General features: G+C 38.9%; 1 protein-coding gene and 1 long non-coding RNA gene across 10 annotated transcripts; one reads left to right on the top strand and one right to left on the bottom strand.

Moving 5' to 3' along the window:
- Positions 1–16,747: 16,747 nt before the first annotated feature.
- Positions 16,748–112,137, top strand: foxn3 (forkhead box N3). Of its 9 annotated transcripts, XM_082144140.1 has the most exons (7): positions 16,748–16,854; positions 18,408–18,811; positions 49,172–49,728; positions 67,204–67,340; positions 79,948–80,015; positions 106,699–106,807; positions 108,951–112,137. In XM_082144140.1, the coding sequence occupies exons 3-7, from the start codon at positions 49,186–49,188 to the stop codon at positions 109,417–109,419; spliced, it is 1,326 nt and encodes a 441-aa protein (XP_082000266.1). In that variant the 5' UTR covers positions 16,748–16,854; positions 18,408–18,811; positions 49,172–49,185; the 3' UTR covers positions 109,420–112,137. The 9 variants fall into 9 exon arrangements, with proteins under 9 accessions (XP_082000266.1, XP_082000267.1, XP_082000273.1 ...); XM_082144141.1 differs by lacking the exon at positions 16,748–16,854 and having other exon boundaries at positions 18,394–18,811; XM_082144147.1 differs by lacking the exons at positions 16,748–16,854; positions 18,408–18,811 and adding an exon at positions 18,906–18,928.
- Positions 87,879–90,449, bottom strand: LOC309479900. The gene is made up of 2 exons (XR_014199467.1): positions 90,342–90,449; positions 87,879–90,272 (listed from the first exon to the last, which is right to left on the bottom strand). It is a non-coding gene; the product is annotated as an uncharacterized lncRNA (long non-coding RNA).
- Positions 112,138–131,662: the final 19,525 nt, after the last annotated feature.

The raw sequence follows: 131,662 nt of genomic DNA, 5'->3' as shown, positions 1-131,662 counted from the left end.
AGTCCACCATAGAGACCTGCACTCCCGCGGGAGTCCCGCGGGACCCGACACAAAACAGAGCGGCGCGGGACAAATTTTGAAAGGTCATTGCGGGAGCGGGCGGGATGATGAAGGTGCACTTGCGGGTGCGGGCGGGGGGGATGATACGCTGCACTCCCGCAAATTAAATATGAGTGTAAAGTAAAATATATAAATGATTAAAGTAGCGTACATAATTTGTAGTTGTGAGGGAGATTCTGTTTGGCAGCAATAAAAACGTTTTAAGCAGCCTAAACTTGGATGTTGTCGTTTGGGGTAGGGCGGGGCCTAATCTCACGCACACTTGTTTAGAGACAATTCCTTCCCGCTGCTCCGTGTTCGAATTCGAAAGCTTCAAGTTCAAAATAGACAGCATGGACGAGGAAAAGAGCACCTCTAGTGCTTCAGATATAGGCCTAAGCGCTTCAGATGTAAGCACTTCTCTAAAGAAAGGCACATTTACTACAAAAAAAAAATCACGAAACCTCAAATCAGACATTTGGCAGTCTTTTTCGGTTGTGCATGATGGAGAGGGGAATCAACTACCTTTTGCCTGCTGCGATAAATGCTAAAAGGTGTTAACATACAACGGACACAAATCGTATTTTTTTCCAAGACCTTTCGTGAGACAGAAAGTGAACATACATCCTGCCTGCCGTCTTGCGGGCATTTGCGGGCGGGAGCGGGACATAATATCACAGATGCGGGCGGGAGCGGGACTAAAAATGACAAATCTTTGCGGGAGCGGGCGGGAGCGGGACTGAACACTGCGGGAGCGGGCGGGAGCGGGACTGAAAATTGTGTCCCGCGCAGGTCTCTAGTCCACCATTCCAAAGGTGCACACCAGAATTGCGATTATTTCCCTGCTGCCAGAGCTTGAGCTAATAAGACCCCTTACAGGCAAGCCCAAGAACTTGGTATTCTTAAGAACACCTTTGGGGGAATATCGGCATAGACTGGAGCTTCTCAAGAACAGAGGCCTCAACAGGAGGCCTAAATATGTTCTCTATTCAGGCCAGCCTAACACTTCGATCTTCTGTTCAGACAGCTCTGAGGAACAGAGGCCTCAATTAGAGGCCTAGCAACACTTTAACCAAAAGTCAGTCTAACAGGCCCGCGTTGCTCAGCAGATCGGAGGCCTCAGTACAACAAGTCTCATAATGAGAGGAGGCTTAGCAACACTCCAAACTAAGGATAGTAGCCAAGGAGGCTCACAGAGAGCCTAACAACCCTACTGCCTAGCCGAGCTATAGAGGCGGAGGCCTCAGAATGACGACTCTCTAATCGAGAGGAGACCTAACTATGTTCCATGCTCAGGACAGCTTTCAAGGAGGCTTACAGAGAGTCTACAACTCTCAATTGCTATCCTGGCGGAGTTCTGAGGACTGGAGGCCTCAGCAAGATAACTCTCTCAAGTCAGTGGGGGCCTAGCAACACTCACTGTAGCCAAGGAGGCTCACTGAGAGCCTAACCACTTAGCCTATGGCTGAGCTCATGGGACTGAGGCCTCGGCACTACATCCTATGCCTGTCAATGAGGCTACATTATAGAGCCAGCACCACAATATGGGGCGGAGCTCAGGGGAGCGGAGGCCTCTAATAGAATGACTCTCTAAAATGAGAGGAGGCCAAGCACAGCTCTGGTTCAAGCGCAGTAGCCAAGGAGGCTCAAAGAGAGCCTAGTAACTTAACCCCTGGCTGGGCTCATGGGATGGAGGCCTCAGCACAATGCCCTTCGCCTGTCAAGGAGGCTACATAATAAAGCCAGCAGCTTGACACAATATCAGGCAGAGCTCAGGAGAGCAGAGGCCTCTAACAAAACTACTCTCTGTAGTGAGAGGAGGCCTAGCAACTCTCCGATTTAAGTGCAGTAGTTAAGGAGGCTCACAGAGAGCCTTGCAACTTAGCCCCCAGCTTAGCTCAAAGGACGCTCAAAGCCCTGGCATAACAACTCTCTCTCAAGAGAAGAGGCCTAGCTTCAACCAACGCCTGTGAAAGAGGGTTAATATAGGGCTTAGCAACTTGACACTAGTAAGCAGGAGGAGCTCATGGGAGCAGAGGCCTAAACAGGATGGCGATGCTCCCATCCCAGGAGTACCAAGGAGATTCACAGAGAACCTGCCCACTCAGTACCACTACCTAGCTGAGCTCTAAGACTGGAGGCCTCAGCATGATGACTCTCTAAAGTGAGAGGAGGCCTAACTACATTCCACGCTCAGGACAGATTCCAAGGAGGTTCACAGAGAGCCTACAACTCATAATTGCTATTCAGGCGGAGCTCTGAGGAGTGGAGGCCTCGAAGGACGACTCTATAGCGAGAGGAGGCCAAGTAACGCTCAAATTAAAGGCAGTAGCAAAACGGGCTCAAGAGAGCCTAACAATTTGTACTTATTGCCTATTTGAGCTCTAAGGACAGAGGCCTCAGCATGACTACTCTCTAACACGAGAGGAGGCCTACTATGACCAACACTTAGAATAGCTATCACGGAGGCACACAGCACACCTAACAACTTGAAACTGTGGCCCAGGTGGAGTTCTGAGGAGTGGTGTCCTCTACAATAAGAGGAAGCCTCACTCCTCTGCAAAGGCAGTAGCCAAGGAGGCTCATAGAGAGCCTAACAACTTGACACCACTGCCTGGCCAAGCTCTAAGGACGGAGGCCTCTGCATAATGACTCTCCAAGATGAGAGGAGACCTACTACTCCCCTACACTCGAGACAGCTTCCCAAGGAGGCTCACAGAGAGCCTAATAACTCAGAACTCCTATCCAGCGGAGCTTTTATAATAAAGACAGCTATCAAGGAGTCTCTCAGAGAGCCTAACTACTTGATGATGTGATCCGAGCAGTGCTCTAGAGAGCAGAGGCCTCAGCAGAACTACTCTCAATAGCAAGAGGAGGCCATCAACGCTTCATTCCAAAGACAGCAGTCAAGGAGGCTCACAGAGAGCTTAACTACTTGACTTCACAACCAAAGCCACGGAACATTCCTACGCCTTCCGAAACTTTCCGTCCACTGCCTCGACGGGTGTGCCAAAAAGTTTGGAAGGCGAAACTGGCGCATCAAGGAGAACGTTTTTCTCCTCCCTGATGTTGGCTAGGTTTAAGCAGAGATGTCTCTCCGTAAGCTGCTATAGATCAACCGATCGCGTCAGCAGTCTGTTTTGTGGCACGGAGGGTCAAATTTGTGGTACGGCGTAGCTTCTCCACCGCCTCAGGGAGGGAGCCCCTAGTCCAGGTCCTTCAGCAGGCCAGCCTGGTAGGCTTGCAGCTTGGCCATTGTGTGCAAAGCCACCCCAGCCTGTCCCGCTACCGCATATGCTATGCCATTAAGATGTGATGTGACACGCAGCGGCTTAGTTGGCAGAGAAGGCGTCTTCAATGCGGATGCCTCACCTACCGAGAGATAGCTGGCCAGCGTCTCTTCAATCGGAGGCATCAACGCATAACCACATTCCTGCATCCCCTCCACATCAGCATAGTTTGCCTGTGAACTATAGATGCATGCAGAAAAAGCGCACTCACTGCCGGATCAGATGACGTGAGAGATAACACGTGCTCACGCCAGCCGCTGGCGAATGAGAGATACTCATACCTTTCTCAAACTTGTTGGCGAGCCCCATTAAATCTGTCTCCTACTCGCCTCAGCTGCAGCAGGTCCTGAACCACGAGGCACAAATGGCTGTCCCAATTCCCTCGAGAAAAGGGAAAGAGAGAGATGTGTCTTTCTTAGGGAAGCGCTCGCATTGCACGCATACAGCCCCCTCAAGGACTGAGTGTACATGCTCCTCACCCAGGCACATAACGCACATACTGTATGTGTCACCAGGTGTCAGGAACCACTGACACGGATGAACACACTTTGGAAAGTTCATAGTGCTAGTGCTGGCCATAGTTTGCCTATTTAGATACCGTTCAAACAAACAGTGTCCTGAAGACAAGAAAGAGGATGACGTATTTCACAGGTTCCCTTTTATACTCAAGGTTGCACCAGTAGTGACATCATAGGTTGCCGCCTGCCAATGTCAAGCTGATTGTCATGTTTAGACTCATGTGTCAGACACCGGTCATACTGGAGGCATTCTCCACAGTCAAGTCAAGTCAAGTTTATTTGTATAGCGCTTTTCACAATACAGATTGTATCAAAGCAGCTTCACAGTATTAAATTAAAATAATACAACAAAGTTTGTTTCAAGAGGAATTTATTGATTGATAAAATTAAATGAAATATCCCCAAATTATCCCCAACTGAGCAAGCCAAAGGCAACAGTGGCAAGGAACCGAAAAACTCCATCAAGTGACCTAATGGTGTCCTAAAACTCCATCAGGTGACCTAATGGAGAAAAAAAAACCTTGGGAGAACCCAGGCTCAGTGGGGGGCCAGTTCTCCTCTGGCATTTATGAGCTAGAGGCCGGATTGTAGTTTGAACTGTTGGATTATATGAATGCCTGGCTGAAGAGATGAGACTTTAATCTAGTTTTAAACTGGGAGAGCGAGTCTGAGCAACGAACAGTATCAGGAAGACTATTCCAGAGTTTTGGAGCCAAATGTGAAAATGCTCTCCCTCCTTTGGTGGTTCTGGATATCCTAGGTATGACCAAAAGCCTTGAATTTAGTGATCTTAAAGAGCGCGATGGATTATAGGGCGATAGAAGATCCGTTAAATAGACTGGAGCTAAGCCGTTTAGGGCTTTATAAGTCAGTAGCAATACCTTGTAATTAATACGGAACTTTATAGGTAACCAATGCAGTGATGATAAAATCGGTGTTATATGATCATATTTTCTTGATCTCGTAAGAACTCTAGCGGCGGCATTTTGGACTAACTGTAGCTTGTTTATTGAGGATGCAGGACAACCAGCTAATAAAGCATTACAGTAATCCAGTCTCGAGGTCATGAATGCATGAACTAACTTTTCTGCATCAGAAACTGATAGCATATTACGTAGCTTAGCAATGTTTCTAAGGTGGAAAAAGGCTGTTTTTGTAACATATGAAATATGATTTTCAAAAGACAGGTTGCAATCGAGTATAACACCCAGGTCTTTTACTGTAGAGGATAAAGTAACAGGACATCCTATGATGTTAAAGTTGTATTGTGCGAGGTTTTGTGGGCGGTTTTTTGAACCGATAAGCATTACCTCTGTCTTGTCTGGATTTAATAAAAGAAAATTACACGTCATCCAATCTTTTATATCTTTAACACACTCTGTCAATTTGGAAAATTTAGCGTTTTCATCCGGCCGTGATGAAATATATATTTGAGTGTCATCAGCATAACAATGGAAACTAATTCCATGTTTCCTTATAATATTTCCAAGTGGCATCATATATATTGAAAATAACAGAGGGCCTAATACAGATCCCTGCGGCACTCCATAGTTTACTGGAGTTATGATGGTAGCGGTCAGATAGGTATGATTTGAACCAGCTTAGTGCTTGTCCTTGAACACCAGTATAATTTTGTAGTCGATGTAATGTATGATCTATAGTATCGAACGCAGCACTAAGATCAAGTAAAACTAGTATTGAGATACAGCCTTGGTCAGAAGCTAAAAGTAAATCATTTGTGATTTTAACGAGCGCAGTTTCAGTGCTATGATGCGGTCTGAATCCAGACCTTGGAATGTGCCTTCACAGTGCCCTCTGGGGGACGCAACGCTAGTTCCCTTTCAAAACGGAACACAAAGGGCCTGATTTACTAACAGCTTGCGCCAGCGCAAACCCTCTTTTGGTATTAGAAAACTACTGTCAGGATTTACGAAAGACACACAGTGAAAAGTTAGCACTGAACAGGCATAAACAATGTTATTTTTGCAGCTGACCTTTTTGCATATGCATTTGTAAGAGTTTCCCTTTCAGAAGCAAAATTTATGGGAGGAGAGTATTTAAATGAATCATGCAAGGTGATGCAAGGTGCAATCATGCAAGGTGAAGCCCCCCCCCACACAAAAAAAGCATGTCTTAAACCAGATGCTTATTTGCGCTGCTCTCGGTAGATTGTGTTGGTCATAATGGAAATGATCTGGCTACATCTGTGTTCTTTCATTTGTGCGTCATCAGTAGATCACACGTAGAACTTTCCACTCCCATCTGTGTTTTTTTGGAATTGTAAATCTTTTTAGTAAATCTGGCCCCAAATCTTTTCCTCAAGGAAGTCTTGGTAAACAAGTGAGAGGTAAGGACACCAATTATACCTTGCTTTCTAATCTGAGATTATGTACTTTATTATGCAATATTTTGATGTAATCTTAATGGTACAGATGGTAACCAGCCAAATGGATGATCGAGAATTTAACCCAATTTCACCCAAAAATTCAAATGATGTAATCATTTACTCCGGTTTGGACTAACTTGAGGGTAAGTAAAGGATGACAGAATTTTCATTTTTGGGTGAACTATCCCTTTAAGATTAAAAGAGAAAGCAGATAACCAAATGATTAATTCTCAATAAATTCCCTTTGGTTGGTTACCATCTGTAGTGAGGTTATATGTACAAAAATATCTGCTCTGAGCTAGTTTTTGTAAAGGCTGACAGTCACTGATGAATGCTGACGGTGAAGGCACATTCCAAGGCGCTATGAGCATATTGATTTCCTTATGGGGGGCCTATTTAACATGATTTATTGATACTTTCCTCCTTTTCTTTCCCTTAAGCTGTGTTTAGCCACACAAGAGCCCAAATGTAATGGAGAGAATGGATGAAAAATGACGGGTGATTTACTCAAGTCTGATGAACTGATGAAACAGTCGCAACGTCTCCTCACGGTACCCTTGAACACTCATCACGTTCAAAAATTAAAGACGTGTTCTTCGTTTATTTGTGTATTAGCTTAATGAGGTATGAAACTGCTATGTGGATGGAATGAGACCAATTTACATCTTCGGTTTGAAGGGTTGTTTTTTCCCCCCTTACTTTATGTGCCACTCCAAGAGACTTTTTATAGGTTCAGGGAATCCAACTGATTTAAAAATAATAATAATAATATCCAGATAAATACTTTACTTGCTTCGCCACTGTTGTTACCAAATGGAATTGCAACAAAATTACAAATATGTTTTCGAACAGGTTTCCTGAACATTCATTCCTACCATTGGACAGACAGATAGATAGTCCCACCCTAAATTCGCACCATTATTTGAGCTAATGTTGCTGTTGATGGTAGTGCGGCAACAGGATAGTGAGGTTTCCAAGATAAAATACACAATCCATCAGGTGCGCGGTGTAGAAGTGAATAAATCTGACTTATGTACGTAGAGAAATGGCACATGCATCATCAGTAAATTAGAAATTTACCGCTGATTAGTCTTTGAAGTCACATTAATGATGCAATTACTCTCTGGAGTCCTTTAATGAAGGCACTTAATGTAATATAGTAATATATTAATTGAGAATATTGTCTTTTTATGGCGTAGAAAGACCTTGATCTCATGGTAAGTGCTCTGATTTAAAAAATTCAAGTCACTTTTTTGTGAGCGTAAATACTGTACTGCATATTACATTGAGTGCAACAAATGTGGCCTTCATGCACTCCACAAGATTCATTTTACTTTATTCCTTGGTGGCCGGGCGCAAAGTCTCTGAACTCTAATTATATGTGCAAACAGAGCTAAAGCCCATATTACTGTATCACAGAGGGTTTGGCTCAATTAGCTTGTGTAAATATCACACTGGCAGCCACTGAAGAGCCTCTTATCACCATATTATGTTTAAAGGTGCTGTTCTGTTTCACTGGCTTTGATTCATTATTGCACAAACATTAAATAATTATGTTTCAACAAGCCTTTTCTGTTTCTACGCTAATGAATTAAACCTCAATACATTTAATATCTGAATATGATTAATTCACGTTGCTTGTTTATTGATTTATCCATGAATTTTCTCAGCATCACAGACAAATGGCTCACACAAAACAGAAGTGTGTGATACTATTGTGTGGAGTTCGCTGAAAGATCCACTTTTATAGTCAGATTTTCCAGATTCATACAGAATTGCAGCCAATCAATTTAGTGGCTAATAAAATTAACATTTTGTTTGTGTCCAAACAAAGACATGCTCATCCACATGATGCTTCTCTTAGTTCTCATTATTTGTGTCATTATAGCAAAAGAAACCTGCTTTCTTTGGCCGAATGAATCATTATAAGACAACACTGATATGCTCTAATAATAAGCCACACTGCATGTTAGTTCTTCAACATATTGTCTGTTTCCTTCAACAGGTCGCATATGTTTATGCCTCAACAGGCCAATGCAAATGGAACAAACAGACCAGATGCATCTCATCAATTCTCTCTGCTTGTCCCTGTGCGGTCTGTCCACTAGTTTGTGATTCATGGCACATGGGCCTACTAATGACCAACATCAGCGCTCAAGCCAAGCTGGAAGATTAACCAGCTCACGACTTATTATTGACATTGATAAAATGGGGACACAGACAAATACACAGACTATTTAGGAAGAGTAGACAGCCAGTCCTTTGGAATAAGGCCATGTTTATTTATGGCACAGCTACACAGAGTGATAATAACAACATGTATTCTTCATTGTTGAAATTAAAATGTGGAATTTGTGGCTTTTTGTCGGTTACCCATCTACCATGTCCTGCCCCTAGCCTTGCCCCACCTGCCTCAATACAGAAAATGGGTTAAGGTTTGGGTGATTAGCATGGCTGTAGCCATATAATGCCACATTTGCAAATTGCATCTTTTTCCATTGATGGCTATTTAAAATTAGCTGTGCAATCTGAATTTATCTATTTCATTTATCATTTATTAATTTTGTGTATTAGTAATACATATAAATTGTATATTATTATTAGTTAATATTATTTAATATTATAGACCTCCTTAGTCAACTTTAAAAAAAAATGTATGCATCAGTTTTGTTACGAATAAAGTTTTTCAGTAATGGAAATCACATATTCAAGATCTAAATGCTAAAGAAACTCTCAAAAGAATGAAGTAGCAGAGTTCATTAATTTGAGAGGAGTAATTAATCATATGCACCAGGAAGAAACCCCTGTAATAAATGACCACAAAGGTTCATAGAGGGCAATCAGACTGTCACCACATTGATCCTACACTTTCTGATAGGCAGTACTCTTGACATCAGTTCACAGTTAGCAAGTACCTTTATGCGTATAAACTGCACATTGCAATGTTTCTTTCATCTCATCAACCAGCAATCAAATTAGCCACTCAATATTTCAAACCTGAGGAAAAAGCACTCGTGTTCACTGATCTAAGAGGCAATTACCTGGAGCTGAGTTCTTACCTTAAAGGGTTTCACAGATGCGAAGGAAATGAGCAGCACTCCAAGGCTTTTACAAACAGATCTGAAGTTCTTACGTGGCAAGGCCAGCATACAGGGTGACACTGAGAAAACAAAAAGATGGAGGGGAGCAGGAGGAGGAAAAGTGGTACATAAAGTCGATCAATACAGAGAGATCAATGCTTCTGTGAGGACTCAAGCAGACCCTTGGGAGTTCTGGATGCGGAGAACATGGCGGAGTATTGTGCCTGTAATCTCCTTCGCTCTTTCTATGTTTTCAGAAAGGGCTCTATTTGGAGAGCGGCATCACACTGGCCCCACGCTTCTGGCCCACTTTTAAAGAAACTACTTCCTTTGCCTTTGCCTCAGGCATGAATGAATCATAAATTTGAGGGAGCTGGAGAATAGAGAAGGTAGAGTCCTGGTAATGTCGTGCTGACTAATATGATGTGACAGGATACAGAAAATACATATCTTACAGCAAATCTGATGGCAAATCCTCAGAGGAAGAAAGAAAATAGACATGCTTTTCGATATACTGGGGTAAGCTGCAAATTTTTTGTATTGCTTGTTTATTGATCACCCTGATTAATGTGAACCTACAAACTTAGTTGCTTAGGTCTTCTATCTATCTGTATACACTATATTTGTCACGCATAAACACATACAGTATCTCTCTCTGTCTGCCTAAATATGTTATATCCCTCTAAATATCTGTTCCTATGTTATCTACAGTATCTTTCCCCCTGTTTATAGTTCACTGTATATGTCTGCCTATCTCTCTGTCTACTTTATATATCTATATCATATCACCCTGTTGCCCAAGACTGGTTGCCCACTGAAGCTAAGCAGGGTTGAGCCTTTATTTCCATTTTTAACGCAGTAGCAATAACAGCAGCAACTATTTCATTTTGTGGAAAACTATGATTACCATGGTAACTCTTATATGGATTTACACAGAAACAGTGCTTTTAGACACATTTTCTACTGCACATCTCAACAGGCTTGAGCTCAATGAGTAACTTTTCCAGAATGTTTCAGTAATAATATAAAATTATGTCTCGGTAATATTATAATCAGGGTGAGAGGCAAACATTATAAATGTTGTGCGTTCCTCTCATTAATGTTTTATCGGGGAACATGCGGCGAAGTGTGTCAGAGCGAATCCCGCATGACATACGCGCACACAGATTCAATTAGATTTTCAATTTTGTGCAGATATGTATTAAATGACTCTGATTTTTCATCGCATTTTATTTTCCACCTGTGGCTAATGTATAATGTATGTGCTGTCAACCTTTGACGTTTAAATTCTGGTACTCTCACAAGGTTTAAATACATGCAAACACCTGTTAATTATTTTTCATCCATTGCATTTAAATGACTCCTAAAGGTTTGGTTACTGCCATTTGAAGTCATGCAGATCTGATGAAGAAAAGCAGATGCTCTCTCTCAGTGAAGTATGAGGGGCCTTCAGTATGGTGAGTTCACCTTTTTCTGGTCTCAAAATAGTTTTATTTAATGTTTGTACAATTTTAAAATAGTTTAGCAGTTCTATTTGTATTTTCAGTAGCACCATAGTAATCATGAGTAAAACCATGGTTATTCAACATCATGTCAAATGTAACCAGGTTTTATAAATCAAACATATACAAAGTTCTGTTTTAAAACTCTAGATGACACAGGCTAAAAGATCCTTAACTCAAACTGCTTGCAATCATATCATTCTCTATAGGGCACAGCTGATTGGTTCCTGCTGTATGAGTAGCCAATGAGCTTTAAATACTTGGTTAGCATTTTCTGCAGCAGTGCAGCTGCTTCCCCAGCTCCACCTGTATAGATCTGCTTTGGGTAATTCATGTATGCTATATTGTACAGCAGCAGCAGCAGCTTAGCAGATCTATTCCGCCAAGACCAAACATATCAACATTGTCTTACCCATTAAAATGGGAAAATCATTACCATGCCAAATACAAAATTGTATTTAAAAAGTGTTACTATAGTAAAACCATGGAAAAAAGTTATATGGGAAATTTTGTATGCATATTTGCAATCATTTTATTTTGTTTCAAATGTGTGATTCGTACATAAATGCTGACAGCCACGCTGTCAATAAAACAAATTAATAGTCTAGATTCCACTCAGTTATTACCAACTATATAATCTCTGCTATGCTTCACAAATTTTTATGTACTGCATTAATTCAAACCCACCATGTCCTTGATCCACAACTGACTATGGCAGGCTGTTGGCGCTGTAGTACAATAGGTGAATGTAGGTTGTGTGTGAGGATTGAGTGGACAAAAGGCCCAATATTTCTCTGTGCAAATGACCCACTTGGGCTTTAGGCCATTAGCTGGGTGAGGATCTCAACAAATTATGCCATCTGCACTGTGTGTGTCCCCTGGATGAGGAATGAAAAAAACAAAACAATGGATGGATTACTTTGGCTCGCATGGTAGCTTCAGGATGTGCCTGGTGGGGAGAGTCCCTGGATGCTTAGACAGGAACTGGTTTCATGTCCTAAACCTGGCAATTGTAACAAGGCAATGCCGCAATATTAAGCATACTATACTATAGAGTGACAATTCAATCCTGACAACAGTTAACATGCCAGTAGTACATTCGTCAGAGATGGTTCCATCCACAAGTGCCTTTCCCTGAGAAAGAGCGAGACAGACGGATGGATGGAGGGATGGTGACATTAGTTTCCTGTTCATGCTGCGTTTGTTGTGTGAAAAGTGCCTTCTTTTATTGAAAAAGAATTGCACTCCGTTTTTATTGTTTGCATATCACATTAAAGCTGCGTTTCATTCTGCGGGAGAATCGTTGCGGAAGCGCCAGCTATTACTGTGATTGATTTTTCGGTCGGCAGGCGCGTGGCTGTGCTAGATCCATCACACGTTCTCCCTGCTCTTTGCTCACACTCTCGCAGAGAGTGAAAAACAATCACCCTCGTTTCTCCCCAGCAGCGAGGCAGCGCCGCCTCTTTCTGTTTTGGGTGTCTATTAGCTTCCCAGACTTCAATAGATTATAATAATGGTTATTGTCCCTTGTGTCATATTATAGATGTGAGTTGATGCTGCATCCTCAGTGAAAGAACATTTCAGCTCATAGTGTGAGACTAGTTACCCATCCTTGAATCGCACTGGGAGGATTCTAAGCTAACGGATTTCACCACTTATTTCAATTATGGGGGGCCAACTCTTATACGCACTCTCTTGAGTTATTTTCTGCCACTGAGTGCAGAGAAAACAGTGCAGTAGTTAAAAATGTGGGCAGATCCACCTCTGCTGTGTAAACAATGTTTATTGAGTATTGTCGACAAGAATCGGTTGAGTGGTTTAAGTAGTATGGTTCGCATTATATCCTATTACGCCCCTGGATGATATTCATGCTTATAGTGAGTTCAAGAGCACTGTTCCATTTCTTGCATCCCTTGTGTACAGGTCATTTGCACTCAGGTAGGTTTGACTCAGATAATGCAGCATAAATAATGCAGGATGAATGCAGCATTTAGTAAGACCCCCAATCCCCCCCCCCCCCCCCCCCCCCCCCTTATATCCCTTGCAGAAGCAGCTGTATCTGACTTTGGTTCATGTGGAATGAAAGAACAGTGGACCATTTGTTTTGACCATAAGTTTTAAGACCTTTTAAAACTAAGTAGGAGGTATTACTGTGTGAATCTCATGAAAATTTGTCCAAGTTAAATTTCACCCCATATCAATAAATTAATGTAAATGAATTAGTTATTTATTCGTTATATCAAAAATTGCACATTTAACCCAAAATCCTCATCCCATTATCCATCATTAGAGTCTCATTATTGTAATACAGTATTTTACTATCATCTATGCTGATTAAGATTGGGGGGAAAATCATTGTAAAGGCAGTACAACAAAAACTGACTTGATTTATAAGTACTATACAATTTAAAGGGGACCTATTATGCCCCCTTTTACAAAATGTAATATAAGTTTCAGGTGTCCCCAGAAGGTGTCTATGAAGTTTCAGCTCAAAATACCCCACAGATTATGTATTATATAATTTTGTAAATAATTTTTGAGTGGAAGGAAAAACATGCAGTTTTCATGCATGTATCTTTAAATGCAAATGAGCTGCTGCTCCCTGCCCCGCTTTCCAGAAGAGGGCAGAGCCTGTACCGCTCGTGCATCATATAGCTTACTCTACCAAAAACTAAAACATCTGTTTGGTTTTGATTATCATCCCTACCGCGGTCAGTCTCACATGATATTGCAGTTCTTTATCATCATGAAACTTTATTATCTGCTTGGGTTTTAAAGCCATATCAGTCTAAACTTCTGATATATGGTTTTCTGAGCACACAGCCGCTCACACATAGAAAGCTGGATGTCAGACGGCGTGTCCTGTGAGTATTAAACTAAGTTCTCTTTCACGTCTTATTGCGCTTAAACTGTCAAATACACACACGATTATGTCAAAAACACACAAAGTTCCCATAAACACAGTCGGTTATGTCTGTGAACGTAAATAGCAGCTAGGGAAAGAAAGCCCATGTGTATATTAGATCTGTGTATAAAGTGAAAGCAGCTGTATATGGTACCTACTGTTGTCTGCTGTGTATGCTGTTAATATGAATCAAACGACAAAAGAAAACAGAAAATCACTCGTTGCTCTTGACTGAATAACTTTAGTAGCTTTAATAGGAAACATTTCCTACTTGAAAGCTGCTGGTAAATGCTCTGGCGAGGAGATAAACATGGCGGACTGTGTACAGCCATAGACAGTGTACAGCTCACTCAGGGCGAGGTCTATAAAGCAGAGTCTGTCAGCAATCATGGGCATATGCATATGATTTATGGGGATTAAAAAAGAGGAGAAGGTGGATTTTTACCATTATAGGGTGGTTGTGTACACACACTGCCGACACACATTTATGTTCAAACACCATGTAATAGTGAATTTTGCATAATAGGTCCCCTTTAATATATTTTCACACTAATGGGAATGCGATTTTTATTTATTTAATTGTGTTTTAGTAGTGAGAACTAGTTTTTAGTGTTATTTATTTTTGATTGGAAATGAGAATGGTGGAATATATGCAAAATTGTCATGAAAGTAATTTTGCAATGTAAAATCATTCTAAAATATGCTTAATTTTCTTATAAAAGAAGGATATTCTTTTTTTGTGATGTAAGTGTTGACAGGTTTTTTAAGATTCACCCTACTAATAATGATCAAACGCTAAAGTGAGCTTAAACTATATCCAGCACAGAGGTCATTGCAAGCATTTTTCTATCAAATGAAGCTTTTTCATATGTGAATGGCTCTCTTTTTTAGCCTGATCCATTGAACAATTTTAGCATATGAAACCACAGAAATCACTTCTTGTAGGCAACAACATGACTGTTTACCAATGTTCTGCCTAGTGCAGAAACATATTCATATTTTATTTTCTGTAAGTGTTGCCTGAAATATCATTTGAAAAATGCATATTTCTAATCCTTTGATTGCACTAAGCAAGCACTTCGCACAGGAATTATGCTACATTAATTCACTTAAGTGCCTCGGGCAAAATATTATATGATGAAGACATTCATCTGGGCTTTGTATTTAAAAAAAATAAAAAATTCCAATGCGTTCAAAGATGTTACAGAGGAAGGTAGAGTAATTAACTGAGAGGAACATTAATTGTATTATTTTTGTGACTGCTGTATGTAAATCATTTTAATGAGTACAGAGAAAAGAGATTGTGATATAGGAAAGGAATGTACATACATAGTTTATTTTATCAATAGTGTCATTGCTATAATTTTTTTTTGATTATCTTTTTTGATTATCTTTTTTTTTTAGGATGTTGAAAATGGTTAATATAGGTACCAGCAAAACAAAGAAGAACCCACTTTGTTTTTGTTTCCTCTCGGTTTACTAGAGAATGTATGGAGCACTTTACAGTCATTTTACCATAATTAAAGGGTGTTGTGAAGTGTGATATGGAAAAATCATTGTAACATCCTCGAGTGGCTTATTGTTTTCCTAAAACAGCAACATCAATATGATGACAGACACTTATGTTCAATAAACAATTGCATTTGTTAATGATAATAAACAATTCTCCTGCTAAGTAATATAGTTCATTAGCTCAACCGCTGACTGTTTATGGTTGCCATGCAACGAAATGATCAAAGATGAGTGTGAGTGCACATTAATATAGAATTCAATTGATGTGCAATCACAGGTGTGTTATATCGTTGTTCATCCAATCATACTGTACAATTCGTTTTATTAAAGCAAAATCATGAACATTTGCTGTCATTATAGTTTATTTATTTATTATGGCATCATGAGTAATTTTTTTATATGAATATATTTATATATTCAATTTCTGTAAATCACTATTTGCTACATTTCATCTTTGCAACCTACTCATAAAGATCTTGCTTTATACTGAGATGTGCTGCTATTTTTGTATATTTAGTGGCACTTGAACATTAGCACTGGGGAACACAAACAGAAATCCATCCTACAGCTGCTGCAAAAGCTGGATCTTTTTGCCAGACGTTCAGAGGCCAGAGCATTTGGCAGCTCAGTCGGTTTCTGTTACTGAAACGTTATTGAACATGATTAACTGCTTGATCTGAAAATGTACAGTTTTGAAAAGCTCTTGTGCTCACGAGTCTGGCTTCATTCACATAACATAAAAACCAATAGCTCTATTTTTTTACGCATCAGTCAAGGACACAAGCATTTTTTTCTTTATACTGTTATTGTAAAAATGTGCTTACAATTCACAGCCTCGGTTAGCATTTTATTTGGGTTAAACTGCAGATCTAGACTAATTTTACTCGGTACAGGTTGCATTAAAGCAGGAAATATACTGTGTGTTAGTTTCCTTTTTAATGCAATAAATTTTAATAAATATATTTACCATAAGAAATTGATAACACTTTAGTTTAGGGTCCAATTCTCACTATTAACTAGTTGCTTATTAGCATGCATATTACTAGGATACTGGCTGTTTATTAGTACTTATAAAGCACATATTAATGCCTTATTCTGCATGACCTTATTCTTCATTCCTAATCCTACCCAATTCCTACCCTTAACTAATGTACTACATAACTAACTATTAATAAGCAGCAATTAGGAATTTATTGAGGGAAAAGTTGTAGGTAATAATTAGTTAATAGTGAGAATTAGACCCTAATCTAAAGTGACCGAAATCACAATTATTTCAGTGTATCATGCTCTTGAATGTTAATGATTGATTTGTGAGCACAGTGGACCAAATACCTGTTTTGAACCGTCCTTCATTCCAGAATTGCATCATCACTTGTGAAATTCTAATGCATACTAACTGTTTAGAATTTGTATACTTACAGCATAAATTCTAAAAAGATATTTCAGCCTTTAAAAGGATTTTTTTTTAAGTATAAATTGCCCAAAATTGCCTAACATCACCTTCTTTCCTCATCAGATGCTGTTTCGGGTCCAAAAAAAAAAAGAAAAAAAGTGGTGCATGGCATCTCCACTTGTGTCCAGGGCCCCGTCTCATTGTTCACGTGGGGCCCCCAAGATCTGCGGTAAGCCACTGAGTTTACATTGTGAGCACATTAGTCAACTGTTATTTAGATAACAGTTATCAAGTTTCACTTGAGACACTTTGATCATCAGGAGGCATTTTTCACATAAGCATCCAGAGTATTTTACAAAAATTCCCCAATCTCTATCTCAATCTGTTTTTGGGAAAAGAAATGAGAAGCGCAGTTACAAAGCTCCCTGCAGAGGAGGTGGACTCAGCCCCAGGCTGATCATATGGCCGGCGGCCTGATTCGTGCAGCTCTTGACAGATATAAGCAGCCCGAATTTCCCCCTGTTTTGCAGTCTGCCGCTCCATGTGTTGCTTGTATTTATAGCCTTGGCTGTAGCGTCCGTGCACATAATAGTTTTAGCATTGCTGCCACATTTATAATAGAGAACACTTCAGAGTGGTAGCAAAGGATTTGGGGATTTTATGGGGTTTTTTTTATGTAAAACAATATTAGTATCTCTTAAAGGGCAGGGCTAAAATCACATTCTTTTCAATGTCATGAGGCTTTTAGTGGTTGTTTCCAATCTGTTATTAAAAAGTATGCGTTTGATACTAAAAAGTTAGAAAGACATGCAAAAGCGTATTTATTTCCTCAGGCTTCAGGTGACATCTGTTGTGATCTTAACAGATGCTACTTTTGTAAGATCAGTTTGCTTGCAATGTTCACGTCATTTGCAAAAAATTCAAATAAATGGTTGTGATTTGTGCTTTCATGCTGCTGACGTCATGGAGGGATTTTGTTATGCCATACTTTAGTCCCACTTGAGTCATTTATCTGAATTTGAGAAAAACAATTTGGTCAGATATCAACTGTCTTAAAGGAGTAATTCAAACTAATATTCTCATCTGCTCACCCTCATTTCTTCTTTTATTTATTTATTTATTTTTAAATAAGAGGCTAGGCAGAATATTCCGGCTGCTCTTTTCGATTCAGCTTTGTACTGTAAGTCTCAAATAGTAATAGTTAATATTACTCTGCAATATATTTCAAGTCTTCTAAAGCCATGCAACTATTTAAACTTGCTACATTGCAATTGGTCACAAGACATGTGAGAATCATTGATGTCAAACCTTCCAATTAAACTTACAGTGGAGAGACATTTTATCAGATATGTTATCAGTGAATAACCAATTTCAGTTATTGTATTTCTCCAGGAGACTATGAATGTTGCACACAAGTTGTATATAAAAATAGCAGTGTAAATATTCAACCAAACATTTCATTTTGACAAAGCCGAATAAGACTACAAACTGTAAAAATGCTGGAAGGAGGTCTCTTTATTACTAATTCAAAAGTAATAAAAAGTATTAGTTCTTGTTTTAAGCATAACCCTCATTGAATTTTACTAGATTTCTCTAAAAACAAGTTTTGATATGTCATTTTGCAAAATATATATATGTATATATATATTTTATGTATGTTTAGATATTCATACAGCAAAATGAACATACTGAGTATGAAAATGATTATTTGGCACTGTAAAATGTTCTTTATTAGATCAGTTTGTAAATTATTTGACAAATATTTTGTGCATTTCCCCCCAGGTAATGGATATCAAACAGCTCTCCATCTCTGTCCATCTACAAATACCCCGAGAGTGGATCTGGCACAGCGGAGGACTTATCAGCCGTCTGTAGAGTGTAGCCCTGGGTAACACATGGAACAATGGCATTCTTTCAGTTAACACCAGAGACACTAGGACCCAGCGAGATGCTTCCCTCCTCATCAGGCTCCCTTAGTTCCAGAGCTCATTGAGCGGTCTCAGAACAGAGTGCAAAGAGAGAGAGAGAAAGAGGGAGGGAGAGAAAAAAGCCAAGTGAATGTTAGAGCCCACTGTGGTCACTGCTGAAATACTGAATCTGAGAGAAATGGAGGGATTAACCAGTCGGATTTAAAAATCTGGAGCTCATGCGGAGGCAGCCAATCAGGGGACGATCTGGATTAAAAGGTTTGTGTCTGATTGATCATTCTTGCTGTAATCTATCAGGGCTTTCCATTTGTCAGGAGTCAGCCGGTGTGCAAGAGCGTTCGCGTGCATTTAGACGCAACTGGGAGATCTGGGCTGGTGAGTCTAGTTACATGTGGGACATGTGCTACTTACGCTGGATGAAATATTGTGACAGCAGAGACAAGAAAGAGGGCACGCTCCTGTCACTGAGGAATGGAAGTCACTGCAGCTGTAAACGGTGCTGGAGGAGGTCTAGACCGTCCCTCGCTGAGCGTGCCTCGGGGGTCGTTCCCTTCCTGTCCTTGTAGACTGGTTGATGTTTTTCTTGGTGCCGATGAAGTAACATCTCGCCCTCAGGGTGTAGGGCACTCTGTTCTGGTTGTTAATGTTTGTATTTGATGTTCTTGAGTTCAGCACCCAGGGTTCTACGTGAGGAACTTTGCTCCGAGACTTGTCAACAAATGCAGTGTTAAATAAACCAGCCACAGAGTGAAGTTTGAATGTGCTCGCTGGGTGGAAAACAAGTCAGCGCAGGGGAGCCACATTGGTCCAAATGATTTCACCCGCTTAAACCAAGGAGACAGAGAGACTACTGGGAAACTATGCAGTGAGCGCTTTGAGAGAGAGAGAGAGAGAGAGAGAGAGTGTGTGTGTGTACTTCCTAAAAACACTTAAAGTCTGTTCCCATTCTTTTTTTGTGAGGATAAACATAGGCATATTCTTACTTTTTAACTTTTGGTTCAATTCTGGTGTCTGGTTTATTTCCTTGCTGAGCTGGGAAAATGAAGATTTCCCGTTGTAATCTGATAGTTTTAAATTGCAATTCTTCAGTTCAGCTGTCTTTTCTGTGCACGCTTGGACACAGCAGCTGAAAGCCCTGTCCTAGATGCATGCTCCATGTCAGCTTTTTTGCTTTACAACTGTAATCTGCATTCTCTCTGTTCATTTGCATTCATGAGCATTAAGTTCTGCTCATCCACAGTCTACTGCTAAAACGAACCGCATGAATGTGTTGGTACACAGCACATCCTGTGGATTTATTGTCATTAGAGCTGGACTCTGGTAACTCTGGCCGTTCTGCTGAGCTCTGAGCTTTCTGCGGTTGTCTGTCTGCAAGTCTCTTTACCACAGTGCTATAGCAAGTTTTTTCTGGGAATCTGAGATGCTGAGTTTGTGTTTTCCAAAAGAGTTTCCATTTTCATCTTAAAAATACTGAAATACCTTGATAGCAATGTCCCTTTTAGAAAAAGCTTCTGGCATGGATGCTGTTTTGCTAGGGAAAAAATTAGCTCTTGGATTCACTATATTCTGGTCACTAGATGTTTCTATAAATATGTAGAGTACAATGAAGACAGTTTTGTTTTGTTTTACGCTGGTGTGTCGCGCCATGCTGTGCTGTAAGTTTTCCCTGACCCTCTGTTTCCATGGCCCCCTCATGTGGCCGCTCTTCACTGCCTATAGCACGAGCTATCTCCGCCTATGAAAACACGGCGCGTGATTGGCTGATCCTGCAGATGCACAGGAAGTTCAGGGTTTCTAATAACCACCCAGAGACACAGTTACCATAGAGACAAAGATAAGCCCCCTTACTAAAAAAAGGAAAAAAGCCTGCATGTCATCACAGCAGCCTGCAGAAAGCGTCTGCTCTTTCTCTCTCTCTCTCTCTCTCTCTCTCTCTCTCTCTCTCTCTCTCTCTCTCTCTCTCTCTCTCTCTCTCTCTCTCTCTCTCTCTCTCTCTCTCCCTCTCTCTCTCTCTTCTGCCAGTTCTCCTATTAGCAGCTGCTCAAACAGTACAGCCCCTGCCTTATGAAGGTTGCCTCAGGTTTTCTTCTCTCACCGCTCTTCAAATGCACTCTGCACTTAACGTGAGTTCTGCTTTGCTTTTTACTAACTTTCCTCAAATCCTTTATACGTCGTTGCTGCGCTCGTGCACTCACTCGTGTAAACTTCTGGTGAGCGCACAAGAACTGGAGGCTTTTAACAAATCTAAAGCATTGACCCATGCCTAAAGGGCATGTTTGTGCTTTTGTGTGCACCCTTTCCTGTGGTTTGCACAGACTGTAATGTTGTCCGTCTGTCTGGCCAGTGCTATTTTTGGGGTTTGATGTAATGGCAGGCTGTGTGTAATGGTGATACCATAGGTTGCACATTAATTGATTTCAGGAGTATTGTTGAGGCTGTTAAAACGCTGCCTCTCAGACCAAGAGCATTTGAAGGACTTGAGGCTACAGCCCACACTTTTAAGTCCAGTACCTTTCTTTTCTGATTTCTTCTGATTTTAGCAAGCATCCCCTGCAAGTTTTCCTCAACAGTTGGAGGAGAGGCTGTGGGGGCTGGGGCTGAGGAGCTGTTTTGTGTGACGTGCCGAAGGGAGGCAGAGCCGCCGGTGAAAGGGCTTCCTGTTGACGGGAGACTTGTGTTATCTGAGGAAAGGGCCTGTTGGCAGGAAATGTGTCAGCCGCTTGTTTTCTTTAAAGTAAGAGGATGTGTCGTGGATTGCTTGTTTCGTCTTCGGCGGGAGGTTTGGAGAGGGGAGGGAAATCTCTTTGCTCTGAACTTTTGTGAAATTCGATACATGTTGCCTTGACAATTTTTCCTCAGTTGGTGCACGTCGCCATTGTCGTCATGGCGTGCGAACAAAGCCCTTGAAAGATCCAATATCCTCGAGCAAAATTGTACGCCCCACCATAGACCCTTTCAAATTCAAATGCCATACAAATTCCTGCCCGGAAAGTGACTATTATAGTTCTGATTTGGTTGTCTGTGCAGTCTGAGCCGGTCTTAAAGGAGGGTTTGAGCATGTCCGTTTACAGCAGGGTGAGCTCTCCTTCGAGACCCCCATCTCTCGTTTGGCACATTTGCATTTCAGGAGATTAAGCATCAGAAGTTTCCCTGTATGGTGGGTGGCTGCTGGCCCGGGGCGTGCAAAGAGCTGGCATTATTTAAGCATGCTGGGCCTCGGGACGAGACCGGGGCGCCGTCCGTCCGTCACAGTTGAGAGGTGAAGTTGGCTGCCGAGGAGGTCAAGGCGCTTTTTATTTTGAGGCAGTGGAGTGTGGGGCTCCTCAGCGGTGCACCTCGTCTTTTTTTTTGTCTGTCTAAGATCTTGTAACAACAGCCAGTGGCTTGTCAACGGACTGAGTTTTGCGCCGCCCTTCATGAACATTAAACAGTACGGCAAATCAGAGACGAGTGCTCGACGAGGCAGAGAAATATGTCAAAACATCAGAGGAGTAGACAGGCAAAAAAACACCTGACGGGAAAGAATGGGAAATATGCATGATGGTTCAGATTCAGAGTTTCGCTCAACGCTCTACTGTCGCTCGTCTTCTAGACCGTAAAGTGAATACGGAAGAGGGTAGATTCAGATATTCTTATTAAATGTTTTCGCTTGCGATTCGCAGTTGAATTCTCCAGGGTCGTTTCCTTGTGATGTGTAGCATGGCAAATCGTTGGAGTCTGTGATAAAGGTCTCCAGTCAAAACGCATCTCCTCATCGGGTGTTCTGTCGTGTGTGACTGAAGGCATCACGTCCTCAATCAAAATGAGGCCATACATCTTCACCCCTCATGCTATCTCCCCTCTATCGCTCTTTCCCCCAGGTGACCTTCAAGCTTTTTATTTTATCTCTATCCTAGTGATTAAGTGTCTGGAATGCATTTGATGATGGTGGCAGCCTAATGAATGATAGACCCTTGGCAGCAGTACCTCTGGGAAGCACGTTTACTGCTTGCTGAGCTCTGGCTGAAAGTGGGTGAGCTACAAAGACATGTTTTGAAACTCATACTTGTCTTGTGCTAATCTAAAATTAACTTTATCCACTTCCAATGTCTAAAAGACATTGTTTCCTTCTTGCACTGTCTCTCCTTTTTTTGGTGCCTCTCTGGTTGCACAAGAGGGAAAAAATAACTGTAAATATGATGAAAACACTTGGGCTTCCAGCAGAGAAAAATGAGAAGTATTGCTGCTGCTGAAATGGCTGGCCACTTAGGTCCAGTGTGAGTGCATGACCGGCTCTCCTATGCACTGGAATTATATCCCCAGCTGACCGCTGCCGATCAAATAATAACATACTCTAGAGCGGTATTGACACTCAAGTTCACACCTGGGTCAAAAGGCCTGTGCTGCAAGCGTGATGAAGGATTGTGCCCCGAAGTGCTCACTGACTACAGCGGCTCTTCACTGTGGCTGAACATTATTGTTTAGAGCTTTAAGGAATGTTCAGATCCTTTCAAAACAATGTGTTTGCTTACGCTTCACTATTATTATTGCTTGAGTGACAAAATTAATGTTAGGTGTTTGTTCAAATCCCTAGAACTAAGTATTAAACTTAAGCGTGTATCTCATCCTGCTCTGTTTATGCTACAGACATGAATGAAGCCTCAAATTGTGTAGGCTTTTAAGGACATATTAAAGAGGTATTATTTTTCTAAGTGACATTCAATTTTGCCTGCTGGATGATAAAATAAATAAATAAAAGACTTACTGATGGAGGGACCCAAGATGGATTGAATCCAGTAGACTGTATTGTCACTTTTTCATTGTTTATTTTGTTCCCCTCTGTCTTCCCTCTTCAATTGTACTTAAATTCTACAATTATATGTATTTATTTATTAGGGCTGGGTGAAATACCTCAAATTTGATATCTTGATATCTTTCCAAATTTTGTCGATAATCAATATATATCTCGTAGGGGTGTAACGGTATACGTATTCGTCCGTCAGGGTACTGAGCATACACTCAGACGACGAATACAGTCAGTTGCAGGCGATCCACACTCCAATCCAGAAGGGGGCCTGCGTGGCAATCTAATGAGCTTTGCTAACCACCACAACAGGAAAAAGAGCAGAAGAAGAGACGATCTATGCACCAACTCAAAACAAGAGTTCAGACGGCATGCAAGAGCTAGCTAGTAGCCTATAGGCTAATTATAGGTCTTTAGCTACCGACATGGGCAGTTGTATCTGTGTGACATAGGGTGATAATTACCCTATACGCCGAGTTTCAATACATTTTTGTGACGTGCTCCACAAGCTTCACGGAAAGGAAACTGGGACGGCAGAAAGCGGCATCCTGTTTGTTTTCTTTATTTTACAAAGCACAGTGATTTATTTAAAAAAAATTTGTGAGTGTACACATAAAAACAGATTACAGTTTCAAATTATGTTTATTCTTATCTGTATGACCATAATTAGATAAAAAGTATTTAAAGTTGTTTCCGCTGTTATAATGAGACAAAATCATTTGGCATTGTGCCGATTTGTGTTGTGGAAGTCTCACTACAGTGCAGTGATGAAATATGCATGTCCTGGAATTGGGAAGCTTCAGGTGCTGCTTCACTCCCTGTCTCCTTGTGGAAAGGTGAAGTAGGCTCTTCCTCGCTTTCCGTGATCTTTCCATGATTTCTTGAAAAAGCGTAATGTTGAACTTTTGAGCAAAGACAATGACAGTGAGTAGCACATCACATTAATCAAACCAATACGTTTGAAAACAGCCGTTGCATTTTACCGCGCAGCACTACTCAATCTATCAATTAGAGTAACAAATCAACAATTCCTTAATTTTTTATTTTAAGTAATCAGGAGTCTGGGGGGAGGGCAGGAAATGTAAATGTACCGAACTCGTATCAAACCGTGATCCCAAAACCGAGGTACGTACCGAACCGTTTACCATTACACTCCTAATATCTCGATATTTTTGCATTTACTGTAGAATAATAAAAAAAAGGTGGTTTTCTTTTGCCCCGATAAAAAAAAAAAGGAAAAAAGATTTGATAGAACAGCTATTGTTTCAAAGCAAATCCACGTTTAATGCAGAAACTCAAATGATGTAGTGACCGCTTCATTTTATTAATCTTAATTTTGGCCAATATTTTATTTTCACAATATTCTGTAATTTTAAAATATATATCATATGACACGCTTCAAGCTAAATAAATAAACGTTCAACATTCTTAGTCTACTGTGGGGAGAATGTAGTTGTTTTGACTTTGCGTTCAATCAACGGACGTGTTGAGATGTTTGCTTGATGTTTGATTTATTAGTGGTTTAAATAGAAAGCAGATATTTTCCCTTGCATTGAAGCACTGGTGGCTTTATGTGTGTGTGTTGTGTGATGATAGTGGAGAAGGGCTGTGGTTCTGAGCCTAGTGTTGGATCAGGGCTTGCATTGTTCAGACTGATCCTATTGTCCTCTGTTCTGGAGTCATCAAGGGCATTGAGAACTCTGGCTGCACAGCCAGTGGACATGGTCTATTCCCGCTTATAGTTGTTCACCCAAAGACACAGAGACATACACATTCTCAAACACAGATACGCATACAGGTCATGTAGGAGTCAGCTTTCAGATAAAATGTCAAATTCAGCTGATTGGAACAGTCTGCAGTGTTTTATGTAGTTTGAGTAAGTGGTTTTCGGATCCAGCTGTAGCCTTTAGAGGCGGTTTATTAACAGAACCGCACTTCCGTGGTGGGCTTCTTACAAACCTGCTGAGTTTTCTGCTCATTTCTGACATCTCCCACTGGAGCTGATGCCCTGATTGTTTGAGAAACCTGACAAGTGCAAGCCATCTCAGAGTTCAGCTTGAACACATCCTCACAGGCCAGATCTCATTCGGAAAACTCGGGAGAATCAAGTCATTTCCATCTCCTCTCCCGGTCTATCATCAGTGTCATATTTCATTGATATTGCTTTCATTTTTGTTCTGTCAGGGAGGGCACAGCCCTGCTGTCGAGCATATAAACAACTGTATTTTACAGGGCTCTTGTGCAGCGGGGTGGCTCTCAGCTTCATTTTCGGCGCACTATGGTTTGTATCATTCTCTCTATTTTTCACAGACACACACACACACACACACACACACACACACACACACACACACACACACACACACACACACACACACACACACACACACACACACACACACACAGACAGACACACATCCTGTGCCTAATCACAAGCCCAAGGCAGAATGTGTCTTCAGTGAATGACTGTCACCTCTCAGTGTCAAAACACATTCAAAACATTGTTGACATCCAGGCACTGACTCTGCATCGATTTACTACTCAAGCAAATGTGTTTTATCACGCCGAACGTTGAGGGTTTTTTTTCTCAGCTTTATTTATTTAGAGAGTGCAAATTCTTTGCTGGTGGCTCCCTTAAAGCTGTGCTACATTTGCTGCTTTTAATGTGCAAATCACCTCGTTCATAGCCTCCACCACTTCCCATAGATGCCGAGCAACAGCCCTCCTCTGCTTTCACGCTTACGCACTCTGCTTCTCTCTATTTTCCCCCGCTATAACACTTTTCTCTTTAGCTTTACTTAGCAGTGTGCCCCCAGTCCACTTGACCTGTTTTCACTCAATAACTGTTCATTTAGCCTCTAAAAGGGGACCGTTTCTAAAGAGGCATCCCAGCTCCTCAGGCTTTATGAACGAGCTCATCAGATGAAGAGGGGTTGTAGAAGTGTTAGTGACTCGTGGAAAGCCCTGAGCCTGGCCTGAGCCCTCATTAATGACTTTAGAGAAGAGGCCATCACTGATGAGCCTAACCCCTCGAATTACTCCGCTTTCGTGCGAGCCAATGCATTGTAATGCTTGTTTGAATTTAATGAAATGCCAGATGAGGATCGGTTCTTGATTGGGAGAGAGCTTGGAGTGCTCTGGGAGCCATTCCCGGTTAACAAGTGTGAATTTCAGTTCGGTGGATTCTGCAAGAGTAGTTTATTTTCTCAAACATCAATTTTTTTTTTTTTTTTTTTGCATTAACTGGCTGGCTGGCTGGTCTGGCAGTTTTGTCTGGCATGGAAGTGGACCAAGTTCACATCTAGTAACTGATTCTAAAAGGAATTTCGATTTTGAGAGAGGGCTTAGGGTGCTCTGGGAGCCATTCAAAATTTTGACGTGGTAGTAACACAGGCTTGGAGTCTGACAGTTTGCGAACGGCGTGAGGATTGAGGTCTGACTGACACATCGCAATGAGACGTTTCCGCTGGGGGTAACGCACCAGACCACACCAAAAGAGGGACAGTGTGACGTGAGAAAATAAACATTGCACATTTGATAGCTCTTCTATTTTGCACTTCCAGTTTTTCTTTCTTCAACCTCCCCCCCCCCTCCACCTCCTCCTCCTCCTCCCTGCCCTCCTCTTCTTCTCTTTTAGAATTTCTGTGCATCAGCACCTTCCCTAAGGTGGACGATCTAATCAGGACGGTATCATTTCTCTCTCCTGCGGCAAGCTTTGCCTCGGCAGCACCTGTCAAACGCTCTCTGTCAGAGGGCAGAGTGACTTTGAAACCCTACTAATGACCCTAGACAGCTTTTCTCTCACAATCTCTTCTGCAGATCTTGAAGAAATGTACTTCATCTTGCATACAGATGATTTGTCAGCTTGAATTTGTGGTTTATCCGTGCTAATGCCGGAATTAAATGCTTCGAGGAGCATTAAAAATCAGTACTATAGTAACAGTCTTCTTCAATGAGATGGTACATGACCAAAGGAAAACGTTTTTTAACAACTTGCAGTAGTTCTTTATAAAACTATTAGACCTGTTAGTCTAGCACAATATGTTATTATAAAATAATTTTTATCACGCCACATTTTTTTCACTCAATCTGAAGTCACAATTTATTGTAAAATGGTCATTGTCTTCCAGATCACTTCTCATTCTCATGTTTTTGGTAGCGACGCAAAAATGTCTCTGAAGTTGTTCCTGCTTTTTAGTGTGCTTTTAGCGTGTTTGCCACCATCCCTGCTGGAGTGCAGTTTCCCGTTCTCTCTGTTGCCATGACATTATCAACAAGAACAAACTTTGGGCTTGTGACAGTCAGCCTCCACCAGTGTTTGCAGAAGATAAGTGAAAGAGCCACAGGTCTTCAGATGCCTCGACAACACACGCCAAAGGGAAAATAAAGAGATGGACCTCTTGCCAGTCATGGTCTGTTTGGAAAGTAGATTTGTTCCCCTCTCTGCAAACGCTTTCCACGCCAGAGCGCTACGTGAAAGCACTCCCTCGTGCTATGTTTTGCTTTAACTCGATTATCAGGAAAAAAAACGCCCTTCCACGGCCATCGTCCTGGCGGTTCGTCATATTTTTCCAGGCCGAAACCAATTCAATTGGAAATCTAATTCTGTTTGTGAGGGAGCTGATTAGCAGGGCAGAGTTTCACTGGGGACAGTTTATAGTGTGGTAATGGAATGACATGTATAAATTGTCGTCTGACACATAGATTAAGTGAACCGGAGAGCATTAAACATCGCCACCATGTCTCCTTTTGGTTTATAGACTTCACCTTGCTCTAGCAGGTTAAAACTCTTGGTTTAGTGATTGTGTATAGAACAGGGTCAGAAATTAACTTTTCCATTAAGGAGCAATTTTTGTCCTCTTGGAACTGAATTCCAGGGGCCATTTTTACCTTTGTAAGGGCTGGTTTTAAAATTACCTTATTAATGTATCTGTGTTAACTTTTATGTATAATACTTAAATTTAACAAATTACTTCAGTCAGTGAGAATGCTATCTGTTACCAATCAAATTTGATCAACATCAACACAAGACATCTTTACACTGCAGTGGTGAAACAAGCTTCATTTATGTTTAATTTTACAGACTGTATTTACACAACAATTGCATACTGTAAATAGCCTACATAAAGGGTAGGGCTGCAATATTATGACAACAATTATTATTGTAAATTTCGATTATTGGTCTTGATATTATAATATTCTCAGTAAGTATAATACAACAAAAACAGTATTTGTGTGTGGACACTGCATGTCATGTTCTGGCTACACAAGCAGAACACGCTAAGAAAAGTTTTTTTTAGTTTATTGCTTTTTACGGATTAGAAAATCAAGACTTTACATTGGTTGTTTCAGTAGTATGAAAAACAAAATGTTTATTCAAAGAAAATAAGCGAAGAATATTATGTTCCCCATCACTGAAGCGGTCGATGACTTCAGTTTAGCGTGAACTCTGCAGTTTTCACCTGTGACTAATCTAAATGCCTTTGATTTGCTATTGCATTCATAGGCAGAAAAACGTGTTGTTGGTTACAATGCTCAACGCTGCTGCAAAAAGCATAAATGGAAATCTGATGTAACTTCTAAATGTAATGCCACAATCAACACTTCTCATTCATTCATTGCGACAGCCGTAATTTTGTTTACATGGGCGGGGGCATTCTTTGCCCCCTCATCTTAAATTTGGGGGGCAAATTTTGCCCATTTTGGTGGAATTTTTGCTCCAAGCCCCCTTTAATATCCGACCCTGCCATAGAACCAAGTGGTTGTGCCTCAAGGTTACGGCAAGGACCGACCGCAGAATGTTCTCCCAGGCGTCGCATGTGCTGCCCCAGCACTAATTCAGTGAGGACCCGGTGTTCCTTATTCGGAGCGATGGACTAGGGAGATAGGCAGTTTTTTTGGTCCGTGGCTGTGTGATATTAACCTCAGCTGTAATTGCCTGTGTCAGCTGTGGGTAGGGATAGCGAGGCGTGATAACTTAATGCGCCAGCCCCGGATCCTGCTGACTCAAGCACAGCATGTGTTTTCCTGTGCCTTTCCTAGCCCAGGACAACGCTACAGAAATCTAAACAAGATGTATGCTCTGCCTGCGTCCCGTGCATACCTCTAAATAGTTTGTCACTGGCGCTTTAGAATTGCATGTGAATTGCGCTCCTGGGAAGGTTGCTGAGATGAAAACTCATCTGGATGTAAACATATGGCAGGCAGTTAAGTGTGATAGGTGTGTTGGTGGTTAATTGGCAGAGGATAGCGACGGAGACTGTGTGTTTGCATGCGTGTTATCGTGGCCTCGGCCTCATGCCTTTTTGTTTTTCTGGCACGCGGCCAGGCTGCAGCTGCGTCGGGCCGAGCCGATGTGTGTGTGTGTGTGTGTGTGTGTGTGTATGCTCACACCTGCCTGCTCCTCTCCCGCTAATCAGAGCAGATTACACTCCACAATTAGTCTCCCAACAGCTCATCACACCACGCCAAGACCAGAGCTCTCATCTCCTCAAAATCAGCCACACTTGGCAGCAAAGGCGACTGCCGACGTATAAGGTCTCAAGCTCACTTTTAGCCTGCGGAGCAAGGAAAGAGAGAAGAGAGATCTTAGAAAAGGTAACACTAGTTTCCCTGTCTTCTCTTGCCAGCGACATATTCTACATCTGTTATCCATGCCTGCTGTTTATGCTGGAATATGTATTTATGGAGGGGGGTTTTATACGCCTGTGTGTCCTCCGCTCCTCGCAGGGCCCGTTAATCTGTCTAGATCAAATAAAAGTCGTCAGAGATGATAAATCCTGCCTTGCGCCGGCCCTCAACCATCAGCTTGAGACCCCAAGCTTCGCCGTTGCTAGGCAACTGTGTCAGAGGAGCATTGTCAGATTATGCGGCTCCACTTTTTCACCAAAGCTTTGGCAGAAGGTACAAACACCTGACTCGCTCAGATTAGGCTGCCTTTAAGGAAGTGTGCGCCTGCTACTGATCAAACTCCGGCTCCTGCTGATGTGTATGAGTGAGGCAGAGAGAGACTGAGAAGAACAGGTTATATATTTTGATTAAATCTGTCTGTATCCTGCCCAGGTTAGAGATAGATTCTTGCTCTCTGCAGATTTAGGTCTCTGCTAGATTCAGGACACTTAAGGAGTCTTTAAAAGTTTCTGAAAGAAGTCTCCTACGCTCACGAGGCTGCATTTATTGGATCAAAAATACAGTAAAAATGTAATACTGTGAAATATTATTACTAATATTCTCATACGATTCTAATAGATTTTCAGTTGTAATTTATTCCTGTGATGGCTAAGTTGAATTTCTACTTTTAAACAATGGTGTACATCAACTTTCTTCAACTTTTTCTTCTCTTATTCGCAAATCAAAATAATGGAGACATTTATCATTTAAAGGTAGAAATTTACTCTAAATGATTGGGTGATAAGTAAGGATTTTAATGATTCTGATTCATTTGAATGGTTTCAGTCCCTGGATGATTTCATTAATGAAGAAGTGGTGTTGTGACACTGTCAGAATATTTTGGCATGTTGTTCCACATTGGCGGCATGCTGGGAACTGGAGTACTGCCTTTAGCACAGCAGACATCACAGTAGGCCTGTATTAAGGTAAATTTGTGAAATTATTATTTTTTATAGTTAATTGTTCAACCATACATTGGGCTGTGCAAATAAACTCAGTCGATCCCTGTTGTGAATCACACTCTTTCTGCCTCTACATTAACCTCATAAGAAGGGTTTTTAACCTTTTTTTTTTTCATAAGAAAATCTGGAGAATCAGTTAACCAATTTATCAGTTGCCCATTTTTTTAAGTTTTATTGAAAAACAGATCTGTAAAGGCAGAATGTGTCTCTTAGTCTGAAGAAATATATCCTAAAACACACAGATAAGATTAACATGTTCTGCTGGTTTGAGTTGAGCATTAAATTATCAGTATCATGGATTATCTGTTCACTACATAGCAGCTGTTTTCCATAATTCTTGCATTCATGAAATGCCTGTGTTTGGCAAATGACAGCTGGGTTCATTTGTATTTTTCACCTGGATCAAATTTTAGTTTCCGCCACGGGCACAATTTCCATTTAATAATGCCACACTATGAAAAAAAAAACTGTTGACACAAGTATTTACAATTTAATGGTGTTCACCTTTGCACATGTGCTGTTTAATTGAGGAATAAATAATTTTCAACCATTTAACCTTAACTGCAAATCAAATGCAATGAATAATATTTTAATTATGCTGTGCCAGCACTGCAAGCATGTGAGTGTTTGTGCGTGCGCCTGTTTATGCGTGTGTGATTTTGACTGCCTAAATTTAGTGTTGTAGAGAGCAGCTGTTTTACTCACCTCATTAAGGGCTGTATCCTTTACAGATGAACAGAGTCATGCTAAGATCAGCCATCAATGCACACGCAGCAATGCTTTTACACACACACGCACACAAATATATAAACACTAATACTTGATAACCTCCCATAGACTTATTTTTTCTCTTTTATTTATTTACTCTCTCTATCTATGTATACATTTACTCTCTTTCTACATATTGGGGTCAGTAGTAAAAAAACAAAAGAAATACATACTTTTAGCAAGGACGCATTGATCAAAAGTGACAGTAAAGATAATTTTAAATGAAGACTGGAGTAATGGCTGCTAAAAATTCAGGCTAACACTTTTGTTTAGGGTCCAGTTCTCTGTTACATCCTAAGTATACTGAGTATAACTAGTTACATCCTAAGTATACTAAGATATTGGCAGTTTATTAGTAATTATAATGCACATATTAATGCCTTATTCTGCATGACTATATTCTACATCCCTTAATCTCACCCAATACCTAAACTTAACAACTACCTAACTATTAATAAATAGTATTTAGGAGTTTATTGAGGCAAAAGTCATAGTTAATAGTTAATTAATAGTGAAAATTGGACCCTAATCTAAAGTCTTACAAATTCAGTTTTGCCATTACAAGAATGAATTACATTTAAAAAATATTTAAATAAATATTTTTATTAAAATAGAAAAGAAACTAGAAACTAGAAAAGTTGTTAAATATTATTACTGTTTCACAATATCAGTTTTTACAGTTTTTTAACCAAATAGTACTTTCTCCACCTCTGACAAACTTAAATATTTTTGTACTACTATCATTGTTATCCAGACAATCCTGATGCATAAAATCAAGTCTCACCCTATAACATTTCCAGTGAACTAACAATAACTAGGCTACTGGCTACTACTAATAACTACCAAATTTGTGTACTATTCTCCACAGTTTTATTTATTTATTTATTTTGACATGGGTGTAGTATGAATACGTTCCGAATAGTACATCCGCAGTGTTTCTTTGTCAATAGATATGTATCCACCTTTTTTCTAACGAGCCTACTGCGATTTAGATTATGGGAGGCACTTCCAATTTGGGGAAGTTCCACTGAAAAACACTGAAACAAATCATTTCAAATCATAAGGTTGCACTTATAATCCTTATCCGTCAGTTTGACTGAAAGAGCTGTATAATGTTCTATTGTCAGACCAGGAGAATAACGTAAAGCTTGGTATTTTAATGTGACATAGAATAACAAGAAAATATATGGCAAGAGCTCTTTTTAGTCACTGCATTATTTTCCTGCTGATTTTTTTCTTTTTTCCCCCTTTGTATTCTGCTGTAACACTACGAAAAAATACAACATACATTTGGATCTGGGGAGAAAAAACAAGAGATTCTTAGTGCATTCCAGTCATTATTCATATATATATATTGTAATCTCGCTTTTCATATATTTTCACTGTATTTGTGAAGATATTTCATGCACTTTACAAGCACTGAAATGTAGGCAAGCATATACACACTTAAAATGACCCTTTTGCCAAGGCTGCTTTACAACATAGATATTGTTTTATATGAAACTTGAATGAATGTGAAGTCATCATGTTTAAAAGGAAAGCAGGTCAAATGAGCAAGAGAGCTTAAGAATCTCTCTCAGATGCTCCCGCTGACCCCGCTATCACCGAGACGGCTTTGTTTAGCTCTGATATGGAACCTCTTCCTCTGGTTATAGCTATACCATGAGCTTAATTCAAGAGCACCGCCTGCCACAATGATGAATGATAGCTTATCTCTGTGACCACAGGTGACCTCGGAGACGTTTTCAGCTGGAGGTGGGTGCTTGTGTGAATGTGCAGCTCAGGTTTTGACTAGTCTCGCGTAGCCAGACTGATGGTCTGAACTCCATCGCAGCTTTCTTTGGCCAAGGACCGCCCAAGAGGACGTTTGACTGTAATGCAATGCAACCAATCACAGTTAGTTTTGATCCGCATCATGTTTAGAGGCGTGCAAATGTTAAGTTGATGTTCTTACGATAACAGACCGGCATGCATCCAACAAATTATTCATTCAAGAATGTTGTGCAAGTTTACTGCAACAATGTAGCTGTGAATTTCACATGGTTACATCCAATGTTTAGTTGACACTGGTAAGCACTCATTGTCACAGTTGTAAACACAACGGCTTTCTTGTTCCACGAAGGGGGTTTGGCATCACAACAACTTTGTTTCCAGATGAACATGACACACGCATCTCCCAGACATCCTGTAGAATTGAACCAATCAGATGATGACTTTGAAAATCCAGTTAAGTATGTCATATACGTCAGATGTTCAGCCAACGGTCCGTAGGCGTGACGTCTGAGGCTAGGACTAGGTTTTGACAACATTGTGTGAGCCAGCCAATGGCCCCATGAGGAAAATGGCCCGAAAATATACTAAATATATCTTCATGAAAATCTAAAAATGCAAAAAGGTTTATGTGAGAGTTAGGTTTGGGTTTACAGGATAGAAAACATTATTAGCTCAGTATAAAACCTATAGAAGTCAATGGAAAGTGCTCACCATGATTAGTATTTGTATTTATGCTAATGATACCATGGGGTAAATGGCTCAGTAAATATACTAAATAAATACGTCTTAATGAGCATATAAAAATGCAAAGAGAGCTCAGAAGGAGTCACTCGAAAGTGCTCAACTATGATTGAAAGATGTAGTTATTTGTATTTATCACAATTATAATGTGTTTGTGGTTAATACAGTGGTTCTCAATCCTGTTCCTCTCGCCCCCCCACCCCCCCCCCCCCCCACACACACACACTCTGCCCATTTTGTTTGTATCTCTTATCGTTCAATTCGACTGTAAGTGCCCTTCACAGGATATTCTGCCCTGATAAGGAAGGTTTCAATCCGAAAGGAGCGTACATGTTCAGTTTAAAGGGCACTGTTAATGGCATAGGGAACAAGGGAACATCGATACATCACTTCACGAGAAATGGAGTGGGAAATTTACATGTCATTGCGTATCACTCCAGTACTTGAAGAAGTTCAGATAAAATAAAGGTGGTAAAAAAAGGTTGAGGCTTCAGGATTTTTATTGAGTTTAATTAGCCCCATGTGTGGTTTGTACGCCAGGACCGGGATTGAGAACCACTGGGTTAATTGACAATAATTTGTATGTTTTGTTCTTGTTTATGTCCCTGTTTGCCATTGTAGAGGAGGATGATGGGTGATTAGAGGTGGATCCTGAGGTACCAGAGATGGTATTATCATTGGTGCGTGAATGAACGTTTCTGATCCATGCAGGTTATTAAAGATTAAGACTGCTTTACAACCTCATCTAGCAGGATTTCTGCTGAAAGTCGAGAATCTGCTCCCTGGGCCGTGATGTGTCCATGTGTGAGGGATAAAGAGTTGTGTCCTATACTGAACTGTGATATACTCAGTTGATGGTTTCTCTCGCCTTCGAAGGAGTTCAACGTCACCTTGGTCCTTCTCTCAGTCCAGTGCTCGCTCCGATAACATCAGTCTCCACTAAGGGAGGCTTATCACTGAGCCAGGCCTGCCATTGTGTTTATGGCTGTGCTTTGAATCAGTAAGACCCCTCTAATATATATCTGCAGGGCTCGTAAAGGAGCCGGTGTATAGCTTTTATTGACTCCTCTGGAAGACATTGGAGACGTAGATCAAAAGGAATGCACTCCAAAATGCTTTTGTTTGGGGACGAATATACTTTCATTTAAGAACAAACGGTTTGCGTGCTGTCTTCCCCTTTGAGTAGTAAATGTGGAAAAAGGACACTGTGTCTGTGCTGTTGCTGTTTGTTTTTGTCAATTGCTCTGCTCCAAAACCTAAGCTGCTTTTCCACTTTTGGGCCAAACCGTTCTCTTTGCTTAACCGTTCCATTCCGTGCTGATCCGGCCCAGCCGATATGGATATGGTTTCATTTTCCACTGTGGGGCTGATAATAGAGCTCTTTGGAATGTAGTACAGATGCATCGGCATTTGGTAATGCAAGAGTTTACAGATGATATTAGATGCAAATGGCCACTTTATGGAGGATAATCAGATATTTCTTTTAATTGTATTATTAATTTGTAATTTGAGAAACTGGCAACAGACAAGTGACCAGTCCTGATTTTCGACGTCACTACACGCATTCTACCAGCAAACGTTAGCCAACCGTGCTGAAAACGGTTTGCAACCGTGCCGAACCAGGCTCCAGTGGAAAAATAACTGGAACCTTTCCTCACCGTTCTTATAACCGTTCAGCCTAAAAGTGAAAAATGCTCTAGTGAGCATTTTAGGAAGAAGGTTGTTTAAAAAGGTACCTCCTAAGTTAGCTTGTTTTAGGCAAATTCTAAAGCAGCGTCACATGTGTCATTCGCAGAGAATGCAATTCCAGAATCCACTGCAACAAGTTCAGTGGAAAAAATAACAATAGAAATAGAAATAATAATAATTATAACTAACATTTCATTCAGTGCATTCATTTCATTCATCAATACAAATACTTTAGTGTAATTTAAAATGAAATTTTACTCAATATTTCTGTATTCTTATGCTTATAAGGCCCTGTCCCAAATGGCACATGCACTCTTTGTTTTTATTTACGTTACATTTAAAAATTTTTTATGTATTTAATCGAATAATATATTTAGTTTTTTTATCATTTATAATATAGCAGAGATAAAACATTGTATTAATATATGCTTATACTGTTTTTATTAATATTTTAATAGGCTTTTATTTTTATATTTTCAGTTTTTAATTTTAATTTCAGTTTAATATTTAGTAATTATTTAAAATATATATTTTTTTGTCATTTGTATTAGTTTTTATATATTTTTTTTATATTTTAATAGGTTTTTTTAGTAGGCTACTTAAACTTATTTCAGTAAGTTCCCAAATCACCATTTCTAATTTTCATTTAGTGTAGGTTTTTCATCTTATGTTTATTTTTTTTAAATAACCATAAGATTATGTTTTTTAATTAATGTTTTTTAATAGTTTTAGTTAATGGTAATACTGATCAGAACATGACCCAGGCCATTTACATCAGTTTGCAAAACCCCTATGAGTCTTCCATGAGGATTTATTGGGAGTGCTGTTTGTTTGGTTGATGCCTTTGTAAACCATTCCAAATGAGCCACAAGGTTTCATGATGGTTAGGATGCTGGTTTAAAAGGCAGTATGTAGTGAGGCAGCTCACTTGGGTTTGAAAGAGTACTTATGTCTGCTTATGGTGTACTTGTCTAGCTGCTGCTCCGTCTCTTTTCTCTCTCTCTCTCACTCTCTCTCTCTCTCTCTCTCTCTCTCTCTCAGTCTGGTAATGAATGCCCCCGCTGCAGGCTCCCAGAGGCAGTCAGACTGGAACAATTATAATCTTCCCAGCGCACCCGAGACCGCGGCCCCGCCCGCATGTAACACCATTAATTGCATTGTTACGTGTTATTGTACCGAGTGGCACTGTCGTCTTGAGTGCTGTTTACTAATGAAACGCGTTGCGCAGCGAGACAGTTTGTGCTCATTTAACGTGGCTATTAAACCTAAAGCAGCAATATACTGATCCCTCCCTCCTTTTGGGATTGAGGAAAAAGAAAGAAAGAAAAACTACAACTGAAGAGTTCCCGTGAGGCGCACCTTCATTAGGAGCCTGTTAGAGTGGCCTGAGTGAACAGGAAGAAGTTTCCTTTCCCCCGCCAGCACATAACCCTCTTAAAAAAGGTTCATTGCAGTGCTTTAGGTTCAGCAAAGAACCCTTTTCTTCTCAATAACCACTTTTTTGATGGTACCACACAGTTTCAGTAGTCAACAATTCTCGATACAGAAACGAATATGCACAGCAGAAAGAATATGCAGTTGAACACATTTATTTATTTAAAAAAATGTTTATATTAATTTACATTAAACTTTAATTAAATTAAACACTAAACATTTCAATGTGATTATTTTTCAAGGAATTTATTCAATAATAAATTAAGAATTAAGCAAAAGAACAATTAAAAACAATGTGTTTATTTATTTATTTATTTATCCTATAGCCTTAGATGTTGTGTTGTGTTGTATTGTATTTATTTTTTATTTTTTTTATTTCAGTTAATTGACTGTACATGAATACCCTGGCAAGACAGTCTTTTTTGATCACGTAATGCATTTGAACGTTAACATGCAAACAAACCTGTTGGTCTGTTTTTTTATTGACTTGTTACCAGACTTTCTGATATCCTCACTTGAAAGAGTTCTTGAGTAAAGTTGGCTGTTTGGTTCTTAGGAGATCTGAGTTCTTGATGTCACATTTGAGAGTTTCTTCATACAAGTGTCTATATAGCACCAGTAGACAAAAAAAAAAAAAAAAAGAATAGTAAGTTCTCATACTTTAGTGACATGATCGGACTAGTGAAACCCATTTTATTTCTAACTGGCACTGAAACCTTTATTATTTTTACTGTCCAAACTTTGTATCCAACTGTGGCCTGCTGATCAGCCGAATTGAGTGCTTTGGGTGAGCAGTGTCTTAATTTTCATTAAGTGCCCTCTCCCCTTGAGGCTCTGCATCCTTGGACTCAGCTGCTAACTGGGTTTCCCTTGTCACCGATACACTGGCAAATTCAATTTCCTGTCTCCCGGGTGTTCTCCGCAGGGCCTGAGCCGACGCTCGCAACAACAGGGACTTACTCCATCATACTGCCGCCCCAGGTTGAGTGTGGTGACTAGGATACAGTGACCCACCATCCTCCTGTGTTTCCTGTTGAGATACGCCTGTACATGTGTCTGGGAGTTGTGCGGACATTTTTCTCTGTTCGCGCCTCTGTCATTGGGATTAGATTAGCCTGTACTCTCATGCCTGGATGCTTTGCTGTATTAGCTGAGACCCAGCAGGGCAGTGGCATTCATGGGGAGATGGCCGGTTTCTGCAATAGAGATAAAGCTGCTGGATTTCAAATCACACTATGCTCACTGACCTTCTGTGAAATGTTAAACCTCAGCCCAGCTCGACTGCCGTGCAATCTCACCGTCTGGCAAGCGTCACAAAGAAGATATAAACCTATGGGAGGAGAATTCGGAGGGAATTTGAATGTCAAGGTGTGTGTCTATGTGTGTCCACATGGTTTAAACGCTCCATGGTAGCCGGGTCCATTTGATTTGCTGTGTGATAATACCGGGCTCTGTGGTGTAGTGGGTCATATGCATCAACACAGCAGCTCTGTCAGATTTGCTATCGTCAAATGCGTTTCATCTCTGCCGGGTTGGGAGCTGCAGCCATTCTGATCTTATCACCGTATGTCCCCTCCAGCCCCACACAGGCCTGTCTTGGGTGGTGGTTGCTTAATGGTTGTGGATCGCAACTGCTGTCACAAAGGTCCCTGGTTTAATTCAAAATAGAAACTGAAATCATAATCCTGATGTGTTACAGTTTAGTCATTGCTAATGGGGATTTCCACATAGGTGTAATTTGCTGCGTGACGGGTGCGGCACGGATATAACTATTATACAAATGAAACCACTCCAGTTGACTAGCAGAGCATTCATTTCATTCGTTTGTTAAATAAGAGGCGATCTGGCGCTGGAATATGTTGTCTTTGAAGTCATGCTGAGCGTTCGTTGCGGCTGTTATCATTGGCGGAAGGCAACTGTGCTCTCTTGGCGCTCGTGCACTTCACACAGATGAGCGCTTCAATCTATTCCGTTGCGGAGAGACTCTATTAGTTACGATGAAATCACTAAACAAAATGCACACAAACATGTCCATGCTTTGGTTGTAATGAGAGAAAAATAAAAACTATACGAGGGTGGATTAGAACCCAGAAACTCTGACACGATTAACAAAAGTTCCATAAAGATGGTCCACCATAGATGGAAGGATGAAACTATCATGTTAAACATGACTTATATTGCGATACATTAAACTCAATATAGGCCTACTATTGAAATAGATTTCTGGACATTGTAATATTATTTTTTTCTGCAATTACTATTGTTACACCCTTCCCCCACTCCTGTCCCACCCACTTATTAAAACAAAGTTATGCCACTGGATTTCCAGTTGCTGATTTTGGTTGGTTCTGGTGTATACACTATGTATTTAAAATATTTTTATAATGCATTTTATAAAATATAATCAAATAATATTTTTTATTAATTATACATTAAAAATAAAATAAAATGTTTTGCTATTATTATAAAATACATGATGAAAAAGGCACTTATGGACATTTTAATTTTATATATAATGTAAATTATAAAATGTAATGTGTGTGTGTGTGTGTATATATATATATGTATATATATATGTATATATATATATATATATATATATATATTATTATATCCTTTTGTACATTTGTACAAATTGTAATTTGTATATTTTAAATTGCTACTAACTAGCATCTCTGCAGCACAGTTGCCATCCAATATACCATAATATCCTGACACAAGCACAAAGAGAAGTCCAGTGCTGTTTATAGAGGCCGACCTGAGATCCAAACCCTGCTGTCAGAATGCTAGTGGTGGAGGCTGCGTTGCTTCATGAGGGGGTTGGTAGATGTGATCGAGATCCATTAAGCGTGATTACATTATGGATATAAATCCACATCTGAACACAGCATGTACTTTTATGGAGATCCATTACAGCATTTATTCAAAGCTCTTGTTCAATTTGTACCTTTCTTTGCGTCTGATGTATCCAATAAGGAAATCCAGGGGAGAAAAAAAAAGAATGAAACTGTGGTGGTAATAAGCTGAGATGCGGTGGAAGTAGGACTGTTTTAATGGGGTCTCAGATTCCGATGGAAATGAAGAGAAATGGTGGTGATCCTCTGGGGTTTACGGGTGAAAGAATTAACACAGCTTGTCACTCTGTCCCAGCCATCCTCCCGTTACCAGGGTAACGGACGCCCGTGTGGCTCGGACTAACCAAAGTGACACAGTTCTCGCTGCAGCCTGACTGAACCTCTCCTCACGGACAGGAATTGGAGTTTCTATCTCAACAGAACAGTGCTAATCTACCCTAATGACCTCTGTGGGGAAAATATATGCAGCCTCTGACACTATCAATTCTTTGTTTCTGCTTTAATGAGCTCTCAGCTAGGTAGAACACTCACGTAATCTGCTTATTGTCCGCAGTGAGATAGAACAATTTTAGAATATCATATCTTAAATCCAGCTTTGTGTGCTTAAAATAGAACAGGATAATTTAGATACTACTGAAATGACAGATACTACAAAAATTACAGAATTAACATTAAGAATACTTGTTTTGTTGACCATATTAAATAACCTTGTTAGGATTTCAAAAACTAAGGCTTAGGAAGGGGACATTAAGGGGAAAACAGTAGCTTGGAGACTAAATTTAGTGATTCTACTGAGTAAGCTATATTTAACAGTAGCATGACAGTTTCTCAGTTGTTTCTGAAATACTGCAGGTTTTTCAAGAGACTTTTTCCAACTAGTAGCAGTGTAGCGCAACCACAAAGCTACATTGCTGTTTACAGTGACACTTGCATTTGCATGTGGTTTTACTGCCGAGTGAGTTGAGGCAATAATCAGACGTGCTCTCATATGTAGCACTGGAAAATCTGATTCTTTCTAATGTAAATGAACTGATGAAAAAAAGTTCACCAATTTGAGGCTCTGGATAGTATTTTACGTCTTATATTTATTGCAGAATACTAATATTTAGTTAATCTTTATATTTATAGTTTCAACTTTGTTGTATAAATTAGGATATATATTAACAATGTTACCCTTTTTGAGATTTTTATTTATTTATTCAAAAACTCAGCATTTATCTGCCAAAATTGATGGTGTGATTTAAATAGTAAATGACATGTATAATTATTATTATATTTCTAAAATAAATATTAAATATATTGCTTTATTACGTAATATTATTTTACTGTATTTAATTATCATCTTTTATAAAATATAATATTTTTTCAAATATTTAAGAAAAGAATAAGAATACATATATGCATTCTATACAAAACTATTTGCTATTGTATTTGTATTTGCTATTTGACATTTTAAATGGCTACTAACTAGCCGTCTCTTTCAGCATTGCTTTTTGTCAGTAGTCAGTTACAGTAGCAGTTTAGAGTAACTTGACTATACTACTTTAAAGTGTTGCTAGGTAGGCTATGGATTCAAAGTTGCTAACAAAACATTTGAAAGGAGACTCTATTCAGCCAGACCTTCATTAATATACCAGATGTTTTCAGATACAGTTTAAGATATGGTCTGCACTCACCTCTTTTACAGAGGGTAAAATGAGGCTGTTTTCTGGGGTAGATGGAAGAGGAGACAATGTCTCAAACTACATATTTTCAAAGTTGACTAGTGTTTTTAGGACGTGTTTTTAAAAGTTGAAATATTTTTAAATGGTACGAGATGGCCAGACACATCCACCGGAATGTTGTTGAATAAATCTGAACCTGTATTAAACCTGGAACATTGCTGGTTTTGACTCTTAGTCAGTTGTGTGAACCAGCATAGTGAAATTGTTCACAGACTGTCCGTGCACAAGAGTTTTTGGCTTTGATTAAATACACTTGGTACAGTAGATTAATCAAAAGAGTGGTTGTAAATCATTTCTGCAAGTACTAACCCATGATAACCGTGTTAAGCTGTGGAAACTCTTGCTCAATACTTGGCTCTGGGCATTACAATACTGTGAGCAAAGCGCTGCACAGACCAGCTGTAATCAAAAGCTCTAGTTTCAAATGGGATAAAAAGACTCACTGCAACTTTTGCAATGTTTTTTTTTTTTCATGCCAAGATTAAAGCCCTTTGATTATTTCTTGTGTAATTGGGGCTATTTGAACGCCAAATAGTGGTTTTGTGTCTGCTTAGTCGAGGCTTTGAATTGGACATGTTTTTTTTTTGCTTTGAGCCGTATGAAATCTCTACCTGCCACTTCTCTGTTGTGGAGTGATAAGAGAACTGCTTTAAAAACAGGCTGAGTGCAGCTATTTACTGCCTCTGCGGCAGAGAGAACGTGACCTTTCACCTCTCCCTCGTTCCTCGAGTATTGACCGCACGTGACTTTTTGTTCGTCCAAGACTGGATTTGTTTTCAAAGCGCCGAACATGTGGATTACCTGCTTCAAGAAAATGCCAGGAGTCCTCCAGCTAAGTCTTCTTCTGTTTGTTTTTCACATGTAAATGATGTTACTTGTGGCGCTTTTCATTGAAACATGTCTCTGCAGCTCATAGGAGCTAACAGGCCAGGGGGGGCGGGGCTTCGCCAGTCAGGTTAGTGGGGCATGACATGTAATTCCACAAGAGGAGGGGTTTCCGAAGGTCACACCCTTTCAGGGAATTCTCACAGGTAAACACTCCGAGCAGATGAGTCAAGGCTTGCCGGGACTTTGACGTAGGCTGAGGAGTGTTTATGCCCTCAAAAGCAAGATATTACGTACTTCGGAGTGCCTCGGAATTATGGGTACCGTGGTGTGAGATTACACATAAATGTCTTTCTGTCTAGAGGGAAGGAAAGTGTTTGTCACAAGAGCCGAGAGAAGCCTACGCCAAGCTTATGAATGAAATCTCAGAGCAGGTACAGAGTTTATTTTTACTTTCTCACAGGCACATTTATATGTCAGATGGATATTAAGTGTGATGTGTGTCGGAATCAAGGGTCTTGTGGGGATGGATGGCAGTTGTTTTGATGTAAAGCTGAAGTATCCTTAAATCTGATTACTTGCAGTGTAGTCTTTTTTTTTTCTTTATGCTTTTACCCTCCAGCAATAAAATAAACTCTTCTAGGAAACTCCACTCGTTCAAACCCCATTGACAGGTTTGCATGAAGAGAGAAAAAGAATGAGGTAGGAGTACTTGGTCCAGTACGCAATGACCAAACAACTGCATAGAGATGGGTTGAAAACACCTTAGTAAATGCATAGTAACATCCTGGCTACAACCCAAGCATAATGAACGTTTTGCACATTCACATTTTCTTCTGATGTTGTAAAAATCTAGTTTAGTCTCATTTTAATCATTTGTTGAGAATGTGCCGTGTTAGAAGTCAAGTTGTACATAAAGTTTACTTTTTTTTTGTTTTTGTGGCTGAGTGACTCAGTGAGCGATTTATTACCAGCATGAATAGACTCATTACTTGTTCTTGACCCACTTTAAATGAGTTTTGTGCTTGTTTTAACGCAGCTCTCCCAATCAAGCGAGCAAAACAATGACAGTTTGGCAGTCGCTCGGCTTGTAACATCAGGACGGTCCGTGTCTGCATGTTGAATAGAGGATCTCTCTTGGCACTCGTGTATGCGGTTAATAGTCAGATGTTAAGATGGGTGATGAGGGAACAAAGTCCTGTTCTTTGTCATTGTGTTGTCTTTGTTATGTCAGTCATACTGGCATGCAAATGAACATAGCTGTTCATAGAAGATCGTTATGCATTTTAACACATGGCAGACACGAGCGGGCATTAATTTATTCAAGCTCCAACGGCCGGTTGCTTGCATATGCAGATGTACAGTATATGACTATATTAAACACTAACTGCATGTATGCATGCATTTAATCACTGATTTATGATGAGGCTGCCAAACAAATGTTGATTTAGACAGGCAGATGGTATTTGGGCTCTGATCAGAGCATCATGCCTAATTATCTGTAGCTTTAACCCACCCTCTGTGATCTGGTTTTCTGTCATCTGGACGCATGACTGGAGCACATTTATAGCTATTTGCCAGAGAAACACAATCTCAGAGAAACAAACCTGAGCCTGGACATCAGATACAATGTGTCATTCACAACTATGTGGGAAACAGTATACGTACATGCTTTTCCTTTATTTTTAGCCCAATCATTATTCTATTTTGGTTCATGGGCTTAGGGCGTGTTCACACTTGGCAGGTTTGGTTGGATTAAAACGAACTCTGGTGCGATTGCTCTGTTAGTGAGGTTCATTTGAATAAGTGTGAACGCTGCCATCCGAACCCTGGTGCGCACCAAACAAGCTGACCGAGATCCCTGAAAAGGTGGGCCTTCCAAACGAACTCTGGTGCGGTTTGACTGAAATATGAACGCAACACGAACCAAAGACATGTAAACAAACCAAAAACAGGACATGATGTCACAATATGCAACCCTAAAAGGGAAAGAATGCTTAAGCATACATGTTTTTTCTCGTCATATTCACGAAGTTGCCCATCACAGTTCGGTACAGGTATCAGAACCGCGTCTCCTTGCAGCAGATCTTCGTTCGTGTGTGTGACGGAGGGATTCCTGCCGCTGTTTTGACTCCTTTACACATTTTATAAGCTCTTCCCAAGTTCTCAGCTCCATCATATACCATCATATCTACGCACATACACTAAACGCATTTAGTCCAGAACACCGTATTTTTTGGGATGTTCGACAAGTTCCTTCACAAAATATACGCCATAAAAGCCTTTTTTTGTTGTATCTTTAGTTTCTGTGTTAAAAATTACAGTGTGAACACTAAGTGAACCAGGACTAAATGTATAATTTTCTTTTTTGGCCTGGACCAAAAGAACCAAGAGAACTGACCTACAAATGTGAACGCAGTGTTAAAGTTTGTATTTTGAGGCTGATGTCAAAATCATTGTTCTAGATTCTTGAGTTTCAATTCATGTTCAAATGTCACGTGGCTAGTGCAAGAGCTTCAAAATCACCCTCACAGAAAATCTCTTCCATTGCTTGTTTCTTTTTGAGCTAAATGAAAGACTCTGAAAATGTTTAAAAGACAGCAAATGTGATGAAAATTTGTTTTCAAATAAATCAGGATGGATTACACTTCGTTGTCGTATGATACTCGAAAGTATTTTGCAAAAACTTTCTTTGATGTTGGAAATAATGGTCAAGAATTAAGTTTCGGGTCTCTCGGGACACTATTGGCAGTTGCCAGCAAATTAGGCCTAAACAGAGCCCTGCGTTGTCATGGCAACAGTACAATTAAATTACTTTACTGTCAGCTGTAATATAATTTTCCTGTGCAGCGGCTCACGGGACCGGAGCGCCCCATCGGAGGGTGAGTGAAATGAGCGCTCCTCATTGGAAAGATGCAGTACATTGATTTTTCATGAATGATTTTAGTGTCCGTGTTGCATTTCAATGTGCGGATGGCTAGTTTGAACGAGGCGATTTCATTCCCCTTCAAAATGCTGCCTGCCCCACAGCGCTGAAGTATAATATTCAAGTATTTCTCTATTCTAAAAGACAAGCAGTTTGAAGCTGAGGTCACATTGTTTTAGAAAAACTTAATCTGCTCTTTGAAGAGGAAAAGCGATGTTTGATTTTTTTTATATATTTTCATGGAATTATTTTTGGCAGTATTTAAATGTTTGATGTGAATTTCTAGTAATTGCTTTTGCAGATGGGTCGAGTGTGTTGAGCGAGAGGGTGAGACAAGAGAGACAGCGCCACATAAATTGATCTTTGTAATCATGGGGAAGGTCGCAGTCTGTTTTTCTGGTGTCATGTTCTGAGTATTTGATTCAGTGATTGACATCTTTCCCCTCTGTCGCACCCAGATCTTTATAGAATAGTGTATTGAAATAGATCAGGGATGCCAAATCCCGTTCCCAGAGATCTACCTCCCTGCAAAGTCCAGCTCCAACCTTGATCAAACACAACGCCTCTTGCACTGAGCTTTGTGACGCACTTCCGTTTGGAAATAGTACATCTCTCTTATTTCCGGTTATGTTTACACTGTAAAAAATTTGCTGTAGTTTTGCAGCTGTTTGCCAGTAACTTACTGTAAATTTAAATCAATGTTATTTACTGGCAACAGTTTGCTCAAAGTTAAATGAACATTAAACATTAACAAGTATTTGTCTTTACAGAATAAAACTATAAAATAACAACCTAATGCAAAGCATTCTGGGAACCAGAAATCTTCATCAACCTTTTTCTGTTATTTTCCTTCAGATTTTGGTTCCCAGAATGCTTTGCATGAGGCTGTTATTTTAGTTTTATTCTGTAAAGATAAAGACTTGTTAATGTTTAATGTTCATTTAACTTTGAACAAACTGTTGCCAGTAAATAACATCAATTTAAATCTACAGTAAGTTACTGGCAAGTAGCTGCCAATAATACTGTAATTTCTACAGATTTTTTTAACAGTGTACTTTCAATGTGTGGTCAATGAGTTGAACAAACGCCACCTAAAATGAGTGTCCGCAACAAGATAAAAAAATTTGGCAATTTTTATTGACAGGAGAAGGTATATTCTGATGTTTACTGTGCAGAATTTTCAAAACTTATCGGAACATGAAGTTTTAATCCAAACCAAGCCGATCTGAGAAAGCAGCGGGTGTTAAAAATACGCCATTATTTCTGCATATATATAGATGAATTATGTTCATCTAAACTAGTGACCGCGACGCTGAAGTGTGTGAGAACAGATGAATAACATCAGTACGAACCACAAACTTTTATTTATTTAGATTAAATATTTTAATCACTCTGTGTCATTTTTCAATGTCAATCTTTTCAATATGTACATGTTTATGCCCAAAATGCTATAATATTCAAAGTAGTTGACTGTCATTCTCCTCTACGCTGTGTGCGTTATTGATTAAATAGCCTAGCCTAACCTATTTAACATCGTTACAGGCACGTCGCGAGCATTCATTCATTCAGCGATTTTAAAAGACTGGAATAAACACCAGCGCACACAAGGAATCCTTTTAATAGTCAATTTCATTTAAAAATGTAAACCCAACAGGTATAAAATGTCAGAAAGAGAAAAAAAAGGTTAATGAGAAGACGAGCATAGGACTGCTGCAGGTTAGTGGATACATATATTTAGCCTATTTATTATTCAGAATGCACAGTGTGAAAGAAAATATATTTATAGGAACATTTCAGCAGGCTCAAGATAATTAATACAGAGATCATTATCAATTGGCAGCCATTAAACATAGTGATATGCATTCTCATGTATGTAGGTGCGCTGAAGGCTCTAACCGGAAACTCCCGATATGTACTAACTAGAATGCGGAAATAATTGTGCAAGTAGTCCATTAAGATCTTCAGGAGTACTCAATAATTACAGACAGGTGTGTTTGATCAGGGTTGAAACCGAACTCTGCTGATAGGTGGATATCCAGGAATAGGATTGATAGTACACCCCTGACATAGATAGTGAGATATTTTTAGGTTAGTAGTACTATAGCTGTCATTTTGTTTTAAAATGTGGAAAAGTCACAAACGAACTGGTTATGGTGACATCTAAAATGGCAAGACTTACTGAATAATCTCAAATACCAGTTTCCTAGTTAAAAATTGGACATGAACACCCTCTCAAGTCGAAATTTGAATGCGATGAGCTCGTAATCAAAACTTTCCCATAGCACATGAAGGCAGAAGTAGCTCATAGATATTAAGTTATGCATAATTATTTATATATATGAATTTTGATTCTTTAAATGTTTTGGCCAGTATATGTTGATCTGTATTAGCTCATTTAAAACTGAAATCATTATCATTAATTTTCAGTTTATGATAATTCGTTTTTTTGTGTTCTCTTAATACAAATGAACTTTAGACAGTTTCCTTCATTCCTAATTGCCTCTGTCAATCCTGGGATTTTGTAGGTCAGTGGATAAAGGCATGGATCAGCAATTTAATATAGAGTATGGTGCAGTGGTAATGTTTATGGGTTCTAATCCACACTAATGTAACCCTTTACTTTCTATCCCTTTAAAAAAATTCTATTGTAATATATTTTAAAATGTAATTTATTCCTGTGATGGTAAAGCAGAATTTTCAGCATCATTACTCCAGCCTTCAGTGTCACATGATCCTTCAGAAATCATTCTAATATGATGATTTGATGCTCAAGAAACGTTCCTTATTATCTTCAATGTTGAAAATGGTTGTGCTGCTCATTATTGATGTGGAAACCATTATTCATTCTTTGATAAATTGAACGTTCAAAAGACAGACATTAATTTGAGATCAAAAACTTTTGTAACATTATAGCTACATGCCTTTACTGTCACATTTAATCATTTGTCACATTATACTGTATATGTATTGATATCTTTATTTTTTATCTGTGTACAACTATAAAAAGAGCAACTGAGAGAACATAAAACAGACAGAGCAGATCAGTTGTAGATGACCTTGAGTATTATATTCCATTTACTTGAAATAGTTCACACTATAGCAAGGCTTCTTCAGTTGCTCTGTAGCTGTTCCTTCTTCTCTGAGAGCAGACTGACGTGCCGTGCATTCTTGCTGTTGACAGACTGATTCTCATTGCCTCGTTCTTTTAGTGCCCTCAGAGAATGCTTTGTCCCTTGGAGGTAAAGGCTGTGATCTGAACATCAAGTGATCTAAATCAACTTGCAAGACAGTCAGTCTGTAAACTTCTACAATAGCTTTGTATTGGATTTGGATTGTGCATTTGCATTAAGTATGTTTTAAGCCTGCTTTGTAGTCACTGACTCTGTTCCAAATGGTGCTCTTAATGTGTTTTATTTTAACCTTTGACGTTTTTTGATTGTGATCTTGTTCTCCTTGGTGTATTTCGTAGGAGCCTTGGTCTAAATGGGTCCGGTTATGCCTCCCAGTAAGAAGCTGGAAAGTTCCGGGGTCAGCGTCGCGAGCGGCCTGAGCCAGTTCTATCAGGCGAGCTCCATAACGCGCGCCCTACAGGAGGCCGAGGAAATGGACCTGGCTCTTCCCATCATCAAACTGGAGAAGGGCAGCGTGGAGGACGAGGAACTCACCAACCTCAACTGGCTCCACGAGAGCAAGAACCTGCTCAACAGCTTCGGTGACCCCGTGTTGAGAAGCGTCAGCCCTGTCCAGGACCTGGACGATGACACCCCACCCTCCCCGGCCCACTCGGATCTCCCTTACGACGCCAAGCAGAACCCCAACTGCAAACCTCCTTATTCGTTCAGCTGCCTCATCTTCATGGCAATAGAAGATGCCCCTTCTAAGAGACTGCCAGTTAAAGACATATACAACTGGATCCTGGAACACTTCCCTTACTTTGCCAACGCCCCCACGGGGTGGAAGAACTCAGTCAGGCACAATCTGTCCCTCAATAAGTGCTTTAAGAAGGTGGATAAGGACAGGAGTCAGGTAAGGATGCCAAAATCGTTCTGCATCAATCTTTAATTGCACTGTGGGAAATGCTGACCTTATTGTACTCTAGTTTTCATTTAATTTTTGCTCTTTTTATTTGTCTTTACTACTTTTTTTAGTAGTAGTCGAGACTCTACAAACATTTGCTTAAATTTTTCAGTAGCCTAAAGGCAGCTCCTCTGTTTTCGAGAATGATTGCTGTTAGAAACAGGTTAATACAAAATGTTACACTGCTGTTTGTAGTCAAATTGTATTGCATATAACTTTAGAAGTATAGATGTGGCAATTAATAAATGCACCTACCTACAGTTTTTTTGTGAAGTGCCGCTGGGAATTACAGTTCATTTGCACTGAATTCGTTTGAGCGGTTCGTCAATGAACCATAAGATGATTTACCAATTAATCAGATTTTTAAAAACTTAAATATAATATATTTTTAATATATACAGTACAGGCCAAAAGTTTGGACACATTACTATTTTTAATGTTTTTGAAAGAAGTTTCTTCTGCTCATCAAGCCTGCATTTATTTGATCAAAAATACAGCAAAAAAATGTAATATTGTGATATATTATTACAATTTAAAATAATTGGTTTTCAATTTATTATACTTTAAATTATCATTTATTTCTGTGATGCAAAGCTGAATTTTCAGGATCATTACTCCAGTCTATCACATGATCCTTTAGAAATCATTCTAATATGATTCATTATCAAAGTTGGAAACAGTTCTGCTGCTTAATATTTTTTCATAACCTGTGATACTTTTTTAGGATACTTTGATGAATAAAAACAAAAGAAAAAAAAGAAGCAAATGTTTTAAAAATAGAAAACTTTTGTAACAACAATATACACTACTGGTCAGTAATTTGGGGTCAGTAATTTTTTTCTTTCTTTTTTTGAAATAAATCAATACTTTTATCCAGCAAGGATGTGTTAAATTGATTAAAAAGTGATAGTAAAGAAGATTTATATTATTAGAAAATCTTTTTTTATTTTGAATAAATGCAGTTCTTTTTAACCTTTTATTCATCAAATATAGTAGGCAGCAGAACTGTTTCCAACACTCATAATAAATCAGAATATTAGAATGATTTCTAAAGGATCATGTTATAGACTGGATGTCACATGTGACACTGAAGACTGGAGTAATGATGCTGAAAATTCAGCTTTGCATCACAGAAATAAATAATAATTTAAAGTATAATAAATTGAAAACCAATTCTTTTAAATTGTAATAATATATCACAATATTACAATTTTTTTCTGTATTTTTGATCAAATAAATGCAGGCTTGATGAGCAGAAGAAACTTCTTTCAAAAACATTAAAAATAGTAATGTTTCCAAACTTTTGGCCTGTACTGTATGTATATGTAAATAGGATTTCTTAGTTTTATTACTCCTATTTAGTGTAAAGTTATACGTTAACATTGATGCTGTCACCCTACTTAAAATCCTTTTGTGACAGTAAGCTTTAATTAATCATTTAATAATTTTATTTGTATGTAATTTATTTTTTAGTGTTCATAATATCTAATGCTTTAGCTAATGTATATATATATATATATATATATATATATATATATGTATGTATGTATGTATGTATGTATATATATATTATCATATTTTATAATTATATAGTTAGAAAGATTTTGCCTACTTAAAAAACTTTTAACTTGTATTCTAGCTGACTATTTTTTCAAAAGAGTTGTTTTTTAAACGAGTGGCTTTGGAAATCTACACTGCAGGAGTGTGATGAACATGTCAATATTTAGGGGTGAGACTTATCTCGGTTTTAATATGGGTAAATGTTGATTGAATTGATTCCTGTAAGAGAACATTTTATAATTGTTTGATAAAAGGATGAAGCTTATGAATTGGGACTCATTAGATGCTTATTGAGTATTGATTGATTCTTGTCAAAGGCTGATAAATGCATTCCTGTGCGTGTGTATCATATTGAGAGCATGCTGTATGTGTGTGTGTGTGTGTGTGTGTGTGTGTGTGTGTGTGTGTGTGTGTGTGTGTGTGTGTGTGTGTGTGTGTGTGTGTGTGGGTGTGTTTATGGTGTGCATGTGTCTACAAGTTAGTCAGAACAGTAAAGCCATTCCATGTGACTCTTACAGTTCACTGCCATCTGGTCCCTGGCTGTGGAGCAAAGAATTTTTTCTGTATATGTGTCTCCATAGAAACAGCTTTGCAGTTGACATGGAAAGTAAGCTGTTGCTGTAGCAACAGAGAAACTGATTTGTTTGTGTGTATATGTGTGTGAGAAAGTGTTCTGGCTGGGAATGGCTAATCCAGCGATGGCAGTGTGGTGGGCTGCTGCCGCTACCCCTTCGTGTGGCTCAATTAACCCCTTCACTCCTGCCACAACAATAAGAACACTTCTGTGACTTTGGTTGCAGGGTGTCCATAAAGAATGAATGTTTTTTTCCCCCTTGTTTGCCATGGTCAAAATATTTGAGTTTTGAGAGACTCGGTGCACATGTTCTTTGTTTGTTATTATGGTGACTTAATATTGAATTTAAATTAAATAAAAAATCTTGGATTGGGGTGTTTTTCATCTGCTGTGATGACAATATCCATGCTCTGCACCCGACTTGAGATATCATTTTAATGCTTATTTTTAATGTGCTCGTCTAATTTTATTTAAATCCAAAATTGTATTTCCTTGCTGAGATTCACAGAGTTGAGTTGTTTTTCTTTATTCAGCTAAACCGTGTCAGTTTGAGCTCTGGGCTTTTTGGAATTAAAAAGGTATTTTTTCCTTTCTTTATTGCTCAAAAAATATTTCATGGAAGTTGAAACTTCTTTATTATATACTTAGGAAGTTCAAGCAAACAAAAAACATGTTTTTTTTTTTTTTACATTTTCTGTACAAAGAAGTGGTTCTTGCCTTTTGTGGGCAGGCGCTTGGGCATTTCTAGGGTGATCTTGGTGGTTACTCAATGGTTGCGGTTGTGCAAAACATTTTACCATGATGTCAAGGTGTTGTGCAGGGTGTTGCTAGATGGTTGATAAGGTGCTGGATGGCATTTTTATATGCAAACCTGCAGCCATGATGCTGCGGTGTTGTTCATAGTTACTAGGGCGTTGCTAGGCGTTTCTAGTGTGATCTAGTTGGTTGCTGGATGGTACTTGCATGTGCAAAACTTGCCACCATTATGTTAGGGTATTGTGCATTTGTTACTAGGGAGTTGCAAGGTGGTTTCTAAGGTGATCTAGGTGGTTGCATGTGCAAAACATACAACCATGATGATAGGGTGTTGTGCACGGTTACAAGGGTGTTGTTAGGCAATTTCTAGTGTGATCTAGGTGGTTGCTGGATGGTGATTGCATGTGAAAAGTTGCTGCCATAATGCTAGGGGTGAAAGTGACATGTGAAGGCCAAGTATGGTAACACAAACCTGTACTTGGAATTTGTTTTCTGCATTTAACCCATCCAAGTTAGTGCTCAGACTTTAGGAGTAGTGACACACTCAGACACACACTCTGAACAGTGGGCACAAAGTCAAATTTAAATATAAGCAGCCTGAAACAAAAGCAAGACCTTCCTTAGTCATTACTGAAATAATAGCATACTGGCTAAACAGATTTGGCAATCACTCTATTGCGTTTTTTTTATGCGCTCTGGAAAAATTCAAATGTCTCTATTTACAATGTGTTTTTGCAACGGTGAGAAATGTAGCCAATCACAGTCATGTTTGTTGATCTCTTGAGTGCAATGGCCTATCAGAGGTGTTTAATTTAGTCCACTCACCGCTCAAAATGCAGTTTTTGTTCGATGTTGAGATCTGCACGCTCGCGAATCCTCTCAATAACAAACAAAGACACGATGCAAGTAGGGCTGCCCTCGACTAAAGATTTTTCTGGTTGACTAGTAGTCGCTAATTTGAGATGTTTAGTCGACTAATCACACGTTAATTAATAAACCATATAGTAAATCATAATAATAAGCCTTTAATTCCCTACATAGCCTAATCAGCGCTCAAGTGCACGCATAAAGCTTGCCACAGCTCACCGACAGAAGTAATGATTATGAAGGTGTTGGGGAAAAACAGCAAGGAGACTGTCTGAGCACTTTAATTATTATTGACAGATTTGAATAAAACTGTTTTTTTGTTTGTTTGTTTTTTCATGCTTTCGAGGCTATAGCCTATATATTGTAATCCATTGAATTAAATTTTGGTTTTTCATGCTGCTAAGAGGACAGATGACCAATTACACGCTCAAAATTTCAGAAGTGACATCTACATTTAAATGCGGGATTTACTCTCGAAATTGCAATTGACACAGTGATAACTTGCACGGGACAAAAATATGGCATGTCAAAACAGAAAGGCAGGCTGATAGATTAATTATTAAATATTCTTATCAATATATTTTTGAAATTGCATTCCAATTATTTGTAAAAGTAATGTCTCACTGTACATTGCTATTCTTGATATAATGTTGCTTACACATTACATCTGCACTTTACTGGAGAACCCTCGCTAATTTCAGATGCTCAGTTATTTGATTATTGTATGAATTTGAATTATATGAATTTCACACAGGAAAATTTGAATGTTAAGTTTTAATAAACCTGAAGCTAAAGTTCAAGTAAATGTTTAATTGTCCATCTGACTAGTGTAAAGTTAAAATGCATGACTCTGCAAATCCATTAAAATAATTTACAACTGTGTGAACAACTAATGAATTGTGATTTTTAACTGATGCATAAATCTCAATTTTAACAATGAAAAGTAATATACAGGTACAGACACAACACTAACGAGCATCGTTTTAAACCAAAATATGGTTGGTTTCTATTAATAACGAAGGCTATTATATGTAGCTCTGTTTGACATATTTTGTGTCGGGGGTCCCTGCTCCATGTCTCTATCGCCTAAGGGGTCCTTGCCCTGAAAAACATTTAAGACCCCTGCTATAGAACATCAGAGCTTCTACCTAAGCTTTCACCTAAGTTTTCCAGAGTTGTTTGTGTTGTACTTTAAAAAAAAAAGTTTATGTAAGGTCACAAAGTCATGATTAGACGTATGCCTGTTCACTTGGTATTTGACTTAATTTCTCTAGCCTCATTGGCCTACTTAATGAATGAGATGACTATTTTAAGTCTGTTTTAATTTCAGATTCATTGTGGATTTGCTATGCAATCATGCATCACTCGACATAATGAGACAGTAAGGGGCAAATTAAACCAGCAAAATAAGAGTCTGAATAAACAAACATTTGATAGATGCTCAATCCCCAGGGGTTTACAGAGGAATAATTAATTCCGGCCAAGAGGAGAATCAAATTAAAAGATCCAGACCTCATGAAAATGTTGTTTTTGCTTTTTACGTATTGAGAATGAGCTTCACCCGCTGCTAGCATCATTTGCACATGCTGTCTGCACTGTTTTAGCACCAGATTCACAAAGGAATTATGCAAATCAAGTAACTGGGTAAATGTGGCAACACAATTAGTGTTGCATGGGGCAGTTGCACCTTGTTCACGTAAATGTGCCTAGACAATGGCAAAAATTATACGAAAGGTATAATTTTCACACAGGGGTCTTAAAATTGCTGCTTCGGTAATCACAAAAAATGTGCACAAACAAAACCTTTTTAAATGCATCTGTTTACCGCCAGCATTCTAGCCGGTAGTAGCACATCTTAAATTGTGTCAAGCAAGTAGTGTTAGTATTTATAAATCCAGCACATCAGTAAAAACCCTCATTTGCATTAAAGCAAGCTGTGTTTAATCAGTAGATAATAATTTATGTAATTTATGTTATTTACCAGTCTACGGTAACTGGTAGAGAATGGCACTAGCAACACCCAAGGTCATGGGTTAATTTCCTTGGGAATACACATACGGATAAACTTTAGATAAATCTGCCTTTGGATAAATGCTTATATTCACATTTAATGCATTTGGTTGATGCTTTATAAAAGCAGAAACAAAAGCATGTTGCATTCAAGGTACCTTGGAATAACTGGGTAAGTTAAATAATCCAGGGTTTTGCGCTGAAATCCTTTGCGCTAGAGTGGTGCGAACTCTTTGGTTTATGAGTGCGTGTTGCTATAATGCGTAGTGACTGGTGAAGAGTGAGTGCTCTAGAAATGACACCCTGTCATTTGTTTCCATGGCACTGTTATGAACACAGGATCTGAACTTGGCACCTGAGTGGTGGTTATATGGGTGGATCTCCAAAGCTCTTGTGTCCCTTACAAAGACTACATACAGGCACATGCATCGGTGTTTATACATAGACAGAGCTTTGATGATTAATGTGTCTTTTCCATTGTTGATGTCATCTCCATAGCAACAGGACGAGGTTACACAAGATTTGCAGTTGAACAGGTAACAGCGGAGTCGTTTATGAGGAAACACAGGATGGAAGAGCACGCCATTGGAATTTCCAGTTGCGTTTAGCGTTTTCTGTACTGTCAGCACTGTAATAGTGATGTTCTGGCTGTTTGATTGAGTTTAGAAGTTTAATTATTTAAAGATCAGTGTGTGAGAAATATATCTCATTCTCTGATCCTCTCTCCCAAATCCCCATCTATATGAAGGGTCACACCGATAACGCTGATCCGTGTGACACGATTTATCCCTCGCTCTGAAAACCAGGTTGATGTAAGATAAAGCCGGCCTGCTCACTGACTTGTTCCCTGGCCAGCTGTTATGCTCCCTGTGGACAGATGTTGGTTGCGAGGGAAAGCTGCGGGAGATTTGCACGCGAACCTCCCTTTGACGTCACCAGCCCGCCCAACTTTCGTAGGCTGTGTCGTGTTACCAAGGGTTATGCGACCGCTCCCCAGGGATCCTAATGCTGACACCACTGTATCTGCCGATCAATAGCAGACGCGGAGCCGAGCGCTGACTCTCAGGGTGTCAGCACCTTCCGGAATCTCAATCTTTTACTTCCTCTTAATTAGAACAAGAAGAGATTTAACTCTAAAATCTAATTTGTTGCTTGGTGACGTCCAAGCATGGGTTTATCCAACGATATGGCAGCACAGATATGACTAGTTTTGATGATAAGAAGGGGAACTTTGGGGGACTTTATGGATATGTAGGTTGTGAGGATGGAGAAATGAAAGAGCATTCCATGCTCTGTCTTTACTTGACTCATAACTCACTGTCCACTTAATTAAATTTGCAATAAAACATTCACTCTGTGATTTTTATAGTGTTTTATATTTTCTCTTGTAGTTGTAAGCAACCATTATTAGCACCTTGCATCTTACAAAAGGAAAGCATGATTAAAGAACCCAAAACATGAAAAATCCCTTAGTTGTGTACTCTCCCTTATGTTGTTCCAAGCCATATGACTGTGGAAAACAAAAAAAGGGAGATATTTTGGAGAATTGTACTGATCGCTATGCTTTCAAGTAAAAAAATCTGCAAAAGTATCAAAGTATTGTAAGCTATAATTCAAGCCCTCCGAAGTGATGGGATAACTTTGTCTGAGAACCATATCAGTCAGATTCATGAACAAATAATTTAGAGTGATTTATGAACTGAATAAAAAATGAATTGAAAAAAAAAAAAACGATTTAAAAAATGATTTAATGAATCGGATATTTCTAAAAAATGATTTGTTAATGTATCGGACATTGCTACTTTATGAACCATCATGAATGTGCTAAGAACAGCTAGAGCATGGCAAAATTTTCAGTGAATGATGATCAGTTAAAATGATGCATTAAATTGATCGAAAATGACAGTAAGGACATTGATAATGTTACGAAAGATTTTTATTTTAAATAAATGCGGTTCTTTTTAACTTTCTATTTAAAATCCTGAAGAAAAAGTCATGGTTTCCACAAAAATATTAAGCAACTGTTTTCAACATTGATGATAAATGTTTCTTGAGCAGCAAATCATAATACATTATACTGTAATAGGATCATGTGACACTGAAGACTGGAGTAAAGATGCTGAAAATTCAGCTTTACATCACAGGAATAATAGAAAACAATTATCTTAAATTGTAATAATATTTCACAATATTACTGTTTTACTGCATTTTTTTATTAAATAAATGCAGCCTAAGCATAAGAGACATCTTTCAGAAACATAAAAAATCATAATGACCCCAAACTTTTAAATAGTAGTGAACATGCATGAAAAAAAAAAAAACTGTACAATTATTGAAAAATGTGTCCTTTTGTATCTCACGACAGAATGAAGGTCAAATAGAACGACAATATTTACGACTGTAAATAATTGCAGAAATGTAATTTGCTGGGCATCTATTCCTTAAAAGCACAACCTAGCACAATTGTGCTACTGCATGGATCGTGTTGGGACTGCCGCTTTTAACAAGACTAATGTGGAACAGATGAAAGGATAATTGCAGCTAATGCTGTCATTTCAGCTGTACAATTGAGCAATTTTAGAGATTGCTTGACTTGTCTGTTAGTCTGTCACCGATATAGCCCCCATGATATTAGTCATTAGGTCTTTTCACCGACAGAACAGTGTGTCTGAATTTGTGTGTTGAATACAAGTCTGTCAGGTTGAGAAGTGTTGTTAAATTAGCTAATCTGTGTGTTAGAAATCTTTACCATCTGGTTATGGAAATCAGCTTCTTTTGTCAATTGTCTGTGCCTTTAGGCGGAGCTTCAGGTGCCAGATACGCAAGGGAACCTCAGCAGTCCTCATGATATCTGTCTGTCTATTTGTCTGCCTCCACAATTGCTTTTTTTCAAATGAACAAAACATGCACAGCAGGGGTGCACTGCTTTTTTCTTCATGTCTATTGCTCATACTTAAAGGTTTGGGCATTTGATCAAACCTTTTGGTGCATAGCTCAACTTTTTGGTGCATATACTGTATATATATTAGGGTTGTAACAATATATCGTGTCACAATATATCTCAATACAAAAATGCAACAATATGTATCGTGGATAGTGACAATTATGTATTGTGAATATTCACCCAAAATGAAAATTACTGAATCATTTTTTTTTTTTTTACAGCGTTTAGTGTTAGTATTACATTAAACTATTACATATAATGTTGAATATAATGTATAATAATGCAATGGGGGAATATTTGTGGTTCCTGATAATTCCAAATGTCTTATGTTACCAGTAAAAAGTGGCCTACATTATTATAAATATATCTAGTCAGTGACAGAGTGCAAGCATATTCGTCTGAATTAATTCTGTATTTTCAGCTTTAGAATCATGAATATTTTTATTCTGGTGTCACTATTGTCCTGTGCATTGGGTTATCAGCACCAAGTCCAAGCCTATTCATTTACACCCCCAATGTAATACCAAATGTAGAATTTTTAATCAACAGCAAACCATTTTGTTAACCTTTTATCATATGTCTTGGAGTATAAAAATATGGTATTAGCAATAATATTGTATCGTGACTTCAGTATCGTGATATGTATCGAATTGTGACATGAGGGTATCGTAATATATATATATATATATATATGTATGTATATATATATGCGCGCACACACACACACACACACACACACACACACACACACACACACACACACACACACAAACACCAATAATGAGTATTACTTTCAATAGCTTAATCCTTCATGGCTCCACCCACTTATTCATTTATTTTACTGTCTCACTGATAGAGATGTACATTATGCAGTTTCTGTAATGGGAACCTTTCGATGTAGTTAGCAGGCAAAAGATTGAGTCGCATAAAAGGTCACTTTGTTTAAAATGTGATTGCATATGTGAATCTGTTCACTTCCTGCACAAGGTTGAGTGACTCACTGATTTGATTCCAAAGCTTGGTGTCCTCACGCCTCGTGTCCGTATGCTGCACTCGTGGGGGACACCATATTGCTTGCGTATGATCTCGGCGTGCGGTGACCGTATCAGAATAAACATGGTGCGTGCACGCCAAGAGGCACGGTTTGCTCGAGAGTGGGCGATTTTTGTGGGACTACATCTCAGCGTGGCTTGATCTGGCCACCCTTCGTGCACGGCACACACACTCATAAGATGGCATGAATGCACACACACGCACAGCGCACACTCCTACACCCACATACACTCTGTCCTGGGTACTATTCTGGAACGGACTGCGCTGTGGGAACAGAACTTGTCTCAGTTTATCATGTCATCAGCTTTTACTTTTGTGTCTGCTGTACTCTGGACGGCTTCAGGCTCTGCAAAGGAATCCTTTTTAATTAGGATTACACAGGTCATTAGCAAATCCACGTTTTTTCTTTGCTCTTCTCTCAACTTCCCTCTATATTGGGACCAATTTTGGTGTCGAACTAAGTTATTGATCGTGGTTGCCTCAGTGGGGTCTCTTAGTTTAGCTTTTTATGTGAGTCTCTTGTTTGTTTTTCTGGAGAGATAAGGAAACACAATCTTAAACTCCTACACCGCTAAAGGACGGTTATAAAACTTATGATGATATTTATTTTAATTGGGTTGATCACCCAAAACTGAAAGGGTTTGCAAAAATTGTACTTTTTTTTCCATAGTTGTAGTTGTATTTAAAAAAAAAGAAATCCTGATAATTTCTAAAGACTAGAATATTTAATATTTATATTTTAATTTTGTATTATTTAATAATAATTATCATTCTTTTCTTTTTTTATTCATAATTGAAATAATTGATTCTTCTGCCAGTTAATAGTTGTATGGTTGGCTGTTCATGGTTGCCTTGCAGTTTATCAACTTTGATGCATCATTGATACATAATTCCGCTGTTGTATATGGTCACACTTTAGTTTAGGGTCCAATTCTCACCAATTAACTAACTATTAACTACAACCTTTGCCTCAATAAGCTCATAACTACTGCTTATTAACAGTTACTTAAGGTAGTTGTTAAGTTTAGGTATTGGGTAGGATTAAGGCATGTAGAATGGTCATGCAGAATAAGGCATTAATATTTACCTAAGTACTAATAAACCGCCAATATCCTAGTAATATGCGTGCGAATAAGTAACTAGTTAAAAGTGAGAATTGGACCCTAAACTAAAGTTATAAATCAGCTATTTTACAATTGCTTGGCTTTGACTGTGACCTCCAGTCAGAGTTCAGAGTTGGAATGATCTTTTATGTAGTTTTGTATGGATGATGAAAGTATGTTCATTGGAACAGGCGTTCGTGTTGAATGTTGGAGGTGTGGTGTGTTGTTCTGAGACACTGCCACGGTGCATCTTCATGCTCACTTCAGCCATCAGAATGAGTTGAACACCCTTAAAAAAAATTTATGAAAGAGTGAGAGTTGGATGGGGTTGATGTTGGACTCATCTCAGTGAATAGATCCAACAACAGCCAAGCTTCCCCCTCCCCAAATGCCCTCATTATGAATGACCTTTCATGCCCTTCCTAATGCACTGAGAGCCTCTGAAGGTGAGTAGAGTCATCGGCCCCTTAATGCTTCACTGCAGAACTGCACAATATAGACCTGCTTTAAAAAATGCCATTGTGTGCAGAATTCAGCCAATATGAACGAGGTCATCGCGTCTCCACCAATCACAAAGCGAGCTCACTGATACTCGGTTCCTTTATGTGATTTAATCCGCAGAGCCTCAGAGGAGATGACGACTCTGGGGCCGCAGCCATTAGCAGCTGATGACTGCTGGGATTTGGAGACCAAAGCAATGATGTCCTTTTGGACAACTTGATTTATCCATGTTTCAGCTCGGTCGATGTCTGCATTTATATAGATCACCTTACCAAGAGAACATTAACACACTCATTTTAGGAAGTCAGCACACTGTGTGCTGTTGAAATGATTTATTTTTATTTTTTTCAGAAATAGAGGTATTTTTGTCTAGCACAATCCAGTTTCCTCCTCCCTGTTATATCCTTACTTTTACTGTAAAAGTGGCCAGAATGCTATTGTTCGGGGTGGTAGTTTATTACTGGTCCAGTTTAGAGCCTATGCTAAAATCCTCCCCAAAAAAATGGCTTGGGTCCCTCATTCAATGTAATTTTTTTCTTAATCTGTTTGGTAGATTAGGTGGAAGACTTTTCATGGTTTGGCTAGTGACTGATACATGGTCAATATTAAATTCTACTATTTTGTGTAAATGAATTAAAAATAAAACACTAAAAGCGATCATTTTGTATGCTACTGTATATGTGAATTTAGGTATCAAAACATCATAAGGTACAGTATGAAAATGAATATCCATTTCAGATGTTAGAATTTGAATTTAAAGATTAAATTGAAGTGACTGTGAGATGACGACAAGGATATACATCCAATATCGACCAAAACATTTAATTTAAAAAAATCTGCCAATAACTGATATGAAACTGTTATATAGTACATCAGTTTAAAACAGAGTTATTATTGTTAACTAAAAATAAACCAGCATTTTTAAAATTTATATAAAGCTAAAATAAAATAGAATATCAGATGAACAACTTCAACTTTAAAAAAAAAACTTTTACACTCGAACAGTAAAATGACAAATTTTAAACTAAAACTGACATTAAAATAAATTAACTATAAATATTAATATAAGCTAATTCAAAATAATAATAAAAGCTATTAATATGTAAATATAAAAGAAATTCTAAAATAACATTGATTTGATTTTTTTTTTTTATAAAAGTAAAAGTTACAGCTTAAAATGTAATAGTACACTTCCCTCTCCATATCAAGTCATATGAATGAATTAGTTATCGTACACGTCTGTAGCACAAACGTATCTTTCAGTTACGTGCTGAATTTAAAAATATTGTTTAAATTTGAGCAGTCGAGCAGTTGGAGTAAAGAAAAAAACAGGACTTTTTGTAAAATTAAGTTTTGCATAATATGAAATAGTTGACTGTTATCTCATAACGATGGCTCCAAAACTTTGTGTTGTGTATTTCCTCACAGTTCCTTTTTCACATATTTAAAGTCGTGAGCATGAAAGGGGGACTCTGGACAGTCGGGTCGAGGGGAGAGGAGAGGGGAGGGGGGTGCTTCATAATAGCAGGTCTTTCGTCTTGCTCGGGAACTGATAGGATTAACTTTACTTCTTATAATGGAATATAGCATCTTCAGAGGCCTGTGCTTCTTAGGAAGAATGAAAGATCTCTCTGCCAAGACTATCAAACAGTCTTTATATACTCCACCATTGCCTGTTGCCTAGGAGACCAGTGTAATCCAAGTGCTTTCCCCCCCTTTTCCCTGGCTCTCCTTTCCCTCTTTCACCCCCTCTCTCTGATTGGAGACTCTACTGGCTGGTGCCATTGAGCTGGCCTTCAGACGGACACAGCAGCTGTCAGGAGATGGAGATAAATCTGAGGCAAAGTGCTCTGAAACCTATTGATTTCTCCTGATTACAGAACATTTGGAAAGATAGACCAGTGCAGCCTCTTCTCCACGGAGTGTATATGAATAATCTGATGCTCTGAGGATCACATATCACACCCTTTAAAGTTGGATGTGTCCCTGTTGGAAGCTTTATTTTGACTACACATACCAATAGTACTCAAATAATGATCATAATCGGCATATTTAGGCATATAACTAATATTTCAGGTGTGCAACTTTAGCTCATCAATAGATTTTTTTCCCCCACTCTCTTGAAACTGTCAAAATGTTATGTTCTCGTGAGAAACTGACTTTAGTCAGTTCAACAATAAGATTTTCCTGCAGGGCTTGTGCCCTACGATTTATGATGCCATGGTAATTAGAATTGATTGTCTTTGTTTAATCTCACACTTTTGCCTGTTCCTAAGAGACAAAGATACCAATACACTCAGCTTGGTAATGTTTGGTAAAAAAAAAAAAAAATTGTAGTATAGAATTTTTTTACATTTTTATTATTTTGTATTACTTTTATCAATAATAATTAGTAGTAGTAGTAAAAGCTTTTTGCGGTTTATATTTGTCTGTGCCCCTACAGTAATAGTAGTAGTAGTGGTAGTGGTAGTAGTAGTAGTAGTAGTAGTAGTAGTAGTAGTTCTGTCATGACAACTCTCGGAGAGATTAGCATGGTAATGCTAATGGATATGACATTGTTAATGTATTTGGTCTTGGAGGAATCCGCTACCCTGTTAATGCTGCAGAGCAAGTACCGAGACTTGCTACTGCCAATACATTCACAGACATGCTGCTGTGAGCATTTAAGACGCTTGAAAACATACATGAAATATCCCCCGTAGCAGATCTAAACAGGTGGAGCTGGGGAAGGTGGAGGGTTTCTGAAAGTGCACTGCAGACTGCTTACAGCAACACTACTGGTATTTTAATGTGTAGCCGCAGCTCATTGGCCGCTGATGTAACAGCAACCAATCAGCTGCGGTATGTAGATAATAATGTGATCACTACCAAATTGAGTTAAGGACCTATCAGCCTGCACCATCTAGAGTTTCATTCCAGAACCTTGTATTATTATTATAAGTAGTAGTAGTAGTAGTAATAGTAGTAGTAATAATAATAATAATAATAATGTTTGTGGCTTTTATTTTTCTGTGCTAATACAGTCATAATAATATTAATAATAATAATAATTATTATTATTATTATACTCTTTCTTTACCAGTTGCTATATTTTCCCTTCCTTCATCCTTTTTATTGGCTCCATCCTGTTCATTTCTTTTTACTCCCCTATTTTTCATTTCCATCAGAGCATCTACTGGACAGGCCATTTAAGGATTGAATTTCATGGTGCAATTTATCTTTGTGGTTGGTCCAGGTATGGTTTAAAACACGCTGATGGAAAGTTGACAGCTTAATTAGGTGGAGAATGTCGGTTTGTGCTAAGAATAAATGCGTTCACTGCTTTCAGAAGAAAATAGATTTCTTTGCTAGGAGAAAAAAGACCTTTCCCTCTGGAAAATATTACATGACACAATACAATAATCCATAGGCCTGTTATCCAATTATTTATTTATAATTATTTTAATTAACATTCATTATACTTGCAATATTTGTAGTAGTTTTTTGTTAATTCCATGCTATTAAACACTAAATTAAAATATTATGAATTATATGTATTATATATTATATTTAATATATTAATATATATTTATTATTATAGCTATATATATACACACACACACACACACACACATATATATATATATAATTGTTGCTTGTGTATCTTAGGTTTTACTGGCTTTTGAACATCGAGACATGAGTGTAAATGAATTGTGAGTCCAATAAACGTACTGTTTATTTTGTTTGCTAAAACACTCCAAGGGTTTGAATTGTTTGACTTGTGCTGGTACAAATCTTTCCACTGAAGCCAAATACTGTGGGTAAAGAGCCGAGCACTCGCTTTGGGGTTTGCTGCAATCAATAGAGTGTGTTATCGTTTCTTAGCCCTTGTCGGGGGAATCTAGTATTCACGCTGAAAAAATCTCACATCAGTTCTACCAGAAAGACTCGGGAGATAGAATAATGTAACAAAGCATTAATTTATTAACAGCCCAGCAAGCAATTATTTATAAAGTTCTTTGGCGTTGGCCCCGTCCGTAGTGCATAATCCGAGGGTAGCGGATCTGCATTTCCTGCCTGAAGACGAAGGCAGGGGCGCAGCCGACCCCCCGGGAGGTAAGGACAGGACCATCCTGGTGGTGGTGGGGAGGGTGGAGGTAATTGCATCTGCGAACTCAAACATGTGTAAGTACCGATCTTTTATACAGCAAGTGTTAGGACATGATTGAATAGATGTGAAGGTAATAAGTGACGTAGTAATTAAGTCTTCCTGGCAGAACTTATGCTAAAGCTTTCATTATTTGTTAAAGATATATCGTCCTCTTCAAAAAGCACTCAATTAACAGTGGTCAGTGGGGACGCCCAATTTCAATGCTTGTAGTTAACGCAAACGAAACCTCCTGTAAATGCAACGTCCAGTTTGTTTGTTACGCAAAGTTTGAATACATGACACCGCGTTCTGTCCCGTCCAGGCCAGTGTGTGTGTGTATTACCCCAGGGCACACAGTATGACTCTCTGTCAGTTATCTGAAGGTCATTACTATTGATTCATTGAGAACACACAGTCTGTCTAACAAAACAGCACACGCTGCCCAACGCTTTGAAGTTCCTGAGTGAAAGGAAAAGGCTTTCACTTTACAAAAGCACTCTGATACTCTACACTTTGTTCTGTCGTCGTGGTTTGCTGATTGTGTAAATCTCTGACAGTATAGGGATAACTTGAACTGAAAAATGGGGCTTAGTAACATGACACTGATTGTAGTCCGTACTAATGAGCTCAAGTAATTTCCCCCTGATATCACTTTCAATGTGACATTTTGCTGTTTCCTCGTTTTCAGCAGGATCTGTCAGGAGAGCTAATTTATATACTGGGAGCGTTCGCTCACTGTGCTGTTTTTTAAAATGCTGAGTTTGTCTAAGTGGTCTGTAGCATCTGTACTAGCTGTAGTTTGCACTTTTTGGTTTTTTGATGCATTTTTCTGCCCATTTTACTAATGAACTGGAGAACATGGAGGTCAAGGTAATGCAGGTGGTCAGGTTCTCATTTCTCCCCTTACTCTACTGGACCTAACAAACTCAGTCTTATCTTGCAGCCAGAGCAAACCATTAACCCAGAAATACACTGAATAAACATTTTGCTTTACCATGTAAGATGTGTATTTGTATTCAAGTGATTTGCAGCAACAAAATGATCGGAAGTGTGTGATCGCATTTTTCTCGAAACAGTTCCATTTGCATCTTGTTGACTTGCGTCACACAAATAACACTCGTACACTTGGAATTTGATTCCAATAAAATATATAATGTTAATGTTTATTATTAATATGTTTCGGATTTTATATTAACGTAATAAATAATGAATTTTTATTACGTATGCATGTAATATATTTTATATATGTATATAAGGATATATTTTTATATATATATATATATATATATATATATATGAAATAATATTTACATTATTATATATTAATAGTATATTTTATGTCACTATTACAGTATTGACATTTCTGTCCATCATGTTGGATAAAAAATGTTTTCATTGAGCTCACCGCAATGCATTCTGGGATTCCATAATCCGCAAAGGATACATCATGTGATGCTGCTTTAGAATTTGACCATAGCACACTTTTGATGCCTAAAATGCTGCTAGGATTTGAAAGCTTAAGACAGACCCTTTTACAAGTGAGAGAGAGAAAAAAAAAACATGGTATATTTGTATGCTCATCTATCCATCATTGAATATTCATGATTTCATTCTTTACCTGATGATCTGCTGTTTTAGATGTGAGATACATTAACATAACAAAGGGATGTACAGGGAAGTAATTGATGTCCATATATACATTTCCTACATTGAAATCCACACGCCAGAATAATTGATCTGAACAAAAAGGTGAACGTAGAAGTACGCAAACACCAGTTTCCGCTACAAGACGGCGAGAACTGCAAATCTTTGACCGGTTCTGGCAGGTGGTCTGGTCTTTATTGTTGTCTTTTTACACGTTTAGCTGCTTTTTCTTTTTCTGTCTTGACTAAATACGTCTGTCTGTATTTCTCTTCCTCCTCCACAGAGTATCGGGAAGGGCTCCCTGTGGTGCATAGACCCAGAATACAGACAGAATCTCATCCAGGCGCTGAAGAAGACGCCTTATCATCCTTATTCCCAGGTGTTCACCACGCCTCCCACCTCTCCTCAGGCATATCAAAGGTAGGCAACCGGCCCACTAGACACATCGATCTTTAAACCTCACCAAATGTCTCTCTCCTTCTCTGTGTTGTGCACTTGTCCCTGCTGGTATTGGTTCATTGCGGAACCCACAGGCGGTAGTGGTGAACTGAGCAGAGCTGTCAGATCGAGACCCGGCATTGGGTTCTGAGCGACTCCCTCGCCGCTCCATTTCATTTTGATCCAGCGTACAGGTCTGCGCGCTTCCAGCAACTCGTCTGTGCAAGACAAAATAATTGCTTTACTGTAAAACTCGAACTGGCACATCATCCTTAACGAAGGATATGGAGCAAATGGCCGCTCATTTGTTCCATATCCTTGTTAAGGTTGATAGCTCAAGCTCAGTGGCTAGAAAGGAAAAATGGAGACGGATGTTTGTAAAGAGATTGAATTAAACCAGACAGCTCTAGTAAGAGAGATGGGCTGGGGGTAGGTTTCAGGTAGTGCTCAAGCATGGCGAGATGATTAAGGAATGAGGCGGAAAAGGGAGTCGTGCTCAGATGTTTTTTGGATAGGGTTTGTCACGACGGCCTGCATTGCTCCGTTCAGCAGTGCATGCTGCTAGCACATTGCTGCCTCATCAAGGCAGAAATCTCACAGCTCGACAAACAAATGCTGAATAAGGTCATTTCTCTAAAAAAAGAGACTTTGCCCCCTCAAAACGCATGTGTGCAGGAGGTGAAATTGCACTGTTTGCCAAATTGCGCCACAGAACACTGAGTGAAAATCCTCACATACCTGATGAGAAGATTGATACTTGAAGTCATTTTATTCCAAGGTTTCTGTTTATACCTTGGTTTTGAAAACATTTTTAAAACGTTTGCACATGGTAATTCAGTCTTCTTGAATAACCACCCATAATCAAGTCTAACCAGGTACTATCTGCATTTGTGATTGCTTAAGTTGTCATTCCTTACAGCACACGCGTACTTCTTTTCTATGTGGCTGGCAGTTAATGCTGAGCTGTTATCACAAATGAAATGTAGTTCTTTGTGTTTATTTTATTTTATATTTTTAAGCCATTTTCAGTCTATACTGTATATATATATATATATATATATATATATATATATATATATATATAATTTCTTTTAAATATACAAAAAAAGAAGACAAGATTTTAAAATATATTTGCAAATATGTGCATAATAGACATTTTTTGTCAAAATATATATTTATATTGTCCAAAATATATGTAAACAAATATTGTGCATTTACTCAAAATATATTTTAAGATTGAAAATGTACTTTCTTGCTCCTTTAAGTACAAGTTTAATCCCAATATTAGTTTTGTAATATATATTTGGGCATTGGAAAGTTTTTTTTTTTTTTTCTCAAGCCAGACTGTTTGCTGACAGACATTGAGTGATTATTTGAAATATATTTTGGTAAAAAAAACAAAAACAAAAACATGTTTTGCCATATGGGTATATCAAGACTTTTTCAGCATTTCAGCGCTCAGAACCAGCCTAAAAGAAAGGGAATTGTGCTGTGCAAATTGTGTTCCGCTATAAATTTTTTTGTCTGTGTTTGTGCCATTACCTGATTTGCATAATTCCTTTAGTGAATCAGGTGCTAAAACAGCGCAGACAGCATGTGCAAATAAATGACGCTATCAGTGGGTGCAGTTCATTCTCAGCGAATTCCCCTTCTATATTGAGTGCTTGGCTGATAATGTTGTGTGGGTACAGCACTAGGCTGGTTATTAGCACCAGGTGTTCAAAGACTCCGAGGCCCTGTGGGAAGAGGAGATCACAGAGGACGGTTCCTCTAGCCTACACCTCTTCAAAACAACAGCTTATAACAACCTCTAAATACTATTTTCGAAGATACACTCTTAAAAATAAACTTTTCAATTAGAGCCAAAAAGGATTTTACAGATTAATGCCATAGGAGAACCCTTTTAAGGTCCGCAAAGAAGTTTTAAATCTCTAGATTTTTGTAAATGCTGCTTTGAAGACCCCAGGGGAGTTTTACTGTTTTTGTTTTAACAGATGATACCGATGCACAGATCTGAACTTTATATAACATTAGGAACTTTTTTAAATCTCCAAAGAGCCATGTGGCCAACTTAAGAATCTGATGAATCTGATGCGATGTTTACTTGCAGTGTAAATTTGGCGTGTAAAAACGAACGGAGGAGACAAATGCATATTTAGCAAATCAGTGACTCGTATTGACCGAACTTTACCTTTTCTAATTAATATTCATATGTTGCTGAGGTTCATAATATGTTCCACCCTCTCATTTCAGATTGTTCTGATGGCCCTGTTGTAAGGTGTGTGTGTGTGTGTGTGTGTGTGAGGAAGCAAAGATAGCAGTGTAGTGTTAGGCACACACAGGCTTGGCTTCCTCTCTCTCGCAGGCCAGATGGTGAATCTGCGTGTAGCAGTGTGTAATAAAGTGTTTATTTGGCCACTGCGGTTCTCAGGAAGCCGAATGAAGCTTTTTATAGCATTCCTAAGGTTCACACGAATCAGCTGAGTCATAGACTGACACACTCCTCTTTTCTGCTCATTTTTTTTTACGCACCACTCTTTCATCTTTTCTGTTTTTGTAAGCACAGCAGTGCTGTAGATGATTAAATCCTGCGAGTAGTAAGCTGGGGGCTATGGCTCTTTTTCATACGCATGTTGGTCAGGTAGACAGATGGGATGAAGGCATGGTCTGTTCTGGTGATGTCATCAATACCTGTAGATTGGTATGTGTGTGGTGGGACTGAAGCAGACAAAAAAAAAGCAATTTCAAAAGGGCCCACTGCAACATGCACCAGATACTTCAGCTACGGCCCTGGGTGGGAGGAGGAGGCATTTACTATGAAGACATACTCTAAAGTTCACAACCCAAATTTTCTGTTCAGTTTTAATTTAATAAAATTTTCCTCAAGCAGCAAACAGGATGCAGAATTACAAATGCTATTTAAATGAATTAAAATGAAATTAATTAGAAATATATACAGTATGTTTGTATATATTTAAAATAATTAATGGTTTTATTCAGCAAGGATGCATTAAATTGAAAGTCACAGTAAAGACTTTTACACTGTAAATAAATGCTGTTCTTTTGAACTTTCTATTCATCAAAGCATCCTGAACACAGTTTCCACAATAATATTAAGCAAAGAAATGTTTCTTGAGCACCAAAGAATATTTTTTTTTTAAATATATTAAAATGTAAAAGACAATATTTTAAATTGTAAAAATATTTCACAACATTACTGTTTATTAGTCACAATAGTACTGCATTTTTGATCAAATAGATGCAACCCCTGTGAGTTTAAGGGAATTTCTTTCAAAAAATCTTACAGACTTACACCAATATTTTGCCCAGTAGTGTACAATAACTGTAACTTGCTAATATTGGAGGTTTATAGGTCTTCTGGAAATGCCTAGCTCTGTATGAAACTCTAGATGGCGCAGGCTGATGGGTCCTTAATGCAGCTGATGATATTTACAGTGTGTTAACTACTTGGCACAAGCTGATTGGTTCATGTCACATCTGCAGCCAATGATCTTGCTGCTCACCATTTAAATGTCCGGTTATCATTCACTATAGCAATTTGCTGTGTGCTTTCAGAGTTTGTCTAAAACCCTTCACCCTCCCCAGCTCCACCTGTATAGATCTGCTATGGGTAATTGATTTATGCTATTTGTGCAGCAGCAGTATGTCTTACATGCTTACAGCATAGGGTGGCCATACGTCCGGATTTTGGCGCAGCCTCAAGCCGGACACTCATTTGTCCTTCTTTTTGGAGTTGCTCTGAATCGGCCTAAAAATAAACCCCGTTCTAGAATCTTTTATTGGGACGCAGCAGCATTGTGTCTAATGCCGTAAGATTTCTGGTCTAACAAATGATTGGCTGAAAGCGGTGTGAAATAAATATCTGATATATCATTGGTTAAAAACATAAACAAGCCTCCACGACATGGAGTCACGTGCTGGCTACGTCATATCATAACATGCCGAAACGTCAGACCTCATTTAATCCAGAATGGACAAAAGAGCACGAATTTGGCCATGATGACCCTAGAGGTGCTATTGTCGCCTGAGCTGCTGCAGAGGGTGAACTTCTTTGTTAAGAACTGAAATGTGTATTTATTTATTTTTCGCATTCAATATTTGTTTATGTATTTCTTTTATTTCCAGAAGTCCAGAAATGTTATGTTTTCAGGCACTGTGCACTTTGCAAGACAGGTTCATCTCAGTGGTCAGTTTTTGAAATAGACATCACAATGTCTTGAATAAAATAAATACTGTGAACAAACACTTTTTTGCCTCTTCTGTTACACATAGGTCTACATCAAGATATATCGTAGATCAAATTGCCTGGCAATGAATAGAGTTGGCTATTTCAGAATCACTGTATCATGATGCCATCGATATGATGGACAAAATTGTATTGTGGTTGCGAGTACACCAGAGTCCTATGTAACTATTCTTGCCTCACTAAATGCCGCAAAGTGTCCTCCTTTTTGGTGTTATGGAAATGGCCACCCTATTACAGCAGTGTATTGGCGTATGTATTGCTTGTAGCAAGTTCCTGTATTTGCTCTTCAGCAATTGGTCCATTCTACCAAGACCAAATACATTAACATTGTCATATCCATTACCATGCTAAAAGTCTTCAGAGAGTTGTCATGAAGATTTTGTGGATCAGGATGAAAGAACGTAGAAGTCTGAAAGATACAGTAGCAAAAACATTTTGTTGCTCTCATGGCTGGTTTGGACAGAAACTGCAAGACATTTTTTTGACCTGACATGTTGTTGTGTTGTGCATGATTAGGACATGGTGTAAAGGTCAGAGGGAGGATGGAAAATGGCTGTTTTTGGTGTAAGAAACCTTTATAGCTAGACTTAAGAGGAAAAAATAGTGTCCCCTTTAAGAGGCTGTGTAATGTGAGCTCAGGTAGATGAACATTCCTTTACATGCTCAGAGAGTTTGAGAGACACAACGAGCACGAGAGCACAGGAGGAACAGCTGGGCCTCGGAGTTCACCAATGCATGTTTGCCCTTGCGAGGTTATTAGCGTGATGGTCGCCATAGCAACAGGAACGCCTCCATGGTAACACAGAGCTGAGACAGGTGCAGTTGCATCACAGGGCTGTTTGTTGCCTGGCAAAAGGACAGGCCATTAGCGCTTGAGAAATACACTATCGCCCTGGAAACACGCAACTCTCCATGGCAACCGCGGATGGCTTGGAGCCTATTTTAGGGTTTTCTATACCTGCATTTGTCTGTCTTCATAAAAATTCGGGGATGCGTGAATTATTGGAGATGACAACTGGAGGTCCAGTTGCTTTAGGAGATTAATTTTAAATGAGACTGTGAATCTGAAGAAGCCCTGAAAGAAAGCGAGGGAGAGAAAATAAAAATGCTGAATGCACCGAGACTGACATAGTTCTCATTTTTAATAGTTGTCATTTCAGCCTGTGGGTAAAAATGCATTACTAAGAAAACAAATTCAATGTACAAGCTCATGAAAAGCCCCAGTCCGGTATTGTCTTGTTTAGCTTCTATCTCTCCCGGACCTCCAGGCTTGTTTGCGTGCTTCTCCCCTCCACCCTTCCTGCCTTCAAGTCTTCTCAATAACACTAAATGACAAGATCGCCCACTTTTCCACGCTTACTCTAATGGCTGGTGCCGTGTAAATGATGGGGCTTCCATATCTGGCAGAAACTCTGTGTGTCCTCGGATCTCTTCCACCTATAAAGTTCAGAGATATATTAGCTCTTCGGCAGCCCAGACTGATGAACCTTCCAATGTAACTTGTCACATGTCTCTTTGATTAACGTAGGCCTGAGAAGAACATGCTTTGTAGAGAGAAGGTTTGGGGGCGGTTGAGGCATTTTTAGGGTTTAGTGCCCATGGCATGAGTGAGGATTTCTTTAATTCATTTAGCATGCACAAACATCTTGTTTAGCTCCTTGTATAACTTTTTAGGTGATTTAGAGAAACATAAAGAAGGTTGTGGAAGATTGTGGCTTTTTTTGGGTGGTGGTAAGCAGTCACTGGAAGCGCGTCTGTGGAGATTTATTGTCTTTGAGGTATTTTTGTTCTTTTGGAGGTTTATCAACAGCCTGCCTTTTTCCTGTTAAAAGTCTGTGGAAAAAATTCCGTCTGGTTCCATGAGCCGTATTTTTCTGAGCTCTAAAACCACTTCCCTCCAGCTCCGATTTAGTAGTTTGTACAGATGAATCTCTTATTGTAAATACACTTTCTTTGAGTAGCACTATCTACACTCTTAAAAATAAAGGCTTTAAAAGGGGGTTTTCATGGCAAAGCAATAGAAGAACGATTTTGGGTTCCCCAAATACCATTTGTTAACCTTTTTTGCCATTTGAAAAGAAGCCTTGGTGCAATGGAAAGATTCCATAGTTGTTAAAGGTTCTTCATGGAACCATTAATGCCAATAAAGCACCTTTATTTCAGTGGTGTAGTCATAATAACGCATAATTATCCTCATATTATGCAATATGTTCTACATTGATTTTACTCTATCAAACATGTTTTCAGGTTAAGGAATTCTTCCACCTTTCACGGTAAAAAGTGATCAGTTGGCTTAGCTTAAAAAAAGTGAGGAAACCCTTTGCCTTAAAATTATTAAGTAATAAACTTCATGCGTAATTGAAAAAATTAAGTTATGTGGAATGGTCGAGTTCGCATAACTTAATTTTTCAATTACGCATGAAATGTATTACTTATCAATTTTAAGGCAATGGGTTTCCTCACTTTTTTTTTTTCAACTGATCACTTTTCTGCTCTGAAATTCCTTCCAGTAATTGTGTGCAGTGTTCACAACCCTCTGGCCCTGAAAAAGCCTCCGTTGTGAGCCGTGATCCCGGGCGAGAGCAGCTTCAGATTTCACAGGAACAAAAGTTAAAAACCTCAAGGCGAGAAGTAACCTACAGGGGAGAACCGGTGCTGGCACCAATTAGACTTTAGATTAGTTAAAGAGGATTGCGATTGTAGGGGTAAAAGGAAAGTGTAGTGGGCGATAGGATTTGAAACGAGATTATAGAATCAAGCGAAAGGAGGTAAGCTTTGTTTAAAAATGAATAACCTGCCTGCTCTTGATGGAGATGGAGAAAGCGGCTGTTTCTTGAAAGGTGCGAGTGTTTGCATTAACAGAGCAAACAGACAGAGCGCATCGGATTAAAAATAGATGGGGTATATACCCAGCAAGACTCCAGCCGGTGGCACATGTGTTTTACATTCAAACATCCAGCAAGGGCAAAAGAGTGCCGTGCCCTTATTGATGTTAACATTTTTGAAAATGCTCCGACGGTCGTAGCCGCCCCATCAGAGCCCTGAAGAAACAGGTTTTTGGCTCTCATAACTGCCGTTAACATTTCATTAAAAGGCATTTCAGCTGAAGGAGTGAGCCACGTTCCCACAGAGCAGGTTCAAAGAGGTTCCGCGGGAGCCGGTTGGGGTTGTTTCCGCTTAGATTACCGGGATATGCATATGCAGGCTGAGGTAGAGGCTCTACACTGTTCCATGTCCTGTACCCTGATGTAACCCCATCCCCCTTCACCCCTTCAAGTGCTGTTATACAACAGGTTTTAAATAGATTTTTTTACATGTTCTGAAGAAAATGAGTGGTGCTTGCCCGTGCAAAACTAACTGGAATTTTTTTAAATGTAAATTTCATCATTATTATTATTATTATTAGTAGTAGTAGTAGTAGTAGTAGTAGTAGTAGTAGTATTTTATTTAGAATTGCAAATAATTTGTATTTATTATATTATTTATTTAAAAATTTATTTATGTATTTATATACATACTTAAAATAATTTTTAAATGGATTACATAATAAATCAAAATAAATAAAATAATGTAAACGTAATTTGTAAATGTATTGTGCATTTTATTTGAAATAATTATATAATATATATTTTAAATATTTTACAAAATGCATTTTATAGTTAAATGAAGTCAAATTCATACAAAAAAATTACATGTATTTTCTTTTTCTTTTTTGGAGCCAGTGAAAGTCTAAACTGCTGGTATCACCGGGCAAGCAGAAATAATTTTTAGAGTTGATGGTGGGTTCTTGCTGTCCCCAAAAAAGAAGCTACACCCCTTAGTCCTTTAATGTACTTCTACCAGAATGTAATGTACCAGAATGCTTAGAAAAATAGTAGCACACCTCTTCTCAACAAGGTGTATGATTTGAGGAATCATTAATGTCCGTAGCACAGATGTTCTGCGTCTAAGTTGAATACTTAGTGTTAATGATTTGAACAAACTCCTATATGAGTAACAGTAATGGTTCCTTTACTCAAGAACAAGAGGCGCTTGATGCAAGGCTATATTAGGGCTCATGGGCTCAAATTCCATCACCAGCAGTTTGATTGTTCACTCCTTTGAATGTGTTAAATTTTACTGGCGAAACCATGGGCCAAATAATTGCAGCAGGAGATCTCATTTCTTTTTATTATGTTCAGAGAGTGGAGGGCACATAATAACATATAAATAACGTAATATCATAAAAGCTTTCCCGCTTTTATTTTTTTGGTTCTTACAGCTGATTAAAAAAGGACCTGGGTCGTCTATCATGAGGCATGCTGTGTCCATGGCAACACATACCGTAGCTGTAACCCGATACAAAGCATATGTGCATTAGAAGTACAAACACTGGTCTTGACTGCTAAAGGGATGGAAGGAGAAACCGAAAGAGGGAGACATGGCATGGTGAACCCAGCCCCGCAGGGATCTGGCCCCTTCCTCAGCCAACAGTCTCTTTGTGCCTGTGTCAGCAGCATGGTGCATGAATGCCTTCAGGTTGTGCTATGCCTATAACTGTTTCAATCCACAAAAGAGTTAGGTCTCATTTATCTGAAGCCTAGTATGCTATGTTTTGTCTATGTTCGGTACTGTACTTAGGTACTGTACACTTTGTTTTCGTCTTATAAGCATATTGTCACAATGTGACAATGAGTGTTGTAGGACACTCACGAACACGATGATGAAGGCAAAGGTAATCTTTAATAAATCCACAGGCAGATAAATCCAAAACAGAGAGAACAGCTTTGAACACAAGTATACATGAACGAGACTTGACAGCATATAAATAGACACAGAGGACTTAAATACACATACAAACAAGGCTAATGAAATGCACACACCTGAACTAAATGAGAACTAATCAGAAACCATGACAACTAACTCAACAAAACTGAAAACAAAGTCCTAACTCAGTGAGACTTTGACGCATATAAGCATAAATATATGCAGTAGTTTCATGTAGCCAGACTTTTGACTGTCGGCATAAATAAAATAAAATAAAATTAGTCACACCAAAATGATACCATTATTCATTACAGTTCAGGTGCTCTTGCAAGACATAAATTATCTAATTTTTATTTATTTCGTTTATTTTTAAATGTACAGTTTTTATTTATATGTAATATATCTTTATTTATTTATTTTTGAAACGAAATCATTTCAAAAGAAAAAATGCTTTAGAAAGAGCAAAAGAAAAAGACTAAATAAAATAGAACAACAAAATACAAATAATAATAACAATAGTGAAATATTAATATTTATTTTTTATATAAATATTTATTAATAATAAATACATTGAGTATCATAGGTATATTAATAAATATTGAAATATTACTATTTAAAATATAATATAATTAATTATATGATTATTTATAATTATGTTTAATGTTACATTTTAATAAATCCTGCCCTTTCGACTCAGTTTTCAAAGTGTTCAACTCAAATATTTTAATCAGCAATTAAATTCACAGTGGTCTTTTGTTTTAATGATTATAAGTTTATGTGGTGTGAATGTTTTTATACTGTTCGGATACTAGTCTCATTTATTGGAATTATTCTTCCCTTTATATTTACTAAGAGATGGTGCTCTTCTGGTTTTTATTTTCTTTAATTTTATTTAGGGGATAAATGGATCAGAACTGGTGCATCCTGTACATTAATAATGACTGCATGCTGTCCTCAGGTGTAAGGTTAGTGAAAAAAATCTCAAAGTTGAAAGTTAGAGATGTTTCAGTTGCTAGGCGACTAGTATGCTAATGAAGATGTTCATCTCAAGCTGTGTCTGAGCTGTGCTGAGATATGTTTTAATCACTCTCAACGGGGAAAAAAGAAGGGAAAAAAATCAAACACATTCTGACGGAACACTGTAATTAATGGATCCGTAAAGAAATAGAGAGGTTCCATTACTTCTCGCACTAAATTATCCTCAATTGTCAGGGCAGATACCTGAAGTCTGACAGCCCTGCGGAGATTAGCAAATGTGAAGTGGCAGTGCAGTGTTTATTCGCTTTGGCACACGGCCTCCCGGTGCTCAGAGATGCCACGCACCATAGAGCGCTCCTTCATCGGAAGAGGTCCAGAGCCAAAACAGCCCCGTCAACCCGCAAGCCCGGGCTTTTAAGTACACCATGTAGACAAATGTGCTCAAAGCCCCGTGCCACCTCTGTTTGTTCTAATTCTCAATTAGTTAATATACTCTAAGAAGATTAAGAAGGGGAAGATGACAGAGCCAATGTCTGCACATACTGAATCTACAGGGAGGCAGAAAGTGGATCGAGGGCTAAATTGAAGATTAGACTGCTCCTGATTAGATTTGTGAAGCTCACAGTGAACATTGAGACGGAGGAGGAATCGTACACAAGCGGATAATTGATAGTAACTGAGCAGCTAATCCACGGGAAAAAAAATAATATTTTGTAACCTTTGAAGCGAAAAATATTTAGATCAGAAGGAACTGTCAGAAAACAGAGACATGGTTAAACCGTTTCTAAACTCTGTGGGACCTGCTAAATGGGAAAGCATGCTCAAACACTTCACATATCCCAAACAAAAAGGTCGGGAAATTCAAATTTGCTGTCACAAATGATCAATGTTTGGGATGCGAACAGTATGAAGCATGAAAAATCATGGCTCAGGGAAAAATATTGCATTAGAGAAGATGAAAAAGATAAAGAAAAAAATCATGACTGAATTTGGGAACTTTGATCATATTTGGTCTCATATCTTTCACAAACGTCCTCAAGTTGCACATTTGATCGCCATCTGTTACTTGTTACAGTTTTTTATACTGTTGCATCACTTGTAATTTATCATTTATTTATTTAGATTATTTGTTTTTCATTATTTTTATATTTATATTATGTAAATATTATTTCTTTTCTTTTTTTCATGAGAGACAGGAATCTGAGTATGATGTTGTTTTGTTATAGTAACCCTGACATAACTGTTGTTCCTTACATTCTTCTCAGATACTGCCGCACACATCCTGCCTCATACCTTCACTTATTTTCGAAAAGGACCCGTTGACCTTCCTCTCCAAAGAATGTCCATGATTTCTAAGAAAAATCAATAGCTTTCATATGTGAGAAATCCTGAAGTCTGATTGTATTTCTGACAGCCAGCACAGCACCAGTTTATTTCCTGTTCATCACAGGCGTATTCCAGTGTCCATTTTTAGGCGTTTTACAAAACCAGTAATATAAATAAATAAGAAATAAACATCTAATTTTCCTGTCTGAGTGACATCACAGAGCGCTGACACAGTTCTTCTGTTTGTTCAGTTCATTTGTGCAAAAAAACTAAAAAAAGTTGCACAACCAATCGGGAGTGTGTAATTCAGCTGTAGGGTTTCCTGCTGTGCGACTGTGTTCTGAAGTCTGCTGCACGATCACCTGAGCCGCCCTGTCATCTCACCAGGAGAAAGTAATGATTAAAACTACGAGGGCTCAATTTGAAAAAGGATATAATGACTATGTTGCTGCATAGTCACGTCTCAACATTGTATAGGCCTCCATGTTTTGTTTAGTTGGTCAGCAGCTGTTTGCTGAAAACTCTTTTGTATATATTTAGGAGATTTTTCATCGTCCTTTTAGGGGGGCAGAAAAAAAACGGCCATTGTACCAAAAGTTTTGAATAAAAAGTTATTTTTTTACAGTGATGATTCAAGTAGCTTTAGCTGTTACTATAGCTGCTCTAGCTAAAAAACAAACAAACAAACAAAAAACAGCATACCCTCTTGGAAAAGTTGTGTTTTGAAGTATTTTGTGCTAAGTTCAGTTTGAAAACATGTGTTTTGCACCTCTCTAGTTGTATCAGTTAATGTTGTTAACGTAAAGCTGTGATAACATGATCCAATAACTTGATAATTTACAGTATTAACAAAAATTGTCAGACGCTACGTTCACCATGGTGAATATTTGTGGATATGTTTACTGTACAGGCTCGTTCACACAGAACACTTAGGTTGACTCTGGAATGGGGGGAAAACCGCAAGGTCTCGAGACACACTTTTTAAAAAGTTAAACTGATTTCAACTTGAACACCTTGTCACGCGCGAGACACTGCAAAAGACGCAAGACGTGGTTTACACGTCCGTCTAGCACGTGTTTACGTAGAAAAACAATGGAAAAGTACCGCATTGGAATAGAAAAACGCGTTGTGTGAACAGCCCCTTACTCACTCTCTCATTTGGCACTGTTCATCTCTAAAAATGTCTTTTCAGGATTGCAGTCCATCTGTCAGTTGTACGTCATCTGTTCGTGTCACTTTCTCATCATTCTCTCCGCTGTGTTTTCTTTACAGTATGTCCAGTCCTCCAATATGGCCAGGAAGTCCCTTTTACAGAAAAAACAAGGGAGTCCTACTACAAGGTAGAGTGGCGTGTCTTACCGTATTTACATGCTGTGAACCATCTCTCTTGTCCCTAATGTGTTTTTGGTTCTACTGACAAGTGCTCTTTATTTTTTTTTTACCCGCATCAGTTCTACTAGACGAAGGGATCTTGGTTTATTTGCATGCTATTTAGATGAGCCTTTCCTTCAACAAAAGGCACACATTCATGTACCTGGCTAGCTCCTATAGGAATTAGCTGAGTGGGTGTTTATTTGGTTTGTTTGCCCTGGTTTAAAAAGAGCTGCTTCAAATCTGAGACTGATTTTCCTCACCTCTTTTCAATGTGGTATTTGGATCCTGCCAGCCTTTCAGTTGTTACCTCTCGGCCTCATTCTGTAATACCCAGAGATTTTTTCTTTTCTTTTTCAGTTCTGACATACAAGTCTTTTCCCCCATTGCTGAACAAACAAAAGTGTGAAGTATCCAAAGAAAACTAAATGGATAAAAATGAGACAAAAGATTCACTGGTAATTGTAAATGTCCTGGCCTGAACGTTGTTCCTTAACCCTGTATGGTAACACTTTTTCCCTCACTTTTTTATATTTTAGAAAAGGCTACTACATAATGAAATGTAAAATCAAATGTAATAGTTTTGGAAATAAAATGAAGATTTTTAAAGTAACATTTAATATGTGGCTTTAGTTTGTAAAAATTCTAAGTAAATAAATAAATCAATTAATAAAATAAATATTAATTTAATTTAAGGAGAAATAAAAAAATAATAATAAAAAAAGGAAAAAAAAAAAAGGTTGTAAGATGTTTTTAATATGAGCATTTTTTGTTGCTCATTTCATGCTTACTAATGCTACATTTATTTGATTAAAAAATACAGTAAAAAATATTTTTATTGTGAAATATTAAGCACTGCTGATTCTGATTCTTTGATGAAAAGAAAGTTCAAAAGAACAGCATTTGTTTGAAATGTTTTTGACATTTTTTTTTTTGTAGCATTACAAATGTCTTTACTGTCACTTTTGATCAACTGTATGTATCCTTGCTGAATAAAAGTATTAATTTCTTAAAAAGAAAAATCTTACTGACCCTAAACTTTTAAGTAGTGTATAAGATATTCCACCATTAGAAGATAACGTTTTTCATACAGGGTTATTGCTTTCCTAAAAAATAATTGCTCTGTACACAGAACCCTTTTAAAGTTGAATCTATGAAAGCAAGCCTTTTAAAACTAGACCTTGTGGCTGTTTCTTTGCTTATTTTAATAATGGCTGCAATGAAATGCCTTATTACACTCATTATCCTCAGCAGGCAGAGGATTGGATGCACTTTTCCTCTTTATCTTGGACCCAGCACTTTGAGAGTAAATGTCACGATAACAGTTACATTGTTTTTAGTTTATTTAGTCACTGCGTTTAGTAGTTTATTTAGTAGTGTTGAAAGGGAAATATACTTCCTATTTGTTGCATTTGACTTTTGCTGCTTTTTTTTTTATTGATAGAGAAGGTGGAAAGAGGACAGGAATTTATGCAGAATCAGAATTTCTCAAATGCTCGCCATGACTCTACGTGCCTGGTTCATGGTCGCAGTTAGTCGCAGTTTACACTATTGAACCAGTCCTCCTCTCAACAATTTTATTCAGTTTAAAGGGAAACTCTTAGGTTGAGATTTTGTTGAGTCTGTCAGTAACACACTGTTTAGTTCCTGTCTCTATGAAGCCCCTATTTCTGAAAAGTGCAATGTCCTCTGATTGGTAGGCTGGACTAGTGTTGTGATTAGTCAAGCATTTATGAGACAACGCTTTCTCTCCATTGATGGAATTTTCCAGCTTTCAGTGTTTTCACTGTTGTACGATGGGGGGTACTATTATATATCTTATGAAAGAGTACAGAATATCCAGATCAAACACAGGCAAAAGAAAAGCAGAAACAAGCGGTAAAAGCATTGCTTATGCACATTGTCTTCGACAAAAATATAAAAATAGCTTTTTTGTTCAAAATGTTGCTGTTTTTATGAAACTTACCCACTTTCAAGTGTTGCTAAAAGTGTTGACCTATGGCTACTGTGGCCCACTGATACAAGTGGTTGACTTATTGACATGACCAGAAGCGTTTTTTAGACACCTCAATGAATTCGTATTCAGTGCACCTAAGATGTGATCTATATTTAATTTGACTGGAAATTAATTCTCACCAAACTCTAGAGACATTGACCGATGGCTTGGTTTATTTCACAGCGCATGGCTCATCGTCCTGATATACTTGATATTCTTATCCCGAAATGTTCCTGATTTCCTTGCTCTAATCTCTGCTTAGTATGTGCTTGAATCTCTCCACATGTATTTCTTTTGATGAGGCTCACGCATGTGAATCACAGTAATCAGAGATTCAATTAACCTGGTGGCATTTAAAGCGGCACACTAATGGAAGTGCGGTACGAGAGCTGTTATTATGAATATGTTTTCCATATGAGGTGCGAGTGTGACAGTCCAGTGCCCAGCAGACATCCACTTCCTACAGTACCACAACAGAGCTACTCACTCACAGCCTGATCATTATTTTGCTTCTTTTTTTGCGGTTAGTTACATAAACCCCTGCACCATAATGAGTATCTGATGCATGCGAATGAGTGCCTAGTTATATATAGTTGGTTATACATCATCACCCTCATGCTTAAACATGCTTACATGACAGAAAAAATTCATAACACACCCTCTCGAAAAGCGTCTTTAGAGTGCTGCGTAGAGGTGCCGTGCAGGCAGCGGCTTGTTCGGTATAATTGGCAGTTAGCTGTGTGTTTTGTAAACTCTTTTGTGGCTGTGATATTATCTGACGCGTGGGGAGGCGGCAGCGATACACCTGCAAAGGCTGCCACATTTGTAGGAGGGACATCTGCTGAGCTCAGAAGTGCTAGCAAACACTGACGTGCGTTTACAGTTTGCGCGTACTGCGCCCTCCGCTATGCTACTTTCTCAGATATGCCATTAAACACTAAAGCAAAGTTTTCTTCTGGTTGTCAAGGCCCTGTCTGTTGCATAGCTATTGAAACATCAGTTAGATCTAAGGTGCTAGCTTGATATAATTAGCAGTTTTAGAGGAAGTTTTTACAAAGCAAAAAGAAGTTATTAAGGCTAAATAATCCTTTTTAAGAGACAGATGGATGTGAAATGGGTTTAATGAAGGCAGAACAAGAAAGGTGCATGCCAGCTTCATTTCTTTTTTAGATTTTGCTCCTTGTTTTCCTAACAAAAGCTAATCTGGTGCTGAACGAGCATTGGAATCAATTGCTCTCGGTTTGTTTTCTAGCACTGCCATTGCAACTATTTAGAGAGATTTTGTCTGAGGGTCTTGGCAACCAAAATGTTTGAAGGAGTGACAGGCAAATAAAACTGTTTATTTTGTGGAAGTGATTCACTTGGATCCTTAGATGTAATTTAAAACTTAGTTTTAGCACTCGAAAGTACAAAGGTAATGTTTGAAATATTTCGATTTTTGTGTTCTTGTACCTTCTGAAGTTGCTGTGAGATGAAGATTTTGCACATAAATCAGACTAGATCTAGTCAGACTAGATGCAGGACTATGGACTATGTCTTTTATTGCTGACAGGCCGATCACTGGCACATTGTCAGTCATGTCAGCCCAGAGGTCATTTAGTTTCAAAATGGCTTTCTTTGAAGTCTACCAGAAACTTCATAACATGTCATAAGTTGTAAGCCAGTGTAAACACAGATTGGGGGCATGCCTTGTAGTGCATGTGAAGTCTGTTGAAACTGCCATTTGCATCCTGTTTAAAGTCCATAAAGTGGTGTGTTTCAGGGTGATATTCAGTGTATGGCCTTCAGGAATTGAATGGATCCTTGGGATAGTAAGTTTGCTAAAACAATACGTCTATGATAAGTCAATAAACGGTCAATCAAAAAATAAATAAACACGCATGAAATATTGATTTGATGCAAGAAGATGCTAGATTCTAATATTCTAATGTTAAAGATCATACTAATATGCAGATTTTTTTTTTTTTTTTGGGATTCTTTGATTAATGCAAAGTTCAGAAGAACAGCATTTATATAAAATCCAAACATTCTGTAATATTATGCGAAATGTGTGCATTTCATTTCATTTCAGATTAGTTCACCCAAAAATGAAAATTCTGTTTTTAATTACTCACCCTCATGTCGTTCCAAACCCGTAAGACCTTCGATCATCTTCAGAACACAAATGAAGATATTTTTGATGAAATCTGAGAGCTTTCTGACCCCCCATAGACAGCAACTTTATTACCACTTTCAAGGCCCAGAAATGTAGTAAAGCCATTGTTAAAATAGTACATGTGACTAGTTCAACCTTAATGTTATGAAGCGACGAGAATACTATTGGGGAGGTCAGATAGCTCTCAGATTTCTTTTAAAAATATCTTCATTTGTGTTCCAGAGATGACAAAGGTCGTACAGGTTTGGAACGACGTGAGGATGAGTAATTAATGACAGAACTTTCATTTTTGGGTGAACTAACCTTTTAATGCACCCTTGCTGAATAAAAATATTAAATTATTTTACAAATTTATTTGTACAAATCTGGCAATTTCTCTAAAAGAATCCTGTCGTCACCTGCGCTCAATGAATTCTATGGAAGGCTAAGCCGCGAAGGATCCATCGGTTTTATCCTTCATTGCTCAGGAAACGAAGGACGCATTTCGAAGCCATATTTGAAAGAGCCTTCGAATTGGGACAGCCTTCGTCGCGCCGCTGTGACATAATCGGCCTTCGAAAGCGGCCTTCAAAGGATGCAGCCTCTCTATTGGGAAACAGTGAGAAACTGTGTATTAGCGCTGTGACAAGTGGTCCATATCCTGCCTCTTATTGGATTTTTAACAGACTTTTTACTGACGGAAAAGACAAGCACAGAACAGCACAAAGACCGAGAAGTTCTGAGAACTATTTAATAAGGGATTACCAGTGAGATTTACTTCTTCAGTTTCACTGCAAAACTGATCATTGCTCTCTCTCTCCCCCTTTCTTTCTTTCTGTCTCTCTCTCTTCCGCTCCTTTATTTTCTCACACTCTCTCACAGATAAGCACCTCTCACCTCTCGCCCAGTTACCAGTAGGTCGGGATTGATTTGGTGATTGTGGAAGCCCTTTTGACACTCCATGAAAAACGATCCAAATAAACCCCCCTCTTTCCTCTCTTTTGCGCTTTTCTTTTTTTCTTCAGCCTCTTCATGTTGAGTAGCGCCTCTAAAGTTCAAAGACTGTAGAAAGCTGTGCCTGCATTTAGAAATGCTTCTGTTGGTAAATTGGTTCAATGAGGCTTAGTGATTATAACTTTTTTCCATTTTTGGAAAACCGTCATAATGCTAGTTTTTTTTTTGCTAAGGCAATGGTTTGCAGTTGCCAAGATGTTCAAACTGCCTTTTTAGCACATTGTTATGCAGTTTTAACACATTGCTATGCAGGGTGTTTTGTGTGGTTGAAGGGGAGTTCTGGGAAGTTGCTTGATGATTGCAAGGTTGTTCTGTACAGTTACAAGGGTGTTCTTGGAGGTTGCTAGGTGGTTGCTGGGGTAGTCTAGGTTGTTGCTAGGTGGTTGTAAACTAAAGTAATATTGTACTTTTCCTCATCAAATCCCTTGAGTTGCATGTACTAACAATGAACAAGTCAATAGCTGTATCCAAAATAGCATATTCTCTTGAGTAGGTACTTATGTTGAATATGTAATTTATGACTGCTAAAAAGTTTTAACTTGAAGTGGTTCTGGCGTAAATTTTTAGGATTCATTAAAATGTTCGTATTTTCCAAATGTTAGTTGGTACGAAAGAAATCTACACCTGCTCCCAGCCACGCGCAAATAGTGCGTTTAACATCCGAACGTTTTGCTCATTAATAAGGCTGCATTTGAATTCACCTTAATCGGGTTTATTTGACGAGGTTATATGTCGAACCATTTTCTTTTCATTTCTGGGACTGTTCGATTAACAGATGAAACTCCATTAACTGCATCTGTAATATGCTGCCAAGCTTCATTTTTTTTAGGACCTGATACGCCACTATGTACGCTTGAAAATAAAATATGGCGTTTTGAATGAACTTCTGATAATAAAACTTCAATTTCTGCATCTGAGAAATTTCTCTTTTTCATTCGCTTTTGAGAAGACATGTTGAAATCCTTCGTTTGGTGTCATAATATGATGCCCATATATATAGTTGTCAGTCGGATTTAATGGGCGGGATTTATGGTAATTGAGAATGAGCGTGCACGCGCGTCCCATTTACGACTGATTGGAATTCATTAACACACACACATTTCACTATCACATCTGACGTTTACGAAGTATTTGTGAATCAGGAGAAGAGTTTTCGGGAAGGTCTCTTTACGCGCAAATCACTCACATATTTACTCGTATATGTAAGGGATAATCCACAGCTAGCCATGCATTAAAGGATTTTAATGCACGACGTAGAGGCGAAGAACCGCCCGACGCGAAGCGGAGGGTGGTTGCCTCTACGAAGTGCATTAAAATTCTTTAATGCATGGCTAGCTGTGGATTATCCCGCTTATACCTTGGTTATTTGCCAAGTTAAAAACAAGTTAAAGCTGTAACTGATGTTCACAGTGTAATTTTTTAACAGACGTGTAAAAATGACGGTTATTTTCTTAAGTTACGGCTCGTTAGTTCTAGCACTCCATCCACTTTAAATAAAGTAGAGCCATCGGATTGCTTTTATTTGAATGAATCATCACATTTATTTAAATTCATTATTAAAAGAGAGAGACAGAGAACTGAAAGAGAAGGAACAGAGAGAGAGAGAGAGAGAGAGAGAGATGCGTGCGCGAGTTAACGTTACCTGTGTGCGTCTCTTTAAAGTCTAGCAGCTACAGTCCCCTCGTTGCTTAAGCATATAGCTAACTTAATGATTCTTTAATGGATTTATTAAAATTATTTATGAATGACAGGCAACACTGACAGTGACAAGGCAATCTTTATTTGAACTAATGTCATTTATTTATTGTTAATTCTTTGTGCCGCTTTTTGTCATTCAACAAGTCTTCTTTTTCGTCTTGTGCCTGGGCCCATTTCTCAAAATTGCCATATTCACCATACAAATTAAACGATATGCAAAAATCATCCATTTAGCCTACCTAAATAAACGTTTTCATATGAGTCTCTCACTCTGCTTGCAAGTGTAACTGTGTTACTATGGTTACCAATGTTTATAGTAGCGGATTCATTTCGAACTGTAACTGTAATCAAACTGACTGGAACTACCTGTGCATTAAAGGGTTTTACTGCACACCTTCCAGCCAATCAGAATCGAGTATTTAAACAGCCCATGGTATAATTACGAATGTTTCATGAATGAGACCCATTGTGTATAAAATATAATGTTTGTATTGAACATTTATGGAGCAACAGATTTTGTGTGAAAAATCGTTAAAAAAATCAAGTGGCAAAAGGCACAAACTATTGATACAAATACTTTAGCTAAAATATGTTTTTAATAATGTCCAAGTTAATACTTGTTTAGAGTAATCACTTTAGCAAAGTTTGCACTATTTTCTGTTTATTTTGTTGAATAAAATAATTCATTTTTGTTCAATAAATATACTGTCATTAAAATATGTTAATATAAAAATATATTTTAAAAATACTTAAATTTTTAAAAAGTAAAGATTCTGAAAGCATTGAAGGAGATCCCATAATAATTATAATAGATTTACAGTGGTAACATTAAATCACATTTTATTATATGATAAGATTTATATTTATATATATATATATATATATATATATATATATATATATATATTATATATATATTATATATATTATATATATATATCATATATAATATATATATTATATATATTAAAAAATATATAATATAATATATATAATATAATATATATATATATATATATATATATATATATATATATATATATATATATATATATATGATGGTTTCGTTATAAAATGGTGATTATCTCTTAGGTGGACACCCAACTTGATATATATTTAACATCTGAATCTAACCATGTCATGTCAACAAATGAAAAAGTCAGCCGGCTGTTTATTATCATGTTAATTATTGTGCCTTTCGCCCCAACAGCAGGAGCACCTTTTACCCCAATTTCCATACTTTTACATATTCTTCTGTTATTGAAAAACTGTTGCTTTAATTACCTCGAACAAAACTGAAAATCATTCAGAAGACATTGGTCTCAAAATATATTCAGTAATATTAGCGATTCTCATTTGCTACTTAAATCTACAACATTTTTAAAAACATAAAATATTAGATCAAATTAGCACAGAATAAACTATGTGTTGCTGCCCACGATCGCATCAAGGATCAGACAAATTTCCACGTGCATCTTAAAAAGCGGATGTTTTGTAAAGTGCTGCGGCAAGTTTTTGTGTCATCTAGTGGTTTAGAGGAAAATTAAACCACGGGAGCCTTTTTCCCTGTGGAGCCTCTAGCCCCGTTGTACCCTATCAATATAATCCGGATGTACTACATCTCCCATGTTGACATGATCATGTGATCTACCAGCGTCAATTGCGTCACTTCAATGCCAATCACAAATCCTCTCCTGGGGCTTCATGGGGTAGTAAAGTGTCTATCGTATACATACTTTTGCTTACTCTTTTAGGAGTTCTTTGAATTTGGACATACTAGTTGCCACATACTGTTTTTCGCCTACTATATAGGAAGGAAGTATGTGATTTTTGAAGCAGCTTGTGTTTTTTTATGAGTCATGACAGTAACCAATAAGGAGGATGGAAGTCTTGGTGAAATGCCCCTGTTACCCGGAGTGAACTTTTCCCCTCACTGTGACTTAGTGTGACCTTTGGTGTGACGTTTACACTTCAAGTTACACTTCATTGAATCATTCCAGGCCAATAGGACTATGACACAAAAACATTATTGATTTGCTGTGACAAAGCTCACACAAATTTCACACCTTAAAAGTTTGCAGACCAAAATTAGTAATACCTTCTTTCTACAAGCCTTGTATTCATCAAGTGGACGACAAGTTAAAACTAACTTTTGTTTTTGAATTCTGATGAATTACAGCGAGACACATCTCACAATTTTTTTACTAGCCGCAACAGTTTGAAATTCAAGGGCTTAGTCACTTGCTTGCTGAGAAGAAAGGCTGTCAGGATTGGACGTAGCTGTGGAACTCTTTCAGTAATGCTTTTCAGACCTTATTATTCTCAACACTTGGAAGTGTTCGCTGGAATGAGAACGCTGTCTCCTGCCCGCCTTCCCTTCCCTGCTGTCTTGCACGTTTCCTCTTTTATCTCCTCTTTGTTCTACAAGAGTTGTATCAAAATGAATATGACAAAACTGAGCCGTGTTTTGAATATGTAGTCACATCTACTATGTGTATGAGAATGCGTATATGTACGTTCATATCAGTGTGTGTCTGTATCTACACTCTTTGTCCTTTCATCCTTTCCTATCGTTCCCTTACTGTAACGTTATCAGGGTTATCGATAGTCTCATATGATAAATATGACATCACAACCATTTGCACAAAAAAGAAACTATCCAGGTTCAAAAGTTAAGATCAATTGATTTAAAAAATATATATATATATAATTTAGAATTTCAACTCGTCTCTCATTTTATTTACAATGGCAAAAAAAAAATATATACTGTGAGGCACTTAGAATGTGTCACGAGTCTTGTTGCTGCATAGAAGAAACAGGATCTGTGTGCATCAGTCCTTTTTACAAATAAACTCAAACTACTAGAAATGCTCAGGAATCTTTAGAACTTCAAAACAGGAACAGAACAACCATCCAAAATAGCAACATCGACAGACAACTAGACAGGACTAAACTCAGGCTTAAATACAGGCAAACAAGAAGAACTAATGAGACTGATAAACAAGACACACCTGAATTCAACAAACACAATCAGTAACGGAGGGGATGGAGAAAGACAGAACTAATTAACAGGTAGAAGATTAATAACTAGGAAATTAAGAAAAAACTGGAAAAACAGGTAAAAAACTAACTCTGAACCTGAAGGGAGTGGGGCCAATTTTATGAGATTTAAAAGGAGAAATTCCTCAAAAAATGTGCAAACAGTTATCACATTTGGTTTTGGTTTCTGTTCCTGTTACTCTTTGGGGCTGTTTACACAACACCGTTTTCAACTAAAAACGTAAAACTTTTTATGCGTTTTGGCCGTTTGTTTACACGGCAACAGGGGGTACTATACGGTTATCCGGACCACACGATGGCCTACCCCTAACCCCGCCCCTAAACCTACCCGTCACTGGGGTTAAGACCAATCATACGATGGCCTACCCCTAACCCCGCCGTAAACCCCTAAACCTACCCGTCACTGGGGTTAAGACCAATCAGGGATGACTATACGGACTATACGGGACTAAAAGACACACGTGTGGTCCGGATAACCGTATAGTTCCCAACAGTGTTTTGGGTGCCTGAAAACACAAACTTTTGAAACCGGGTTTCAAAGTGCACATTTTTGAAACGGTCTCTGTGTAAACAACAAAAACGCGAATCTCTGAAGACGATGTCATCATGCACATGCGTATTTACGTGTTAAATTGATCGTGTTTCATCGCCATCTAATGGCCTGACAGCAGAATACAGCGTTTTCGCGGATCTGTGTGAATGGGGATCATCTTGGCAATGGTGTCGTCTGTACGCGGAAAATCAAAGGAAAACTTCTCGGTTTTAAGCATATCGTTGTCGTGTAAACGTACCCTTAGTTTGTATGTTCTTATTTCCTGTGTTTTAGTTCCTGTTTCTTTTGTTCTCTTTGTTCCCATTGCTAGTTTGTTTCTATAGTTACTATTGCTAATCGTGTCTTGTTTAGTTCCTTGTTTACCTTTGTATTTAATGCCCTCAGTTTCCTTAGTTTGTTGTTGATTTACTCCATCTATGATTTACATCTATGAGGTTTCTACCAATATTTAATCATTTTTCAATTCCAGCGCTTTTTCAAAATAAAGGTCTGAACACGCTTTATGACTCTGATAAATATTCTTGTTGCAAATTAATAAATTACTGTGCTTCTGTCATTTGTATTGGAAATCTGTCACCAAATATGAAAACTAAAGTCTGTAAGCTTTCAAATGGTATATAGTTTGTCAATATTAATTTAGGTTTAGAATATTATTATTTTTAAATACTGGCAAACGTTCCAATACTGGTTCAAACGAACCGGCCCCAGTTTAAACTAACACTAATTTGTCTGTAAATTTACATTTGTAATGTATATGCTTTTTGAACACTAACAGGTCTAGATAATGTGAATGTAGCTTGGCTTTGTCAACGGTGTAACCCTCGAAACATATTTTTGTCAGAACACATGGCTACTTTTGAAAATCTGTCTACAGAAAAACATGCTTTACATGTTTAGAGGAGAAAACATAGATCCTCCATAAATGTGTTTTCTTCATGCAATAAACAGTAAATGAATGAATGTGGGAGTGTTTCTCTAGGCCGGAGGCTTTGCTCCAGGGGATCAGCCTGAAAATGTTCCTTTTGCATTTCACCTGCCATTACTCAGATTTCACAGTTGATAAATAGCTGCTTTGTCATAATTGTTCTGGAATTCTTCCTGTCTTTGAATTAGTTGAAGCAAAGACAGAAACATTGAGAGAAGGAGTGCAAAGAGAGCGCACAATAGAGGGTTGTGTTGTCATGGCGGTGACATTACCTGTCTTCTCTAGAGGTAGATGCGTAAATTTTCATTTCAGTCATTCTTTCATTCTCTACAGCGGCTGCTTTGAACCTACATGAGTCAGATGAGTGACTAAGAAGTCACATTGAAATGTATTCATCTCTGCCTGTGATGCCACCCCAGCTAACGATGGGGGGTCTGCTCTATAAGCTACATGCCTTCCAGCATCAGGGAGAAATGTCTGGGGAAACCTCGTCTCTAGCTTTTTTTTTTAAAACAAGGTCCCAGCCAACATAAAGCATATGTAAATATACAGTGGGGAACAAAAGTCTGAGTCCGCATTACAAATCTGGGATCCAAAATCTGATTTAAACCTGAAAAGTATTTTTATATTTAAACAAGAAAAGGTCAAATAATAATTTTAAATGAATTTTAAATATAGATTTTAGATAAATCACTAATCAAATAAGTAAATCTGACAAAACATTGAAGCTCAAGATGCTCTTTGGATAATCTCAAACCGTGCTGGAGAACATGAGCATCAGGGGCCGGATTCGTGAAAATCTTCTTAAGAAAGAAGTTCTTAACGATTCTTGGAACATTCTTATGAACTTCTCAGAATTTATCTTAAATACAATTCTTGAAAAATTCTTTAGAAGTCCTCAAATATATTTTTTAAGAACATCTCAAAATTACAGGCTTTGGTGTTATTTGATTGAAAGGCGGGTATTGCTGAAGACTCGCTGAATGAAAAACACCTGAAAGCCGGTCTTTTTGCACATTTGCACGGCCTGCAGATTACCATAAATATCATAATAAGCGTGCAGAGTATTTATGTCGCAACTGGCTTGACGCGAGTTAATCACTCAGCGTCATGTTTTTAATGTGCCATGTCAAGTTAAAAATTTGAATTAGAATTAGCCTTTATTGTAATTTCATCGGGATACAACGGAATTTCAGAGACTCCTCAGCTGTGCTACAATACATACAGACATGTAAACAACACAATCCCATTCCATTTATAAACCTAAGTGCAGCAGGTAAGACAAGAAAGTACAAGTTAAAGGTTTCAAACAGATATTACACAGTCCGCAGTTAATGTAATATCTGTTTGAAACCTTTACCTTGCACTAAAATTATTTTTAAAAAAGCCTGTCTCAGATGCAGTGGTCTTTCTTATTTATTTGTGCTCCGTCTTTCTTGCACTCTCTCTAGTGAATGTGTCCTGTATATGTGTGCTGGCTAGTTCTAGCTTGAGTGAGCGCATCACATACGCTAAAATGATCGATCGGTGTCAGCAGAGTATTCGTCCACATATTGTAGTAGTAGTAATATGTATTTAGCTAGCTAGCTAGTGTTATGTTGTAATGTTTAATCTTTGAAACTATTCACTAAACATCTTACATTTTGCTATTTAAGACAGGTTGGAGGTTATCCTAACTTTAAGAAGTTATCTACAATGATTTTAAGAACATTCTTTTCGAGATGAACAATCTTAAGAAAAAAAGATAAGAACATTCTTAAAGTTTTTGGGAAAATTCGTATCTTTTTTCTTAATTTAGAAAATAAGAAAAAATTGTCAGTTAAGAAGAATTTTATTCTTAAGAATATTTCGTGAATCTGGCCCCAGGTTCATACATCTCAACTGACATTAATCTTCTATAATTTTTTTTTATTTTTTTTTACTCCAACTGTTAATTAGAAAATAGAAGCATTTTCACTAGTGGTCTCAGAATGTTTTGGACCTTACTGTATATTCAGAATACTGTATATTGGATATATCTCTCCATCTTTCTCTCATTCCATCTTTCCTCCATCTCCTTCTCCCACTCCCACCGAGGAAGAAAGGCATTGTGTCTCTATGACTCAGATGAAAGAAGAATAAATCTCCATTTTTGTCAGGCTAGTGAACACAATAAAATGAAGTGACAGAAAAAGAAAGGGGGAGGATTGAGTTGAGGGAAAGGAAATATTTGAAGATGCCCTTAATGCATCATCCAGGACATTTCCACTCCTCTAACACCAATTCAACAAATCAATCTAATTAACATATTTGAGCACTTTTTTTGTTTGGTTAGGGTGTTTGGGGTGGTTGCAAAGTTGTTCGCTGAATTCACCTCGAAGTCAGCAATCACATAGTATAATAAAACTAATAGTACACTTTCCTTAACAAGCTGCACAATTTGAGGAATCATTCCTGTCTGTAACAGTGCAGAATGAAGCTTAACACTTTGCATTAGAGAAAAATGAACACCGAAAAATAATAATCTGGGTTTTCACCTCCAAAGCCATTTTTCTTTGTCAATTCAGTCTTCCCATTTGGGAAAGAGAAAAAGAAAGGAAGAGAACGAAAGACATTAATCAGGAGAAAGTCTTTGGTCTTCCAGAGCCAGCGAGCGCTCGTCTCTGAGACTGACGGCAGAGCGTCTGTTCTCCGCATTGTTTTCTCCCCCGTCTCTCAGACGTGGGTGTTGCGTCTTGCTGAGCAAATTGAAATCGTCAAGTGGCGTGGCTCATGCTAATTGCTCTGTGGAATGTGTAAAGTTTATTGAAGGCTGCAATTGTGGAACTGCCCGCACTTAAAAATCACGGCACTCTACCGTCCCGCGGGTTACCGGCTCCGCTACAGAGGTGTGCCTGAAAAGATTTGTGCAGCTGTTCCGCATGCATGATCGGAGATAAAACACCTATAGTGCTTTGTGCTGCTGCTGCATTGATGTGCCCTTCAAAAATGTCTTGCTCTGTTTTATGTCCGCTTTACTGAAAATGCCAAAACAAATAAACAATCCCTGGCTTCAAGGTCTTATCTGGACGCGTCCCTCGGGTTCACCTCGTAACTCTTGTGCTCTCTCTGACTGCTCACAGAGGGGTCTGAGGTCAGTGGGAAGTGGATTTGTGCGTGACGGTCACACTGTAAACTGCACAATCCGCTGACCTCAGAACAGTGGCTCAGTCAGGCTAGAAGTCATTTTCTGAAATGTGTTTGTCCCTGTTATATAAAGTGCAGCCTGGTTTCTCTGCTTCTTCACAGTACGTTCTATATATACACTCTGAAGTTAGAGGATGCATATTATAGTATTAAGCTGCATGCTTTCAGCGCGTGTGTGTGGAGCCCGGGTAGCTTCCACATTTATAGTCGCCACCATGTGTCTGGTTTCTATTACCGGCTGTACAGGCCTCAGAAAGCCATGGCTAAGCACAGAGCGCTATTTCCTGTTTTTGCCTCGCCCGTTGCATGATATACTGTTCTCAAGTGTGTGAAATGTGAGCGGTTGCCATGGCGATGGCAAGCCCCGGCCAGGGGAGCGAAAGGAAGCGAGAGGAAGGAAGACGTCCGGAGATCTTACATAGAGTGCATGGAGCTGAAGAACTCACTAAGATGTCTTAAAGAGCTGTTTAATTATTCATTCATCTCAACTCAACACACCGGCTCATTTTACAGAGCAGACCCACAAATAAAAAACAGGAGGGAAGGCCTGTGCCTGACAGCTCTTTTATTTTCATAGCAATTGAGTGCAACAGTCGGGTTTTGAAAGTAAAAACTCCATTCATTTTTTCCATAAGGAAATTGATTTTGAACGATAACTTATAAACCTTTAAGGACAGATGACTGTAAGCTATACGAGGTTGTTAATCCATGGTATTTGCTTCCTAACCCTTCTGGTGAAGCCGTCAGCCCACATTATTTCAGTTTATTTTCAAAATAGTTCTCTCCCTCACTCAAACTGTTAAGTACACACAGTCTTGTTGTCACAGTTATGTTCAGTTTGTTTTGGTTTTCACTCGTCACATGTGTTTCTTTGTTCTAGTTTCCCGCCACTCATCAGTCACCATGGACACTAACACTCATCATCACAGTTTAGTTCATCATCTCTGTGTATTTAAGTTCCTACTTGTAGTGTTCAGTTCTTCGTCAGGTTTTGTTTATGTTTGCGCGCTGTTTCGCACGTTGGCTATTATCCTTGTGTTTATCTAATACCTTGTATTGCCTTCATCATCGTCTTCCTTAAACTCAGCGTTACACTTGTACCTTTGTCTTTTTGTCAGTTTTTCTAAAACTTTTTTTCTTCAAATCAAAGTTTCTAGTGTTGTGATTCACTTTGTAGCTGATTGGCTTGGTTCATGGCTTAAAATTCTTTAACAAAGACTATTATAAAATAACTATGGGAAAATTTAATTAAAAAAAAATACTTCTGGAACCAGCGTCGCTGAAAAAGGGGGCGACAGAAGTCTTAAAGGGATAGTTCACTCAAAAATGAAACTTCTGGCATAATTTACTCACACCTTTCCTGTATATGTTGTTTCAAACCACAACTTTCTTCTGTAGAACACAAAAGGTGAATGATGACCCTGAGCCCAAGCTCCAAAAGTTACAAAAAGCCATTCAATTTGTCCATATTCTTTGTTCACTATTTTCCAAGCATTCTGAAGTCAAATGATAACTTCTGTGAGGAACAGATATTCACTGAAAGTCTTCCCCTTCTCTTCTGTCTTATAACTGGTCACAATACACCAACATTAATTTTGTTTTATGTTTTGATTGCACAAGTGAGATTTTTAATATGCACATAATTAAATGACACAAATGAGGGAAAGATTAATAAAGTCAGAATTTTTTTATTTTAGATGTGACATCTAACAAAGCTGAATTTTATTGTTTTGATTTTGAAATTAATTCTAGGCAAATTATGTTTGATTAAATGTATTATTTATTAAAGGGACAGTTCACCCAAAAATTCTGCCATCGTTTACTCACTCTCAAATTGTTCTAAACCTGTTTTTTTTTTTCTCCTGTTGAACACAAAAGAAGATATTTTGAAGAATATGGGTAACCAAACAGTTAATGGGCCCCATTGACTTCCATAGTATTTTTTTTTCTTCCATACTATGGAAGTCAATGGGGTCCATCAACTGTTTTGGTTACCCATATTCTTCAAAATATTTTCTTTTGTGTTCAGCAGAAAGAACATCTTGAGTGTGAGTAAATTATGACAGAATTTTCCCTTTACTTTTTAATTAATTAATTGTTACATGTGAAATCAGCTGTAAATGTTTAAAATAATCTTAAAATTTTCAGCAAATGCCTATTTAATTTTTGTTGTTGTTGTTTTTTTACACAAAGACGACTTACAAAATATAGTGTGCAAGTCATATGAGCTACTATATTTTAATGGTGCTTTTTGCCATTTTTTTAAAGCTTGACAGCCCCATGGTCACTATCCACTTTTTCATTGTGTGGAAAAAGGGGTTTAGAACGACATGCGAGTGAGTAAATATGGTTGTGTGTGGGTGAACTATCCCTTTAAAGATGTCAGGGAGAGGATTGTCCAGCATGTGTGTTTAGCAGGGCTAGTTGGGGGGAGGACAGAGCAAACGCTCTCTACTGTTTTAAGCTCTACTCGTGCGTGAGGAGGCCATTAGAGGCTCATAAAGCACACAGACGCTAGTGGCTTATCAGCTGGGTTGTGGAGGGCAGCGTAGGGACAGGGTCATTATGAGAAGGGCTTGTCCCAGAGGGCACGAGACTGACTGGTGTCCACACACGTAGAGTGTCTCCGTTGTGTTTGATCCCATTCGGCTGATGTGTGTTTGGCTCCGCCACACCGCCCACAATCCTTGTTTGGGGATTTAAAGACAGAAGGAGGGAGAAGAAAAAACTGCTTGAGTGGACGCTGTTGTGTAGCAGCGGCTTTTCATGCTCCACTAGCATGTATCGACATGCACCAAAGCAAAGAGAGAAAACAACACAACTCCCTCCTGTGGGGTACCGCTGGGTAACTTAACACCCCATACTCAAAACAAGAACTGAGCTGATTTGGAGTACTGATGGTCATGTAATTTGCCCACCCAAGTGTGTGTGTGTGTGTGTGTGTGTGTGTGTGTGTGTGTGTGTGTGTGTGTGTGTGTGTGTGTGTGTGTGTGTGTGTGTGTGTGTGTGTGTGTGTGTGTGTGTGTGTGTGTGTGTGTGTGTGTGTGTGTGTGTGTGTGTGTGTGTGTGTGTGTGTGTGTGTGTGTGTGTGTGTGTGTGCGTTTTAGACCTAGCTATATACTTTTGGCGACGAGTTTACCTAAACTGTTTCCTCCCTTTTTGGACATCAAAAAAGGTAAAAATGGTTCATCAAAACAAATAAATAATGTCATCATGTACTATATAATTTATCATTTATTTAGTGTATTTTTGTTTTAGGTTTAGGATTTGGGAGTATTTGTAATTAGCTTAATATGCTTTATATACAGCAGCGGGCAAAAGGTCTAAAGTTTGGAATAATTGTGCTTTTTAAAAGGATGGTTCAGAGTTTCAACCTAGGGTCCTTTGCACCATGACCTCGAGCCAAACACCCCACCAGAAGCTTTTTTTCCCTTGGTCGAACATTATTAAAGTTAGAGCTTTTAAAATAATCCTCAAAACATTTATGTATGTAAACTTTTTTTCAAGTGATAAAAAAATAACCACATAATTTCTCTAAGTGTGTGTGTGTGTGTGTGTGTGTGTGTGTTTTAATGGCTACTACAATTCCATTCTGACTTTATACCTTGCATTGAAGGCTCCCTTTTCACTATCCATAATGATAAAAGGGAAATAAAGGCCATAACAAAATTAATACTATTTCAGTAAGATTAGCTACTGGAGGTAAGCGTTTGTGTACATTAGTGTGCTGAAAGGAGTGAGGTAAGACTACAGTGAAATGTATCTGACAGCTATGTGGCCCCGTTACCAGTGACAGAGCAGGATTCATTTAGCAGCTAATGTGCCAACTGTAAGCCCTTAATCTCTGAGCACTCCCGAGGCCTACGCACCACCGCGGGGCCTGAGGCGGGCACCTGAGGGAAATTACTGACTTCTCTCAGAATTAGAGCAATTTCTGCATATCAACACAGACTACGTGATGGCACCCACACAAACACGCTCTTCGTGTTTATTCATCGCTGTAACATCGGATGCCTCCTGGCTTAGTTTATAGCGGTACAGTAGAGTCGACGCCTTTGAGGCGACCCACTCTGAATACAGAAGTCGCTTTAATCTTATGAAAATGAAGAGGCAGGACACCAAAATGTTGTCTGTTTTTCTGTTTTTAGCTTGCAGTATTTTTTAAAAGCAGTCTGATTCTCGTCCTGCCGTGTGTGCTATAGATTTCGTCAACTCAAACAAAAACAACACTAGCTTTAGGAGTCCGACTGGGTTTATAGCCTAAGTATTTCTGCCCCTCTCTGTCTTTTTCTCTCTCGTTCTCAGATTATTTCCCTTCCTGTGATATCTAACGGCTGGGTTCTGTTTGCCAACACGGTGTATTTTGGGAAGGCATTTTATGTTATTAACTGCGCAATTAAACTTAGTTGTTGCTGCAAACAAGCAAAACCCCATCCGCATCATTATAAAAATGGTAATTGAACTTTAACAGGGTTTTTTTTCCCCAGATGGAGGAACGTTCCTCTACTATGGCTCATTGCTTAACTGGGACAGCTGCTCTTGTGGATTCAGATCTGACGATCCATGCAATCGATTCTACTATGTAGCAGTCTCAGCATGAAAAAGAATCAGATACTCTGTTTACATTTTTAAAAATAAAGGTTCCTTTATTTCGCCACCTTGGAATTATAAGGTTCTCTCTGCATTCCGACTGGTTTTGAGATATTGAGGTTGAAAGTTTTTGCATTCCATTCGACTGTGTAGAAAGAACCTTTTTATTTTCTAAATAAAAAGTTCCAAAATGTACACAACTTTAAAAACAACATCACATAATGTAAAGAAGTAGTCACAGAATAAGAATATGTGAATAACAAAATTTTGACAAAAATGTCAGATAGAACCTTATAATTCCAAGGGGACGATTTGTATCTGGTTCTGTGGTTTCTTATAATTATATTCTTCACAATAAGGAGAAAATGGTTATTTTAAGAACTGTTCACCAAAATTTTCTTTAGCGAACCCAAAATGGTTCTTCTATGGCAGGGGTGTCCAAACTTGGTCCTGGAGGGCCAATGTCCTGCAGAGTTTAGCTCTAGCTTGCCTCAACACCCCTGCCTGGAAGTTTCTAGAATGCCTCGTAAGACCTTTATTAGTTGCTTCAGGTGTGTTTAATTGGGGTTGGAGCTGAACTCTGCAGGAGCAGGATTGGACACCCTTGATCTACTATGGCATCGCTTCGAAAAGCTTTCCTTTTAAGGGCGTTCACACTTGTAGTTCGGATCTCTTGGTTCTTTTGGTTCGAACCAAAAAAAGAAAATAATACATTTAGTCCTGGTTCGCTTAGCGTTCACACTATCATTTAAAACCGAACCTAAAGATAAAAAATAAAAATAAACTTATTTTGAGACGGAACTTGCCAAACATCCAAACCAATGCTGTTCTGGGCTAAATGCGCTCATTGTATGTGAGCCTTTGAGCATTGAGCATTCTGTCCTTTTTAGGGTTGCATCTTGTGGTATCACATCCCGTTTTTGGTTCGTTTGGATGTCTGTTGTCCGTGTTGCGTTCATATTTCAGTCGAACCGCACCAGAGTTCACTTTTTCAGGGGTCTCGGCTTGCTTGTTTGGTGCGCACCAGGGTTCAGCTAGCAGCGTTCACACTTACAGTAATCAAATGAACCGCACTAACAGAGCAATCGCACCAGAGTGCAGATAGACCCAGCATAGCTAAATGACTTTGTTGTTTTCCAACTTCATACCTCAACTCAACCTGAACGACAGGTTTATTTGCAAAAATGCTTGTTGTGATTTAAGACATACCACTTAAAGACGCTTAACCTTGGGGCCCTGACGCAAACGAGCAGACGTGGGGAGAGGCGTTGTTAAGTTTGCGCTCCCGACAGCGCGTGTTATATCTCATCAGAGTCTGACACAAAAATGAACGCTGGGTCTCCACCCTGTGAATAATAGATATTCTTCAAGCACTTCAACATGTTCATTTGTCTGAAGAATCAAAGGGAGAGCTCACACGCCGTGCCTTCAAAACATGCGCTGGCATCTCGCCTGCCTCTGTTTTACGCAGCTGGTGCCGACTTAAAAAAGAGCATTCGTTTGCTCGCATCTGCCTTCTGTCAGAGGGAGAGTTACATAACGTTGAGACCCGTGCGCTGTTTATCTTTTTGGCCTGACCTTGCTCCTGGTCACCGGAGCGAGAGGCGGGATCCGAACGCTCGGATATCAGTCTCGGTTGCCATGGCAGCCTGGTAAATAGTTGTGAAGCAGCGAGCGGAAGATTAGTCCCTAAGGAGGTCACTTGTCACTGTGTGACCTACAAAGGGCCCTTCAATCTCTGCCAATGTACTGACAGCAACTCGTCCTGAAATTATATCCTTAAACGACATTTTGTTTGGATTCGGTTCTGTGTCGTGGCAGTCGCTGCGACTCTATGAACAAAAAGGCATTCACTTTGTTTCTCCCTCTCAAGCCTTTATGTGTGTGATGTATGCGTTAGCCATCTCTGGAGTGCGTATAGGGTCTATTATTTGTCAGTGAAAGGCAGAAGGACTTCTCACAGCACCCGGGAATCCATCACCACAGCCGAGCGCTTTTTGTAGCATGTAAGAGAATTGTTTAAGACACCAGCATCACTTTGCACTGTTATTCCTGCCTCAATGCCTCAAGATAGCAGTGTATCATTTGACTGCTCCTTCCTTTTAATTCCGGCTAATGCTGACATTTATCACGCTGAAAATATTCGAGCTGAAAACCGATCCCCTCAAATCCAATATACTTCCTATAGTTCGTCTGGGAAAAGAATTAAGCTAAATGCATGGGCTTTATTGCACAACAGCAGGTGCCAAGTTTACAGTACAGGGAATTTGTCATCTGCATTTCTCATCGCCCTTACTCTTCCATTCAGCGTCTCTCTGTGTATTTATCTGTCTTTATCTCCTTTCTCACCGTGTCTCTCTCATTATACCCCGGAGGAGTGATTCCAGCGGGTGCAGTATTAGATTAAATGAGCAGGCATGTAAATGCATGTTTCTCTGGCGCATTTCTACAAAGCTGTAGCCACCATTAAGTCTTGCTGGAGTTAATCTGGATTCTTTTATACTCGTTGAATCGGATATTTAGGCCGCAGACATTCCTCGAGCTGATTTCACATCGGGTTGCGTATGTATGGCTCAATCTTCAGTCCTGGAACGAGAGATTCGCATGTGGCTCCCGAATGAGTTCAGCACCTGAAAAAAAGAAAAAGAAAATGAAGACAGGATTGGTGGGGGGTGGGGGGTTGCCTTTGGGCTGCATGCCTTTTGTAGGTTATTTGTGGCACCTTATACAGTGATGCTTTTTTTTACATTTATTTAATTTTGATATTTAAGTACATAATATAATATATAATATTAATAATAATTTAAATATTTTTTAATGCATTAACTTTTATTTTTTTTATTTTTTTTGTGTGAATTGACCTCACAAAAATTCAAAAATATTTATAAATCATATGCATTCGTTTTATGGAACATCTATGGTGTTTTTGGAGCTTGACAGCCTGTGGTCACTGTATGCTTTCATTATTTAACGGCAGATTGAACATTCTTTCAAATATTTCCTTTCATGTTGAAGAAAGAAAGTCATACAGGTTTGGAGGGTGAAGATGAATAAATGGTAACAGATTTTTCCTTTTTGGGTGAACTATTAGGGGGCAAGGTAGTATTTCTGAGATGACGAGACCAAAGTTTTCACTTAAAAGACAATTGAGATTTAAATTTTCATTGTAAATCATTTCAGATTATCATTCTGGATAAATTCTAATACACGATAAGAACTGTGTTTTTCTCTTTGGATAAGTGTTTATTGCTCTGACGGTACATTTCATAGCTTAAAAGCTGAGGATTTTCTCGCTATATCAAACTCAAGCTTTTAGTCAGTCACTCTATATGGCCTCTGACCTTGCTTACTTGAACCTGTTTTTACAGAAGTGTGCCAGTTGAATACAAAAGCTCCTTCAGTAGCCTACACCTCCTCCTCCACTGGTGTTTATACAGAAAGCAGCCCAGTGGCCATAGAGCCCCATGTGCGGAGGCTGATTCTTGAGAGGATGTGGAGTCCCTGCTGTTTGGCTTTTGTGAGTAAAGAAGCGCTCGCTCAACAGAAGCAGTGGTGCGTGTCATAGGCCCGAATGTACGAATCACGCAGCCCCCAGCTGTATTGTGAGAAAACAATGGCCAAAAGCACTCTCGCCCTGAAACTCTTTGTATAAGCAGCGTTTTAAGGTACTTCTTACTGAGTGTGTAGTTTGCCCAAGGAGTCCTTTCAGTACAGCTTATCTAAAAAAATAAAAAATAAAAAAACACTGCAGTGAAATTTTATCTGAAGGAGTTCAAAATCATGTATAAAAAGGGAAAGTTAACACAAAAATGTAAGGTTCATTTACTTATGCTTTTGTTCCAAAGAAGCATTTAGAGATGATGGAGCTTTAAGGGTACATTATGAACTTTGATGCACTTTTTTTTATGTACTTTGATAAGATCATATGAATGTGTCCGGAAAGAGTGGACTAAATGTTCTCTTAGACACCTGCTTTGTTGTGAATGACTCCCCCTGGTGGACAAATATTGCAAAGGCAGGTGCTGAGGTACTTTTATTTTATTTTTTTAACTACTTGAGAAGCAGCAAGGACTGTTTCCATCTGAGCATTCACAGGGATCAACATTCAGTTATTGATTAACATTAATAGTTATGTTTATTTTATATGATTTTTGCTGCTTTTTTAAAAGATTATTATTATTATTATTTTGGCTAGTAGTTATGTATTTATTTAATACATTTTTTCTTTACAATTTTTTTTTTCTTTGAACTGGAAATTATGCAGATGTAATCTAAATGTTTTTGCTGTATGATTCTGATTCTTCTTCTTTTTTTCGTCATTTTTGAAATTTTGTCAACCTCAAAATGTAATCTTGGTTACAAAGCTGAATTTGTGGCAGTGTTATTTTACTATCATTGAGATACTATTAAATGTTTTTATAGATATTTTGAATTCGTTTTTATTTTTGTAGTTTTTTATTTTTGAAATTTTAAGTTATATTAAGTTATTTTAGTACATCAAGTTAAACTAAATGGAAATGAGAAATGCTACTTTGGCCACTAGCTGAAATCAGTTTCAGTTCACTTTATTAACCCTGATTGCAGTAAAAACATCACATAAAAAGGGATGTACAAAATTTATGAATGTAAGTTTTTTAGTGGGAACAAACATTATGCTGATAATCAACTCAACAGTCCCCTTTTAGAATAGAGTTGTTAGAGAGAGAATAAAAGAGAAACTGACTTTTCAATACAGAATTGTGTATTAGGGCCACTGTTTCCAGGGCCATCTGCCATACATTAATGTGCTTGAGAGGAAGGCAGAGAGAGAGAGAGAGAGAGAGAGAGAGAGAGCGAATGAACAGTCTGATAGCATTTGTGCACCGACTGCCTCTGCAGTGCCCTGTGAGAGCGCCAGGACACCTTCCCATGGGCATCGGCGTGACAGAAACGCCACTGAATCACTGCTGATGTTTGCACAGCTCCAGATTCTGCCTCACAGTGAGCGTCCTGTTGCGTGTGTGTACTGAGCTTCCTGGAAGTCACCATCCGCGATACTTTATTTATTACCTGCTGTTAAACGCAGCATTATCCGCGCATAATGCCACATAGAAAATCTCGGTCAATGGTGCTAACGTGAAGCCATTCATTGCGATCGCAGATTTGATTTCTTTTCAATGGAGCTAGCCTTTGTTTAACAGCTCTCATGCACATAAAAGAGGGAACATCCCCAGGCACAAAAGCCTCACTGGCTTCCTTCCTGATGTGGCTGCACTGTGAATGTGCTTTGCTTTTGTGTCCTGCTGTTGTTTCTGATGCCTGGATGGATGGCTCGACATGAACCGCCTACAATGGGGCGAGATCATTAGCCATTCACTTTGCTAGCCCATCCACGCTAATTGGTGGAGAGACGCACATCTCTGTCAATTCTCATTGTGCACTTGGTTAGCTGGGACGGCCTCTGTCACAGGGCATCGCTTCACCTTGTTATGGCAGCGTGTTCCCTCAGGGTTTGGGGGGCGGGGTGAAGAGGGCACCCAGCCAGCCCAGATGTTCCTTTCGGCTTCACAACCACAACTCACTGTCACCTAGTTGAGTTCCGCTACTATGGCATACATAGGGGGACCAGTTGCCAAGGCAACAATGCTCCTGCCTAATGGCCAGATCAGTGTGGTGGATTCTAAATGGATGGTTATTTTGTGCTTTTTTTGTGTTCGCCATCTGTTACGAGTCCAGGTTGGTTTTCCAGATGGAGCTATATGTTGCCCCGTACTTGGATTGAGAGAAGGGCAGCGAGCATTAAGCCCGTTTGACTGCAGCGCTGAAAATTTGCCGTCCCTTGTTAACCCTTATTAAAGGAGGATGCTGCTCATCTGATATGCATTTTGGCACTTATATACATGTATATACACTGCCCAGCCAAAAAAAGATTTGCTGTTTGGATTTAAATAGGCAAATGCTTAAGAGTGTATGATTGGATCATAATTGCAGTGATTATTATGTTTCTGGCATGTTATATGTTTGGCAACAGTTCTTCTAACTCTAATGGATGGATTGTGTAGCTTTTCATTTCTTAAACAAGCATGAAGGAAGACACATCATGGCCATATTCCAGGATGACAATGTCAAGATTCATCAGGCTCAAACTGGGAAAGAATGGTTGGGAGGGAGCTTGAAGAATCATTTTCACACATGAATCGGCACCTCTGAGTCCAGACCTTAAATTCGTTGAAAGCCCTTGGGATGTTCTGGAGTAGACTTTATAGAGAGCTTGGTTCAACCAAAAAATTGGTTCACCTCTTGATGGAAATACATGTTGTGATGTTATTTCCATCAAGAGGTGCGTCAATTGTTTGGTCAAGATCTTGATAAATCACATTTTAGCTTGTTTGTAGAGAGTATATTTTGTACGTTCGTTTACATGAATGTAACATGAATGTAATGTCTTGCAATACTCTTTATTATCTTGAGGTATACAATTCAATACAGTGCTCTTGTAGGGGAGGTCATTCAGAAAAAGTGAGCGCTTATAGCATAATCAGCATTATAGAAGAATGAAAACAATCAAATAACAGCCCACTTCCCTGTAAAATCAGGTGACTGATTTACTAGACCTGGAAAAATTTTCTTTTCCTTTATTATCTCTTTTTAATTCAAGTGGCAGTACAATCTTGTTTGTTATTTTATCATCTGTCTGGGCTACTGTCTTCCTCACATTACAGAGGAAACTAGGAAAGCAATTCATTTTCCATTGGGTTTGTGGTTGTTTCCTGATTCAATGTGGAAAACAATTTGACTATCCATATTTAGATGTATTTAGAGAGTTCTGTTCCCTCACATTATTTTATTGCGATAGTCCACTTTAGATATTCTACTAACTATATAACTTTGCAACTACATGTCAGCTACCAGTCATTATCAGTGGACTGTTAAGACTGTTATAGAATAAGTTGACATACTTGCAAAGTTACTTATAGTCAGTAGCATGTCTCTTGGGGATCATCAAAATAGTGTTAGCAGATATTAAGCAGACAGTCTACTAATACTCTAATGACATGTAGTTGCAAAGTTACTTATAGTTAATATAATGTCTTAAGTGGACTATCGAAATAAATTGTTACCCTTCAGAACCAGACTTTCGGTCGAGTCCACTTTGCAGTTTATTCTGTATTATTTAGACAAGAGCCCCGTCTGACATGCTAATGAACCAACCACTGTTTCTTTGTTTTTATGTACCAGTTAGTATTCGAAGTTGCAAAAGCCAGCTGAACAGATTGAAACTGACGATTTCGGACGTCTCTTGACTGTCTGATCCTATTTGAAACAGGGAAATTTCATTCTTGCAACATCAACAGCTGGAATTTAAACCATTTTAAGCTAAAATGATTCATAGCATTCAGTCCATTCTAAATGCTTAAACATGGTGTGATGCTTTTGAATGGACTTTGCTTTAGAATTGTTTGCATTACGAATTTGTGCTCCCATATGCTTGCAGGTACTCTGTGCATTAATGTACATTATCTGTGTTTTCTCCCCAGTCCCTCAGGGAGTGATCCAGAACGGCGCTCGAATGATGAGCCAGGGCCTCTTCCCAGGAATCCGACCCCTTCCCATCAACCCCATTGTCAGCAGGACAGCCACTGTCAGGTCAGTCCTGTCCCTCCAGGTCACTTTGAGCGCATTTCCTGTCGCCGCTGACTCATTACTTGATTGATAGGTTTATCAGCCAATCTGAAGCATGCTCACACTGCAGAACTTGGTTCATATCTGATCTCTGCCTTTGACTCCGTGAAGTCTAGCTGCTATTTCTTAGAGCAAAACAGCGAGGTCATTCACAGACATCAGCACACCTCCTCATTCAGGCCTAGGCCCTGCTCTTGCATGCATGATGTGAGATGAATAATTGATCACATACACTAAGTTTTTTTAATGGCATTACCGAACACATGGACAGTCTGTCTTGCTGTGAAACATTCATAAGCCTGGGCACTAAAATGTGTAATTAGAACATAGGGCTCGAATAGGTGGAAAAACAGCAGAATCAACAGTTAAAACAGAGAGGTTCGCAGTGTTTAAGTGTGTGTGTTTGTATGTGCGCTCATATAAAGTCCTCTGAACGACATGTCAAGGTCACATTTTACCACATCGTAATGTCCAATTTTACTTTATATATTAAAATGCATAACAGAATAATAGTGTAAAACAACTTTAGAATAAAAACTTTTTATTTAAAGGAATAGTTCACCCAAAAATAAAAATGGCCTTATTAATTACTCACACCAAGGTGTAATTTTCATAAAGAAAATATATACATATACTGTAAGTATAAAATATAAGTACATTTTTCCCTACTTTCCTTTCCACATGCATTTATTTAGAGATAAAATTACTTTAAATGCTGTAAAACAAATACTAAATTATATAATTATGAATAATAAAATATTTTGTTGTTTTTGTTTCATCACATCAATGAAATTTGTTTATTTGTCACGAAGATAATGTTGCATACATATATGAATCCCCCCAGTAAGATGAATTATTTTATTAACATAAAACAAAGGCCTAGACCAGATAAATATGTCAGATTACCTCGATTATGATAAGAGCATTCAGCAACAGCTCTCCTTTGTCCATATGCACACACAGGGCCTCAGCCTCTCAGTGGCTGTATGATGCCCATATCGTGCAGTGACGGTCCAAAGAGTAAAACAGCCTCTTTAAAATGAGTGACACTGCATTTAGGCATTAATTATTAAAGCAGTTTCTTAAGCCTGCTGTGCTGCGGCTATAATTTATGAATCATAAATGCACATATGAGGCAGGAAGTGGAAAAGCTCTTAGGATTATTTTTCGAACCACAGAGGGAGGTTTAGCGTTTCTGCAGCAAATCTGCAAAGTGCGTTCTTTTTCACTCTTAAACTGAACTGTGACCAGAAGCACAAAACAAATGTCATTGTAAAGACACTTCATTACTGTTTCTGAGAATAAGAGGCATAAACAGAGCTAAACTGTCTTTATTCTCTTATTTTTCATCATGTTATTTTACCGAAAAGGGGAGCGTTTTGTAAACCGCCAATTAATTCACTTTTTAATTGTTGTTGGTCGGCTGAAGAGGTGCTTCAAAGCTCAAGTGTATTTCAGAGACAAATGCTTACAATAATTGTTTTTAACATTTGAGGATGTGGTGCTTACCAACACACAATACAAGTTTAATAAAAAAGAAGAGCTGTGAGATGTGTTAACCACAGTTGTAGTTCTAGCATTTTACCCCGTAATCAAAAGAGAGAAAAAAAAGAAAAGGAAAAAGGAATGATTAATAATAAGCACTGTTTCTTGACAATCAAATAAATGAAGCCTTGGTGAACATAAGAGACTTCCTTTTAAAATCATTACAAGTCTTACTGACCCCAAACTTTTTAATGTATGATATATGATTATTTCATTTCCTTTTCTCTTTTTTTCTTTTGATTTATGGGTGAAATATGACCCAGGACTGGTTTTGTGATTTTAGATTTACCCACTTTATACAATAACAAATGGACTGAATGTATTCATGTGTTCCAGAGGTTGTTGCCATCTGTGCAAAAAAACAGCAAAACATCAGTACAGAGTGTCCATGTTACACATATTATTATAATGAATTACTATAGTAGCATAATTACAAGCAGCTCCACAAAATAATTACACAGTAAGCGCATGTAGTTCATTTGTTTTACGAAGCACTTACACAGTACAACAAGAACAGCATGTGTGCGGTTTGCACTAATGCATCTCTCGTCTGTGTTAATAGGTCAGTACTCGAATACAGGATTACCAGTGACGGCGAGCCAACCTGTAACTCTCCATTGGTCAGCAGCGACCCCAAGGATGACCACACCTACAGTTTTGCCAAATCTTCCAGCTCGGACGTCGGAGAAGAGGCTCACTGCGACGGAAGCGAGGTGAGCTTCCACGCCAACGAGACTGGCAGCGATGTCGAGGACGACGACAAGAGCAAAATCAAGAAGGAGCCCAAAGAGTGGTCCGTGGACGCCCTGGCTCTGGCCCAGCACAAGAAACGGCAACATTTGACAAAAGTCAAACAGAGAGTGGCCAGTGACACTCTTCCTCTAAAAAAGAGGCGCACAGAGAAGCCTCCGGAAAGTGACGACGAGGAGATGAAGGAGGCGGCCGGGTCCCTGCTTCATTTGGCGGGAGTCAGGGCCTGTTTGAACAATATCACCAACCGGACGGCAAAGGGGCAGAAAGAGCAAAAATAATGAACAGACTGTATTATAAAGAGAGAGAGAGAAAAAAAACATCACTTTGAATAGAATTTACTTTTTTTTTTCCCAGGACATCAGGTGAATTCTACTGATTTGTGGCAATATCAACAATCACTTTGTTTTCCTATCTTTATAGGTAACATTTTACTGAGGGTTTCTTGTTTTTTGGTTCACTTATTTTATTGTGTTTTCTTTCTTTTTTTAATCTACGGAGATTGAAGCCATAGCCTTCCCTTTTTTAAGATATTCAGCAAATTATTTCATTCTTCTGAGAGAGGAGAAAAAAAAAAAGTGATAGCAAAATTTGCCCTGCCCCATTGTCATAGTGAAAAGTGAAACTACTCTTATTTTGTGGTGCAGCTCGCCAGAGTTACTGATAATTATAGGTTCTAGTAATCTCTGATGTAATATAAGATGTTTTAGAAGCACAGGGCAGTGCCAAAGACAATCCTCGGGCAGTTTCTGTGATGTCACTTCCCCTTGATGCTCTCGCCGTTAAAGGAGTCCAGCAGCATCGAGTGGAGAACACTCATGTCTGTAGTTGTCGTTTGGCTCGTATGAATCATAATTCACCACGATGAGAGTAAGCCATAAGCCTTTGTCAAAGTGCTTTTTGGTGGCAAAAGTGATACATTTACCAATATGTCTTTCAAAACTGCCCACATTTTTTTCCTAAGCAATCAAAATGAGTGATATGTTCCTTCTAAAGCGATAGTGGATGGTGATATTTCTTCTTCGGCACAATGAAAAGGAAAACTCTGAGCTAATGCTACAATACCTGCCAATTGTATTTTAATAGCGGAAAATAATGACTGTGGAGTTGTTTTGTGTTCGTTTGTTTACGTTTTCTAATTCTTTGTTTTGAAACCCTCGTGATGTAATAAGCAATTTCATCCAGTCAGGATAAACACTGTATAAAAGTAACACTAGACCATTTTCCTTTCTTAATTTAAGCAATGTAGCCAGCAGGATTTTCCAAATCGTGTTGCATGGGTTCTGTAAAGAAAAAGAAGACCGTTTTTTAAAAAAAAAATCAAAGTTCATGTAAGGTAAATAATGTATTTAGCATGGAGCATGAATTATTTTCATATAAATATAGATCCTAGAGAACTAAGGCACCGCCTCTAATTTCTATGCCGATAGGCCTAGTCTCTTTCGTTGTTTTTTTGTCGGTTTTGATTTCGATTTGTCGTCCTCATCGCCTTTGTGTTGAAGCAGGCATCTTCACAATTACCTTCTTCAGGGACAAACACTGACTGTTGGGAAACTCTCTCTGCAATACGAGGACTCGGGCTTGGGCCTTCTCGGTCCACGCTAACAGCCGCCCCTCTAACGAATACCCGCTACGTCAATGTCCGTGTCTTCAAGGAGAAGTTCGTAGTGAGTGTCGGTCCCCTGCTCCTTCCGGCTTCGTGCCTGCTTTTCTTCCATGTGTAATCCGGATGTGCGTGTCTGTGATTTATTCAGGGTCTTCCATTTTGTTCCACGAGACTTTGGATCTGCAGTACAAGTATTTTTTTTTGTTCCCGTATTTACATGTAGCACTGTTCAGGAGTCATCAGTATTGATTCAGTTCTCGGTACAGGCAGTCAGACGGATATTTACGCCTCCACACATATATATTTAAGCACTTATAGACGAAAACAAGTGATATCAGAGCTCAGTGCAAACGCTAGTGTATATATTTTCACGACCTCACCGAATTGCACTTTTATTGTTTTAACGTACGGTAAAGAACTTAAGGTTTCAGTGCCAAAGCCTGTAATGACTCTATACACATGCATACTTGATATGTTATTCATAAACATGTCAATGAGTTGTAGCATTTCTCTCAAGTACCCATGTATAAGATATTCTCAGTCATATTTGTTAATATCGCTCTGCATTGCTGTGTTTCATGAAGTCACACTGTCTTCCCTGTTCATCTGATGATGATAATGGTTCGACCTAATGTTTTGTAGCGTGTTGAATGTTATATCTGACCCATGAGTGTTAATGTGATGTCTCCAGTTGGCATGCCTTTCCCTAACCAAGCTAGACATTTCTTGACGTTTCCTCCCCACATCTACGCGAAATAACCCCAATTATAACCTTGTCTGCTGGTCTTTATCAACATCTGCCATATCACGTTTCTGTTCAATGTGCTTCAAACTGGGAAACCGGTAGCAGAGAGAGCTACGAGTCCTTTATACACTGCCTTCCTTCAAAGACAACACTCACTACGTAACTTTTCCTCTCCAGTTCTTTCAGAGGAACCTGAAACACGTTAAAAAGAAGAGCCAGCAAAAAAAAAAAAAAAAAAAAAACGTTAATTGGAGGCGAAGTGTTTCTTTCTTTTTTTTCATTGTTTTTTTCATTGTTGTTGATCATTTTGTTGAAAGGTTCCTGTTAACTGCCATTCTGTTAAGCGTTTGAGTTGTTTAAGATGAAAGTAACGGAGTCCATTTGGTTTGTAATGAATTACTCGGTCTGATGGCATGTGCACCCTGCTAATATGTCAATATAGAGGCGTAATTGCACTCTGTATTTCCTTTGACTTGTAATCATATTGCCAAAGACAACAATTTTATCGATTAATGTAAATACCACTTTGTCCATTGCTACGACAATTCTATTTGTTTTCTTTCATTTTATTTTTTTCTCCAACCCTACCATCAAGTTTCTGTGATGTATTGTCTTCCAGTTGCAATAAAAAAAAAGTTGCAAAGGTGATCTTGAACTAGCATTATGGTTTTGTGCAGCTCTAAATGCATTGTTGAAATTGTTGCTTAAAATAGTAATATCTTAATATATCACAGGACTCTTCAAGACAGATCAATACGTCCTTTTTAACAGCTGATTTGGGCATAATGTTTAATAGGAAGTGAAACTGAAAAAAATATTAGCCTAAACTTAGGGTTCAGATTAGGTTCAGTCAGATTGTTTAAATATTTCTGAAAGAAGTCTCATATGTTCATCAAGGCTGCATTAAGTTGATCAAAAATACAGTAAAAATAGTAATATTGTAAAAAATATTAAATAACTGCTTTTTATTTGAATGTAATTTATTTCTGTGATGTCAAAGCTGTATTTTCAGCATCATTCCTCAAGTCTTCAGTGTCACATGATCCTTCAGAAATCAATATAAAATGCTGATTTGCAGCTCAAGAACCATTTTTTTTTCAGTGTTGAAAACAGTTGTACCGCTTAATATCTTTGTGGAAAGGATTTGGTTTTTTTTTTCAGGATTCTTTATACTAAATATAAAGCAGCATTTATTTAGAATATAAACCTTTTGTAACATTATAAATGTCATTACTGTCATGTTTGATCAGTTGAATGCATCATTGTTGAATAAAATTATTGGTCACACTTTAGATTAGGTTTCAATTCTCACTATTAACTAACTATTGTACTACTGTACAACTTTTGGCTCAATAAACTCCTAATTACTGCTTATTCATAGTTCGTAAAGTAGTTGTTTAGTTATTGGGTAGGATTAAGGGATGTAGAATATGGTCATGCAGAATAAGGCATTAATTTGTGTTTTATAAGTACTAATAAACAACCAATATCCTAGTAATATGCATGCTAATAAGCAACTAGTTAATAGTGAGAATTGGACCCTACACTAAAGTATTAATTTCTTTCTTAAACAAAAATCGTACTTGCCTTAAATCTTTCTGTTGGAAAATCTAGTTGCTACATATTAAAAACGTTAGACAATAAAATGAGACTCAATAACTTCCCACAACTTATAAACCTTCACAAACCCTAAATTGTCTTTTAATGTCTCTACTTGCCTGCTGATGTCATCTTAATGTACTGATCCATTACTGAATGTCACATGACTGAAGATGAGAAACAGGAGCAGTGACTGTATCTGGAACATGACACAATTCTTATATTGATCCTGACTGTCACTTCCTTCTCAGCAACCCACCGCCCAGCCTCCAGAAAACGTCACACACTGCAGATTAGCTGACAAAAGACTTGAATGACCAGGAAATACGAGTATAAAGTACAAGCTAGTAGTTTTGCTTACAGTTGCATACTTAAAGATACAGTTTCTTTGCTAAATTGAACACAATTTCCTGTCCTTCATAAATGGAACAAACATGAAATCTTTGACAGTTTCTGATGTCTGATATTTGCATCGGAGTGAACTTTATTTACACATATAATTTAGATGCCATTTGGAAGTGTCCATGGCCTTTTCTTATACTGGTGTAAACGAGCTCCAAAACGTTTTTGAGCTCGCCCACGTTTGACCACTTCCAGAGGTATAATCAAAGATACATTCGACCAGATTGCGCTCGTAATTTAGGCCCTGTTTACACGTGGTATTAAATGGCTAGTTCACCCAAAAATTCTGTCATTAATTACTCACCCTCATGTCATTTCAAACCCGTAAGACCTTTGTTCATCTTCGGAACACAAATTAAGATGTTTTTGATGAAATCCGAGACCTTTCTGACCCCCACATAGACTACAACGCAATTACCACTTTCAAGGCCCAGAAAGGTAGTAAAGACATCGTTAAAATTGTTCTTGACTACAGTGGATCAACCTTAATGTTATGAAGTGGCGCAAATACTTTTTCTGCGCATAAAAAACACAAAAATAATGACTTTATTCAACTATTTCTTCTCTTCCATGTCAAGTCTCTGACGCTGTTTATGTAGTAAACAGTGCAGCGCTTCTGTGTGTATGTCCGAATGTATGTCCATCGTCTACTTGTGATCAATCGAACAAAAAAGATCTTAATACCAGGTGTAAGCAGGGCCAAAGAGTGCTAGTTTGGAAACACAACTGCACTCATGCTCGGCTGTGTTGCTATGCAACTGCAGGAAAAGAGAGACTGAAAATGTACAAGAAGCTTGTTGCCAGACACAGACATGCAGAGTTCATCTATTTTGCAAAGGTTACACACAGGTTACTGGAGCTGAGGTAACGTGCTTCACTTTACACCGACATAGTCTGGGGGAAATTCGATTCAAAACAAAACTAGACACCAAACAAATGTCATTATTCAGTTTTGGCTGACTGTGCGTGTTATTGTGGAGTTTGGCACGCTCGTGACCTCATCATACAATCCCTGCAAACATCACACTGGCAGTCAAAAGGCTGTTTCATTTACTCAGTAAATCTATCTTAGCGTTCTTCTGAAATCTCCCACGAGAGCCGGCGCGCAGCCCCAAAACACACTTCCAAAAGACATATTGCATGTGTTTGTTGCCAAGGAAACAAAGCGAGGTGGCTTTCATTTCAGCACAACCGAATGTTATTTTTTTTTGTCTTTCGGCAGCACGTAACATGAAAAACTGCACTGGGGTTTATTGCACTGTTTTGTCTGGGGAGCGGCTGCCCCCTTCATCACCTAAAAAGTTGTCGTCTCAGGAGGATTGTTTGGGTTTGGAGGACCCGACAACCAGAACTTGTTAGTCCTCAACCATTCTTCCCACCTGCAACTACTTCAATATTTATTCTCGTTTCCAAGGTAGCAGGAAACGGAGGTGCTCATTGGCAGCGCAAATCAATAAGTGCGCTCTCTTTGATGGAATGCGCCGCGAGATAATAACCTTTCAAATCTGCCACACGGTGGCTTCAATTTGTCGGTCCTTGTAAGTCAGACACAAATATGGGAGTATTACAGCAAATCTGTGGCATTAAGGGAAGAATGTTTGAATACATTTGCAAGTCCATACATCTTGCCTTAATCTCCCTGATTTGCATGGGGGCACAGTCAAGGGATTTGAAGAGAAATTGGAATCTCTGGTACGACGGCTTCAGAAACGTGCCAGGACTTCATCAGTGAGGGCATGTGTTTCTACAATCACATTGTCCCTGAAATCACCAGGGTTTGAGCGGTTAGACATGCTGTTATCTCCTTCACTGGATGTATAATGAGTAAAAACCCTGGTTATGTTACCTGAGGTGACCCATAAACGTCATCAGTATTATATGTCCATTGAACTAGATTTGAGGTGCTAAAACATGGAAAGATTTAGTTTTAATAAAAAATTGAATGTTCAAGTTGGCTTCAGGTGCAGACAAATGCATAAAACGTCTGCATACTGACGTGTAGTAGAGTTGGGGGACTCGGACTCGAGTCCAATTTTGAATGAACTGGGACTTGTCACGCACTCGGATGAATTTGTACTCGGACTTGACACGGACTCGGACATTTTAGACTCGGAAAAATTTCCGAGTACAGTCGAGTCCGGGCACTGGAGGACACAATATTATTCAAAATAAAAACAAAACTATTTGTGTTGTTTCAGCGTTGAGCATTGTAGCCAATCACAGACATGTATATTAAAGCTGCAGTCCGTAGCTTTTTGGGGTTAAAAATTATCCAAAATACTTTTTTTGAACAAGTACATAACCAGCCAGTGTTCAAAACTATCTGTTTGCCGTAGCTCGATTCAAAATAGTAAGCCTGTAATAATGTTTTTAATTCCAGTGGTACTGGTGGATTTCCACGGGAAATTCGAGCATGTCTTTGCGTCATTACATCACATCTGTACACATAAAGAAGGAGTCTCGGCTAGTAGACTATATTGCGTGTGAGGATGTTGGTGGTGGAGATTTATAGCCTTTTCTCACAGAACTTGATATAATTAACCGTAACAATTTGATGGCGGATCCAGAAAGGTTCAAACGACAATCACCAGTGACAACTGGAGATTCACCCGTAGAAAAACGCGAAAGACTTAGGAGAAAAAAAGAGACTGCAACCGGGCCTATGCGAAAACATCGGAAGGGCATTAAATGTAGTCACGCAATGCTGATGTTGTTAACATTAGCAATTTGAGAACAAAGTATAATTTGCACGGTTTGACGTGAAAACCGTACGATAAGCGATCGTTAGATTTAATCGGCGCGATTTACTGCAATGCTTTTTTCCCCTTAGTTGGTCAGAACAAAAGTGGATGTTACTTGCTCAGATTACAATTTCCGGTGAAAATTCGTATGTTGGTCATACTTCCAAAAAGTAGAATCTGTGATTGCGAATGCCAGCATCCACACCGGAGCGGTGACGGACAGTCGCACAATCTCCTCAAAACATTGGATTCATCCGCGCTGTGCAATGCCGAGGCACAACCCACGTAAAGTTGATAATTCCGCGAATAACTGCAATTGCAGATTTCGAACAGAGATGACGACAAAGAGGAAAAACTGTGGTCTTCAGCTTTAAGCGCATGAACACAGTGGCAAATTAGATGCGTTTTAGAGTCACCATGCGGAGAATTCGCTCAAATGTATGTTCAGAATCAACACAAGCTTTATCCTTACGCAAATCCCCTCATAAACAACAAAGTATAGACGCGATATAAATAAGAGATTCACTGTGCAGTGTGGACAACTTCAGTGTTTATGACAAGAGTTTTAGTGAGAGTGCAGGACGTGGTAGGTAAGTGATGGCTCAAAGGGAGCGCTATTGACAATCTAAATAATAGTTTTTTTTTTCATGCTTCTAGAGCACCAGTGATTACGTTCACACTGTAAATTATAAAGAGTGATAACTGCATTTAAATGTGGGAGTGAATCCCCTAAATTATAGTCCTGTGAGTCATGAAATTGCTATGATTGACATAGCAACATTTTGGCGTCTAATAATGTTATGATTTTTTTTACATTTACACTTTAGTCATAAGTTTACATACACCTTGCAGAATCTCCACGTTATTATAATTTTTTTTTTATTAAGAAGGATCATAAAAACATGGTTCTGCCCTGAAAAAGCTTTTTCACATAACAGATGTTTAATAGCCTAGTCCACAAGACAAAGTACAAGACAAATTACATTGGCATTATTTTAATATTGTGTGTCATTACCTGTATGATTTTTTGTTGTTGTTTGTTTAGTTTTTTTGTAAAAATCCTCCAGCTCCTGCACATTCTTTGCTTTTCCAGCATTTTCTGCATATTTGACTCCTTACTAGCAGTGACTATGAATGTGTGATCCATCTTTTCACACTGGTGACAACTGACGGACTCATACACAACTATTACAAACCCTGCAAACATTTAGTGATGCTCAAGAAGGAAGCATCCGTTAGGAGCCAGGGGGTGTACATTTTTTAACTGTATAATTGGTGTAAATTGTTCTTATTTTGTTTAAAAATTCATTAATTAATTTAGCCCTGCCTTTCAGAGGCTAAATAAGATATTAGCATGTAAAACAAAATATGAAAAATGTAAACATCACCATCATCTTGCTCAAAAGTTTACTCCTGGCTCTTAATGCATTGTGTTGCATTCTTGTGCATTACCTTGCAGATTCTGAAAGATGTACAATAGGTTAATGTCTGACTGTAACTATACATTGCAATCATTTTGTAAGGTTTAAAATATTAATTTAATAGCTGAGTGTTGAGACTTTTCGCCGGAATTTGATTGACAGGTGATCTGACCAATCATGCAGATACGTGAAAAATGGTGTATTGATTTCTTTTTGCAGTTCTGATGTTCATTCATGTTTAATTCGTGCTATAACTAGAAGAGATTATCAGTTCACATGCTGCTTGAACTGAGGCCTACACATTAAAGCACCACAAAACAGTATTTATTGTTTGAATTTCATAAAAATTTAAAAATTTGATGTGAAAAGTAGCCTGCTCTGTCTTGTCTGTTGGCGCATTGTCAGTGTCCTCTTTTCTCCGCAATATAGTTTTCACTATGTGAGAACATGTGACGTGAGAGCAGAATGGCTTGTCGGACACAGCAACAGTAACTAAGAGGGGCGGGTCTTTGTGAAAGGTCAATTTCAAATAATTAAAATCTTTGTGGACTCGGTCGGGCTCGACTCGGACTCGGATGTTAAGGATTCGGACTCAAGTCCGACTCGGCCCTCTTTGTAGGCTACTCGGACTTGGACTCGGACTCGGACTCGATTGTTAAGGACTTGGACTCGACTCAGACTCGACAAAGGTGGACTCAGACACAACACTACTGATGTGTAATGCTCCATATTTTATTCAATGACTGTGATGTTTCAATCTCTCATTTGTTCATCAGACCAAAAAGCTTTGGGTTAGTTACAGGTTTTAGGTTTTGGTTCTGATGTCACGGCACTCATAAAGCATTGCTGTGCACATTAAATAATTATTTTTTTAATCAGCATTTTTTTCTTGTTTTCCTGTAAAAACAATTTTTAAACAAATTTAAAGCTGCAGTCCGTAGTTTTTCTTTGTCGCCATCTCTGTTCGAAATCTGCAATTCCAGTTATTCGCGGAATTATCAACTTTACGTGGGTTGTGCCTCGCACAGCACATCGCGGATGAATCCAATGTTTTGAGGAGATTGTGCGGCTGTCAGTCACCGCGCCGGTGTGGATACTGGCATTCGGAATCACAGATTCTACTTTTTGGAAGTATGACCAACATAAGAATTTTCACCGGAAAATGTCATCTGAGCAAGTAAGTAACATCCACTTTTGTTCTGACCAACTAAGGGGAAAAAAGCATTGCAGTAAATCGCACTCATTAAATCTAATGATCGCTTATCATATCACGTCAAACCGTGCAAATTATACTTTGATCTCAAATTGTTAATGTTAACAACATCAGCATTGCGTGACTACATTTAATGCCCTTCCGATATTTATCCTTGTTTTCGCATGGGCCGGTTGCAGTCTCTTTTTTTCCGTAGCCACGCTGAAGTCCGAAGTCTTTTGCATTTTACAACGGGTGAATCTCCAGTTGTCACTGGTGATTGTCTTTTGAACCTTTCTGGATCTGCCATCAAATTTAATAGTTTAATTATATCAAGTGCTGTAAGAAAAGGCTATAAATCTCCACCTCCAACATCCTTACATGCAACATACAGTAGCTTACTAGCCGAGACTCCTTCTTTATGTGTACAGATGTGACGTAATGACGCAAAGACATGCTTGAATTTCCCGCGGAAATCCACCAGTTCCACTGGAATTAAAAACATTATTACAAGCTTACCGTTTTGAATCGAGCTAAGGCAAGCAGATGGTTTTGAACACTGGCTGGTTATGTACTTGCTCAAAAATTTATTTTGGATCATTTTTAACCCAAAAAAGTTACGGACTGCAGCTTTAAAAGAAGATAGATTTACTTGACTTGAGGCAAAAAAACTAAAACATTTTTTACAAAATAAGTGTTTTTGAAAAAAGTTGCCAATCAGCGACAGCATTTTTGATAATTTTCACAAAAGTTGCATGGCCCTCAGAATATTGTGTATGAATATCTGAACATGCAATATATCAAAAGAATGAACAGACCCTCTGCTTTTAAACAAACAAACAAACAAACAAAAAAGATTTATTCAGCAGCATCAAGCATTCTTTTTTTGTCAACACTTCATGTGGCTAAGTTTCATAAAAAAAGCAAAAATTTTTGAGGGAGAAAATCGCGTTTTTGTCAAAGACTACGTCTGGATCAGATTCAGAGTGATGATCAAAACATACATTAGATGGAGTGGATTGAGTCCATCAACACCTCCAAAGCTTGCACAGTCCCATACCTCATTCTGAGTTGACATTTCGTGCGATAACGTTATGCAGTTTTGATTCATATGCTGTTTAATGTAATTATCGCGTTATTTTACATATGCATCTGCTTATGTAGCACTTGCATCCTCCAACACAACACTTACGCTACTTCTAGGTTCTAATGGAGTGGGGTGGAAAGATATAAAAAATTATGCTGGAGATCAGATCTTAAATACAGAAACAACACTTTACTGTAACACAGCAAACATAAAAACAGTAGTTCAGATCTGTGGGGGATCGCAGGTAACAAAAGGTAAGAAAGTAAAACCCACTTTTCTATTTTTTGTGTTCTAGATTGGGGATAATTTAATCTTATAAATACACCCTGCGTGCAGTTGTATAGCACAGCAGAGTATGAAATACTCATTCCCATTATCTCAGGGAACCGAGGTTACGTCAGTAACCGGAGCGTTCCCTTCTGAAACGGTCTTTCACATTGCGTGAATCACGCTTTGGGGAACGATATACCCTGTAGTGAACAGCAGACACGATGACAACCAGAGGTCCCCACTTCACAACAGGAGTCCCTTTGTCCCACGTGATTAAGAAGACAGAAGGATGTGATAGGACCCTCAAAGACAACTATGGGACTCTGGTTATCAGGACTGCCAGAGGTGACGACATCAATGACCCATGGATCAAGGGCTAATCTAATCACCAGTTGCACATTGTTCACCTCAACCCTCCTTAGACCAAGGTGTTAACGACCATGGAATGCCCAGGGCCACCAAACCAGTTCTGGATAGAACACGGTAGGAACAAAGAGAGGCCCTAAGAAAAAGACAATCTTTATAAACATTAGCTTAAAACCACAAAAATGGCCAGGAAACTGTAAGGAACATGTCCTACATATCTCCTTATTTTATCCAGGGAACTGTGCGCACAGTGGAAACCACACCTGGAATAACAGCCAATGTAATCTAACCCACTAACACAGAAATGGATATCTGGGTGATTCCTCCCAGAAAGGAAAGGAAATAAATGCAAAGACACAGTCACACCACTACAGTAGGAAGGCGGAAATTAGTAAACCCCTTCCCAACTGGAAGGAATAAAAGCTTTCCCAAGCAAACACACCCTCGTTATACGTATAGCATGACCAAGGTAATACTCTCGCAATTAAACCTTCACCCGCACGGACCTTCAAGCAGTTCAACCGCTTCTGCAGAAGACTTCGGCTCCAGCAATCAACGCTTGACCTGCACGACTCTTGCCTTTGGAACCTCTAGCCTGCAAAGGATCCTGCGGATCGACCACCGCCTGACCTACAGTTCTCCGGATTGCACAAGGACCAGCAGTGAACCTCCAGCACTCTGCGGCTCTGCAATTGTTGGAAAGTAATCCACTCTACCCCAACTGCGAGCGGAAAGATACCAGTGGAAGACATAGCCCATCGCCGGACTGATCACCTGACCATGTGAAACGTAAATATGAGCTAACCAAACCTCTTCCCAAAGGCCTTGGCATTTGGTTGTTGCTATATGAGATTGCTATTTGTTTAGAGACTGTATGTAGGGTCAGTGTATACAGATATAGGGTCAGTGTATACAGATAGATACATTAGACACGTTATCTGTATTCATAGTAAATGCTTATTTACTATTTTAATACCAGCATCCAGAAAGACCACAATTGACTCCTCCATAGACTTCTAATTAAGTCAAGTCAAGTCAAGTTTATTTGTATAGCGCTTTTCACAATACAGATTGTATCAAAGCAGCTTCACAGTATTAAATTAAAATAATACAACAAAGTTTGTTTCAAGAGGAATTTATTGATTGATAAAATTAAATTAAATATCCCCAAAATATCCCCAACTGAGCAAGCCAAAGGCAACAGTGGCAAGGAACCGAAAAACTCCATCAAGTGACCTAATGGTGTCCTAAAACTCCATCAGGTGACCTAATGGAGAAAAAAAACCTTGGGAGAACCCAGGCTCAGTCGGGGGCCAGTTCTCCTCTGGCATTTATGAGCTAGAGGCCGGATTGTAGTTCGAACTATAGGATTATATGAATGCCTCGCTGAAGAAATGCGACTTTAATCTAGTTTTAAACTGGGAGAGCGAGTCTGAGCAACGAACAGTATCAGGAAGACTATTCCAGAGTTTTGGAGCCAAATGTGAAAATGCTCTCCCTCCTTTGGTGGTTCTGGATATCCTAGGTATGACCAAAAGCCTTGAATTTAGTGATCTTAAAGAGCGCGATGGATTATAGGGCGATAGAAGATCCGTTAAATAGACTGGAGCTAAGCCGTTTAGGGCTTTATAAGTCAGTAGCAATACCTTGTAATTAATACGGAACTTTATAGGTAACCAATGCAGTGATGATAAAATCGGTGTTATATGATCATATTTTCTTGATCTCGTAAGAACTCTAGCGGTGGCATTTTGGACTAACTGTAGTTTGTTTAATGAGGATGCAGGACAACCAGCTAATAAAGCATTACAGTAATCCAGTCTCGAGGTCATAATTACCCATTCATTGCTTCGTCCAATCCGTTGCTCGTCTACTTGGGATTCATTTTGTTAACGTCCATTTGTGTAGTTGTTTGAAGTTTGATTATTGATTAGATTTTCTTTGTAGTTTAGTTGTTTTTCCTCAGTAGTTTAGTCATTTTCCTTAGTAGTATTAGTGAGTGTTATATTTTATTCTTGTATATATTTTTGTTAACAAATTAATTTTTATTGCAAACTGTGTCATGTGTTGATAATCAGAGGCTCTACAAGCTTGCCAGAATCTCCTTAAATCTTACAGTTTGATCAGATGACAAACTTCCTATGATTTCTATAATTCTAATTCTTTCAACAATCTTCCATGATTGTTCTTTATTGTCAAGGTGAAATTCCTTGGCTGGTGCCCTATAATATAGGAAGGAATCATCTGACACTCTCACACTCACCTTAGGCGACGTGTGACCAAAAACTCAATATTAATATTAATATTTAAGACCATAAATCACAAAAACCCAAAGAACCGTGCTATAAGCTAAGAACAGAAGCTGTCCTACGAGCCCAGCCCAAGGGTGCCACTACGAGGGCCCTTAGGAAACATAGGCTAACTAGCGAGGCTCAGGCCACGAGGCTGGAGCCTCAGCAAAGACTGTCTGGACCACTATTGGGCTGCAAGAAAGTTAAGTGGACAAGATCTGTGCCTGCAGGGCAGGGACGTCCAGGTTATAAAACCTAGTGAAGGTAGACGGCAAAGACAATCTGGCTGCCGCACAAATATCCCCAATGGAGACTCCACTCCATAGGCTGGGGCCGTAAGCTGGCCGCTTGAAGTGGGTCAAACAAAGGGCTTCGAAGGGCCCAAATTAGTCAGAGAAGACAGACCACTTAAGGGTTTAACGGCGTCTCGTAGATGGCGCTTTGGCCTCTGCTATAGTGTTAGGCACAGGGAGCTGCAAAGGTTCCTGTCGAGGGACCACAGATGTAGGCTCCATAGCTCGGGTTGGGGATGCCAAATGGGACCTTCTCGCTTGAGAGAAGAAGGTCTTTCCTCAGTGGAATCGGCCACAAAGCTGTTGATGACAGCTGTATCAGCTCGAGGAACCACGACTGGTTTCGCCAGAATGGAGCCACCAGGAGGACTGAGCATCTGATCTCCCTGATTTGTCTGATGAGCTGAGGGAGCAGAGTGATCGGGGGAAAATCATACAGGCGAGCTTTGGACCATTCCTGGGCCAACGCGTCCTGTTCCCTCGAGAAAAATGTTGGGCAATGAGAGTTGTCTTCTGAGATGAAGATGTCTACCTCTGCCCTCCTGAAGATCTTCCAAATCATCTGGACAGCTTGGGTGTGGAGTCTCCATTCTCCTGTAGACACCCCACCCTGGGACAGCATGTCCGCTCCTTGGTTCAGCCTGCCCAGCACGTGCACCACCCTCAGGGAGCCCAGGTTACACTGTGCCCATAGGTGTCACGCCATCTTGTAAAGAGACCAAGTCCTGAGGCCGCCCTGGGGATTTATGAAGGCCACCACCGTCATGGTGTCCTAATGGACGGGGATGTGGTGCTCCTCTAGGGCTGGCAGGAAGGTTTTGAGAGCCAGGAAAACCGTCCTCCTGGAGGTCAGTCCTGGAGGTCAGGAAGTGGCGCTAATCGAAAGATCCTACTGACCTTGGTCTTTATCAATCCCTCCTCTCTTCCTTCTCTGCTAATATCTCTACTAAAATGACTTACTATCACAACAAAATTAACAATTCTTCTGACTCGCTTTTCAAAACCACCTCCTCTCTTCTCAATTGTCCTCCTCCTCCTCCATCAACCCTAACAGCTGACGATTTTGCCACATTCTTCATAAATAAAACAACCACCATCAGCAGCCAAGTTACCAAACCACAAACTGACACATTTCTTACCAGCTAACACACACATTCTAACCTCTTTTTCTCTGCTTTCAGAGGCAGAAGTCTCCAAACTCCTCCTTTCCAATCGCCCTACTACCTGTCCACTTGATCCTATTCCCACTAATCTACTTCAAGCCATTTTTTTTTTAGCCTGTACAGTACAGTACAGTGAGGCATGCAGGATTTGGACCGGCGTGAGTTCACTTAGTCCCGTCTGCTCATCCCTGCAACTCCATTGTTTCTTCCTCTCAGGCTTCTGAGAGAGAGAGAACGGTGTAGAATGAGGGGCAGGGTCCCAAGCGAGTGCAGCGAGTGCACCTAGCAGTGAGAGTCCGTCTTGGTGAGCGTGGCTTAGCATGGGCATGGCCCCGGCAAGCTACGCACTCAGAGGCGCGGCATTTTGAAACAAAACATTAGCGAAAATATGCTCTTTTAGAGTGAAATATGCTCTATTAGCCTAACCTGATAGTCGCAGAGGAGAAGTGCTATTCTCAGCTGCCGAGGTTTCAGCGCAGTTCTCGTCATGCAGTGCAACAGATGGCTTGAATGAGTGCAGTCACGGCATGGACACATCCCAGGCAAGCGATGCACTCAGTGTGCTCATCCGAACTACATCTGTTTTGGCGGGTTGAAATTCCATAGGTTTGTGCAGCCGCATAAACAGGAACAAATCAGGCTTCAGTATTATGAGAAAATGGACTTTCCCCAAAGCGTGATTCATGCAATGAACAGCTTCGAAAGGGAACCGGGTTGGCCCACCATCTTTGTTTCCGCATCATGCACATCTTCATATACACACCACGGAAGAATCTTTGTCCAAATGGAACATAAAACCTGACCAAACAGCTGTCATTCACCCAAATGTATTCCCTTTATGTTGCCGACTAGGTAAGCTAGGTATTAGTATGCCTTTCGTTTAGAGTCTTAAAATCAACTTTTAACAAGTTCAACATTAATCTCCTCTCGATTTCTCCGCTTCTCCTCTCTTGTTCTGTCTCGCTTACATGTACGTAAGTGATTCTCTTAATGGGGAAGCATCAATACAATTCCTTATAGGAATATTTGTATTCAAATTTCCCTGAACTCTTAATGAAACGTATACTTTTAATCCATTTACCTATGAACTATGAAATATTATATTATCTTTTATATTATAAATTATGAATCGTTGTAGTTAACTATTTATTTATAATAATTTAAATAATATTTTAATGTGAGTTACACTTACATATGTTATCACTTGTTTCTGCTTTTTCTTCACATGTGTTTTGATCAGGAGATCCAGTACTCTTTCAGAAGCTGCGTAATAGCGCCCCCCTACCGTATAACAGTGAAAACACGGAAAGCCGGAAATTTTCTTCAATGGAAGTGTTGTCTCATTAATGATGGAAAATTATATCAATGGTGGGGAAAGAGTAATTCAATTTTTCTTATTTGTCCTATTTGTCTTTCCCCATTGGCAAAGTACTTTTTATCATTATCAAATATAATTCAAGATTTATAATATCTCATGCAACTTTTCTTCTCAAATATATATAAAAGACCTTCTCAGATATATAAAGACCAATCACAATCAGTATCTAAATAAATGTAATGAAGACCTAATGAGAACGAGAACGATTTGTAATCGTGCCAGGCCGAACCAGGCTCAACTGGAAAATATAACTGGAACCATTCCTTACCGTTCTTAGGACCGCTCGGCCCGATAGTGGAAAAGCAGCTAATGTCAAAGTAAATGGGAGATTTTCGAAATTTAAGCTTAAAGTTTTTTTAACTTTTTTTTTTATATATAGTGTTTACAAAATAGCAAAGTCCAAATAAGTCCTACTATTAACAAATCTAACATAAAAGACCATTGATGACACCAAGTCTGCATTGATATGTATGCAAGGCCTCATCGGGGTCAAGCGACAAATGTAAAGGACAGAACAAATCACATTAAGATTTGTTAAGGGCTTAAGAGATGAACTAGCTGAAGGTAAAGAGAAAGAAAAAAGAGGGAGCAGGTAATGAATCTGACATTTTCCATAGAGGTTGTGCTGACGAAGCAGATGGAAATGCCAGCTTGAATGGTTCCCCCTTCTCCGTTTTGCTCTCCACACCATGCTTTCCATGAATTTTACACTTTTGGACACTGGATTTGTGAGAGAGCTTCAAATCAGGGCTGATCTCTCTCTCTTTCCCTCTCTCTCTCTCTCTCTCTCTCAATTACTCTGTCATTCTCCCTTTCGGTTTTACACACACACTTTTCTCTACGTTACAAATGAGCCTGCAGTAAAATTAATGTTCTGTAACCATCCTGCTAACTGCAGGTACCCTGTTTCTGCACTGACGGCAGCTAATGCCCTTGATCTTTCATTAGGAGTCCACCTAAAGAACCTCAGGGAAAGCTGGGTCCAGTGGAGCGAGGGAGAGGAGGACAGAAAGCCCTTCCATCAGCAGCCAAGTCTGTCCATCCGGCATTTACCATAGAAAGGACTTCAAATACTTTGTAATTCTCCATTAACTTGCATGCCATTTCTCCTGCACCACATGAAGCAATTCTATTAAAACGTTTCTGTATTTTCTAGTATATTAATGTTCACAAAATAGTGTAGTTACTTGATTATGTCTATGAAGTTTGGTGTGGTTATTTGAGTACATGTGATTGTTCAGTTTTAAATTAAAATTAATAAAATTAAAAGTTAAATCAAATTAACAACTTAACACACATTCCTGGATTTATTTTTAAATGATAAATCAGTGTGCATTATTATATATATATTTTTTTTTTTTACATTTATCTGCCTCTGAAGCAAATTATTATTTTTTGGGCTGATGTCACTGAAGCTAGAAAATACACAACCATTTGTGGACTAAGTTTAAAAAAAAAGAAAAAAGAAATGAGATGCTTTTATTCAGCAAGGATGCATTAAATTGTTCAAATGGACAGTAAAGGACAAAAAAAAAAATGTTGTTCTTATGAACGTTCTATTAATCAAAGAATCATGAAGAAAAAAAAGTATCACTTTTTTTTAGTAGCACAACTGATTTCAATATTGATAATAATAAGAAATGTTTTTTGAGCACTAAATCATCATATTAGAATGATTTCTGAAGGATCATGTGACACTGAAGTCTGGAGTAATGGTGCTGAAAATTCAGCTTTGCCATCACAGTAATAAATTACATTTGAAAGTATATTTAAATAGAAAACTTAGTTATTTGAAATTGTAATAATATTACATATTACTGCTTTTACTGTATTTCTGCTCAAATAATTGAGTTCTCTCTGGTGAAGTATGCAGGACTTCTCCAAGCTCACGTTCATCTGCCTCCACTTTTGAGTGCCCTCAACTCAAAATCCAGTCATCAACTGATCCATAGAAAACCAGTCCCTGCCCTACATTCTTTTTCTTTTTTGATAATCCATTACACTCGGATATACATCACAATGCATAAGAAAAAAATCGGTTGCTACTTCCGTTTCATCACAACTTTATTAAACGGCTCACTTCAAACTGCCTCAAATTACAACAGGTTTCAGATCCAAATCTGTCTTAACATCGAGTCACCAATTCCCATGTAGTTTGTTGTGTATTGAGTAACTTGCTCTGACAGGAAGTTTACCACATTGGAAGGGGCATTTTAAAATTTGAGGTGAAGGAGAAGACACATGGACCACTAAGCACTTGGCGTTATCATTTTTCACATGGTGTAGCAATCAAACCCGCCTATTAGTCAGCTTTGTATGGTGCAGTCACCTGCAGACAGAAGAGACCCCATTGATTCACTATGAGTCCATTGAGAACTTATTTAGAGAATTAATGTGACTTGGCGAAGGGCTGCAGCTGCACTGATCGAGACTGCCATTATAAAATTAGGGTGTCCAACTGATCCAGATGCACAGCTACTCCTGCAATCTCATTTAACTGGACAGGTTTATTCCTCCCTGGAGAACTGATGTATTCATCAGACTTTAAAGGCCTGTGTGGATCAGAAACAAGCATGAGATTTATTAGATCAACATTTGAATTAAACTTCACAAGAAACGTGGCATAAAATCTATCTGAAATGCTCTGCCAGTTTGGGATTTGGTTATTGACATTGTTTGCGGGAGACATTGTAGTAAGCAGATGTAAATATGTAAGGAAGGCTGTGGAGCGTCCCTGATCCACACAAACTGGATGTAATGTTGTGAGATTTACAGCTTGGGGCCTGCTTTAATACTGAAACTGCACTGGCGCCCTGGCTAGTCTATGTGGTCTAAACGAAAAGAGAAAAGCAAGATAGAGCTCAGTGTCTGCAAGAGAGAGAACAAGACAGAAGAAAAGAGTAATGCATCGAAGCCCTGGGCATTTTAATTGTGATGAAAGTAGGTTAACCAGAGGGGATAAATTACCAGCATGTGGAATGGATGGGGGACTAGGGACCATGTGAAAGGTCCTCCCTCTCACCTTGAATCCTAATAAGACACACGTGCCGGGGAGCTGCCAGAATCTTCTGGTTCCGCTCTTATAACACACCTCCTCCAAGTGCTATTATGCAAGTGCAACTGCAAATGAATGATATTCATTATATGAAATATTCCCAGTTTTGTTCAGTTGATTGTCGTTATCATCAATGTTAAATGTGGTTTGCGTGTATGTTCTCCTGAGATTCCCCTGTGTACTTCTGTTTGTAGGTAAAAAACTATTTAGATTTGTATTCTTTCATCATTCTTGTTAGATTTCAACCCCCAGCCATGGCAGAATAACTGACCTACTTTCCCCGACCGCTCCCTGTGTGTGTTTTTTCAGACTAGCTTAAATAAGCAGTGCAAGGCATGTCTATGTGGAGTGGTTGCTGGTGAATTGTGATCTGCGTACAACTTCTGCCCAGCTGAGGAGGACATCACCAGCCCCACTCCAGCCCCAGAGCGCAGCTAGACTTCAGCGAAGTCTCCTATGAACTAAGAGAGCCCACGACAGATGTAGAGCCTGAGCCTGCCACGATGCCAACGCCAGAGCCCACACCTGAACCCAACATCGCCCTGGAGCCTGAGGCCAACAGAGAGTCTGACCAGGTGTGTGAGCCGGCTATATCATCCTGTGAGGAGGGTATTTTAGTGGAGTATGAGGGCATGGGATGGAGCCCTCCCCATACTTCCACTGTTGAGGGGGAGCTGTACCAGGTCCCTACAAATGGTATGAGGATTTGGAAGAGAATTTCCCTCAAAGTCTCCCATTGCTGCTGGTCCCGCCCAGCTCCAAGTCTCCTGCGTCTCTGCTGGTCCTGCCCAGCTCCAAGTCAACTGTGACTCCGCTGGTCCAGCTCCAAGTCTCCTGTGTCTCTGCTGGTCCCGCCCAGCTCCAAGTCTCCTGCGTCTCTGCTGGTCCCACCCAGCTCCAAGTCTCCTGCGTCTCTGCTGGTCCTGCCCAGCTCCGAGTCAACTGTGACTCCGCTGGTCCAGCTCCAAGTCTCCTGCGTCTCTGCTGGTCCTGCCCAGCTCCTAGTCAACTGTGACTCCGCTGGTCCAGCTCCAAGTCTCCTGCGTCTCTGCTGGTCCTGCCCAGCTCCTAGTCAACTGTGACTCCGCTGGTCCAGCTCCAAGTCTCCTGCGTCTCTGCTGGTCCCGCCCAGCTCCAAGTCTCCTGCGTCTCTGCTGGTCCAGCTCCAAGTCTCCTGCGTCTCTGCTGGTCCAGCTCCAAGTCTCCTGCGTCTCTGCTGGTCCTGCCCAGCTCCAAGTCTCCTGCGTCTCTGCTGGTCCAGCTCCAAGTCTCATGCGTCTCTGCTGGTCCTGCCCATCCAGTCCTTTGGCCCCTCCTCCACTGGCTCCTCCCTCCCTCGGCTCCACCTGTGGCCGTCGTCCATACAGCTCTGCCAGGCTCCCTTGTCCCTCCGGCTCCACCTTAGTCAGATGTTGCTCTGCCTGGGCCACAGACTTCCGGGCCTTCATTCATTTGTGTTGGATTGCAACCACCAACTGTGGCAGGATAACCGACCCTCTAACGAATAAAAATATGGAGGAGGGGCTTAATCGAAACAGGAAATAAATGACGCGTTCGGGCCAGACTGGGTAGAGAGGTGCTGTAATAATGTAAAATATGTGAAAAATAGTGTGTTTTTTGAACAATGACACATGAAAGTATATTACACCCCAAAAACAAAATCAAGACTTCGTAAAAGGGCATAATAAGATCCCTTTAAGAAACATTTATTTTTATTATCAAACAGTTGTGCTGTTTTTTTTGTGTGGAAACTGCATGATATATATATATATATATATATATATATACTGTATATATATATATATACTGTATATATAATATATATTAGGATTCTTTGACTCAAGTTCTTTAAGTTCAAAAGAACGGTATGTATTTGAAGTAGAAAATCTTTAGTAATATTATAAATGTCTTTACAGTCACTTTTGTTCATTTTTTTTGCATCCCTGCTGAATAACAGTAGGCTATTAATAGAAAAAAAATCTTACTGACCCCAAACTTTATTTTTTTTATAGCTCAATTACACATTTTCATATTATTTTATACTATTTTATTATTATTAATTGTTTGTATTACTATATTTCTATATTATTTCTTAAATGAAACACATGGGGCAACTTAAATGAAACACTGCTGAAAACACCATTAGGTTATAAAAGAGGGCACCTTTCTTTTGAGGCTGTATTCTCTGAAGACAAACTTCTTTGTCAATACAGTTGTAATTGAGCAGGGCTCAGATGTACGACTACAGGAATGAAGTGATGACTATTCTACGGGAGGGCAGATGCCCGCCGTCCCTGGCAACAGTGAGAGACTGCACGGGCGTCACTAGTAGTTATGCAACACGCTAACACAGACAGCCTAGAGTGAGAGAGACTGAGCGCTTTCATTAAGGACTCTGAGAGCTCGGCAGGGGTCTCTGCCATTTCACGTACAGAGAGCCAGAAATCACCCCACTGCTATTGCTAAAAATAAAAGCTTTCCTTTCACTGACGGATGTGGTGACATAAAAGTTGTTTTGTGTTTACTTTTTTACCTTCTTATTCTCTTCCCTCTCGGGGTTCCTGGGAAAAGGTCCCTGGCTTTTTCAAAGCATGACAGGTTGATAGACAGGAATGAGTTCAAAGAACCTGTAACCTTAACACACAGCTGTCTGAGCCTGAGGTCTTAGTGATCATACAAGTAGATGCCGTTGGATGGGAAGCAAAGAATAAAGAATCAGATAGCCGGTTTCATATAATATTGATAAGAGTCATTCCTCAGATAGAAAACTATGGAAGCTTTCGAAGATATGCATCGGGCACTTGGTGTAAAGCATTTAATGTTTTCATTTAATTTAGGCTAATTTAATGCTTTTTTATAATAAATTTTTTACAAAAAGTACATTTTCAATCAATTTATTAATATGAAAAACAACA

Source organism: Leuciscus leuciscus (assembly GCF_965113295.1).
Source record: "Leuciscus leuciscus genome assembly, chromosome: 17".
Classification (NCBI taxonomy): Eukaryota; Metazoa; Chordata; class Actinopteri; order Cypriniformes; family Leuciscidae; genus Leuciscus; species Leuciscus leuciscus.
The sequence above is the reverse complement of the archived record's forward strand: the minus strand, read 5'-3'. Positions and strand labels throughout refer to the sequence as shown.

Bases quoted from the DNA above. Each gene is read 5' to 3' on its own strand.
- foxn3 (XM_082144140.1), top strand. From the start codon at position 49,186: ATGGGTCCGGTTATGCCTCCCAGTAAGAAGCTGGAAAGTTCCGGGGTC. The intron at 67,341-79,947 runs GTAGGCAACCGG...TTTTCTTTACAG, and splicing joins TCTCCTCAGGCATATCAAAG to TATGTCCAGTCCTCCAATAT. The intron at 80,016-106,698 runs GTAGAGTGGCGT...TTTTCTCCCCAG, and splicing joins CAAGGGAGTCCTACTACAAG to TCCCTCAGGGAGTGATCCAG.